This window comes from Pseudophryne corroboree, chromosome 2, assembly GCF_028390025.1.
Source record: "Pseudophryne corroboree isolate aPseCor3 chromosome 2, aPseCor3.hap2, whole genome shotgun sequence".
Taxonomy (NCBI): domain Eukaryota; kingdom Metazoa; phylum Chordata; class Amphibia; order Anura; family Myobatrachidae; genus Pseudophryne; species Pseudophryne corroboree.
The window spans coordinates 449,148,144-449,292,322 of NC_086445.1; the positions used below are offsets into that span (position 1 = coordinate 449,148,144).

A 144,179-nucleotide genomic window follows, 5' to 3' on the forward strand; every position below is an offset into this window, starting at 1 on the left:
CAAGGAAGGAGGACCCACGTCCTTTTTTTGAATTTGTTGGACCGAAAGGACTGCATCTGATAGTGAGGCGATTTCTTCTGTTGTGCAGGAGCATAAGGTAAAAAAAGACGACTTACCCGCTGTAGCCGTAGAGACCAGGTCAGTGAGGCCGTCACCAAACAAGACCTTACCGTTAAACGGTAAAGACTCCATCGCCTTCTTAGAATCAGCATCAACATTCCATTGATGAATCCACAATGCTCTCCTAACAGAGACTGCCATGGCATTGGCCCTTGATCCCAAAAGGCCAATATCCCTTACTGCTTCTTTTAAATACGCTGCAGCGTCCTTGATATGACCCAAGGTCAAAAGCACACTATCCCTGTCTAGGGAATCTACCTCCGATGACAAGTTATCCACCCACTTTTCAATAGCATTACTCACCCATGCCGCAGCAACAGCGGGTCTGAGTAGCGACCCTGTAGTGACATAAATGGACCTCAGGGTATTTTCCTGCTTACGATCCGTAGGATCCTTCAGGGCTGCCGTGTCAGGGGACGGAAGCGCTACCTTTTTCGATAAACGCGACAAAGCTTTGTCTACCGTGGGGATTGACTTCCAGCTGTCCCTGTCCCCAGAGGGAAACGGATATGCCATTGGAATTCTTTTGGGAACATGTACCTTTTTGTCTGGATTTTCCCAAGCTTTTTCAAAAAGCGCATTCAGTTCATGAGAGGAAGGAAACGTCACCGTAGGTTTCTTGCCTTTAAACATACAGACCCTCATATCAGGAACAGCAGGGTCCTCAGTGATATGTAAAACGTCTTTTATCGCCACAATCATGTTCTGAATACTCTTAGCCAGTTTTGGATGTAATCTGGCATCACTATAGTCGACACTGGAATCAGAGTCCGTGTTGGTATCCGTATCTGCTATTTGGTCAAATGCACGTTTCCGCGACCCCAAAGGGGTCTGGACCTGTGACAAAACATCCTCCATGGATTTCCTCCATGACTGGTTCTTAGACTCAGATTTATCAAACCTCTTAGCCAACTTAGTCACATTCGTATTTAAAACACTCAGCATATTGACCCAATCATCCGTCGGCGGTGCCGACACTGCCACTCTCACAGAACTATCAGTCCCCACGCCAGCCTCCTCCTGGGAAGAGCATTCAGCCTCAGACATGTCGACACTCACAAGTACCGACAGCCACAAACACACTGGGCTATAGGGGACAGACCCACAGCAGAGCCTGTTAGAGAGACAGAGAAAGTTCAGCCAGCCCACACCCAGCGTCTATCCCGGTTCTGAAGTCAGCAATAATACTGCCCAGACCTGCTAGCGCTTTTATCAATAATATAATTCACCAATTCACCAGTCTCGCTGGGCACAGAATCTAACTGGAGTCTGGAGGAGGGGCATAGAGGGAGGAGCCAGTTCACATCCATTCAAAGTCTTAGTGTGCCCATGTCTCCTGCGGATCCCGTCTATACCCCATGGTTCTTGAAGTATCCCCAGCATCCTCTAGGACGTATGAGAAATTCTGTTCTACAGTGGGTTAAAACCCCTGTAGTGTAGTGCCAGCGTGGGTATCATTAGTGGTTTCAGCTCGCCCCTCACAGCGGTCACACAGTGTCTCTGAAGCCTTGTGCCGCCATTACAGCCGGCGACACACTAACCGGGACGCCAGCCACCTACTCACCACTCTTCTAACTTCTGGCTGTTACGGGAGGCGGCGTGCTGCAGGTCTGTACGCTCGCCGTGGTTGGGCTTGCGAATAGGACCCTAAGGAGCTCAGTGTCCTGTCAGCGGGGAATGTGACTATTAACCCTAGGGAGGTTGGGTCGTTTTCCCCCTTAAGTCCCACGAAGCAGGCAGTCTGGTGCCAACCAGACCTGCCTGAAAAAAAGAAAAAAGAAAAAGGAAGAAAACTCTTCAGGAGCTTCCCAAGCGTGACTGGCTCCTCCGGGCACATTTTTTAAACTATCAAATTCTTAAAGTGCCCATGGCTCCTAGTGGACCCATCTATAACCCATGGTACTAATATGGACCCCAGTATCCTCTAGGACATAAGAGAAAGGTAGATAAAAACCTCTGAGGAATTTAACATTTTTTTATCAGGGTTTAACCAAGCCAGGGAGTCTAACTCCTTAGACACCGGAAAGGTAGCTGAAGTCTTGGGTATTACATTGAAGTATAACTCCTCATCTGGTTCCGCCTCCGGTATGTGAAGGACCTCTCTTAAGGCAAAAACGACGTCCTCCACCCCAGGGGACAGAGAGCTGTCCTCACCCATATCGTCATCATCCACATCTGGCTGATCAAAATCAGACTGTAAAACCTGTGGCAGCTAGCGTTTATGTGAAGCCACTAGAGGGGGCTGCGAAAACTTCCTGGAATCTGCTGCCTTAGCTACACAATCATATGAGTCTTAACACCTGCCTCTCCCTTTTAGCTGCAGCTAGTCCAGAATTGACATTTTTAATCATGCTCATAAAGCTATCCAACTAGTCAGGTGCCTGTGAGCTGGGCCCTTGAGGAGACAAGGAACATTGCTCACACATGAGACCACGCTGAAGACTAGGTAGAATTACAAGCAGCACACAACCAAATCTACATACAGTAAAAGACTGCGCAGCCAAATGTCTCACACCCCACACAGACCCTAGAGAGCCCTTTGGAGTGACACAGAGGAGTGGACACAGCACACAGAACACAATGTGTGTAAATGAGTGTATGCAATAACAGTGCAGCGGCACTGGCGCGCTCCCCCCTGGCTATGACCCCCTGGTACCAGTTCAGTCTGTAACAGCGTGGGTCCTGGAGGAGCAGTGTGCATGCAGCCTTGATGATCCGCAGCAGCAAGGAAATGGCGCCTTCCCGCCGCTGGTCCCACTCCAGGAAGCCCCACCCCTTATAATGGCACACAGTCCCTCACAGTTTATACTGGCCACAAGTGTGAAAAAATAAGAATTTACTCACCGGTAATTCTATTTCTCGTAGTCCGTAGTGGATGCTGGGAACTCCGTAAGGACCATGGGGAATAGATGGGCTCCGCAGGAGACTGGGCACTCTAAAGAAAAGATTAGGTACTATCTGGTGTGCACTGGCTCCTCCCTCTATGCCCCTCCTCCAGACCTCAGTTAGGGAAACTGTGCCCGGAAGAGCTGACATTACAAGGAAAGGATTTTTGGAATCCAGGGTAAGACTCATACCAGCCACACCAATCACACCGTACAACTTGTGATAACCTTACCCAGTTAACAGTATGAACAACAACTGAGCCTCACTCAACGGATGGCTCATAACAATAACCCTTATTTAAGCAATAACTATATACACGTATTGCAGAAAGTCCGCACTTGGGACGGGCGCCCAGCATCCACTACGGACTACGAGAAATAGAATTACCGGTGAGTAAATTCTTATTTTCTCTGACGTCCTAGTGGATGCTGGGAACTCCGTAAGGACCATGGGGATTATACCAAAGCTCCCAAACGGACGGGAGAGTGCGGATGACTCAGCAGCACCGAATGAGCAAACACAAGGTCCTCCTCAGCCAGGGTATCAAACTTGAAGAACTTTGCAAAGGTGTTTGAACCCGACCAAGTAGCCGCTCGGCAAAGCTGTAAAGCCGAGACCCCTCGGGCAGCCGCCCAAGAATAGCCCATCTTCCTTGTGGAATGGGCTTTTACTGATTTTGGATGCGGCAATCCAGCCGCAGAATGAGCCAGCTGAATCGTGCTACAGATCCAGCGAGCAATAGTTTGCTTTGAAGCAGGAGCACCCAGCTTGTTGGGTGCATACAGGATAAACAGCGAGTCAGTCTTCCTGACTCCAGCCGTTCTGGAAACATATATTTTCAAAGCCCTGACTACGTCCAGCAACTTGGAGTCCTCCAAGTCCCGAGTAGCCGCAGACACCACAATAGGTTGGTTCAAATGAAACGATGATACCACCTTTGGGAGAAATTGGGGACGAGTCCTCAATTCTGCCCTGTCCATATGGAAGATCAGATATGGGCTTTTACATGACAAAGCCGCCAATTCCGACACACGCTTAGCCGATGCTAAGGCCAATAGCATGACCACTTTCCACGTGAAATACTTTAGTTCCACGGTCTTAAGTGGCTCAAACCAGTGGGATTTCAGGAAATCCAACTCAACGTTAAGATCCCAGGGTGCCACTGGTGGCAAAAAAGGGGGCTGAATATGCAGCACTCCCTTAACAAACGTCTGAACCTCAGGCAGTGAAGCCAGTTCTTTTTGAAAGAAAATGGATAGGGACGAAATCTGGACCTTTATGGACCCCAATTTTAGGCCCATAGTCACCCCTGACTGTAGGAAGTGCAGGAATCGACCCAGCTGGAATTCCTCTGTAGGGGCCGTCCTGGCCTCACACCAAGCAACATATTTTTGCCATATACGGTGATAATGCTTTGCTGTCACGTCCTTCCTAGCCTTTATCAGCGTAGGAATAACTTCATCCGGAATGCCTTTTTCCGCTAGGATCCGGCGTTCAACCGCCATGCCGTCAAACGCAGCCGCGGTAAGTCTTGGAACAGACACCATGTTGCAGCAGGTCCTGTCTGAGAGGCAGAGGCCATGGGTCCTCTGTGCGCATTTCTTGCAGTTCCGGGTACCAAGTCCTTCTTGGCCAATCCGGAACAATGAATATTGTTCTTATTCCTCTCTTTCTTACTATTCTCAGTACCTTGGGTATGAGAGGAAGAGGAGGAAACACATACCGACTGGTACACCCACGGTGGCACTAGGGCGTCCACAGCTATCGCCTGAGGGTCCCGTGACCTGGCGCAATATCTTTTTAGCTTTTTGTTGAGGCGGGACGCCATCATGTCCACCTGTGGCAGTTCCCATCGCTTTGCAATCTGTGTGAAGACTTCTTGATGAAGTCCCCACTCTCCCGGGTGGAGGTCGTGTCTGCTGAGGAAGTCTGCTTCCCAGTTGTCCACTCCCGGAATGAACACTGCTGACAGTGCTTGCACGTGATTCTCCGCCCACCGAAAAATCTTTGTGGCTTCCGCCATAGCCATCCTGCTTCTTGTGCTGCCCTGGCGGTTTACATGGGCGACCGCTGTGATGTTGTCTGACTGAATCAGCACTGGCCGGTTTCGAAGCAGGGGCTCTGCTTGACTCAGGGCGTTGTAAATGGCCCTTAGTTCCAATATATTTATGTGTAGAGAAGTCTCCAGACTTGACCACAGCCCTTGGAAGTTTCTTCTCTGAGTGACTGCCCCCCATCCTCGGAGGCTTTCATCCGTGGTCACCAGAACCCAGTCCTGTATGCCGAACCTGCGGCCCTCGAGAAGGTGAGCACTCTGCAGCCACCACAGAAGAGACACCCTGGCCCTTGGGGACAGGGTGATCAGCCGATGCATCTGGAGATGCGATCCGGACCACTTGTCCAACAGATCCCACTGAAAGATCCTTGCATGGAACCTGCCGAAGGGAATGGCTTCGTATGAAGCCACCATCTTTCCCAGGACTCGCGTGCAGTGATGCACCGATACCTGTTTTGGTTTCAGAAGGTCCCTGACCAGAGATGCTAATTCCTGGGCCTTCTCCACCGGGAGAAACACCTTCTTCTGTTCTGTATCCAGAATCATGCCCAGGAAAAGCAGACGCGTCGTAGGAATCAGCTGCGACTTTGGAACATTCAGAATCCAGCCGTGCTGTTGCAACACTTCCTGAGAGAGTGCTACGCTGATCAACAACTGCTCTCTGGACCTCGCCTTTATGAGGAGATCATCCAAGTACGGGATAACTATAACTCCCTTCTTCCGAAGGAGTATCATCATTTCGGCCATTACCTTGGTAAATATCCTCGGTGCCGTGGACAGGCCAAACGGCAACATCTGGAACTGGTAATGACAGTCCTGTACCACAAACCTGAGGTACTCCTGGTGAAGTGGGTAAATGGGGACATGCAAGTAAGCATCCTTGATGTCCAGCGACACCATAAAATCCCCCTCTTCCAGGCTTGCAATAACCGCTCTGAGCGATTCCATTTTGAACTTGAATTTCTTTATATAAGTGTTCAAGGATTTTAAATTCAGAATGGGTCTCACCGAACCGTCCGGTTTCGGTACCACAAACATTGTGGAATAGTAACCCCTTCCCTGTTGAAGGAGGGGACCCTGATAATCACTTGCTGGAGGTACAGCTTGTGAATTGCCGCCAGTACTACCTCCCTTTCCATGGGGGAAGCTGGCAAGGCTGATTTGAGGTAACGGCGGGGGGGAGTCGCTTAGAATTCCAGCTTGTATCCGTGAAATACAATTTGTACAGCCCAGAGATCCACCTGTGAGCGAACCCACTGGTTGCTGAAGTTTCGGAGACGCGCCCCCACCGCACCTGGCTCCGCCTGTGGAGCCCCAACGTCATGCGGTGGACTTAGTGGAAGCAGGGGAGGACTTTTGTTCCTGGGAACTAGCTGCATGGTGCAGCTTCTTACCTCTACCCCTGCCTCTGGCAAGAAAGGATGCGCCCCTGACCCTCTTGCCTTTCTGAGAACGAAAGGACTGCATTTGATAATACGGTGCTTTCTTAGGCTGTGAGGAAACCTGAGGCAAGAAAGTCGACTTTCCAGCTGTCGCTGTGGACACGAGGTCCGATAGACCGTCCCCAAACAATTCCTCACCCTTATAAGGCAAAACATCCATGTGTTTTTTAGAATCAGCATCTCCTGTCCATTGCCGAGTCCATAAGACCCTCCTGGCAGAAATGGACATAGCATTAATTCTAGAGCCCAGCAGGCAAATGTCCCTCTGAGCATCCCGCATATATAAGACGTCTTTTATATGGCCCAGGGTTAGCAAAACAGTATCCCTGTCGAGGGAATCTATGTCGTCTGACAAAGTATCTGTCCATGCTGCTACAGCACTACACATCCAGGCTGAAGCAATAGCAGGTCTCAGTAGAGTACCAGGGTGTGTATACACTGACTTCAGGATAGCTTCCTGCTTTCTATCCGCAGGCTCCTTTAGGGCGGCCGTATCCTGAGACGGCAGGGCCACCTTTTTAGATAAGCGTGTCAGCGCCTTGTCCACCCTAGGGGATGTTTCCCAACGTAACCTGTCCGTTGGCGGGAAAGGGTACGCCATCAGTAACCTCTTAGAAATCACTAGTTTCTTATCAGGGGAACTCCACGCTTCTTCATATAATTCATCAGATGGGGGAAAAGTCACTGGCTGCTTTTTCTCCCCAAACATATAAACCCTCTTGGTATTAACAGGGTTAATCTCAGAAAATAAGATTTTACTCACCGGTAAATCTATTTATCGTAGTCCGTAGTGGATGCTGGGAACTCCGTAAGGACCATGGGGAATAGACGGGCTCCGCAGGAGACTGGGCACTCTAAAAGAAAGATTAGGTACTATCTGGTGTGCACTGGCTCCTCCCTCTATGCCCCTCCTCCAGACCTCAGTTAGGATACTGTGCCCGGAAGAGCTGACACAATAAGGAAGGATTTTGAATCCCGGGTAAGACTCATACCAGCCACACCAATCACACCGTATAACTCGTGATACTATACCCAGTTAACAGTATGAAATATAACTGAGCCTCTCAACAGATGGCTCAACAATAACCCTTTAGTTAGGCAATAACTATAAACAAGTATTGCAGACAATCCGCACTTGGGATGGGCGCCCAGCATCCACTACGGACTACGAGAAATAGATTTACCGGTGAGTAAAATCTTATTTTCTCTGACGTCCTAGTGGATGCTGGGAACTCCGTAAGGACCATGGGGATTATACCAAAGCTCCCAAACGGGCGGGAGAGTGCGGATGACTCTGCAGCACCGAATGAGAGAACTCAAGGTCCTCCTCAGCCAGGGTATCAAATTTGTAGAATTTTGCAAACGTGTTTGCCCCTGACCAAGTTGCAGCTCGGCAAAGTTGTAAAGCCGAGACCCCTCGGGCAGCCGCCCAAGATGAGCCCACCTCCCTTGTGGAATGGGCTTTTACTGATTTAGGATGCGGCAATCTAGCCGCAGAATGCGCCAGCTGAATTGTGCTACAAATCCAGCGAGCAATAGTCTGCTTAGAAGCAGGAGCACCTATTTTGTTGGGTGCATACAGGATAAAAAGCGAGTCGGTTTTCCTGACTCCAGCCGTCCTGGAAATATACATTTTTAAGGCCCTGACTACGTCCAGTAACTTGGAATCTTCCAAGTCCCTAGTAGCCGCAGGCACTACAATAGGTTGGTTCAAGTGAAAAGCTGATACCACCTTAGGGAGAAACTGGGGACGAGTCCTCAATTCTGCCCTATCCATATGGAAAATCAGATAAGGGCTTTTACATGACAAAGCCGCCAATTCTGACACACGCCTGACCGAAGCCAAGGCCAATAACATGACCACTTTCCACGTGAGATATTTGAGATCCACAGTTTTAAGTGGCTCAACCAATGTGATTTCAGGAAAACTCAACCACGTTGAGATCCCACGGTGCCACAGGAGGCACAAAAGGGGGGCTGAATATGTAGCACTCCCTTTACAAAAGTCTGAACTTCAGGCAGTGAAGCCAGTTCTTTCTGGAAGAAAATCGACAGAGCCGAAATCTGGACCTTAATGGAACCCAATTTTAGGCCCATAGTCACTCCCGACTGTAGGAAGTGCAGAAAACGACCCAGCTGAAATTCCTCTGTTGGGGCCTTCCTGGCCTCACACCACGCAACATATTTTCGCCAAATACGGTGATAATGGTTTGCGGTTACTTCTTTCCTGGCTTTTATCAGCGTAGGAATGACTTCCTCCGGAATGCCCTTTTGCTTTAGGATCCGGAATGCAACCGCCATGCTGTCCAACGCAGCCGCGGTAAGTCTTGGAACAGACAGGGCCCCTGCTGTAGCAGATCCTGTCTGAGCGGTAGAGGCCATGGGTCCTCTGATATTATTTCTGTAAGTTCTGGGTACCAAGCTCTTCTTGGCCCATCCGGAACCACGAGTATCGTTCTTACTCCTCGTTTTCTTATTATTCTCAGTACCTTCGGTATGAGAGGCAGAGGAAGGAATACATAAACCGACTGGTACACCCACGGTGTCACTAGAGCGTCCACAGCTATTGCCTGAGGGTCCCTTGACCTGACGCAATATCTAGTTTTTTGTTTAGGCGGGACGCCATCATGTCCACCTGTGGCCTTTCCCAACGGTTTACCAACAGTTGGAAGACTTCTGGATGAAGTCCCCACTCTCCCGGGTGTCGGTCGTGTCTGCTGAGGTAGTCTGCTTCCCAGTTGTCCACTCCCGGAATGAACACTGCTGACAGTGCTTAGACGTGATTTTCCGCCCATCGGAGAATCCTTGTGGCTTCTGCCATCGCCATCCTGCTTCTTGTGCCGCCCTGTCGGTTTACATGGGCGACTGCCGTGATGTTGTCTGATTGGATCAGTACCGGCTGGTTTTGAAGCAGAGGCCTTGCCAGACTTAGGGCATTGTAAATGGCCCTCAGTTCCAGAATATTTATGTGTTGGGACGACTCCTGACTTGACCAAAGTCCTTGGAAATTTCTTCCCTGTGTGACTGCCCCCCAGCCTCGAAGGCTGGCATCCGTGGTTACCAGGACCCAGTCCTGTATGCCGAATCTGCGGCCCTCTTGAAGATGAGCACTCTGCAGCCACCACAGTAGAGATACCCTGCTCCTTGGAGACAGGGTTATCAGCCGATGCATCTGAAGATGCGATCCCGACCACTTGTCCAAGAGGTCCCACTAAAAAGTTCTTGTATGGAACCTGCCGAATGGAATTTTGCTTCGTAAGAAGCTACCATTTTTCCCAGGACTCGTGTGCAGTGATGCACCGATACCTGTTTTTATTTTCAGGAGGTCTCTGACTAGAGATGACAGCTCCTTGGCTTTCTCCTGCAGGAGAAACACTTTTTTCTGTTCTGTGTCCAGAACCATCCCCAGGAACAGTAGGCGTGTGGTAGGAACCAGCTGTGACTTTGGAATGTATAGAATCCATCCGTGCTGTTGTAGCACTTCCCGAGATAGTGCTACTCCGACCAACAACTGCTCCTTGGACCTCGCCTTTATAAGGAGATCGTCCAAGTACGGGATAATTAAAACTCCCTTTTTTCAAAGGAGTATCATCATTTCTGCCATTACCTTGGTAAAGACCCTCGGTGCCGTGGACAGTCCAAACGGCAGTGTTTGGAATTGGTAATGGCAATCCTGTACCACAAATCTGAGGTACACCTGGTGAGGATGGTAAATGGGGACATGTAGGTAAGCATCCTTGATGTCCAGGGATACCATGTAATCCCCCTCCTCCAGGCTTGCAATAACCGCCCTGAGCGATTCCATCTTGAACTTGAATTTTTTTATGTATGTGTTCAAGGATTTCAAATTTAAAATGGGTCTCACCGAACCGTCCGGTTTCGGTACCACAAACAGTGTGGAATAGTAACCCCGTCCTTGTTGAAGTAGGGGCACCTTGACTATCACCTGCTGGGAATACAGCTTGTGAATTGCCGCTAGCACAGCCTCCCTGCCTGAGGGAGTTGTCGGCAAGGCAGATTTGAGGAAACGGCGGGGGGGAGACGCCTCGAATTCCAGCTTGTACCCCTGAGATACTTCTTGAAGGATCCAGGGATCCACCTGTGAGCGAGCCCACTGATCGCTGAAATTTTTGAGGCGGCCCCCCACCGTACCTGCCTACGCCTGTGGAGCCCCCGCGTCATGCGGTGGACTCAGAGGAAGCGGGGGAAGAATTTTGATTCTGGGAACTGGCTGACTGGTGCAGCTTTTTCCCTCTTCCCTCGTCTCTGTGTAGAAAGGAAGCGCCTTTGACCCGCTTGCTTTTCTGAAGCCGAAAGGACTGTACCTGATAATACAGTGCTTTTCTTAGGCTGTGAGGAAACCTGAGGTAAAAAAATTTCTTCCCAGCTGTTGCTGTGGATACGCGGTCCCAGAGACCATCCCCAAACAATTCCTCACCCTTATAAGGCTCTATGTGCCTTTTAAAGTCAGCATCACCTGTCCAGTGTCGGGTCTCTCATACCCTCCTGACAGAATGGACATAGCATTAATTCTGGATGCCAGCCGGCAAAATATCCCTCTGTGCATCCCTCATATATAAGACGACGTCTTATGTTCGCAAAATAGTATCCCTGTTTGACAGGGTTACAGACCACGCTGCAGCAGCACTATCTGCAGGTCTCAGTCTAGTACCTGAGTGTGTAAATACAGACTTCAGGATAGCCTCCTGCTATTTATCAGCAGGTACCTTCAAAGTGGCCGTATCCTAAGACGGCAGTGCCACCTTTTTTGACAAACGTGTGAGCGCCTTATCCACCCTAGGGGATATCTCCCAGCGTAACTTATCCTCTGGCGGGAAAAGGTACGCCATCAGTAACTTTTTAGAAATTACCAGTTTCTTATCGAGGGAACCCACGCTTTTTCACACTTCATTCACTCATTTGATGGGGGAACAAAACACTGCCTGCTTTTTCTCCCCACACATAAAACCCTTTTTTAGTGGTACTTGGGTTAATGTCAGAAATGTGTAACACATTTTTTATTGCCGGGATCATGTAACGGATGTTCCTAGTGGATTGTGTATATGTCTCAACCTCGTCGACACTGGAGTCAGACTCCGTGTCGACATCTGTGTCTGCCATCTGAGGGAGCGGGCGTTTTTGAGCCCCTGATGGCCTTTGAGACGCCTGGGCAGGCGCGGGCTGAGAAGCCGGCTGTCCCATAGCTGTTACGTCATCCAGCCTTTTATGTAAGGAGTTGACACTGTCTGTTAATACCTTCCACTTATCCATCCACTCTGGTGTCGGCCCACAGGGGGCGACATCCCATTTATCGGCATCTGCTCCGCCTCCACATAAGCCTCCTCATCAAACATGTCGACACAGCCGTACCGACACACCGCACACACACAGGGAATGCTCTGACTGAGGACAGGACCGCACACAGCCCTTTGGGGAGACAGAGAGAGAGTATGCCAGCACACACCAGAGCGCTATATAATGTAGGGATAAACACTATCACTGAATGAATTTTCCCCAATAGCTGCTTGTATAAACAATATTGCGCCTAAATTTAGTGCCCCCCCTCTCTTTTTAACCCTTTGAGCCTGAAAACTACAGGGGAGAGCCTGGGGAGCTGTCTTCCAGCTACACTGTGAAGAGAAAATGGCGCCAGTGTGCCGAGGGAGATAGCTCCGCCCCTTTTTCGCAGACTTTTCTCCCGCTTTTTTATGGATTCTGGCAGGGGTAATTATCACATATATAGCCCCTGGGGCTATATATTGTGATTATTTTGCCAGCCAAGGTGTTTTTATTGCTGCTCAGGGTGCCCCCCCCCAGCGCCCTGCACCCTCAGTGACCGGAGTCTGAAGTGTGTATGAGGAGCAATGGCGCACAGCTGCAGTGCTGTGCGCTACCTTGGTGAAGACTGAAGTCTTCTGCCGCCGATTTTCCGGACCATCTTCATGCTTCTGGCTCTGTAAGGGGGACGGCGGCGCGGCTCCGAGAACGAACACCAAGGACGGGTCCTGCGGTCGATCCCTCTGGAGCTAATGGTGTCCAGTAGCCTAAGAAGCCCAAGCTAGCTGCAAGCAGGTAGGTTCGCTTCTTCTCCCCTTAGTCCCTCGTTGCAGTGAGCCTGTTGCCAGCAGGTCTCACTGTAAAATAAAAAACCTAAAATAAACTTTCTTTCTAGGAGCTCAGGAGAGCCCCTAGTGTGCATCCAGCTCGGCCGGGCACAGAAATCTAACTGAGGTCTGGAGGAGGGGCATAGAGGGAGGAGCCAGTGCACACCAGATAGTACCTAATCTTTCTTTTAGAGAGCCCAGTCTCCTGCGGAGCCCGTCTATTCCCCATGGTCCTTACGGAGTTCCCAGCATCCACTAGGACGTCAGAGAAATGTGTAATACATCTTTCATTGCAATAATCATGTATCGGATGGCCTTGGTCATTTTAGACTGTAAATGTGCCTCATCATCGTCGACACTGGAGTCGGACTCCGTGTCGACATCTGTGTCAACCATCTGAGAAAGAGGGCGTTTATGAGCCCCTGACGGTTTCTGAGTCACCTGGGCAGGCGCGGGCTGAGACCCCGGCTGTCCCAAGGCTGCAGCGTCAAACCTTTTATGTAAGGAACTTACATTGTCGTTTAAGACCTTCCACATATCCATCCAATAAGGTGTCGGCCCCGACGGGGGCGACACCACACTTATCTGCCCTTGCTCCGTCTCCACGTAACCCTCATCAAACATGTCGATACAGCCGTACCGACACACCGCACACACACAGGGAATGCTCAGACTGAGGACAGGACTCCACAAAGTCCTTTGGGGAGACAGAGAGAGAGTATGCCAGCACACACCACAGCGCTATATAACACAGGGATTTTCACTTATAATAAGTGATTACCCAATAGCTGCCTTATATGTTTTATTTGCACCTAAATTTATGTGCCCCCCCTCTCTTTTTTACCCTTCTTGTACCTGGATACTGCAGGGGAGAGCCTGGGGCGCTGCTTCCAGCGGAGCTGTGAAGAGAAAATGGCGCTGGTGTGCTGAGGAAGAAGGCCCCGCCCCCTCAGTGGCGGGCTTCTGTCCCGCTTTCTGTGTAAAAAAAAAATGGCGGGGTCCCCCCCCCCCCCCCCCCCCTACAGTGACCGGAGTGTGTAAGTGTGCTGGGAGCAATAGCGCACAGCTGCGGTGCTGTGCGCTACCTTAAATGAAGACAGGAGTCTTCTGCCGCCAATTTCGTCGTCTTCCAGCTTCTGTTCTTCTGGCTCTGCGAGGGGGACGGCGACGCGGCTCCGGGAACGGACGATCGAGGACAGGTGCCTGTGTTCGAACTCTCTGGAGCTAATGGCGTCCAGTAGCCTAAGAAGCACAAGCTAGCTGCAAGCAGGTAGGTTTGCTTCTCTCCCCTTAGTCCCACATAGCAGTGAGTCTGTTGCCAGCAGAAGCTCACTGAAAATAAAAAAACCTAATAAATACTTTCTTTACTAGTAAGCTCAGGAGAGCCCACTAGGAGCACCCAGCTCTGGCCGGGCACAGTTCTAACTGAGGTCTGGAGGAGGGGCATAGAGGGAGGAGCCAGTGCACACCAGATAGTACCTAATCTTTTCTTTAGAGTGCCCAGTCTCCTGCGGAGCCCGTCTATTCCCCATGGTCCTTACAGAGTTCCCAGCATCCACTAGGACGTCAGAGAAAAACACCTTAAACATGTCTGTAGCAGTTCACATAAGCATTCAGAGACGGTGAGCACTGCGGGGCTTGTAGCCCAGAGCCAGTTTGTCCGCGGCGGGCACCGCAGCTCCGGGCCCATGACTTGCCGCCAACACTGCACTGGGGACCCGCTATCCGGAACCCCGCTGTAATACTCACCACACCTGGTCTTCGGCATCTGTTAGAGGGTGGCGGCTAGCTGCTGGCGTAGGCACACATACTAACAATGTGTGATCAATACCTCAGGAGCTCTGTGTCCTGTCAGCTGGGATTACGAACCATTAACCTTCAGGAGGTTGGTTCAGTCCCCCCTCTAAATCCAATGAAGTAAATCAAAAGTAAAGAAAAAAATCTTTGGAGATCCAGAGAAGTGCACCCGGCTCCTTGGGCACATTTTTCTAAACCGAGTCTGGTAGGAGGGGTATAGAGGGGAGGAGCCAGCACAGGGGCTAGATGTATAAGGACACATCTGAATGCTGAAGTATGATGCCAGTAGTGCTTTAATTGAGGTTTCGGCTGCTCTGCTGTGTACTGAAGTGTGTGGCTGAGCCAAGGGGTTAAGTACCACTCTAAAAGAGATGTCCCTGTAAGCAGCCAGCATTCTGCCATCTCCAGCCACTTCCTCTGTTCCACCCTCCGGGCGCAACTGGTTTAAGGGTAGTTTCCTGCAGCACTAGCATTTCCCAATGTCTTTCCCTCAGACATTACCTTAAGAGTTTCTATCCAGTCACCGTGCAGCACAGTAGCAGCTGCCTGCTGTGATTAATCAAGGTCTGCCCTCATCCTCAAGAAATAACTCCCCTCCCCTCCCCAGTGGTAGGATCACTGCCACTGCCTGCTGCAGCTCACTCAGTCCCTGGTTCTCCTCCCTTCCAGCCACTCGCCCTATGCTCATTCTCTCTCACCTCTGGTAGCCAACTCCTCAGCAGGAGGCTAATAGCTACAACGGTCTCCTTCTTATGTCCTCGTGTCCAGTTCATGAGGTTATAAAAGGAGTTCCCTGACCGTGTGGGCTCTCCTTTCCTCTCTCATCCGCTGGGCTACACTTCACTAGAACAATCTTGGCTTGTGACCACTGAAGTCCTAACATTACATTGTATAATCACTTTTAATCTAAGGCTCTATTTCTAAATAACATTAGTAAGTCCCTATATCTAACTAAACTACTACTTATTACTATACGGCATGTTCAGTAAGAAGTACAAATAATAGTGACCGTAGGATCACGACAGCTGACAAATTGACCGCCTCCCCTTACAAGATCTGTAAAGACGACTTCTGGGGGATTTAATTGTGCATCTTGACCTTTGCTTTATTCCTTAAGCATCAGTTTTGCAAAAGTAACAGGGTTTGGTAGTTCTCAAGGTGGTTTTGAAAACTCCACTTACTATAAGCAAAAATAGGATTTTGGTACTTACCAGGTAAATCCTTTTCTTTGAATCCATAGGGGGCACTGGAGTACTCTTGGGATATGGACGGCTTAGCAGAAACAAAGGCACTGAATATTTAAATTTAGAACTCTCCACCCCTCCATATCCCAGAGTACCTCAGTGTACTACCTCAGTGTTTTTTACTGAGCCGAACATGAACTATAGAGAGGTTGACAATGGAGAATTCCTATAACATAACGGACAACAACAAAGTTGACACATAACGTTACTGACAACTAAACAGTTGACACCATAACCGATAGAACTTTATAATTTGAACCAATCGGTGAAAATGTGTTACCATAAGCTCGTCTGAGCTTAAAACAACCCAGGTAAAACGGCTCTGGGTGGGCGTCCAGTGCCCCCTATGGATTCAAAGAAAAGGATTTACCTGGTAAGTACCAAAATCCTATTTTCTTTATCATCCACTAGGGGTCACTTGAGTACTCTTGGGACGTACCAAAGCTTCCCCCGTGGGCGGGAGAGCTGTTTGACACCTGTAACACTAAGCGGCCAAAGCTAGATGCTGATGCCGCAAACGTTTCAAACTTGTAAACGCGCACAAACGTGTGCACTGAAGACCATGTAGCCGCACGGTCAAGCTGCGTCGTAGAAGCTCCACGACCAGCTGGCCATGACGTTCCCACAGAACCTGTGGGATGAGCTATTACTGATGTAGGCGACTGTAACTTAGCCTTAAGGTAAGCCTGACGTGTAGTCAGTTTTATCCATGTGGATAAGATCTGCCGAGAAGCTGGCTAACCCCACTTGGCAGCATCATAGTGAACAAACAACGTATCCGTATTACGAACTGTAGACGTTCGGGACATATAAACGCGTAATGCGCGTACCACAATCAGAATTCTAGAATGTGCTGTCAACACAGGAACCACTATTAGTTGATTGATGTGAAAAAATTACACTAGCTTTGGTAAGAAATTGGAATTCGTCCGAAGTTCCGCTCTGTCATCAGGAAACCCAAATACGGTGGCTTGAAGACAAGGCACCCAAATTTGAAAAACGCCTTGCCGAAGCTAAGGCTAGAAGAAAAAACGTTTTCCAAGTGAGAAACGTAATATCCACTTGTTGTAAGGGTTCAAAATATGAAGACTGTTAGAAATCTGAACCCAGCTTCAAGTCGCATGGCGCTGTAGGTGGGATAAATGGAGGCTGCACCCTGAGGACACCCTGCAGAAAGGTGTGTACCGACGGCAATAGAGCCAATCGTCTTTGAAAATAAATTGACAACACAGATACCTGCACCTTCAGTGTAGATAAACGCAGTTCTCCATCCAACCCAGTCTGTAAAAATAACAGAATACGGGTAACTTGAAAGATGATGTCGGAAACTTCCGAGCTTCACACCAACCTATATAGTCACGCCAAATTCTGTAATAATGAGCTGCCGTAACCGGCTGCCTAGCTCGTAACATGGTTGGTATAACCGATACTGTAATGCCCTCTCTGTTTCTTAAGAGGGCGGTCTCAACAACCACCCCGTCAACCGCAGCCGCGGTAAATAGGGGTAAAAGAACGGCCCCTGTTGTAACGGGTTGGACGTAGTATGAGCGGCCAAGGATCGTCTGCGAGTATTCCTCGGAGATTCGAGAAGCAAGCTCTCAGAGACCCATGAGATATCACTAGTATGACTGTGACGAACTGTCTTATGATCCGTTTTAGCAACGGAGAGAGCAGCGGAAAACGGTGGAACCAGATACACGAGGCTGTACGGCCACGCGAATGTGAGAGCATCCACCGCCACTGCCCTTGGGATCTGTCGTTCTGTACACATACTGGGCGTTTGTAATTGTGGCGAGATGCCATCATGTCCACCTGAGGGAAACCCCACCTGTGGACCCACATGTGAAACACCTCTCGATTTAATGCCCAGTCTCCTGGATGAAAATCCCGACGGTTGAGATCATCTGTCTCGCTGATGTCCACTCCAGGAATGAACCCAGTCGACAATATCACCTTGTGGTATTCTGAGCAATTGAGGATTCGAGCTACTTCCCGCATTGCCATGCGGCTTCTCGGTCCTCCCTGGTTGTTGTGTATGCAACTACCGTTGCGTTGTCTGACTGCACTTGGACAGTCTGAGAGCGAAGCATGTAGTGCATTGTAAATTGCACAGAGTTCCAGGATATTTATAGACAGCAATCTGTCGTGATCCGTTTAGAAACCCTGTCGCTGACCATTTTAAACTACAACTCCCCAACCTCTGAGACTCTCGCCCAGAGTAGAGACACCCTCGCCCCCCTGTGGGAAACGCGAGTGAAACCCGCCGAACTGAAGCGCTTCGAAAGCACATCATTGTTCCTAATAGGCGAATACACCAATGTACCGATAGTGTGCGTGGCTTGAGCATTAATTGTACCAGATCGTATAATCTGTTCTTTTTGGTGTAGTAGGGAAATCTTTGATTTACCGTATCTGTAATCATACCTAGGAATCGAAGTCGTTGAGACGGAATTAGATGCGATTGTTTTTGAACTTGACACTGCAACCGTGGTGTACGTTAGCAGCGCAAGTAAGAGGAGCCTCTGTTGAGACGGAGCTCTTAGACGATCTGCTCATAAGTATGGAACGATTGTCACTGCCAGGGCTCTGAGATGAGCTATCATCACAAACATCACTTTGGTGAATACCCGAGGCTCCGACAAGAGGCCAAACGGTAGAACCTGAAACGGTTAATGGTTGCGGCGTATTGCAAAACGCAAGAACCTGTGATGAAGTGACCAAACCGTAATGGGTAAATACGCATCCTGAAGATCAAGCACAATCATGCCATCTTGTGGCTCCAAATATGCAAATACTAACCGCAGAAAATCCATTTTCAATCTGTAGTAAGTGACTTGCTGATTGAGACTGCGACGGAGCCCTCCGGCTTCGGTACCCCAAACAGAGGGGAATAATAACCCTGACTTTGTTGGTGTACCAGGCCTGGAAATAAAAACTGCTGAAACCAGCAGACACTGAATGGCAACCTGCCAAAACGCCTAATTTCGTCCGACAGAGGCAGTCTTGTCTTTTAACCTTTAAATAGCGGATACATCCATGATTGGATGGCTGGAAACCCGGCAAATGTAACGTGTAAAGGCGCGCTTCCACAATTGGAAATTCGAGATGGCCTGAGAGGCCGTCAAGCCACTGGCTTGTTGTGACTTTAGCGCCCTGGCGTTACAAGGCGTGACTGTTTTTGTACCACAGCCTTGAAAAGACTGAAGTCTAAAGGCTTTAAACGCCGGACCAGAGTATTTCCGTCTTGATACCGGAGGAGGCAATGGCCAGACTTTACCCCCCCACCTTGGCCTGAAATATCAAATTTAGGACCAAGCAACTTCTGGCCTTGTCGTGCTGAAACTAGCGACGATGAAAAGCGAGAATCGAGGTAACAGGCGTCAGCAGAAGCTTTACAGAGATACTCTGCAGCTTCTCATTAACGATAAGTCTAACGTCATCGTCATTGTTTCCATACATAGAGCGCCTAGTGACCCAAATGTATCTTGGGTCTTTATAAGGTTTGACACAGACGAATTCACCAATGGCGGATTCTCCCATTTAGATGTGGAAACGGGTAAATAGACTTAAATCTTAGTCAGATATTCTAAATAAGAAACTCATTGAAGATCTGTCGTTTATTAAATACGACGGATTAGATGTTAGAGTCTCCTTATTCTCTGTAAAATTGAGACATTGACTCACTGGTCATTAGCAATGTATGGTTGCCCAAACCCCGCACTATCTGACTGCTGGTCTAATGTGCCCTTCTCACTCGTAGTTATCGCTGTGAGGTTTGACATAGAATTGTCAGACTGCATTAAATTAGAAGACCAGTTAAATTAACACCCTGGTATCCAAAGGGAAGTTGGACCTTTGGAAAGGCTGAGACTCCTCCGTTAGAGCTGGCGGAGTAACTTCCGAGACTCCGATCTTACCGCTCCTGTCGAGCAGAGTCAATTTGAATTGCCAATGCTTAACATAGGATCTGGGAATGAACCGACTTCCGGAGTGGAAACCTACAAAGCAACTGAATCTGTGGTAGATTTATGTACAGACATTGTAGTAAACCTTATTTTTAGTCTGTGTTGGAGCCTTACCCCTTATACACACAGACAACAAAATAGCCAAAGGCCAGACACTTGCACGACCCAGTAAAATCTTTACTTAAGGTGTGTAATATATATATATATATATATATATATATATATATTTATGTCGAAATACAGTTCACATGGGCAGCCTATGTGAAACCTGAACCAAAATTCCCACTAACACCCCTGCGCCTCCGTGTGGAGTAGAGATGTAGGGCAGGAATGTTCTGGAATTACAAACTGGAAGAAACAGGAAACATGGTTAAAATGGCCCCCATGCCATGCTTACACTGATAATCACAGGACAGAGTACAATACCTGCTGCAGTGTTAATATAGACTCAATAGACTATTATACATTGATAATCACAGTCTAGTATACAGTGATAAACACATGCAGGTTACAATACATGCCTTCAGTGTTAATATAGGCTCAATAGCCTATTATACAGTGCATAATCACAGGCAGGTCACAATCCAGTTAATATAAGCTCTGCCTGCAGTTAATTTTGTATTAACATTTCTATAGATATGGCAGCCTGCTATTCTTTCCCCTTGCAGCCGCGCTGTAATCAGCCAGGTCCCCCACCCCGCCTTCCCTGTACTCCCTGTAGCGCTGTCTCAGCGGTGAGCCGGGAAGCTCATTGCAGGGAGGCGAGGGACACATTTCAGAGCAGCGGAGGTCGGCTGGCCGGAGCGCGTAGATGCTTCCGGCGTCGCTAGGCGAGCTGCGGCGGGTCTCCCCCTCTGGGCGCTGCACTTTCAATACAGCGCTGACGGAGCGCCTGGCGGGAGGACGGAGCGCCTGGGGCGGGCGGCCGGAGCGGGCAGACGGAGCGCTGGACGGAGCGGCTGGGGCGGCTATTATGAGCGGCAGTGAACGGGCGCATTACCAACGGACCCCACACAGCGGGGCGGCAGCCTGTGCTGACCGCCCCGTTTCCCCAGCATACCTTTTGTAGGGAGGTCTGCGACGGGCTTCTAAGCTCCGTGTTCTCCGGTCATGGCTGCGACGGGGCTTCTATCTGTAAGCTCCGTCCAGCTCTTCAGGTCATGGCTGCGACGGGGCTTCTATGTGTAAGCCCCGTCCAGCTGTTGCAGGAGACAGTGGGCTGCCTGTGGCTGTGAGGGTGCTCTTTGTGAGGACCGACACGCCATGCGCTGTCCGTGCAGCGGCACTATCCCGGACCCATGTTTTTCCAGAAACTGGGAAGGGATGTGCTAAGTGAAAAAAAATGGTAAAATGTAAAAGTAAAAATGAAAAATTTAATAAAATCTTCCACCAAGTGTGGGAACTTCCCACAAGCCTTGTTAGTGCTGTGAGCACAGAAAAAACACTGAGGTAGTACACTGAGGTACTCTGGGATATGGAGGGGTGGAGAGTTCTAAATTTAAATATTCAGTGCCTTTGTTTCTGCTAAGCCGTCCATATCCCAAGAGTACTCCAGTGACCCCTAGTGGATGATAAAGAAACACCAGTGTCTTATCTTTACATGAGGGAGTCTTACTTTTTTTGAAGGGGTAGGTTATTCAGTAGGGCAAGATTAAATAGCTAGCATCACATAAGTAAAGCAGTGTAGGGTTCCATGCTGATTTTAGTGAACATGCATGAGGAATCATTTGCAGAAAAAAGTAAGTTTTAACTCATCCATAAGCTAAAACCCTTCATCTGCAAACAGACCAGCATGGCTAACTTAGAACTACTAAGTGAAGTTAGGTAGTTGAGGATCTTGGTTATATACAGTAATAGAGAGCACTAAACTAAGTATTTAAGTGTACTGCAGATGTCAAATTAAACAGTATAAAGCAGTGGTTCCCAAACTGTGGTGCCTCGTGGCACTTGCAGGGGAGGCCCTGGGTTGGTGGTCCAGGAAAAATTCAAATTATTTGTGGTCAATGTAATAGACAAAACCAGTGCTGATGGCTTCCATTCTTAATATACTGTATGTGGACAAACAGAAGCGAATCCTACCCCTCACCACATAATTCAACCTAAAGATGACAGTTAAACACAATTCACTTCACTTAAGATTTTTTTTTCTGAATCAGAAAGTTTTGAATTAGGGGTGCCATGAAAAAAATTATTTTCAAAACATATTTTCAACAACCGAACTGATGAGGGTGAATGAAATGTGTTGACGGCAAAACAGTGACATCCTCATCAGCTAGAACCTCTGTGTAGAACTTTTCTTTCATCCTTGCTGGAAAGAAAACATGAACGGTTAGTGCTCCTTGGGGACAGAGTTTGGGAATCACCGCTCTAGCGGTCTGTGCCAGTATGCATCCACTTGAAAGCAGTATACTTTGTGCAACTTAACATCACAGTAGAAATTATTACAGATCACCACATTGGGCATAAGTTAATTGGGACTAAACTTATAATTGTGTGGGAGCAACGGTTTGTTACAGTACAGCATCAACATCTGTTATTACTAATAATCATTTTCTTACTTTACAAACCTTCTATTGAGCCAGTTACACTATATGGACAGCCGACATAACAATGACTAACCATTCATTGCTGATACCTATTACTATATATTTGAGTCCAAGATACTAATCTATTGCTGGGATCATTTTTTGAAAATATTTTCATTTATCGTGTTTGTGTGTTAATGCTTATTGATGAGAACATTGTATTTTATTGAATCAATTTCCCAGCTTTATTTCTGAAATAGCAGATGGATAGAATGTTATTCACAAAGTGCAGTGTATAATATTTCCTTATTTTTTTCTGCAATCTCATAGCAAAATTCAATGCTCTGAATACCTTGACTGTAGCATTTTTTTGTGACAAGAACATGTTCACCATCAATTAGAAGTCATGGGACCTTTGTTCCTAATACCTTCCCCCTTACAGACAACTAATATGAATTTTCTCTAGTTCGTGACAATGTCCAGCTCAAGCTTTTGGCATGGCATAACAACAATTGTGGGCAAATGCTCTCCTCAGGTGAAGAATGAGTCCGCATTGGTCTTTGTAGTGCCCAATATTAACCGCATATGCAAACCCTGATGTACCTTGTGTTGTGTCTGATCCCTAAAATATAAAAACCGCATACGAGACACAAACTGCAGACCTTCACTAAAGAGCCCCATACACTAGAACTATAATGCCCGGTTTCATCCAATTTCGGGTATTCGGGCCTATATATCAGGTGAAGTCGGGCATTTTGGATGCGTTTCCAATCTGCTCCGATCCGCTGCGCATTCCCGTAAAGGTAGGATCGTCTCCCCTAGATAGTTAGTGCTGCACTCGTGATATGTCGGTTCCAGCAGCCATGGCTGGGATCGCATAAGATATATCGCATGCAAAATGTACCGAATAGTATGGAACCACTCCTGGGAAGCTCCCGGGAGAGTTCAAGGTAAATAGTCTCCGACTTCAGCCTCAGACATATCGTTGTAGTGTATGGGGCCCTTAAGAGTACTGAGGAACATGTGGCTAAATTGTACAAAACCTGCTTAATAATTTCAATCTTAGTCATCGCAGTTTTGTTGCGGCATTGATCATGCCTGCTGCCCAATATTGCAGTATGATTCCAGCATAATAGCGGTGGATAGTTTCCAGTTGCGTAGTCATACATAGTGCACGGCAAGGTCTTTAACAGGAGAGCTATTTGGGTAATATTAGACAGCAGAATCTAGCAATACCAGAACCATTTCTATGGAGTCAATTGCAATGTTCTACAACTTTTATAGTTGCAGAGAAATGTAATTCCATTACGGATGTGATTTAAATGTACTAGAAGTATGGGAGTACATGACTTCCTAGGGTAGAATCAGTGGATAGAGAGGTCTTCCTTATATATTAAGGTGAAAACATAAATTGTAATATAGAATGTACTGTACTAAACGTTTCGACAATTCCCTAAGTATGACCTATGAAAACTTTTCATAACCGTTCAAGTTGACATTTGTTACATGTTGTCGTATTACTGCTCTGCAAATACTAATGAGGAGAAGAAGATTTAACATCATTATTTTAGTATCAGCTGAATGTATTAAAGGGATTTTGGAACAGTTTTCTTTGTGAAAAACTGCTCCAAACCCTTTAATTCTCATTTTCTTTCGGAACCAGATCGCATTTCCCATTTATGGGGTATATTCAATTAGGGTCGAAAGCTGGCGTCTGTCGAAAAGACGGCAGTTTTCGACTTTTTAAGGTCAAATTGTGATTCGACCTATTCGATCCCAGCTGCTTTTATTCGACGATTTGAGGAATTCGACTTGTCGAATAGTACATGAATCTGCGGTATAGCTGCCAATTCACGTACTTTTGAGGGAAACTGGGCCAAATTCGAAAGGATTTGGCCCCGTTTCCGACCATCTCAGTCCGGCATAAAAAAATGTTGGACTGAGATGAGGGACCTTAGAGGAAGAGAGGGGGGGGGGGGGGGTTTGAGAGCCGCAAGGCATACAGAGGAGAGCAGCGCTACAGCACTGCAGGAGGATGTGTCACAGCTGCGCCACTCACGGCAGCGTCCACCCAGCTCCAGCAAGTGAGGTCACGCTTGCTGGAGCCGGGTGGACACTGCCGTGAGGTCTGGCGGCTATGAGACATCCTTCTGCAGCACTGCTCTCCTCCATCTGCCCGCGGCTGTCCCCGCTGGTCTCCCCCCTCACAGGTCTCATCTCAGTTCGACTGTTTTTAAAGTCGAATTGAGATGGGATTGAATAGGGGTTGTCGGATCCATTCCAACAAATGCATGTCGGAATAGATCCGACCCTAATTGAATATACCACATGATGGGAAATGTGATCAGGCCGAAATTACTAAAATAAGAGAAACAAAAAATGTAAACAAAATCACCGTAGTGAGCTCTGTGAGAAGGCTATATTCAGATAGCGTTATCAGAGGTCTCACTGTGAATCCTGCTTACTGCTAAACTTTCTTTGCCAGCGGTCATGGACCCGGCCAGTGTGATCAGCAGTGTGCGTCCGATGGACACAAAAGCTGACCACTGAAAAAAAAAAAAAAAAAAGGATTATAGAAAATAAATCATACTTACTTACACCCAGAGATCAGTGCTCCGGTGAGGGCTGCTGGTCATCAGGTCCGCCTGCACTGCTGTGTGACCCCCGATGCAGTAAAGTTGTGCTGTGAAATGGCAGCTTACTTTACAGCACCAGGGGACACAGCAGGGAATGGATCAGAAGACCAGCAGCCCTCCCAGAGAAATGATTCCTGGTCTGGCGAGTATGAGCAGCGGCGGACGGGGGAGGAGACCTGCTGACTGTAGACTTTCACAAAAAAATACCCCAATATGTCTGCAGATTGGCATTGCAGGGTCAAAGCTTTCTCGCAAGCTTTGTCCTTGTATGCGATTATTATTCATACTATCTCTGTATTTGTCCATTATCCCTGTATCCGATTATTATTATCCATGCGATGTATTCAATAATTGCTTGTGAATCACATCCTCAGATGCGGATTGTGATAAATTGACCTCTAAGTATTGTTTTTTGTTAATGGAGAAAGGTAAAACAAGTATCCTCTTTCACTACAGTGTATACCAAATCTCCATATAAAACCCTAAGTTGTCACCGAGAGTTGGAAGGTACATTCATACAAAAATATATCTATATAGACATATTGGAAAAAAAAAATTATATTTTGGAAGAACGCACTACAGGTGACAGAATTCCAAAATCAAATTACATGAAAATATACATCGCAATTTATTTTCTTTGTACACTGGTTGAGGAAAAACTACTGAAGAAAGTTAAAAATAAAATAAAAATTAGGAAACAGAAGACTGAAAGTTGACTGTAATATAGAGAAGAGACAAACATTTAGGATGAGAAAAAGGAAATGGAAAAGAAAAAAATAAACCTGACAGAAAATACAACATTGTGACAAGCCCTGAAGATACTTTGATAAACCTACACCTATGCATGCTTTCCTTCTTGAAAGTTCAATACCAGACAACTAAGGAAAAGGATTGCACAGGAAATGCAGTCACTGGTTGAATCATTAGAAGCAGCAGGGTTTTAGAGGCTCTCAGATGTAACTGGCTCTTGTTACAGAGCAGATGAGCAGCACATGTTTAGATCAATTCTGTAGGAATAGGGTTTTGCACAGGACCCAAAGAGAAAAAATGTCGCCCATTTTTGGAAGCTATTTTTGTGATGTGATAAGGCACTTCAGGAGTTTAATTACCGGAGTTTACGCCCCTTAGGGGTTATATGTGGGTGATCACTTTTAAAAAGGTAACCAAATTCCTGCAGTGACCCATGAACGTACAAGACTGCTAGGGTTAGAATCCTGGATTTCTAGGGAATAGGTTTATAGATTTATTAGATGAATATCCCACACACAAGATAGAAATATTTAAAGGGCAAAATAAGAAAGAATAAAGGAAAAGAAAAAAAAAAACACACACAAACACTGCTAAAATCCTGCTGCAGGGCAGAGTTAAAATCAATCCTGAAAGTATTGTCCATAAACGTCACAAAATGGCTTTTTCTGCATAGAGAAAACAGTTTCGATTGTAAGAGCAGACGGAAGATCCATGTTTGAGAGACTTCACTGAGCACTTGCCAGGTCGGGGAACCTACATTACTTGAAAGCTGACACAGTATAGTTCTTGCTGCCTTTTACAAATTAAGAGGGGGACTGGGGTGGGTTAAGAAAAAAAAAAACCCCACTCATACACAACATCCCCCTCTGGAGAGATCACGGTGAATAGAGGCCTGGCAAACCCGAGTACAAATCCTCTTTTCCTTCATATTTCTGCTCTATTCATATTCTCAGAACTACATAATTCATATCCTTACAACGGGAAAGCATTATTTGGTACAATGTGTATTTATGGATGTACATGAACAGTAAATATATTATCCAGATCATGTTGTGCTATGTACAAGTCTGTACAATTCTTCCTGAAGTTTAAAGCAGTTCTTTAGATTTTGAAATGCGTAAATCACCTTTGAGTTGGCACTTGTTAGGCTCTTAGCATTAATAACTGGCATGTCTTATTGCAACCCCAGTGTCAGCCAGTGTTCACCAACTTATTACAACAAAAAGTCCAGCAAAAGGTGGGTAGAGTGCAGGAAAAACAGTGCCTTGTTTCTCATGTGGAGACCTACAGGTGGGGAAATACAAAATAAATTAGACAAGAGAATATGGGGCAATAGTAAATAGCAATTCACAATATTAATGTTGAAGATGCTGCATAAAACTTTCATAGTCTTCATTATTTCCAGCTAAGGTGAACGTATATATTAGATCGTTTTAGGTTATGGCTCAGTCCAGAATTATTGCTTGGGCATACTTTATTATTGCTTGGGCATACTTTATTATTGGTTGGGCATACTTACGTCTACACTGGACCTTGCCATACCAACAACTATACGCTACCCCCTAATGAGGTCACAGATAACGTGCCAGTAGGCCACACTCCCAATCTTATAAGGACCATGCTTAATAAGGCTGAGAGGAAATAAAAAAGCAGATATAAAAATCACAGTGCCAGGGATTCTAAGTTTGAAATCCTGAAGTTATAAAAAAAAAAAGACGGCTAAGCTAAAGACCTGGAGAATACATAGACTATAAAGACTGAAGTCATTCACTGCAGGCAATGTGATTAAGATGCTAGACTTTTCAATATTAGTGATTAAGTCTCAGGATCCCAACATATAACAAATATGCTATTTGAAGTGGTAAGAACTTTCATGAGTAACTTATGCATTTTAAACCAGACGGACAACCAACTGGATGCTAACAGACGTTGCAACAGACCAATCAAGTCAGGACTTCTAAAAACCCCAAAAAGGTACAACAATTGGAATCTAAAAAATGTGCATTCACCAATCTAATTGTGCCTTACGGTCTTAAGCGCCCTAACACAGTGGGTGATGATGACGGGCGATATGACCGATATCACTCAGAAATGAGCGATATATCGTTCATATCGTTTAGTGTGTAGGCACCAACGATGGCCGATGCGTGTCTCCATGGTCGTTCATCATTGGTTTCCCGTCGTTTTGCAATGCAAAACAATTTTAGCGATAACGATCATCATTCAGATCGTTCATAGGGGGTAATTCAGAGTTGATCGCAGCAGCAAATTTGTTAGCAGTTGGCCAAAACCATGTGCACTGTAGGTGTGGCAGATATAACATTTGCAGAGAGAGTTTTAGATTAGGGTGGGGTGTGTTCAAACTGAAACTGAAATTGAAGTGTAAAAATAAATCAGACAGTATTTACCCTGCACAGAAATAAAATAACCCACCCAAATCTAACTCTCTGCGCAAATGTTATATCTGCCACACCTGAAGTGCACATGGTTTTGCCCAACTGCTAACAAATTTGCTGCTGCGATCAACTCTGAATTAGACCTATAGTCAAAATTGCTGCTGTCACCCAGTGTATAGGGCACTATAGATCAGGCCTACAAGTCCCAGCAAAGCCTTCCACAGTTTTGCTATTAGGAATGCTAACACTGTGGCAGGGCATGCTGGGATATGTAGTTTCACAACAGCTGGAAAGCCACAGGTTGGCCAGGCCTGGCTGAGATATTTCCAAATTGGTCTCACAAGTGTGTAGTAAATTAATTAACCAACTTTATAGCACAAATTCATTTGATATATAAATCGGTGTATGGACAGTTATTGTATTACAGTAGCTATTAAATATATGGTATTTGCTAGTGTAACGTTTGGAAGTACTTTTTACATTGTAATAAGCATAAACAAAATATAAAGCAAGACAGGGTAGAAGAAAAACAATTACCCTGAAATTGTGAAGCTACTAGCTGCTGCTTAAATGTCACTCAAACGCAGTTTCTTGGCTTTTCCTTACACAGCGGGCAACTTTCCTTTTAAATTCACCATTCCGGTCTTCTCTCCACTCTTTCTATAAAACCAAGGGAGTGAAAATAATCAAGTCCATTGCATTTCAGTTATTCCAAAGCAAACACTGTCAAACATTGTGAATTTAGTTCTATGAAAGTGCAGAAAATGATTCTCAGGTGCAAGGAACATTAATTGATAATGCTAAACACAACATTGCTTTAATCACATTGGTTGCATGCCCAGACACTTTTGGTGACATCAATTGCTAGTGGCCAACCTCTAATTTCTACAGATGCATCAAGACCCATCCACTTCTATTGCAGTGGGGAATGAGGTATGTATCTGTAGCATATTTCATGACATCACCTATCCATCACTGGTATTACATGCTTTAGGAAGCACAAATAATGTAAACTACATTTTGAAGTTAAAGTCCAAAACTTGTAGCTGGAGCTTTCAAAAAAGTTTTTCAAGTCACATGCAGGTCACATATGCATAACATGTATCCTGAAGGTGAAGTATAACCAAGCTAGAAACCGGACACTAACAGCTGAACCTATCGTAGTGTAAGAGTGAGGCATTGTAGAGTCTTTAATGTTAGATTTTTCAACATTCAAGTTTTACAAGTTTAATTCCACCAAAACACCTTTTCTGTAATTTATAGTTGTCCTTTGCTAGCTGCATTACAGGCACTAATGGGATTCAATTAACTGCAAGTTTCCAACCAGCCACACAAAAATACTATGAATTGTCCATCCCATAGAGGTAGCTGCAAGTTTCCAACCAGCCACACCAATACTATGAATTGTCCATCCCATAGAGGTAAAAGCAAAAACAAAAAAAAAAAAACCCAAAAGCAACCATATATATGCCCTCTACCTAAATGTGTTCTTCTCAGTAAGGGCCACAAAAATTTGACTGCTGGATGGCAGTAAAAATTGTTTGAGTGGAATTATTCTTGAAGAACCACTTAGAAGAAAAAAAATAAAACACCTGATGTATCCACTTTTATTAGTGTTTGTGTAATGTAGGACCCCTCACACATCCAATGGGGCTACCACCACCGGATATACATTGGGTGGTACATTTGACCAATTCCACACATACTGCATGGGAAATACACAACCACTTACGTCAAAGTTTTAAATAACAAACGCATCATTACATAATATGCAATGCACACGTAAAAAGAAAGGGGACTTTTTTTTTTTTATCTGTTATCAATCGCTAGACATGATCTCAGAAAAGGTTTTAGCAATCATAAAGAAGCACAAGAGGTGAACGTACTGCTGCATCCACATTGGCTGGCGAGTCTCCATTGGGGTCTGCTAGCATAGAAATTACACTGATCATAATGGTTTCCACCGTATGGATAGGAAGCCAGCGCTCTTCTGGTTTCTCATAGCCATATTTATCCTCACCAGGCTCGTGGAGAATGGATATACACACATCACCATTCTTATCAACTGAAAAGATTAAAGTGAAATTTGGTTTGGAAAAAATAAACAAAGACATGAAATTTAACAATTTGTTTTAAGATAAATACATAAATTGTAGTTGTTATACGCACATCAAGCTGTATATGACTGGATAAATCCCTTGGTGTCTGTAAAGCATTTGGTGCAAGACAATTCATGGTAAAGTGTAATGAGAGATGCATAGCTTGGCAGGGAACAACGCAAGCTAGCAGCATGCCCCTTCAATTCATATTCAGATAAGCATCATTGGAACATAAAGAGCACAGCTTTTATCTGTAAAGGGGGGTACTCACGGAGAGATCCATGCTTAAAATCTAAGCAATCTGACTAGATTGCTTAGATTTTAAGCACAGATCACTCGTGTGTAGCCCCCACAGCGATAGCGTTGCGCGGCCCCGCACATCGCTATCGCCGCTGCTAGATTGAGCCTGCATGCAGGCCAGTCTAGCAAGTCGCTCATTCCACCCGCTGGGTGAAATGAGCGGCCCCCGTCCTCCCCCCGCATCGCTCAGCACACATCGCGCTGTGTTGAGCGGCGGGAGAGATGTGTGCTGAGCGGTTCGCTCAGCACACATCTCTCCCGTCTATACCCCCCTTAAGTGGAGCCAGGCTCTTACTAATGAGTCTGCAAACCCACAGATCTTCAGGGCAGGCCATTTACAACAATGGTAACAGCATTTACTTGTGCAGTCTCTCCTCCTACACTGCACTACTCATCAGGGACAGATCAAGAGAGGGGAGTGTGCAGCCTCTATTTACCCTATTCCCCCTCCGCTCTCTATCACCATTTTTTTTTTGGAGTAGACCCTGGCAATTGCCGGTTTCCAGCAATATCTGCAGCGGGAATCTCTGGAAACATGGCGCTTGAACTATGTCCAATGTGATACCTGTGGTGGCAACAGAGAGGTAAGTATTTTGACTGGGTGTACCCTGCACCCATTATAGATACGCCCATGATTCTCATGGATCGTTCCTATGTGAATGCATTAAATCAAAAGTACAACTGTTTCTCAGTGATTAAATCTTAGTCTAGATCTCAAAAAAACTATAACAAATATGAATGAGAACATAACGGCTGTGCGGATATTTGAATTATGCAAGAAACAAAATAATCTAGATACATTTAGCAACAACTATAGGATATATAGCTCCCGTTACTACACATTAAAGAGTATAAATATATAGCATAAATATATCTGTACATTGCTGTGCTGGAGGGGTTTGGGGCACAGGCACCTTAAGATAACAGAAACAAGACCTGTAGCATACAGGAAATATAAAACCCAATTAGGTGAAATAATCAATATCCAGTGAGTCTTTCCTAAACTTCCCTGCTCTGTTTCTTGGGGCTGGTGTCCTCATATTGTGTCAACTGGATGGATCAGTGAAGATAATGAAAAAGATGAAATTAGGACACGCTCTTAATGCGGTAGATGTAATGAAGGATATATTTGAAATCAACAAAGGTGCAAAATAAATGCGGACCGATAAGACTCATAAATAAGCTAATCTGTAAACTCCTGGGATCTCTTACTGTAATTTAGGAGCCATACATTTTCTAATTTATTGGGGATGTATCCTTCAGCCCTAACGCCCGATATAGATAGGAATGTAGCGATGCACTGGACAGAAGAAAAATCACAATAGTGTATTGCAGTATTGAATGGTGTGGTCAGGGTAAAGTGAAACAACAAAGTGCCAGGTACTTAGTACATGCCAATCCCAGAACCAGATATATGGTCTGTAATGATTATCTGCTGTTTTTCTCTATAAATCCTTTTCATCCTCAAGTGTAGAAAGGTAGGTGCTTAGAAGGCTCATGTGAAAACAAGAGGGAATCACATGGTATAGCATTTTTCTTTTAATGGGATATTAATCAAAACCAATAAACGTAAAAATAAAGAAATCATAAAATAAAGACATAAAAAGGTGCTTATCTGTGGTGTATATCCCATTATCTAAAAAAAGTTTATAGAATGAAATTAATTTGAACACCACCTCAAATCTTTCAATGCTGGAAAGTAGTATCTGGACTATCCTAATCCCACCCTGTAGCAATAAAGACCATATATATTGTGCAGAGACTGGCAATATACTAAGTACCTGGCATATAAAATGTACTTTGTTATTGCACTACACCTCTCACCTTAGCCTATAACTTAATACTGTAATATACTATTGTGAGTTTCTCTGGCCCACTGCATCACTACAATCCTAACCATATTTATTTACCTCCAAAACTGCCAGCCCAAGGCAACAAACAGATTATGACCACTTGAAAGACAGCACTAACCTAATAAATTCCCAGACTCAATATAAATACTTTCCTAGATGTTAACATATATTATTCCATGTTAAACTAGAACATTAAAAAAAAAAAAACTGAAAATTTTCCTGATCATTGGGGTAAGAGACACTTGTATTGAAATAGAATATTTGTGAAGAGAAAAAGTGATTGACAACCCACCATTTGGGTGCCAGATTTCTGTTATAAACTTCATTTTCGGCGGCCTCAGGGGATAATCTCTTGGAAAAGTAAGATGAGCCTTGAAGACACCACCCTCACTAGAGAAACAAAAATAAAAAGCACAAAAAAATTGTTTCAAATAAACAATCGAAAATATACATTGAGGATAGAAGCCATAGTTTTCCCCCAATTCTCAATTAAGGAGTTTGGATTGGACTTGTACAGTTATATTTAAGCGTTTGCAGGGGGAGAAGGGGCATAAAAGCATTACACAGTAACAGGGTAAAGAAGCATAAAACACAACAAGTGGGGAAACAGAGAAATGGCACAAGCTTAACCTGTTTTACTTAGGACAGGCCAATATAGTAAAAATGGTTCTATTACCCAGATCATCCCTCCAGTCCTTCCCCATTCTATTGACTAAGAGTGAGACTTGAGTTTGAAAGGTTGATTCGCACCTTTATTTGGAATGGTAAGAGCTCGAATAGGACTCGTGAGACTCCAACAAATTAGAACAAATGGGGCTATCAATATGCTTAACATTACTGCGTATAGTCATGCTGCTCATCCCCGTTATTTGAGAGATTGGCTACATAACAATGATATGTAAGCAAATATACCTTTAGAATGTACATTTCTAGATGGAGCCAATTTGACTGCTGTCCTTCACTTACATTTATTGGTCCAATCTAACCCATTATTAATGTCTGCTCCTTCGTCACAAATGCTCGTGAAACTTATTTATATATTATTTTCTTCCAGACACAACCATGCTTTCCAACATGGAGAGGAAAGAACTCCCTTTACCATGTGGTTTGAAACAAGCCTTATCTCTATCCGACAACTTACTGACCCCTAGACTAGGAAACCATTGCTCTTTTCACAAACTGCCACCAAATACCTAGTTCCTAGACCTTTTCCCTAGCTTATCTCCAAGCTCAACACTTTGCTGCGACTCCTTCTAGAGTATGGTCACTGGATGACTGGGATAATCCTCTGGACAGCCTACTGCTCAAAGAGACCACCTTCTTATAAAGTCATATCTATTCATTACTCCTTTTAAATCACCCCACTAAACTATGACATGATAACAGGCGGGCTTGCACAATGGGGAGACCAACTCCTGTTCCTAACTATACAGACTTTGTTACGACCTTAGTTAATTCAATTAAAATGATTCCTGTTGAAATCTTCCTTAACATATTTCACAGAACATATCTTTACCCCCACCAGGACCGGCACTACCCGCTCAGCAAGGTCTGCAATGCAGGGAGACGCTTGTCTAGACAGGCGCTCCTCCTGCTCTGCTACCTTACTGATGGGCAGTGTTACTGGCAGGGACGTCTGCTGCAGCCTGCGCCTGTCACACTGTCAGGCAGCAGCAGCACCGGCAGCAGCATGTACTGAACGTTTTAACTTAAACGTGTGCTGGGGGGAGTGTCATTTTAATGTGTACTGGGGTGTGGGGTGAGGGGGGGTGTAGTTAATGTGTGCTGTGGAGGAGGGGTCATTAATGTGTGCAGGGAGTGTGTAATTAATGTATGCTGGGTGGGTCATTAATGTATGCTGAGGAGGGGGGTCATTAATGTGTGCAGGGTGTGTGTGTAGTTGATATGTGCTGGGGAGGGGTCAATGATGTGTGCAATTAATGTATGCCGAGGAGGGGGAGGGGGTCTTTTGACACGAAAGAGCTACACTGACACTTTATCCCACTACTTAGGGAACTGTGGAAACGTTTGCTAGGTACATTGTGGTATGAAACACAAATATATACTCCCAACACCCGGAGATTGCTATTGATACTGCTCCCGCTCCGGGTGGCTGAGATATGCATGTCTGAGTCTAGGTATCTTATAGGTTTACACATATGTGGATATTGCATCTTTTCTACTATTTGTCTATGTGCAACACTTACGTTTATTGTACTCTATATATTACTAATGTAATGTGTGTCAAACTTGCTTTTAATAAATTGTGTATTCATGCTTCAATGAAGAAAAAAACCCTGTAATTTACCTTAATTTGCGTAAAATAAAATTTTAACTAGACAGATAAAAGAAAACCCTGTCGAAAAATTCTCACACTGGGGGTCATTCCGAGTTGTTCGCTCGTTATTTTTTTCTCGCAACAGAGCGATTAGTCGCTAATGCGCATGCGCAATGTCCGCAGTGCGACTGCGCCAAGTAAATTTGCTATGCAGTTAGGTATTTTACTCACGGCATTACAAGGTTTTTTCTTCGTTCTGGTGATCGTAATGTGATTGACAGGAAGTGGGTGTTTCTGGGCGGAAACTGGCCGTTTTATGGGTGTGTGCGAAAAAACGCTACCGTTTCTGGGAAAAACGCGGGAGTGGCTGGAGAAACGGAGGAGTGTCTGGGCGAACGCTGGGTGTGTTTGTGACGTCAAACCAGGAACGAAACTGACTGAACTGATCGCAGATGCCGAGTAAGTGTGGAGCTACTCAGAAACTGCTAAGAAGTGTCTATTCGCAATTTTGCTAATCTTTCGTTCGCAATTTTGATAAGCTAAGATTCACTCCCAGTAGGCGGCGGCTTAGCGTGTGCAAAGCTGCTAAAAGCAGCTTGCGAGCGAACTCGGAATGAGGGCCACAGAACAAAGTTTAATAGGCTGCACAAAGTAGTAAGAAATCTAAATGTCAGTGAAACACCTAGAAAAAGTGTATAAATTTCCAGTTATGATTACTCAATCCTGCCCCATCCAAGGTTCCAACGTTACAAGATTTGAAACAAAGACCATTGTAGTCTGTAGTTATGATCACTGATATGACACAATGAAATGAATTGCATTGATATATATGTAGGTCACTAACTACATATTATGAAACAATCTTTACTACCTGGAACATTGCAAGATAGTGGCAGCTGTGTGGCAAGTGTTTCAAGGTAGCCAGGGGGTACATGTAAAATACTGTATAGCTAGGTACCATGCTATACCTTTAAACTGGGACACTCATAAATTGCACAGGTTATGTGGCCGATTAAAACTGAAATGCAGGTTTGAAGTCAGCCAGCCACAGAACCTGTGTAATTCATGAGTGCCCAATTTAAAGGGATATTATTGTAAGACTATGTGTAGCCCACCTAAAAGTTTACATTAAAATACAAGTAGGAAATTCTGGGCAGTTCAATATGTAAGGGACACGACAATTTTAAACCAGTTTAAAAAGTGCATGGCTAGAAATTAATTGCTAACATTGCTATAGGAATTTTTAGGTCTGCATAATTAAATGAAATAAAACCCAAACTAATGTGATTTGATAAGATTAACACTACAATATTTTGTGCTGGAAGATTTTCTACAATTCTGTTGGTACAGAAAGTCTTTAGTTTGAAAGGACATTGGAGAAACACCTACAGAAACAAATACCAGCATGATAGTAGAACAGCAGTATGTACCACAGAATATAGGGCCGAATTCAAGTACCCGTGAAAATGCGGTCATTTAATGCAGTTGCCGCTTTCATAGCTCTTTGCCGATATGCGCGCCCCCACATTTAATGCAGTTGCCGCTTTCATAGCTCTTTGCTGACATGCGCGCTCCCACAATTTGCTTATTCAACTGCAAATCCACAAAAACGGGATTACCGCGAAAATTGTTGGCAGCTGTGAAAAGTGTAAAATGGTTAAATCTGCCTGTACCCCCCAAAACAAGCTAATCTAAATCAGATAACATTACATAAGTTTATTATTGGTTATAACAAAAAGTATTTTGGGTACTTAAATTGGGTCAAACGGCTGTTATAACAGTAAAATTAATTCAGTTTACCGAAAAAGGTTAAAAATAAATAAAAATGATTTATTCAAGCTTTAAGATATTACCTCAAAATTTTGATTTGTATTAAAGTAAACCCATGTTCATTAACCACTTGGTAATTTCATCACTTTATTAAACAATGTGCCCAGGTTACGCTCATTGCACTTTTACCAAATGTATGTAGCAGTATCCCTTGGACGATCCCATCTTGCAATAACATTGTGAAAAACTACTTACTTCTAGAAGCTAAATTTATGAATTTTGTGTACACACACACACACACACACACACACACACGTCTCATAAATGGTGGTCCATTACGGACTTTGAAAGTAGCCCGATTCATCAAGAAATACTTACACAAGATCACACTTAAATTAATTTGGTAGTATTTCATATTATGTTTATTGTGGGCTGTTGGGATACAATGATTTGTTCACATTGATGGTGGCAGTTGTATGATGAGCAGAGTTTATCACTGTAAAAAAGGCGATTCCATTACCGGTCGAACTGCCCGTAACAAGTACTTGCCCAGTCTAATGTGTGCAGTCTGTAAGGAGCACTGGAGAAGGTGGTTGCAAAACTCAGAAATTCAAATAAAAATTAGATTACCCATCCCAATATACTTGGTGACATATTTAAGATTATACTCACTATAATGTATCTGGTGGGCCAATAATAAGAACTTCCCATCGGTATAGGTCATTGTCATCTATTAAACCTGCTGAGAAACCCTCTACTGGATTTTTATTCAGTTCTGTAAAAAAATTAAAAAACTTTAGCAACTTTATGAAAAATGTGCAGTACAATAAATTAGATTCTGTAGAGGTATGACTAACACAAATAATACCAGGTTTTTAGCAAAATATACATACATTGCTAATTATTTATACAATGCCTCCAATTAGGGACACAGTCCTAGCTAATTTAGCTGTAAATCACTTTAAGGAGTAAAGCTGGATACACACTATGGGGCCGATTCAATAGTTTTTTGGGCCCCTGCTGCGCATCTTTAGCAATGGGAGTCTATCAAAGCTATTAATTTGTTCCTTCGATCAGACGCCCATTGCTAGTTAAGCCGCCTTTCAGCCCAGATTTTGCCGTGCAAAGCGGCTAACACAGTCTAGTAAGCCTGAACGGGTGGTCTTCAGTATGCCAGCTGTCGGGATCCCGGCGCACAGTATACCGGCGCCGGAATCCCGACAGCCGGCATACAGACACTTATTCTCCCTCGTGGGGGTCCACGACCCCCCTGGAGGGAGAATAAAATAGCGTGGCGCGCGCAGCGAGCCCGCAAGGGGCTCATTTGCGCTCGCCACACTATCGGTATGCCGGCGGTCGGGCTCCCGGCGCCGGTATGCTGGTCGCCGGGAGCCCGACCGCTGGCATACCATACTACACCCGCCTAAACGGGTGTCCAAAGTCCGGGTTTCGGTAGTGAGGGACAGTATTTGCTTCCGTTGCACATATTTTATGATCGACAGCCACCAGCATTGGTTTTGCCTACTGCATTGATCATAATTTGAATTGGTCCTGGACCACCAATCCAAGGCACCGCTGCAAGTGTCTCGAGGCATCCCAGGGTGCATAGGCACACAATTTGAGAACCACTGCAATAAAGGTTCTCTGTCCAATTGGCCATTTGCTCCCAAACACTGGAAAACAGACAAAAATGCTCAGACAAATTGGTTAAATCAGTTTAAAAACCTATTTATCTGAACCACAGTTTGTCCAGTTTCTGGATTTTGGGAGCGAATGGTTGATTGTCATTTGCTACAAGACATTACCAGATTTTCGTTACAACCAGCCACAGTGGACAGATAAACTTATATAGTGTGTATCCAACTTAACAATACATGGACAAAATGGGCCGTATGTAATAGCGCCCGAGTTCGGCGGCCGTGCGGAATGCTGGCCGAACTCGGACTTCTTTTTAAAAGGGGCAATCATGAACAAGTCATAGTTTAGCCTTGTACATGATTGGCCCTTTTAAAAAAAGAAACCATCCACGTTCAGCCTCCATCCCGCATGGCCGCCGCACTTGGGCGCTCTTACATCCCAAAATCTTAACAAGAAATGTTGACTTTTCAGTTTACCATCAAGTGTGATTTATTTATTTTTTGAGACATGATATGGAACCATAATTTTCACTATATTTTCAACATTCAAGAAGCAACTTTCTCAAAGTTTTATACACTACCTGACTGCTAGCCACACCACAGCTGTTTTTTTTACACAATTAAGGCTTATACAAATAGTTGCATATACACTTATCAATCGGGATAATTAGTCAGAACTTTGCAGCCACCAAATTCGCATATGTTCCCCTTGCATCTCATAGAGGTGCACAGGAAAATGTGTGATATTGGAAACAATAATTCTCAGAGATGTGCACAGCCATGCATCAGGAACTCACACTGCCAAAAATGTACTTGCCGCAAAGTTTCAGGCAATACTACAAGCACGAGTGCCATTCTGGAGTAATTAGAGACTTCAATAGGTCTTCCCTATTATAGGGTAATAAATTCAAATAAATTGGAGAAAACAATTATTATTTTGTATGGTTTTCACAACATTTCATCAAAGGACCAATTTAGGTTTTCCATGCACTTAGAGCAATTTAATCCAGCATGGGAAACTGAGGTTCCCTACTGCACAACACTACGAATGTGGAGCTAGGACAAGTCTGTGGGATTCATGTTTCATCGTCCATGTCAGCGGTGCAGCAATGCTCTCAGCACTCATTACCAAAACATCTCATTTCTACTGCAGTCTATGGGTGAAAATCTGACGACTCCTTCAGTTGACTGCCCATAGCTCCTTGGAGAGATTCAACCGTCATGCCATATCATCAGTCACTCGAAACGGAGCAAATGCAATTGAGGTTTCATCACTGGACACCCCATTCCCTTTTTGAACGTTGAGCCGTGTAAGGTGGCTAAACCTGTCTAAACTATTGGTTGTGTGTGTGAAAAGCCCGCCTTTTCACACATTTCTGCTTGCTCCCTGAGAAGGGGTAAAGCAGAAATAAATGGGTGCCTCAGGATTCGTATTCACCCCTGAATGGAGAAACAATTGAATTGCTCTGCTGGGTTCAGGCTGCTTAAGAAACAACTGATAACAGATCATTTGTGTACACTGTGAATGAGTTCAAGGGGTACTTCAATTAAACTCACTTATCCTAACAGGGCTCAGAATATAGTGATAGCAAAGGTGTGATAAAAACACACAGCAGCTATATGGCACAACAATAATACTGCACTGGACAAGCAATTTACATATAAAAGTAGATATGCAGAGAGATAATGCACAGTAGAACTGGATGTATATCACAGAATAATCGTACCACCTATTCGGTCAGCAGCACACTTATTTCTTAACTAACAGAGTCAAAATGACAGGTAGAATACTCAAGTGTCCTGTATAAACACGGCGCTGGAAGAGGCGGCTATACAGAGGAGACATCACCCAGCAATCCCATAGAGAGCAGCCATTCAGTGAAAAATGGCGCAAGGTCTCAGCAGGGAGTGAGGGGAAAGTGAAAGCAGCTCCAGGGTGGGAGCATCTGCAGGAGATGGCGCCCGAAGCTGGGGGGAGGGGCTACAGGCAGCACTCTATCCCCACAATGCTGGACTTCACCACCGGTACTATATGGAGCCTGTGAAATATATGCCCACGCTCCGTGACTGCCCTGGTGGATATAGTGGGGTCCCTGAGCAGTACAGTGTCCACGCAAGCCGCGCGATCAGTCTCCCATGGACCGCGCAGAAATCGCGATTTCACCCGGCGGGTCCCACCTGGGGGACCCTCTTACCTACTCCTGCAGCCATGCAATCCTGGAGGTGAGCAGCGGCGGCGTGACAAAGTATAGGTGCGTCTCCGCTGTAATAACCCAGGAACTAGGCCGCGGGAGTATACAGCGCCGCATAGGGGAGGTGATAAAGCAGCAGCACAGCATGTCCCCTGGACATAAAAGTGCTGCGGCTCAGTCTTCTAATAAAAGCTTTCTTCAATTTCTACTATTTTCTCTTGGCAGCCCCCACCTGTTAGTGACCTGCTATGCAGGCACCAACTTTAAAACTGAGCTCCTGTGCACAGAGGAGGGGTTGTATAGAGGGGGCGGTGCAGTGCATCCTGGGATCAGTCAAAGCATTTAGCCTGTTGGTGCCTTGGATCAAGATCCAATTCTACACCCCGATGTTATTCCAGTAACAGGATAAATCATGTGGGGATAGGGGGAGAGAATTCACAGATGAGTATGTATACATTTTCAGTGAAAGGAGGTTGCTGCCACCTTGTGTAGCTCAGTGTCTTTTGAATTAAAATAAAAAGAGAAAAGGTCATGAGACACTATTTCAACACTTGCTATTCAATTCCATGAAAAGCTCTAGTTGAGGCAGCACACGACCCTTCGATAGACCAGTAACTAGATCTGCAATGCAATTATATACATCCTGCTTTAAGGGCGTGACAGGTGCATTAAATGCTACATGTCAAATAACCTTTGGTTTGAAAGGAGAACGATTTCCATTTATATTACAAACAATGCCTAGTTGAGTATCAGATAGCATAACATGCAGCTTCTAATTTCAGCATCGCATGCACATCTAGAAGTATTATGCATATTATATGTCAACAAAATGTACATGGACAGCTGACAGCTCAAAAGAGTTACTAGACATAAAAAGAAAACAAGGTAAAAAATAACAAATATATATATATGTTGGAGCAAATAGTAAAGGGAAATTTTATATGGACACTTTTGAATATCATTTAATTGAGACATTTGTCATTAAGGGGGAAAATAAAACCCAATACATTTTCTTGGTGGCACCAGTGTAAACTTACATATATATTTTTAACACTGAAAAATACATTCTACCATAACAGTTTACATTATTTCTCTTGCTAATTATTTCACACTATTTTTACCAAACAAACATACAATATTTCGTAAAGTATAAACCCCATATGGCCAAGCTTAACTTTTTGCAGCATACCTCTGCAACAGATCATAGTACGTCTTGTGAAGATACCTAAAACAACCAGTGTGGTGATCAGAAGAACTCTGGCTGACCATTAATGATCTTGAGCTGACAATCTGCATTAAACCTGGACCCTGGAATTTGCAGGGTCTAGCAAGCCGGCAAACAGCCCACACATACCAAAAATAGGATTTTAATACCTACCGGTGAATCCTTTTCTCGTAGTCCATAAGGGATATTGGGGAATACTAGTACGATGGGGTATAGATGGGGTCCAAAGGAGTCAGTGCACTTTAAATTTCTTCAACTGGGTGTGCTGGCTCCTTCCCTCTATGCCCCCTCCCACAGGCAGTTATAGGTAAAAACATGCCCAAAGGAAAAAAGAACATTATGAGAGAAGGAACACGATAACAAAAGGTGGTGAGATTTACAGACCAGCATAACACTAACATAGAACAACCAGCAATGGCTGGCAACAACAAAACAGCAACAGCTGAACAGGTAACTATAGAACAAGAACCTGCAGAAAAGTCAACGCACTGAGGCGGGCGCCCAGTATCCCTTATGGACTACGAGAAAAGGATTTACCAGTAGGCATTAAAATCCTATTTTCTCTATCACCCATAAGGGATATTGGGGAAAACTAGTACGATGGGGACGTCCCAAAGATTCCAGAACGGGCGGAAACGTACGGAGATTGCTGCAGCACCGCCTGCCCAAACTGGGTATCCTCTTTGGCCGGAGTATCAAACTTGTAGAACATCACAAAAGTGTTCTTCCCTGACCAGGTAGCTGCTTGGCATAGTTGCAAGGCCGAGACTCCATGGGCAGCCGCCCAGGAAGAGCCCACTGATCTTGTAGAGTTGGCCTTCAGAGTCTTAGGAACAGGTAAGGCTGCCGACACATAGGCCTGCTGGATAGTGAGCCTAATCCAACAAGCAATGGGCTGCTTTGAAGCAGGGCAACCCTTTTTCTGCACATCATAAAGCATGAACAAGGAATCAGTCTATGACCAGAGCTGTTCGCTTGCCTTTGATCCTCAAGGCATACACCGCATCCAATTCTTCCGGAGGAGCAGAAGTGTCAGAACTGGACGGAATTACAATAGGTTGATTCAGGTGAAACACGGAGACAACCTTCAGCAGGAACTGCTGTCTAGTACGGAGCACCGCTCTGTCCCCGTAAAAGACCAAGTAGGGACTTTTACACAATAAGATCCCTCATTTTAAAACACGTCGAGCAGAAGCCAGGGCCAGTAACATCAGTCTTCCACGTGAGGTACTTGTCTTCTCCCGTCTCAGAGGTTCAAACCAGGAGGACTGTAGAAATGTCAACACCACATCCAAATCCCAAAGTGCCGTAGGCGGCACCAAGGCAGGTTGTATGTGGAGTAACCCTTCCAAGAAGGTCTGAACTTCTGGCAACACTGACAATTTCTTCTGAAAGAAAATGGAGAGAGCTGAAATCTGGACCTTAATGGACGTAAGCCCTTATCCACACCAGCCTGCAGAAAACGTAGGAAACGTCCCAAGTGAACTCTGCAGGCGGATGCGTGCGTTCCTCGCACCAAGAGACATCTCCTCCAGATATAAGTGTTTTGACGTCACAGGTTTCCTAGCCTGAACCATGGTTGCAATTACCTTCTTGGAAAGGCCCTTGTGAGCTAGGATGTTCCGCTCAACCTCCATGTCGTCAAACAAAGTTGCCATAAGTCCGGGTAGATGAACAGTCCTTGTTGAAGAAGATCGCTCCTGAGTGGTAGAGGCCAAGGGATTTTTGACGGACATGTCCAGAAGATCCGTGTACCACGCCCTTCGAGGCCAATCCGGGGCAATTAGAATTGCCCGGACACCTTGATTCCTGATTCGCTTTAGCACTCTTGGGAGCAATGGGATCAAAGGAAACAGGTAGACCAGCCGGTACGGCCAAGGAGACGCCAGTGCGTTCACTGCCCTCGCCTAAGGGTCCCTGATCCGCGAGCAAAATCAGGGAAATTTCTTGTTGAGACAAGAAGCCATCATGTCTATTTGTGGGCAACCCCACTGGTCGATGATCTGCTGGAACACAAAATGGTGGCGTCCCCACTCCCCCGGGTGGAGGTCGTGACGACCCAGGAAGTCCGCCTCCCAGTTGTCCAAACTCGCAATGAAGATTGCTGACATGGTTCTTGTATTTCTTTCCACCCAGAGGAGTATCTTTACCACCTCTCGCATGCAGGCTCTGCTTTTTGTCCTCCTTGTCAACGGATATATGCCACCGCCGTATTGTCTAACTGTACCTGGATCGCGTGATCCTTGAGCAGAGGAGAGGCTTGAAGTAGAGCATTGTAGATCGCCCCTAGTTCCAGAATGTTGATTGGAAGGAGGCTTTCGTGGGCTGACCACCTCCCCTGGAACTGCGCCCCTTGGGTGACAGCTCCCCATCCTCTCAGACTCGCATCAGTCATGAGGAGGGTCCAATCCTGAATTCAGAAACTCCTGTCCTCCAGGAGATTGGAGGACTGTAGCCACCACATGAGGGAAATCCTTGCCTGAGGTGATAGCTGACTCATCCGGTGCATCTGTAGATGTGATCCGGACCACTTGCTCAGGAGATCCAACTGAAACGTTCTGGCATGGAACCTCCTATACTGGATTGCCTCGTAGGAGGCAACCATCTTTCCCAACAATCTTATGCAGAGATGTACGGACATTCAAGTAGGGCGGAGCACCATGCGGACCATCTCCTGAAGTGTTGTTGCCTTGTCCTCTGGTAAAAACACCTTCTGGGCCACAGTATCCAGCAACATCCACAGGAACAGGAGTCTCTGAGTTGGCTCCAGGTGGGACTTCTGTAAGCTGAGGATCCACCCATGGTCGGACAGAAGACGGATGGTGCAGTCGATATGTAGCAACAAAAGCTCCCTGGATCTCGCCTTTATCAGAAGATTGTCAAGAAAAGGGACCTCATTGATCCCTTGGATCCGGAGTTGAAGAATCATCTCCGCTATCACCTTTGTGAATACCCTCGGGGCTGTTGACAGGCCGAAGGGCAATGCCTGGAATTGGAAGTGATCGTCCAGCAGGGCAAACTACAGGTACTCCTCATGAGGCCAAATCGGAATATGGAGATAGGCATCCTTGATATCCAAGGAGACCATAAATTCCCGTTCCGTCACGCCCGCGATCACTGCTCGCAGGGATTCCATTTTGAACTTGAACACCTTAAAATAAAGATTCAAGGATTTCAGATTCAGAATGGTGTCTGACCGCACCATCCGGCATCGGCACCACAAACAGGTTTGAGTAAAACCCCTTGGCGCACTGCGGCAGTGGTACTGGAACAATGACGTGGGACTGGACCAACTTTCGGATAGCTTGTTGAAACGTAACTTGCATATCCTCCAAAGCTGAAGCTTGATTTGAACAATCGTTGTGGGGGAGAAGTACTGTCGAACTCCAGCTTGTAGCCTTGAGAAACGAGTTCTCTGACCCAAGCATCCTGGCAGGAGGTCTCCCAGATGCAGCTGAAGTGACGCAGTCAAGCTCCCACCTCGAGATCCCCTCGGGGTGGATGGGCACAGTCATGCAGAGGCTTTAGTGGAAGCAGAACTGGTGGACTGTTCCTGAGAACCGGTAATTGCAAGTTTTCTGAACTTACCACTGGTGCCTCTAGTTGCATTGGAGGCACCTCTGGCTTTCGATCGAAATGTGCGAGACCAAAAGGACTGGACAGACGGTCCCGGTAGGAACGTCTCGCCGGCGGGGCCCCAGAGGGGAGAAACGGATTTCCCAGCAGTAACCTTGGAAATCCATGCATCCAGCTCAACCACAAAAAGCAATTCCCCAGAAAAGGAAAGGGGCTCCACATTACGTTTGGATTCTGCGTCCGCAATCCACTGACGCAACCACAAGGCACTACGCGCAGACACCGCCATGGCCGACGTTCCCCATCTCTTTGAGGGAATCACAGAGGACACGGGTAGTGTCCTGAATGTGCTTCAGGAGGGTTACCATGGTAACTAAGGGCATATCCCCCATGAATGAATGGCATGGGTCATCCAGAAACCACAATGACCAGTCTTTGTGAAAGGCCGTCTGCAGTGTATATAGATTTTAGGATAGTCTCTATCCCCAGGATCCTTCATAGTAAAGGAGCCCGGAGCAGGCAGCACCGCCTTCTTAAGGGAACCATACACTACAACGATATGTCTGAGGCTGAAGTCGGATGCAGTTTCCCTTGAACTCCCCCGGGACCTTCCCGGGAGTGTTTCCATACGATTTTGTACTTTTGTGCTATTTTTGCATAGGATATATCGCATGCGATTGATGAAGCCGCTATAAAATCACATGTGATATATCGTATGGCATACAACTGTACCATAAGATATATCTGATGGGCTGGATAGAGGGCTACGGGGGCTGGGAGTGTCCTTAGAATGCCAGTCAAACTTCCCTGTGATACATCGCATGCGATATATCACATGCATAAAAAACACTTTTTCCATGCAATTCCGATATAACATTAGTGCAGCACCAACGACCTAGGGGCTCCGATCCGATGCTCATGTAGCCAGGCATCGGACTAGATGTAAAACACATGCAATTTGACACTTTTCATAAGATATATCGTCCCGAAAGGTTGAAATCGATGGAATCGTGCAAAATCGTTGTAGTGCATGGGGCCCTCTAGACAGGCAAGAGACTGAGACATCCACCCCAGGGGGTTCCACCCAAAATGTTCTACCTTGAGGAGCAAATGGGAAAAAGTGTGCAAAAACTTTTTGGACACTAGGAATTTTTTGTCTGGATATTTCCAGGCCTGTTTGAATAAGTCATCTACAGTAACTATGGAGATTCAGGGAAAGTGACATTGGGCTTATTTTGTACTAAGAAAAATGACTGCTGTGAAGCAGCATCCTCTAGAGGGAGCTGTAACACATCCCTTATAGCCAAAATGAGGGGTCCAGGTCATCCCCATCACCTTGTATATCATCATCTGTATCAGAGAGCAGAGCAGGTAAACCATGCTTCTGGGTTCTGGGGACCTGCATGAGAGAGGGGGGGAAGGGGGGGGGGGCTGTGCATCAGTCCTAGCAGCTAAATCTGCAACAGCTTGTTGCAGTAGCTGAGTTTTTTGCACATTAGCAGTGAGCTGGGATGACATATCTGACATCATAGTTTTAAGAGACCCTAACCAGTGGGGCTCTGGACATTCTCCCCCAACCTCTCCACTAATTTGTGAAGATTGACTGCATTGCTCACAGGAAACAGTGTCATTAAATAATGGAGAGAATCTGGTGTAACAGATACTGCACAGAAAGCTTACCCATATTTCACAGTAAGTACAAAAACACACACACACACACACACACACACACAGTTATAATGCAAGCCTGCCCTACTGTATGTGAGAGGAAACACAGAGAGGGAGAATACCAGCACTCCCTGGGTTGAACAGCCCCAGTGAGACTGTCAGCTTTGTAAATCACAGTAACACTAACAAAATGCAGTCCTTAGTAAGCTCAGAATAGTGTACACAAGCGGCTCTTCCCCTTAGCTACACCCTGTACCAGTTTCCAGTGTGTCTGTGAGGCAGGAAGCACTAAGTGTGTGCTGTTGATGGCTGCTGTAAGCAGAGGAAGGCGGCAAAACCCAGTTGGTCCCGCTCTGTGGAAGCTCCGCCCCTTCCAATGGCGCCAGAGCTGTACATATTTATACTGGCAAAGTCTCCAAATAAGCTTAAAACCTCACACAAGTGCTTAGTTAAGTTTTTGTGCCAGTGTACACACTGGGGATCCTAGCGGAACCCCCCAGGTACGGTCCCGCACGCCGCGCCCGCGGTACGCTGCACCTTGAACCGGGGACCCCCTAGCGGGGTCCCCAGTTTGTACTCACCACAGAAGTCACCTTCAGGCAGCGTTAGGAGTGTGCGCCGTGCTGTGGCAGCCAAGGCACAGTGTCCCACTGAACAAACAGCCCCTCAGGACGGTGGTCCTGCAGCGGGGAAGCGGCTTTGCAACTCGCAAGGCCGGTGACCTTTCCCCCCACTAACTCCCACGGCACAGGTATGCTGTTGCTCAGACAGCATACCGAAAAAAGAAAAACGTTTTAAATGAAATTGAAGAAAACTCTTTGGAGCTGCAGAGATGTGCATCCTCTCTTGAGGGCACTTTTTTCTAAACTGCCTGTGGGAGGGGGCATAGAGGGGAGGAGCCAGCACACCCAGTTGGAGAAATTTAAAGTGCACTGGCTCCTTTGGACCCAGTCTATACCCCATGATACTAGTTTCCCCCAATATCTCTTATGGATGCTAGAGAAGTCCTGAGTTGACGTGCGTTCATGTGCAAAAAAATGGCATTTTTACAGTATATAAGTGTGAAAAGGGTATTAGTAAATCCAGGACTAACAGCCCTACCAAGTACAGGTATGTCCTCCTACATAATTTCTACAGTCATGCCGGGTGTCTGTGCATGTTTTCATTGTAAATGTGTATTATTCGCATTGCTATGCGAATAAGACACACAAGCAGACTTTGCTGATAATGATATGCGCGGCATGCCCATAATTCTGTGTGCAACTGCGACTGTATCTGCATATGAAAAACTACGCTACAGTGTTTTCCTGGAAAACACTGTAACATAGCATTTTGTATGCAAATACAGTCGCACACAGAATATAGGCATGCTGCATCTCATTATAATCAGCAGAGTCTGCTTGTGCGTCTTACTCGCATAGGATGCATATTTGGACCAAAAAAAAAAGAAGACTCCCAAAGTTAGTAGAGACGCTGACTCACTCATGGCGGGCATATCACAGTGCATGGTGTATTAAGGCAAGGTGTATGAGGACACATCTGCAGTAAGAAATGGTGAAGCGAAAACATGACTGCTCTCAAACTACTTATCCAATACAGAGACTAAAAAAAGGTTAGACAATAGTATAAAAAGTTAAAGAAACTTACAAAAAAGCTTTAAAAAGTGGTAAGTGAATTTACTGGCCAAACCAGTGGTTCTCAACTGCAGTCCTCAAGTACTACCAACCAAATGAAAAAACTAAAAACAGAGGCGAATATAAATAGAACACAGCCAGGATCATTCTAAACCAAAGTGATTTAGCAGAGGTAAGGTATAAACCAGGATTTCTATGTACAATCACAAAAAAAACCCAACAAACATTACCATTAATTATGCAACAGATTTCAACATAACATTTAATAAAAAATCAAATCAAGAGGAAAAAAAAAAAAAACCCCTACACATTTAATGTAGTATCTGTTTACGTTTTAAGAAACAAGCCTAGACATTGAGGATGACAGCAAAGCCGTTGCATTAGAGACTCACTCTCTGCTGGTTTAGCATGAAAAGCACCCCCATTGTGAGCTACTGAAAAACCACATTCACCCCTACACAGAACGGTCGCCTGGAATGATCTGGAGAGATTAGCAAAAAAAGTGACAGCCTACATTAATCTGGAATCATATGAACAAAGTGGGTTTTTAATAAAGTTGCAGCCACATAGTAGTAAATAAAAGTTCATGTTTTGTGTAATTTTTTTCTATGTAGTTGCCATGATCCTCTCCTCAGGCATCTTATTGGACAGAACAACTCAACTATTAACAACATGACTTAGCAGAAAGAACCCTCTAGCTAAATTCAGAAGCTGAGCGGTATCCAAACGTTCCACGATTGTGTACAGTCACCAGCCAACCATTTGACTTCACAGAAACACAACACTGATCTCATGCAAGCCTGAAAATCAGGATCAGGGTTGTGGCTGCACGTCTTAGCATGACAGCACCACTATCCTTATGTATCTATAAGGACTCTTACCTATGGGCGTTGAAAAATGTTTGTTTAAAGCAAAGACAAAGCCTTGTGCACTGCCCTCACTTTAACAGAGTGATAGAAGAGCTATCATCGTGTTCCTGCAACTATTCAGAGGCGCACGCTTATCATGTGTGGCCGTGCGAAAATATGCAAATGGAGGTTTCAGCATATTCCTTGTGCACCACAGTGCAATGGAATCCACAAGCCTGCGACGCCCAGTTTGCATATCTGATCAATGCTCACGTCTCCAGCATCAGTCGCAACATCGTTTTCCCAAGCGGCCCCCGCCTGGTATAGAGCCTCCTTTCTAACTTTCTTTAGATATGGCCACTGTTACTGCGGTAGTGTTAGCAGTCACATGATGAGATACATCCATGATACTCCTATTATACCTCCTCTTATTGGGGGGGTTTCACTTGTTTTAATAGCAGCAGTAATTCATGGGTGCCTGATGGAGCAATTCAATTGTTCCAGGCACCCTTCAATTATCGAGCAAGTCATGCCCTATTAGACCTGCTTTATCTACATGTAATGGCTAGACAGGTCTAAAGTCCTGGTTAGAGTACCAAAACCACAGACTTCTTGCACATTTCTGCTTGTCACCTCAGGAGGCTACGAGTAGAAATGTGTCCCCATGCGGCACTCGCCCCCACACAGAACAGTTGAATTGCTCTGTTGGGGGGCCCATCTAGTGGCAGCCATGGCAGAAAACAATTGAATTCCCCCCAGGTCACTTCCCAGTCTCAACACTGAACCACGTGTGAGCAATAATAAGATTTTAAACCTACCGGTAAATCTTTTTCTCGTAGTCCGTAGAGGATGCTGGGACTCCGTAAGGACCATGGGGATAGACGGGCTCCGCAGGAGACATGGGCACTTTAAGAAAGACTTTGGATCTGGGTGTGCACTGGCTCCTCCCTCTATGCCCCTCCTCCAGACCTCAGTTAGAGAAACTGTGCCCAGAGGAGACGGACAGTACGAGGAAAGGATTTTTGTTAATCCAAGGGCAAGATTCATGCCAGCCACACCAATCACACCGTATAACTTGTGATATACTAACCAGTTAACAGTATGAAAACATCGCATCAGTCCAAGACCGATGAAAACTATAACATAACCCTTATGTAAGCAAAACTATATACAAGTCTTGCAGAAGAAGTCCGCACTTGGGACGGGCGCCCAGCATCCTCTACGGACTACGAGAAAAAATTTACTGGTAGGTTTAAAATCTTATTTTCTCTAACGTCCTAGAGGATGCTGGGGACTCCGTAAGGACCATGGGGATTATACCAAAGCTCCCAAACGGGCGGGAGAGTGCGGATGACTCTGCAGCACCGATTGAGCAAACAGGAGGTCCTCCTTAGCCAGGGTATCAAACTTGTAGAACTTTGCAAAGGTGTTTGACCCCGACCAAGTAGCAGCTCGGCACAGCTGTAGTGCCGAGACCCCTCGGGCAGCCGCCCAAGACGAGCCCACCTTCCTAGTGGAGTGGGCCTTAACCGATTTTGGCAACGGCAATCCTGCCGTAGAATGCGCCTGCTGAATCGTGTTACAGATCCAGCGAGCAATAGTCTGCTTTGAAGCAGGGCCGCCGACCTTGTTGGCTGCATACAGGACAAACAGTGCTTCTGTTTTTCTGTTCCTAGCCGTTCTGGCCACGTAAATTTTCAAAGCCCTGACCACATCAAGGGACTCTGAATCCTCCAAGTCACGTGTAGCCACAGGCACGACAATAGGTTGGTTCATATGAAAGGATGAGACCACCTTAGGTAGGAATTGAGGACGGGTCAGCAATTCCGCTCTAACCATATGGAAAACCAGATAGGGGCTTTTATGTGATAAAGCCGCTAATTCCGAAACTCGCCTAGCCGAAGCCAAGGCTAACAACATGACCACCTTCCAAGTGAGATATTTCAACTCCGCTGTTTTAAGTGGTTCAAACCAATGTGACTTAAGGAAACTTAACACCACGTTAAGGTCCCAAGGCGCCACCGGAGGTAAAAAAGGAGGCTGAATATGCAGTACTTCCTTCACAAAAGTCTGTACTTCAGGTAGAGAGGCCAATTCCTTTTGAAAGAAAATGGATAAGGACAAAATCTGAACTTTAATGGAGCCTAATTTTAGGCCCAAATTCACTCCAGTTCGTAGGAAGTGAAGAAAACGGCCTAGATGGAATTCTTCCGTAAGAGCATTCCTGGCCTCACACCAATAAACATATTTTCGCCATATTCGGTGATAATGTTTAGATGTCACGTCCTTCCTAGCCTTTATTAGCGTAGGAATGACCTCATCCGGAATACCCTTTTCCGCTAGGATCCGGCGTTCAACCTCCATGCCGTCAAACGCAGCCGTGGTAAAGGTGGGTACACACTAGTAGTCAATTGATCTGCAGATATATCTATGGACGGATCGGGCAGTGTGTTCAGCATACACACTGCCCGATCCGTCGGGGACTGACGTCATGAACTGGGCGGGCATGTACACACGCCCGCCCAGTTCAGCTGTCAATCACCGCCGGCCGCCGCAGCATGTGTACGGGCGGTCGGTCGACCGCCCCGTACACACACAGCGACGCGCCAATATATCGGTAGATATATTGGCCGTCGGCTGTGCTGCGCGGCAGACTCGATACGTCTGAACGACGGAGTTCACAGACGTATCGGCCGTACACACTCGCTCCCGCGATATATCGGCCATTCAAGAGAATGGCCGATATATCGACCAGTGTGTATGGGCCTTAAGTCTTGGAACAGACAGGGCCCCTGTTGCAACAGGTCCTGTCTTAGAGGAAGAGGCCACGGATCTTCTGTGAGCATTTCCTGCAGATCCGGATACCAGGTCCTTCGTGGCCAATCCGGAACAATGAGTATTGTTCTCACTCCTCTTTTTCTTATTATTTTCAACACCTTGGGTATGAGAGGAAGAGGAGGAAATACATAGACCGACTGGAACACCCACGGTGTCACTAGGGCGTCCACAGCTACCACCTGAGGATCTCTTGACCTGGCGCAATACCTTTGCAGCTTTTTGTTGAGACGGGACGCCATCATGTCTATTTGGGGCAGTCCCCATCGACTTGCAATCTGTGCGAAGACTTCCTGATGAAGTCCCCACTCTCCCGGATGCAGGTCGTGTCTGCTGAGGAAGTCTGCTTCCCAGTTGTCCACTCAAGGAATGAACACTGCTGACAGTGCGCTTACATGATTCTCCGCCCAGCGAAGAATTCTGGTGGCTTCCGCCATCGCCACTCTGCTCCTTGTGCCGCCCTGGCGGTTTACATGAGCTACTGCGGTGACGTTGTCTGACTGGATCAGAACTGGTCGGTCGCAAAGTAAGGTCTCCGCTTGACGTAGGGCGTTGTATATGGCCCTTAGTTCCAGGATGTTGATGTGAAGACAAGTCTCTTGATTTGACCAAAGGCCTTGGAAATTTCTTCCGTGTGACTGCTCCCCAACCTCGGAGGCTCGCGTCCATGGTCACCCGGATCCAATCCTGAATGCTGAACCTGCGGCCCTCTAGAAGGTGAGCACTCTGCAGCCACCACAGGAGAGATACCCTGGCCCTGGGGGACAGGGTGATCCGCTGAGGCATTTGCAGATGTGCCCCGGACCATTTGTCCAATAGGTCCCATTGGAAAATCCTTGCATGGAACCTGCCGAAGGGAATGGCTTCGTACGTCGCCACCATTTTTCCCAGGACTTGAGTGCAATGATGTACTGACACTTGTTTTGGCTTCAACAGGTTCTTGACTACAGTCATGAGTTCCTGCGCTTTTTCTATCGGAAGAAAACCCCTTTTCTGGTCTGGGTCCAGAATCATGCCCAAGAAGGGCAGACGAGTCGTAGGCTTCAGCTGCGACTTTGGAATATTGAGAATCCAGCCGTGTCGCTGTAACACCTTCAGTGAAAGTGATACGCTGTTCAGCAACTTCTCCCGTGATCTCGCTTTTATGAGGAGATCGTCCAAGTACGGGATAATTGTGACACCCTGCTTGCGCAGGAGCACCATCATTTCCGCCATTACCTTGGTGAAAATTCTTGGGGCCGTGGAAAGCCCAAACTGCAACGTCTAAAATTGGTAATGACAATCCTGTACCGCAAATCTCAGGTAGGCCTGATGAGGAGGATATATGGGAACATGCAGGTATGCATCCTTTATGTCCAGAGATACCATAAAATCCCCCCCTTCCAGGCTGGCGATGACCACTCTGAGTGATTCCATTTTGAATTTGAACCGTTTTAAGTTAAAGTTCAGGGATTTTAAATTCAAAATGGGTCTGACCGAACCGTCCGGTTTCAGGACCACAAACAGAGTTGAGTAGTACCCCTTCCCTCTTTGAAGCAGGGGAACCTCGACCACCACTTGTTGAAGACACAATTTGTGAATCGCATGTAACACTATCTCCCTTTCCAGGGGAGAAGTCGGTAGCGCCGATTTGAAAAACCGGCGAGGAGGCACCTCTTCGAATTCCAGCTTGTATCCCTGGGAAACAATTTCTATTGCCCAGGGATCCACCTGTGAGTGAACCCAGATGTGGCTGAAAAGTCGAAGACGTGCCCCCACTGGAGCGGACTCCCTTAGGGGAGCCCCAGCGTCATGCGGTGGATTTTGCAGAGGCCGGGGAGTACTTCTGTTCCTGGGAATTAGCTGTGTTGTGCAGCTTTTTCCCTCTGCCCTTACCTCTGGCAAGAAAGGACGATCCACGTACTCTTTTGCTTTTATTTGAACGAAAGGACTGCATTTGATAATGAGGCGCTTTCTTAGATTGTGAGGGAATATAAGGCAAAAAATTCGATTTACCTGCCGTAGCTGTGGAGACGAGGTCCGAGAGGCCCTCTCCAAACAATTCCTCACCCTTCTAAGGCAAAAACTCCATATGCCTCTTTGAGTCGGCATCACCTGACCACTGTCGGGTCCATAAGACTCGCCTAGTAGAAATAGACATAGCGTTTATTCTGGAACCCAGTAAACTAATGTCTCTTTGAGCATCCCTCATATATAAGACAGCATCTTTTATATGCCCTAGGGTCATTAAAATGGTATCCTTATCAAGGGTCTCAATATCCGCTGATAAGGAATCTGTCCATGCTGCTACAGCACTACAAACCCAGGCCGACGCAATTGCCGGTCTGAGTAACATACCAGAATGTGTGTAAATGGACTTCAAGGTAACCTCCTGCTTGCGGTCAGCAGGATCCTTGAGGGTAGCCGTATCTTGGGATGGGAGCGCTATCTTTTTTGATAAACGTGTCAAAGCCTTGTCTACCCTAGGGGAGGATTCCCACCATATTCTGTACTTTGGCGGGAAAGGATACTCTATAAGAATCCTTTTGGGAATCTGCAGTTTTTTGTCTGGAGTTTTCCACGCTTTTTCGCATAATTCGTTCAGCTCATGTGAGGAGGGAAAGGTGACCTCAGGTTTCTTTCCCTTATACATGTGTACCCTCGTGTCAGGGACAGGGGGTTCCTCTGTGATATGCAAAACATCTTTTATTGCAATAATCATATATTGAATACATTTAGCCACTGCAGTCTGAATCCGTGTCGGTATCTCTGTCTACTATTTGGGATAGTGGGCGCTTCTGAGACCCCGAAGGTGCCGGCGACATTGGGACAGACATGGGTCGACTCCCTGACTGCACCCTAGCTTCAGCTTTGTCTATTCTTTTGTGCAATAAAGTAACATTAGCACTTAAAACATTCCACATATCCATCCAGTCAGGTGTCGGCGCTGCCGACGGAGACCTTACATTCATACACTCCCCCTCCTCCTTAGGTGAGCCTTCAACCTCAGACATGTCGACACACGCGTACCGACACACCACACACACACAGGGAAGCTCTTTTCTGAAGACAGGTTACCCACCAGGCCCTTTGAAGAGACAGAGAGAGAGTATGCCAGCACACACCCCAGCGCTATATGACCCAGGAAAAAACACAGAATGTTTACCCAGTAGCGCTTTTCAAGTATGTATATGCGCCAATTATGTGCCCCCCCCTCTACTTTAAAACCCTATTTCCCCGTGGTATCAAGCAGGGGAGAGTCCGGGGAGCTTCCTCTGAGCGGTGCTGTGGAGAAAAATGGCGCTGGTGAGTGCTGAGGGAGAAGCCCCGCCCCCTCGGTGGCGGGCTTCTGTCCCGCTCAAAATTCTTAAAAACATGGTGGGGGCCCTTTATATACATGTACAGTGCCCAGCTGTACATGTATATATGTACATTTGCCACAGGAGAGGTTTATATTGCTGCCCAGGGCGCCCCCCCCTGCGTCCTGCACCCTTACAGTGAACGATGTGTGTTAGGCGAATGGGAGCAATGGCGCACAGCTTCACTGCTGTGCGTTACCTCTATGAAGATCAAGCTGTCTTCTGCCGCCTCTGAAGTCTTTTCCTCTCATACTCACCGGCTTCTATCTTCCGGCTCTGCAAGGAGGACGGCGGCGCGGCTCTGAAACGGACGGCGAGGGCGAGACCTGCGTACCAATCCCTCTGGAGCTAATGGTGTCCAGTAGCCTAAGAAACAGAACCCTGAAACTCAGAGAAGTGGGTCTGTTTCTCTCTCCTCAGTCCCTCGATGCAGGGAGTCTGTTGCCAGCAGGCTCCCTGAAAATAAAAAACCTAACTAAAATACTTTCTTTACAGGAAACTCAGGAGAGCTCCCTGAAATGCACCCATCTCCTCTGGGCACAGTATCAAACGGAGGTCTGGAGGAGAGGCATAGAGGGAGGAGCCAGTGCACACCCAGATCCAAAGTCTTTCTTAAAGTGCCCATGTCTCCTGCGGAGCCAGTCTATCCCTATGGTCCTTACGGAGTCCCAGCATCCTCTAGGACGTTAGAGAAAATAAGAATTTACTCACCGGTAATTCTATTTCTCGTAGTCCGTAGTGGATGCTGGGAACTCCGTAAGGACCATGGGGAATAGCGGGCTCCGAAGGAGGCTGGGCACTCTAGAAAGATTTATGACTACCTGGTGTGCACTGGCTCCTCCCACTATGACCCTCCTCCAAGCCTCAGTTAGGACACTGTGCCCGGACGAGCAGACATAATAAGGAAGGATTTAGAATCCCGGGTAAGACTCTTACCAGCCACACCAATCACACCGTACAACTCGTGATACTATATCCAGTTTGACAGTATGAAAACAACTGAGCCTCTCAACAGATGGCTCAACAATAACCCTTTAGTTAACAATAACTATTTACAAGTATTGCAGACAAACCGCACTTGGGATGGGCGCCCAGCATCCACTACGGACTACGAGAAATACAATTACCGGTGAGTAAATTCTTATTTTCTCTAACGTCCTAGTGGATGCTGGGAACTCCGTAAGGACCATGGGGATTATACCAAAGCTCCCAAACGGGCGGGAGAGTGCGGATGACTCTGTAGCACCGAATGAGAGAACTCCAGGTCCTCCTCAGCCAGGGTATCAAATTTGTAGAATTTTGCAAACGTGTTTGCCCCTGACCAAGTAGCTGCTCGGCAAAGTTGTAAAGCCGAGACCCCTCGGGCAGCCGCCCAAGATGAGCCCACCTTCCTTGTGGAATGGGCATTTACAGATTTTGGCTGTGGTATGCCTGCCACAGAATGTGCAAGCTGAATTGTACTACAAATCCAGCGAGCAATAGACTGCAGGAGCACCCAGCTTGTTGGGTGCATACAGGATAAACAGCGAGTCAGATTTTCTGACTCCAGCCGTCCTGGAAACATATATTTTCAGGGCCCTGACAACGTCTAGCAACTTGGAGTCCTCCAATTCACTAGTAGCCGCCGGCACCACAATAGGCTGGTTCAGGTGAAACGCTGACACCACCTTAGGGAGAAATTGGGGACGAGTCCTCAACTCTGCCCTATCCATATGGAAAATCAGATAAGGGCTTTTACACGATAAAGCCGCCTATTCGGACACCCGCCTGGCTGAAGCCAAGGCTAATAACATGACCACTTTCCACGTGAGATATTTCAGATCCACGGTTTTTAGTGGCTCAAACCAATGTGATTTCAAGAAACTCAACATCACGTTGAGATCCCAAGGTGCCACTGGAGGCACAAACGGGGGCTGAATATGCAGCACTCCTTTTACAAAAGTCTGAACTTCAGGTACTGAAGCTAGTTCTTTTTGAAAGAAAATCGACAGAGCCGAGATCTGTACTTTAATGGAGCCTAGTTTTAGGCCCATATCCACTCCTGCTTGCAGGAAATGCAGAAATCGACCTAGTTGAAATTCCTCTGTTGGGGCATTATTGGCCTCGCACCATGCAACATATTTTCGCCATATGCGGTGATAATGCTTTGCCGTAACATCTTTCCTGGCCTTAATAAGCGTAGGAATGACTTCTTCCGGAATACCCTTTTCCTTTAGGATCCGGTGTTCAACCGCCATGCCGTCAAACGCAGCCGCGGTAAGTCTTGGAACAGACAGGGCCCCTGCTGTAGCAGGTCCTGTCTGAGCGGTAGAGGCCACGGGTCCTCTGAGAGCATCTCTTGAAGTTCCGGGTACCACGCTCGTCTTGGCCAATCCGGAACCACGAGAATTGTGTTTACTCCTCGCTTTCTTATTATTCTCAATACATTTGGAATGAGAGGCAGAGGAGGGAACACATAAACCGACTGGTACACCCACGGTGTCACTAGAGCGTCCACAGCTATCGCCTGAGGGTCCCTTGACCTGGCGCAATATCTTTTTAACTTTTTGTTGAGACGGGACGCCATCATGTCCACCTGTGGTTTTTCCCAACGGTTTACCAGCATCTGGAAGACTTCTGCGTGAAGTCCCCACTCCCCCGGGTGGAGGTCGTGTCTGCTGAGAAAGTCTGCTTCCCAGTTGTCCACTCCCGGAATGAACACTGCTGACAGTGCTAGTACATGTTTCTCCGCCCATCGGAGAATTTTGGTGGCTTCTGCCATCGCCATCCTGCTTCTTGTGCCGCCCTGTCGATTTACATGGGCGACTGCCGTGATGTTGTCTGACTGGATCAGCACCGGCTGGTGTAGGAGCAGGGCTTTTGCTCGACTTAGGGCATTGTAGATGGCCCTTAGTTCCAGAATATTTATGTGAAGGGAAGTCTCCTGACTCGACCATAGTCCTTGGAAGTTTCTTCCCTGTATGACTGCCCCCCAGCCTCGAAGGCTGGCATCCGTGGTCACCAGGACCCAGTCCTGTATTCCGAACCTGCGGCCCTCTAGAAGATGGGCACTCTGCAGCCACCACAGTAGAGACACCCTGGTTCTTGGAGACAGGGTTATTAAGCGATGCATCTGAAGATGCGATCCGGACCACTGGTCCAACAGGTCCCACTGAAAGATCTGGCATGGAACCTGCCGAAGGGAATTGCTTCGTAAGAAGCTACCATCTTTCCCAGGACCCTTGTGCAGCGATGCACTGATACCTGTTTTGGTTTCAGGAGGTCTCTGACTAGAGATGACAACTCCCTGGCTTTCTCCTCCGGGAGAAACACTTTCTTCAGGACTGTATCCAGAATCATACCCAGGAACAGTAGCCGTGTTGTCGGAACCAGCTGTGACTTTGGGATATTCAGAATCCAGCCGTGCTGGTGCAGCACCTCCTGAGATAGTGCTACTCCCACCAACAACTGTTCCTTGGACCTCGCTTTTATTAGGAGATCGTCCAAGTACGGGATAATTAAAACTCCCTTTCTTCGAAGGAGTATCATCATTTCTGCCATAACCTTGGTAAATACCCTCGGTGCCGTGGACAGTCCAAACGGCAGCGTCTGGAATTGGTAATGGCAATCCTGTACCACAAATCTGAGGTACTCCTGGTGAGGATGGTAAATGGGGACATGCAAGTAAGCATCCTTGATGTCCAGGGATACCATGTAATCCCCCTCGTCCAGGCTTGCAATAACCGCCCTGAGCGATTCCATCTTGAACTTGAATTTCTTTATGTACGTGTTCAAGGATTTCAAATTTAGAATGGGTCTCACCGAACCGTCCGGTTTCGGTACCACAAATAGTGTGGAATAATAACCCCGGCCTTGTTGAAGTAGGGGTACCTTGAGTATCACCTGCTGGGAATACAGCTTGTGAATTGCCGCTAGCACCGCCTCCCTGTCTGAGGGAGCAATCGGCAAGGCAGATTTTAGGAACCGGTGGGGTGGGGACGCCTCGAATTCCAGCTTGTACCCCTGAGATACTATTTGCAGGATCCAGGGATCCACCTGTGAGCGAACCCACTGATCGCTGAAATTTTTGAGGCGACCCCCCACCGTACCTGGCTCCGCCTGTGGAGCCCCACCGTCATGCGGCGGACTTGGAAGAAGAAGCGGGGGAGGACTTTTGCTCCTGGGAACCTGCTGTTTGTTGCAGCCTTTTTCCCCTACCTCTGCCTCTGGACAGAAAGGACCCGCCTTTTCCACGCCTGTTTTTCTGGGTCCGAAAGGACTGAACCTGATAAAACGGCGCCTTCTTAGGCTGTGAGGGGACATGGGGTAAAAATGCTGACTTCCCAGACGTTGCTGTGGAAACTAGGTCCGAGAGACCATCCCCAAATAATTCCTCACCCTTATATGGTAACACTTCCATGTGCTTTTTTGAATCTGCATCTCCTGTCCACTGGCGAGTCCATAAGCCTCTCCTAGCAGAAATGGACAATGCACTTACTTTAGATGCCAGTCGGCAGATTTCCCTTTGTGCATCTCTCATATATAAGACTGAGTCTTTTATATGGTCTATGGTTAACAGGATCGTGTCTCTGTCTAATGTGTCAATATTTTCTGACAGTTTATCTGACCACGCAGCGGCAGCACTGCACATCAAGCTGACGCAATAGCTGGTCTAAGTATAATGCCTGTGTGTGTATATACAGACTTCAGGATCGCCTCCTGCTTTCTATCAGCAGGTTCCTTGAGGGCGGCCGTATCCGGAGACGGTAGTGCCACCTTTTTAGACAAACGTGTGAGCGCTTTATCCACTCTAGGGGGTGTTTCCCAACCTGACCTATCCTCTGGCGGGAAAGGGAACGCCATTAGTACCTTCTTAGGAATTACCAATTTTTTATCAGGGAAAGCCCACGCTTCTTCACACACTTCATTTAATTCATCTGATGGGGGAAAAACTACGGGTAGTTTTTTCTCTCCGAACATAATACCCTTTTTAGTGGTACCTGTATTTATATCAGAAATGTGTAACACCTCTTTCATTGCCTCAATCATGCAGTGAATGGCCTTAATGGGCATCAGGTTAGACTCATCGTCGTCGACACTGGTGTCAGTATCAGTGTCGACATCTGGGTCTGCTTGAGGTAGCGGGCGTTTTAGAGCCCCTGACGACCCATGCGACGCCTGGGCAGGCACAAGCTGAGAAGTCGGCTGTCCCACATTTGGCATGTCGTCGATTTTCTTATATAAGGAGTCTATACGTGCACTCATTACTTTCCATAAGCCCATCCACTCAGGTGTCTGCCCCGCAGGGGGTGACATCCCTTCTAAAGGCATCTGCTCCGCCTCCACATCATTATCCTCATCAAACATGTCGACACAGCCGTACCGACACACCGCACACACACAAGGAATGCTCCGAATGAGGACAGGACCCACAAAAGCCCTTTGGGGGGACAGAGTGAGAGTATGCCAGCACACACCAGAGCGCTATATAATGCAGGGACTAACTAAGTTATGTCCCCTATAGCTGCTTTTTATATTATATTATATATATATATATATATATATATATATATATATATATATATATATATATATATATATATATATATATATATATATATATATATAGCGCCTAAATTTAGTGCCCCCCCTCTCTGTTTTTACCCTGTTCTGTAGTGCAGACTGCAGGGGAGAGCCAGGGAGCTTCCTTCCAGCGGATCTGTGAAGGAGAAATGGCGCCAGTGTGTCTGAGGGAGATAGCTCCGCCCCTTTTCCGCGGCCTATTCTCCCGCTTTTTTCTGGATTCTGGCAGGGGTATTTACCACATATATAGCCTCTGGGGCTATATATTGTGGTATTTTTGCCAGCCAAGGTGTTTTTATTGCTGCTCAGGGCGCCCCCCCCAAGCGCCCTGCACCCTCAGTGACCGGAGTGTGAAGTGTGCATGAGGAGCAATGGCGCACAGCTGCAGTGCTGTGCGCTACCTTGGTGAAGACTGATGTCTTCTGCCGCCGATTTTCCGGACCTCTTCTTGCTTCTGGCTCTGTAAGGGGGACGGCGGCGCGGCTCCGGGACCGAACACAAAGGACTGGGCCTGCGGTCGGTCCCTCTGGAGCTAATGGTGTCCAGTAGCCTAAGAAGCCCAATCCGGCTGCAAGCAGGCGAGTTCGCTTCTTCTCCCCTTAGTCCCTCGCTGCAGTGAGCCTGTTGCCAGCAGGTCTCACTGAAAATAAAAAACCTAAACTATACTTTCTTTCTAAGGGCTCAGGAGAGCCCCTAGTGTGCATCCAACCTCGGCCGGGCACGAAATCTAACTGAGGCTTGGAGGAGGGTCATAGTGGGAGGAGCCAGTGCACACCAGGTAGTCATAAATCTTTCTAGAGTGCCCAGCCTCCTTCGGAGCCCGCTATTCCCCATGGTCCTTACGGAGTTCCCAGCATCCACTAGGACGTTAGAGAAAAGGATTTACTAGATGTTCTGCGCATGCGCAGTAGCAAAAGAAAGAACGGAGCAACGATCCGAGTCCACCTGTGAATCAGGCCCTTAGTGTACAATTATTTATGCTGCAGAAATCAAAAAGTATGTGACACATACATGATCAATGCAGTCCCTTAAGATGCTACTACTATGTGGTCCATACATATCCATAACAGGTCTAGCATTGAGCAGCAGCGGTAAGGTGTGTACACACGGTGACACTTGTGGTTTTGACTATATAGTCAAAATCGCAAGGAAAGTTAGTACATATTGCAAGGTGAAAACCACCTTGCAATCCCGATTCGCAGCCCTGCAGGGTCGGTATCGCAAGCCTAGATAGACTGTGTAAGGAAGTCAATTTTAACTATCTAGTATAATAATAATAAAAGTATAGTAAAAATCAAACATAGCCAATATCGCACAGTGAGAATCGAAAAGAAAAAAATGTCACCATGCGTACACACCTTAATTCTAGACAGCTAATACAACAGCTCAGAAGTGCCTGGAAACTAGGTTATAGCATTCAGCAAGCAAGATAAATGTAAAAGGGTTTCCTCATTTAGAAAATTTACAGGTCAGCCAGGGAAGGATGATACTTAGATTTGTGGCTATAAACTGGGTATATCAGTGCCGGCTAGCGGGTCTTAGGATATTATGGCGCATTATGGGACTTCGTACTGAAACGAGAAGAGTATTTTTCCTGAGGAATGTTGACAGGGACGGTCGAGCAGTAAGGTAACTGTTTGTTCCTTTGAATCACACCAAGCACCTTCTTATGGGAATAACATTAATGGACAGGTCCTGTATTACACAGGACATTTTGCCTGCACCTGAAACAGACATATTAGCAAACACTTAAAAAATAAGAATTTACTTACCGATAATTCTATTTCTCGGAGTCCGTAGTGGATGCTGGGGTTCCTGAAAGGACCATGGGGAATAGCGGCTCCGCAGGAGACAGGGCACAAAAAAGTAAAGCTTTACTAGGTCAGGTGGTGTGCACTGGCTCCTCCCCCTATGACCCTCCTCCAGACTCCAGTTAGGTACTGTGCCCGGACGAGCATACACAATAAGGGAGGCATTTTGAATCCCGGGTAAGACTCATACCAGCCACACCAATCACACCGTACAACTTGTGATCTAAACCCAGTTAACAGTATGACAACAGAAAGGGCCTCTTAAAGATGGCTCCTTAACAATAACCCGAATTAGTTAACAATAACTATGTACAAGTATTGCAGATAATCCGCACTTGGGATGGGCGCCCAGCATCCACTACGGACTCCGAGAAATAGAATTATCGGTAAGTAAATTCTTATTTTCTCTATCGTCCTAAGTGGATGCTGGGGTTCCTGAAAGGACCATGGGGATTATACCAAAGCTCCCAAACGGGCGGGAGAGTGCGGATGACTCTGCAGCACCGAATGAGAGAACTCCAGGTCCTCCTTTGCCAGGGTATCAAATTTGTAAAATTTTACAAACGTGTTCTCCCCCGACCACGTAGCTGCTCGGCAGAGTTGTAATGCCGAGACCCCTCGGGCAGCCGCCCAAGATGAGCCCACCTTCCTTGTGGAGTGGGCTTTTACAGTTTTAGGCTGTGGCAGGCCTGCCACAGAATGTGCAAGTTGAATTGTGTTACAAATCCAACGAGCAATCGACTGCTTAGAAGCAGGTGCGCCCAACTTGTTGGGTGCATACAATATAAACAGCGAGTCAGATTTTCTGACTCCAGCCGTCCTTGCAATGTATATTTTTAAGGCTCTGACAACGTCCAACAACTTGGAGTCCTCCAAGTCGCTAGTGGCCGCAGGCACCACAATAGGTTGGTTCAGATGAAATGCTGATACCACTTTAGGGAGAAAATGCGGACGAGTCCGCAGTTCTGCCCTATCCGAATGGAAGATTAGATAAGGACTTTTATAAGATAAAGCCGCCAATTCAGATACTCTCCTGGCAGAGGCCAGGGCTAGTAACATAGTCACTTTCAATGTGAGATATTTCAAATCCACCTTTTTCAATGGTTCAAACCAATGGGATTTGAGGAAATCTAAAACTACATTTAGATCCCACGGTGCCACCGGAGGCACCACAGGAGGCTGTATATGCAGTACTCCCTTGACAAAAGTCTGGACCTCAGGGACAGAGGCCAATTCTTTTTGGAAGAATATTGACAGGGCCGAAATTTGAACCTTAATGGATCCCAATTTGAGACCCATAGATAACCCTGATTGCAGGAAATGTAGGAAACGACCCAGTTGGAATTCCTCCGTCGGAACCCTCCGATCCTCGCACCACGCTACATATTTTCGCCAAATGCGGTGATAATGTTTCACGGTGACTTCCTTCCGTGCCTTAATCAAGGTAGGAATGACTTCTTCTGGAATGCCTTTCCCTTTTAGGATCTGGCGTTCAACCGCCATGCCGTCAAACGCAGCCGCGGTAAGTCTTGAAAAAGACAGGGACCCTGCTGTAGCAGGTCCCTTCTCAGAGGTAGAGGCCACGGTTCGTCCGTGAGCATCTCTTGAAGTTCCGGATACCAAGTCCTTCTCGGCCAATCCGGAACCACTAGTATTGTTCTTACTCTTCTTTGCCGTATGATCTTCAATACCTTTGGTATGAGCGGCAGAGGAGGAAACACATACACTGACTGGTACACCCAAGGAGTTACCAGTGCGTCCACAGCTATTGCCTGTGGATCTCTTGACCTGGCGCAATATTTGTCCAGTTTCTTGTTGAGGCGAGACGCCATCATGTCTACAATTGGTCTTTCCCAACGGTCTATTAACATGTTGAAGACTTCTGGATGTAGACCCCACTCTCCCGGATGAAGATCGTGTCTGCTGAGGAAGTCTGCTTCCCAGTTGTCCACGCCCGGGATGAACACTGCTGACAGTGCTATCACGTGATTCTCCGCCCAGCGAAGAATCTTGGCAGTTTCTGCCATTGCACTCCTGCTTCTTGTGCCGCCCTGCCTGTTTACATGGGCGACCGCCGTGATGTTGTCCGACTGAATCAACACCGGCTTTCCTTGCAGGAGAAGTTCCGCCTGGCTTAGAGCATTGTAGATTGCTCTTAGTTCCAGAATGTTTATGTGAAGAGACTTTTCCAGACTCGTCCATACTCCCTGGAAGTTTCTTCCTTGTGTGACTGCTCCCCAGCCTCTCAGGCTGGCGTCCGTGGTCACCAGGATCCAATCCTGAATGCCGAATCTGCGGCCTTCTAATAGGTGAGCCTTCTGCAACCACCACAGAAGTGACACCCTTGTCTTTGGTGACAGGGTTATTCGCAGGTGCATCTGCAGATGCGACCCTGACCATTTGTCCAACAGATCCCTTTGGAATATTCTTGCATGGAATCTGCCGAATGGAATTGCTTCGTAAGAAGCCACCATTTTTCCCAGGACTCTTGTGCATTGATGTACTGACACTTTTCCTGGTTTTAGGAGGTTCCTGACCAGATCGGATAACTCCTTGGCTTTTTCCTCTGGAAGGAAAACCTTTTTCTGAACCGTGTCCAGAATCATTCCTAGGAACAGCAGACGAGTTGTCGGGATTAAATGGGATTTTGGAATATTCAGAATCCACCCGTGTTGTCTTAGCACCTCTTGAGATAGTGCTAAAGCTGTCTCCAGCTGTTCTCTGGACCTTGCCCTTATTAGGAGATCGTCCAAGTATGGGATAACTAATACGCCTTTTCTTCGAAGAAGAATCATCATCTCGGCCATTACCTTGGTAAAGACCCGAGGCGCCGTGGACAATCCGAACGGCAGCGTCTGAAACTGATAGTGACAGTTTTGAACAATGAACCTGAGGTACCCCTGGTGTGCGGGGTAAATCGGAACGTGTAGATACGCATCCTTGATGTCCAAGGATACCATAAAGTCCCCTTCTTCCAGGTTCGCTATCACTGCTCTGAGTGACTCCATCTTGAACTTGAACTTTTTTATGTAGAGGTTCAAGGACTTCAGATTTAGAATAGGCCTTACCGAGCCATCCGGCTTCGGTACCACAAATAGAGTGGAATAATACCCCTTTCCTTGTTGTAATAGGGGTACTTTGACTATCACCTGCTGAGCGTACAGCTTGTGAATGGCTTCCAACACCCTCTCCCTTTCGGAAGAGACGGTTGGTAAGGCAGACTTCAGGAAACGATGAGGAGGATCCGTCTCTAATTCCAACCTGTACCCCTGAGATATTATCTGCAGGATCCAGGGGTCTACCTGCGAGTGAGCCCACTGCGCGCTGTAATTTTTGAGACGGCCCCCCACTGTCCCCGAGTCCGCTTGAGAGGCCCCAGCGTCATGCTGAGGTTTTTGCAGGAGCCGGGGAGGGCTTCTGTTCCTGGGAAGGAGCTGCCTGTTGGTGTCTCTTCCCTCTTCCTCTGCCTCGTGGCAGGTACGACAAGCCCTTTGCTCTCTTATTTTTGTAGGAGCGAAAAGGCTGCGGTTGAAAGGTCGGTGCCTTTCTCTGTTGGGGAGTGACTTGAGGTAAAAAAGTGGATTTCCCGGCAGTAGCCGTGGCCACCAAGTCTGATAGACCAACTCCAAATAACTCCTCCCCTTTATACGGCAAAACCTCCATGTGACGTTTTGAATCCGCATCGCCTGTCCACTGTCGTGTCCATAAGGCTCTTCTGGCTGAAATGGACATAGCACTCATCCGAGATGCCAGTGTGCAAATATCCCTCTGTGCATCACGCATATAGATAAATGCATCCTTTATTTGTTCTAACGACAGTAAAACATTGTCCCTATCTAGGGTATCAATATTTTCAATCAGGGATTCTGACCAAACTACTCCAGCACTGCACATCCAGGCAGTTGCTATAGCTGGTCGTAGTATAACACCTGCATGTGTGTATATATTCTTTTGAATAACTTCCATCTTTCTATCTGATGGATCCTTAAGTGCGACCGTCTCAGGAGAGGGTAACGCCACTTGTTTGGATAAGCGTGTGAGCGCCTTGTCCACCTTAGAGGGTGTTTCCCAGCGCGCCCTAACCTCTGGCGGGAAAGGGTATAATGCCAATAACTTTTTTGAAATTATCAACTTTTTATCAGGAGCAACCCACGCTTCATCACACACGTCATTTAATTCTTCTGATTCAGGAAAAACTGTTTGTAGTTTTTTCACACCATACATAATACCCTGTTTTACGGTATCTGTAGTATCAGCTAAATGTAACGTCTCCTTCATTGCCAAAATCATATAACGTGTGGCCCTACTGGAAAATACGTTTGAATTTCTACCGTCGTCACTGGAATCAGTGCCCGTGTCTGGGTCTGTGTCGACCGACTGAGGCAAAGGGCGTTTTACAGCCCCTGACGGTGTTTGAGGCGCCTGGACAGGCATTAATTGATTGTCCGGCCGCCTCATGTCCTCAACTGACTGTTTAAGGGAAGATAAACCATCACGTAATTCCACAAATAAAGGCATCCATTCTGGTGTCGACCCCCTGGGGGGTGACATCTGCATATTTGGCAATTGCTCCGCCTCCACACCAATATCGTCCTCATACATGTCGACACCACGTACCGACACACACCGCAAACTCACAGGGAATGCTCTAATGAAGACAGGACCCACTAGCCCTTTTGGGGAGACAGAGGGAGAGTCTGCCAGCACACACCACAAAGCGCTATATATACAAGGGATATCCTTATATTAAGTGCTCCCTTATAGCTGCTTTAATATATATATATATAGCCATTAATGTGCCCCCCCTCTCTGTTTTACCCTGTTTCTGTAGTGCAGTGCAGGGGAGAGACCTGGGAGCCGTTCTGACCAGCGGAGCTGTGACAGAAAATGGCGCCGTGTGCTGAGGAGATAGGCCCCGCCCCTTTTTCGGCGGGTTCTTCTCCCGCTATTTTTCCAGTCAGGCAGGGGTTAAATATCTCCATATAGCCCCTATGGGCTATATGTGAGGTATTTTTAGCCTTGTATAAGGTTTATATTTGCCTCTCAGAGCGCCCCCCCCCAGCGCTCTGCACCCTCAGTGACTGCCCAGTGAAGTGTGCTGAGAGGAAAATGGCGCACAGCTGCAGTGCTGTGCGCTACCTTATGAAGACTGAGGAGTCTTCAGCCGCCGGTTTCCGGACCTCTTCACGCTTCAGCATCTGCAAGGGGGTCGGCGGCGCGGCTCCGGGACCGGACTCCACGGCTGGGCCTGTGTTCGATCCCTCTGGAGCTAATGGTGTCCAGTAGCCAAGCAGCAAATCCACTCTGCATGCAGGTGAGTTTACTACTTTCCCCCTAAGTCCCACGTTGCAGTGATCCTGTTGCCAGCAGGACTCACTGTAAAGAAAAAAACCTAAACTAAACTTTCTCTAAGCAGCTCTTTAGGAGAGCCACCTAGATTGCACCCTTCTCGTTCGGGCACAAAATCTAACTGGAGTCTGGAGGAGGGTCATAGGGGGAGGAGCCAGTGCACACCACCTGACCTAGTAAAGCTTTACTTTTTTGTGCCCTGTCTCCTGCGGAGCCGCTATTCCCCATGGTCCTTTCAGGAACCCCAGCATCCACTTAGGACGATAGAGAAAATATATTACAAAATTGGTATAATCTGAGGGAAGTGATACAGAACTTTTTCTAGTTTCTGTCCATTTACATTAATTGCAAATTCTGTCCAGTACCAGACTAGCAAGGAGCTGCATTGTGGCACTCACATCTTTTTAGAAGTTCCCTTTTTTGTTTTAACCAGTAACATTAAGAACGTAATGTACATTTTGTACTTTGACATATAACCATGTTTACCAATTAGTAATAAGCAACCTCAGCATGCGAATGTAACCAAATACCATAAGCAAGAAGTGATCAGCTCAGCTTGCCTGCATTTGGAGTCGGAGTTGCAGGCAGACTACAGAAAGGTCAGCTCAAAAGTCACCAAACTTGTAAAGACCATTTCAAAAATTCCTGATAACCACTATGGTGTGTATGCAATTAGCTCTGTTTTTTCGCCTAGGTGAAAAAACGGAGCATTTTTTGCTATTTTTATGGCGAATGGAAATTCGCCCTATGCAATATTTTTGCCTAGGCGAAAAATGTGACAGGGGCGGAAAACACGTGGATCAGCGAATCCACTTGTTTTACGTCGAAAAATGCAGCCCATTTTCGCCGATTGAGGCATTTTTTTGCCAATTCCTTTTCACTTAATAAAACGTGAAAAGGTATTGGCGAAAATGCCTTCAAAACTGCCGTAAAAGGCCCTAAATGAATACGAGTGGGGTGAATTCATTAGCTCCAAAATGTAATCGGAACTAATTGCATACGCCCCTATGTCAGCTCTTGGCAAATACCAGTAGCCAAGTCACCATGGCGACAAAGATTTTATTCAAGGTGACCAAAATTTTGCAGGAGACAGGTACTGTGAAAAACGAAAACGGTTTAAAAAAAAAGTACTCCTATTAGTGGCTATAGGAGTGGGAAGGATGCTGCGTGCCCGTCTTGAGTAGAAATGCGTGTCCATAGGAGATTTATCAAAGCCTGGAGAAAATAAGAATTTACTTACCGATAATTCTATTTCTCATAGTCCGGAGTGGATGCTGGGGACTCCGTCAGGACCATGGGGAATAGCGGCTCCGCAGGAGACAGGGCACAAAAAGCTTTTAGGATCACATGGTGTGTACTGGCTCCTCCCCCTATGACCCTCCTCCAAGCCTCAGTTAGGTACTGTGCCCGGACGAGCGTACACAATAAGGAAGGATCTTGAAACCCGGGTAAGACTCATACCAGCCACACCAATCACACCGTACAACTTGTGATTTGAACCCAGTTAACAGTATGATAACGAAGAAGCCTCTGAAAAGATGGCTCACAACAATAATAACCCGATTTTTGTAACAATAACTATGTACAAGTATTGCAGACAATCCGCACTTGGGATGGGCGCCCAGCATCCACTACGGACTATGAGAAATAGAATTATCGGTAAGTAAATTCTTATTTTCTCTAACGTCCTAGTGGATGCTGGGGACTCCGTCAGGACCATGGGGATTATACCAAAGCTCCCAAACGGGCGGGAGAGTGCGGATGACTCTGCAGCACCGAATGAGAGAACTCCAGGTCCTCCTTAGCAAGAGTATCAAATTTGTAAAATTTTACAAACGTGTTCTCCCCTGACCACGTAGCTGCTCGGCAAAGTTGTAATGCCGAGACCCCTCGGGCAGCCGCCCAAGATGAGCCCACCTTCCTTGTGGAGTGGGCATTTACAGATTTAGGCTGTGGCAGGCCTGCCACAGAATGTGCAAGTTGGATTGTGCTACAGATCCAACGAGCAATCGTCTGCTTAGACGCAGGAGCACCCATCTTGTTGGGTGCATACAGGATAAACAGCGAGTCAGATTTTCTGACTCCAGCCGTCCTTGAAATATATATTTTCAATGCTCTGACAACGTCCAGCAACTTGGAGTCCTCCAAGTCGCTAGTAGCCGCAGGCACCACAATAGGCTGGTTCAAGTGAAAAGCCGAAACCACCTTAGGCAGAAACTGAGGACGCGTCCGCAGTTCTGCCCTGTCCGAATGGAAAATCAGATATGGGCTTTTGTACGATAAAGCCGCCAACTCTGATACTCTCCTGGCTGAAGCCAGGGCCAGTAGCATGGTTACTTTCCATGTAAGATACTTCAAATCTACCGATTTGAGCGGCTCAAACCAATGGGATTTGAGAAAATCCAAAACTACGTTGAGATCCCACGGTGCCACTGGAGGCACAATCGGGGGCTGTATATGTAGTACACCTTTGACAAAGGTTTGTACTTCAGGCACTGAAGCCAATTCTTTCTGGAAGAAAATCGATAAGGCCGAAATTTGAACCTTAATAGACCCCAATTTGAGGCCCATAGACAATCCTGCCTGCAGGAAATGTAGGAATCGACCCAATTGAAATTCCTCCGTTGGGGCCTTCTTGGCCTCACACCACACAACATATTTTCTCCAAATGCGGTGATAATGTTGTGCGGTCACTTCCTTCCTGGCTTTAATCAAGGTAGGAATAACTTCCTCTGGAATGCCCTTTTCTTTTAGAATCCGGCGTTCAACCGCCATGCCGTCAAACGCAGTCGCGGTAAGTCTTGGAACATACAAGGTCCCTGCTAAAGCAGATCCCTTCTTAACGGTAGAGGCCACGGCTCTTCCGTGAGCATCTCTTGAAGTTCCGGGTACCAAGTCCTTCTCGGCCAATCCGGAGCCACGAGTATTGTTCTTACTCCCCGTAGCCGTATAATTCTCAGTACCTTTGGTATGAGAGGCAGAGGAGGAAACACATACACGGACTGGTACACCCACGGTGTTACCAGAGCGTCCACAGCTATTGCCTGAGGGTCTCTTGACCTGGCGCAATATCTGTCCAGTTTCTTGTTGAGGCGGGACGCCATCATGTCCACCTTTGGTTTTTCCCAACGGTTCACAATCATGTGGAAGACTTCTGGATGAAGTCCCCACTCTCCCGGGTGGAGGTCGTGTCTGCTGAGGAAGTCTGCTTCCCAGTTGTCCACTCCCGGAATGAACACTGCTGACAGTGCTATGACATGATTTTCCGCCCAGCGAAGAATCCTTGCAGCTTCCGTCATTGCTCTTCTGCTTCTCGTGCCGCCCTGTCTGTTTACGTGGGCGACTGCCGTGATGTTGTTCGACTGGATCAACACCGGCTGACCCTGAAGCAGCGGTTTTGCCCGGCTTAGAGCATTGTAAATCGCTCTTAGCTCCAGTATATTTATGTGAAGAGACGTCTCCAGGTTCGACCACACGCCCTGGAAGTTTCTTCCCTGTGTGACTGCTCCCCAGCCTCGTAGGCTGGCATCCGTAGTCACCAGGACCCAGTCCTGTATGCCGAATCTGCGGCCCTCTAACAGATGGGCACTCTGCAACCACCACAGAAGAGACACCCTTGTTCTTGGTGACAGTGTTATCCGCTGATGCATGTGCAGATGCGATCCGGACCATTTGTCCAGCAGATCCCACTGAAATATTCGTGCGTGGAATCTGCCGAATGGAATTGCTTCGTAAGAAGCCACCATCTTTCCCAGGACTCTTGTGCATTGATGTACTGACACATTTCCTGGTTTTAGGAGGTTCCTGACAAGTTCGGATAACTCCCTTGCTTTCTCCTCCGGGAGAAACACCTTTTTCTGAACAGTGTCCAGAATCATTCCCAGGAACAGCAGACGTGTCGTCGGGGTCAATTGAGATTTTGGAAGATTCAGAATCCACCCGTGTTGTTGAAGCACTACTTGGGTTAGTGCTACTCCGACTTCCAGCTGTTCTCTGGACCTTGCCCTTATCAGGAGATCGTCCAAGTAAGGGATAATTAATACGCCTTTTCTTCGTAGAAGAACCATCATTTCGGCCATTACCTTGGTAAAGACCCGAGGTGCCGTGGACAAACCAAACGGCAGCGTTTGAAACTGATAATGACAGTTTTGTATCACGAACCTGAGATACCCTTGGTGTGAAGGGTAAATTGGGACATGCAGATAAGCATCTTTTATGTCCAGGGACACCATGAAGTCCCCTTCTTCCAGATTCGCTATCACTGCTCTGAGTGACTCCATCTTGAACTTGAATTTCTGTATGTACAGGTTCAAGGATTTCAGATTTAGAATAGGTCTCACCGAACCGTCCGGCTTCGGTACCACAAATAGTGTGGAATAATACCCCTTTCCCTGTTGTAGGAGGGGTACCTTGACTATCACCTGCTGAGAATACAGCTTGTGAATGGCTTCCAATACCGTCGCCCTTTCTGAGGGAGACGTTGGTAAAGCAGACTTTAGGAACGGGCGAGGGGGAGACTTTTCGAATTCCAACTTGTAACCCTGAGATACTAGCTGCAGGATCCAAGGGTCCACCTGTGAGCGCGCCCACTGTGTGCTGAAAATCTTTAGTCGACCCCCCACCGCCCCTGAGTCCGCTTGCACAGCCCCAGCGTCATGCTGAGGGCTTTGTAGAAGCCGGGGAGGGCTTCTGTTCGTGGGAAGTAGTTGCTTGCTGCACCCTCTTACCCCTTCCTTTGCCTCTGGGCAAATATGACTGTCCTTTTGCCCGCTTGTTCTTATAGGAATGAAAGGACTGCGGCTGAAAAGACGGTGTCTTTTTCTGTTGGGAGGTGACCTGAGGTAAAAAAGTGGATTTTCCGGCTGTTGCCGTGGCCACCAGATCCGATAGACCGACCCCAAATAATTCCTCTCCTTTATACGGCAATACTTCCATATGCCGTTTGGAATCCGCATCACCTGACCACTGTCGCGTCCATAAACTTCTTCTGGCAGATATGGACATCGCACTTACTCTCGATGCCAGAGTGCAAATATCCCTCTGAGCATCTCGCATATAAAGAAAAGCATCCTTTAATTGCTCTATAGTCAATAAAATACTGTCCCTATCCAGGGTATCAATATTTTCAGTCAGGGAATCCGACCACACCACCCCAGCACTGCACATCCAGGCTGAGGCTATTGCTGGTCGCAGTATAACACCAGTATGTGTGTATATACTCTTCAGGGTAGTTTCCAGCCTCCTATCAGCTGGATCCTTGAGGGCGGCCGTATCAGGAGACGGTAACGCCACTTGTTTTGATAAGCGTGTGAGCGCCTTATCCACCCTAGGGGGTGTTTCCCAGCGCGCCCTAACCTCTGGTGGGAAAGGGTATAATGCCAATAACTTCTTTGAAATTAGCAGTTTTCTATCGGGGTTAACCCACGCTTCATCACACACGTCATTCAATTCCTCTGATTCTGGAAAAGCTACAGGTAGTTTTTTCACACCCCACATAATACCCCCCTTTGAGGTACCTGCAGTATCAGAGATATGCAAAGCCTCCTTCATTGCCGTGATCATATAACGTGTGGCCCTATTGGAAAATACGTTTCTTTCTTCACCGTCGACACTAGATTCATCTGTGTCGGTACCTGTGTCGACTGACTGAGGTAAGGGACGTTTTACAGCCCCTGACGGTGCCTGAGACGCCTGGACAGGTACCAACTGGTTTTCCGGCCGTCTCATGTCGTCAACTGACTTTTGCAGCGTGCTAACATTATCACGTAATTCCATAATTAAAGCCATCCATTCCGGTGTCGACTCCCTAGGGGGTGACATCACCATTACCGGCAATTGCTCCGCCTCCACACCAACATCGTCCTCATACATGTCGACACACACGTACCGACACACAGCAGACACACAGGGAATGCTCTTATCGAAGACAGGACCCCACTAGCCCTTTGGGGAGACAGAGGGAGAGTTTGCCAGCACACACCAAAGCGCTATAAAAATGTATATAAACAACCCTAAAAGGTGTCGTTTCTGTTATATGCGCTTAATATATAAAAATATCGCCAAAATATGCCCCCCTTCTCTGTTTTACCCTGTTTCTGTAGTGCAGTGCAGGGGAGAGTCCTGGGAGCCTTCCTCACAGCGGAGCTGAGCAGGAAAATGGCGCTGTGTGCTGAGGAGAATAGGCCCCGCCCCCTAAAACGGCGGGCTCTTCTCCCGGAGTTTGCGATATATGGCAGGGGTTAAATACATCCATATAGCCTCAAGGGCTATATGTGATGTATTTTAGCCATAGAAAAAGGTATTATACATTGCTGCCCAGGGCGCCCCCCCCAGCGCCCTGCACCCTCAGTGACCGCTGGTGTGAAGTGTGCCGACAACAATGGCGCACAGCTGCAGTGCTGTGCGCTACCTTATGAAGACTGAAAGTCTTCTGCCGCCTGTTTCCGGACCTCTGGACCTCTTCAACTTCGGCATCTGCAAGGGGGGTCGGCGGCACGGCTCCGGGACCGGACTCCATGGCTGGGCCTGTGTTCGATCCCTCTGGAGCTAATGGTGTCCAGTAGCCTAAGAAGCAAATCCATCCTGCACGCAGGTGAGTTCACTTCTCTCCCCTAAGTCCCTCGTAGCAGTGAGCCTGTTGCCAGCAGGACTCACTGAAAATAAGAAACCTAAAAAACTTTTTCTAAGCAGCTCTTTATGAGAGCCACCTAGATTGCACCCTGCTCGGACGGGCACAAAAACCTAACTGAGGCTTGGAGGAGGGTCATAGGGGGAGGAGCCAGTACACACCATGTGATCCTAAAAGCTTACTTTTTGTGCCCTGTCTCCTGCGGAGCCACTATTCCCCATGGTCCTCGCGGAGTCCCCAGCATCCACTAGGACGTTAGAGAAATATAACAGAGAAAGAAAGTACCAACCAATCAGCTCTCGACACACTGTGTAAATAGACAGGATCTGATTGGTTGGATCTTTATCAATCTCTACATGATGCAGCTCCCCCTCGATCAAAGAAAGCAGAGTTATGTACAGTATGTGGGTATTAAAAGGAATACTCATTATTAGCCATTATCCCAGCTGAAGTTACTCACACCTTAGTTCACATCCTCAGTGGATAAGATTTCCTACAAGAAAATGAGCTTCCTAAGTAAAGAACCTTAAAAAAACACCCACTTGCAATTTTAATGTAACCTCACCATAACCAGGACATATGGTTGCATTCACCTATAGAAAGGAACAAAAAAAATCTCCAAAACATCCATCCTCAACCAATGATCCCTCATGGAACAAAACTGTCAGTTTAAGGGGGTCCAGTAGGACACACAATTAATGTGTAATCTTACCACCGGCTATTCACGTATGGGCTCAGCCTATTGGTTCTGGAGGCTTCTGTGGTATTGTTGGAGGGTTCAGTAATTTAGCCTTATGTACTGGGAAGCTTAAAATTGCTTAAATGAAAATGGCAAGGACAAAACTGATGGGAACCTTAACAAAATATTTTATTTCACAACTCAAGTGATTTCGGTAGACAATGGGGTGTATTCAATTGCACGTTTTTAGGTCGAATTTACATTCAAAGTATTCAATGCCCATGCCGTTTTTTCGACTGGTCGAAAAATCCGGCACTGGCGAAATTCACATGTATCAGCGAATTTGCAGCCGATACACGTGTTTTGCCAAATTCGCAGGCGTTTTTGCCCTTTTTTGGCACAATTTTCGCCCATGCGGATTCAACAAAAAAAAAAGTGAAACGGGCGATATTAGATTAAAGAAAAAACTGGTGAAAACGCCTGCAATTGAATGCCCGTGTCGAATTAGTGCTGTTATTTTGAACAGTCGAAAAAAACGTCACTTAATTGAATACCCCCCTCAATAGCTTTTAATTCCATAACTTGTCAGTAGGACTGAAGAATTGTTTCAAATTTGTTGTAATGGTACCAATAAATTTGTCCACACCTGTCTAGATTTTAGTTGTGGAGAGTAGCAGAGACAGGCAGCCATTCTACTCAAATTTGGAAATTGTTAAATAAATGTTGAAATTCACCGGACAGGTAGCCTCAGTACTCTCCTAGGTTATGTTTTTTTGATAACAGCTAGTGAGACGTACATAACAAGTCAAAAACTATATTCAAATAGATACTCAGATACAGACCTGTTCATTGAAAGAAACACTCTTTCGCACGAGAAGACTGAGCCGGAGCGGCCGCAGCAACGGGAGAGACGGGAGCTGCCACATCCGCGGCAGACACTCATGCTGTTAACATCGAGCCGCGAGAGGTATAAGTAGGGATAGCAGGGAGAGTGACACCCGTAAAAAAGTACTGTCCAGCCCAACCTCAATTGGGAAACTAATACTACTAACTATCTCCGTTACACCACCTTATCATAAAAAGAGCTGAAACATTGTTATTAACTAAACTTTTTTACAGGTATGTGCGTTCAACACATCATTTAAATAATCAAGCGCTCTCATTTATTGTTTCATCATTGGTATTTATTATATGGAGCTGCTGACATAAACATATATAAGCGCGGCAATTATTTTATTTATTATTCATGTTACGGTATAGAAAACTTGAGCTCTTTGTGCTTCAAGCAGCCTGGATCACTAAATACGATGGGCATACACGGTCAGAAAAATTGCCTGTCAGACCGACATTGGGGCTCAGTTATCAACGAGTGATCCTACTTGTCGCATATGATAAATGGTGCTCCAGCCAATCAGCTCCCAGCTGTAATTTTCCAAACACGTGACACTTAGGAGCTGATTGGTTGGAGCACCATTTATCATACACAACTAGTTTAATCACTCCTTGATAAATGACCCTCTTTATCTGACAAGCTGAAACCCATCAGATATCCTGGCCATACACCGAGATATTGCATAGTGTATCGCCAGGATATCTGCATTCCTCCCCTGAGGAAGACACATTACCCTGTTACTCCCCGAAAGAGAACAAGGGAAATGTGCAGCGGATGGCTGCGGCAGCGTACACACTCCTAGATGTGATCAACTAATTATCAGATCTAAGAGGTGTGGCTACTGAATAATGAGACTACTTGTAAAAAAAAATAAGCCATTCTGCATTAGTTGGGGAGGGGGGTAAACTGACCTTGGACTACCCCAAAAACGGTTTTCAAGTTTCACCCCTCTTGCAGATATTTTGCAGTCACATAGCATTCAAAATAGTAGCGTTTTCCCTGTGCGTTGTAAAAAATGCTTTGTTCCAAAAGTAGAGCAACGTGTTAATTAAAACTGAATAACCGAGGCTTAGGGGGCAGATTGTATGTCACGTGCAAGTGTGTTTGAGTAACACAAAAGATTTAGTGATGGTCGTGAGGATGCCAAAGACGAGGAACGATCCAGAAGGCCTTGCACATCAAAAACTAGCAAAAATGTGGTAAGTATTTAGAAAGTTAATGAACCGACAGTCGATTTCAGCGTCCAAATGATAGCAGAAATGGTAAACATTGACAAGAAACTGTTAGGGCTATTTCACACGCAGAGGTTTTTGCTGTGCCGGTTATAGAGGAGGTGGTGTAATACATCCTGGGAACAGTCAAAGCTTTAGGGGTATATGCAATTGCGGTCGAATTCCGGCTGGAATTGGACCGTTTTTGGATTCGACACCATTCAACAGTCGAATCCCGGCCGCCGGGACCCAATTTCGACATTCAATAAAAAACGGATTCGACAGTCCCGCTGTCGAAAAACGGACCAATTGACGATAGTGAGCGTCCTGGATTCGACTTCATGGACGGCACAAAAGTGTTAAAAAAAAAAAAATTGTGAAAAAAAATTGCGTGGGGTCCCCCCTCCTAAGCATAACCAGCCTCGGCCTCTTTGAGCAGGTCCTGATTGTAAAAATACGGGCAATAAAATGACATGAAATCCCCCGTATTTTAACAACCAGCACCGGGCTCTGCGTCCGGTCCTGGTACCAAAAATACGGGGGACAAAACACGTAGGGGTCCTCCGTATTTTTCACACCAGCACCGGGCTCCACTAGTCAGAGAGATAATGCCACAGCCGGGGGACACTTATATAGGGCCCTGGCATTAAATCACTAACTAGTCACCCCTGGCCAGGGTACCCTGGAGGAGTGGGGACCCCTTAAATCAAGGGGTCCCCCCCTCCAGCCACCCAAGGGCCAGGGGTGAAGCCCGAGGCTGTACCCCCCCCCCCCCCCCCATCCAAGGACGGCGGATAGGGGGCCGATAACCTTGTGTCAAAAAAAAAAAAAAAAAAAAGAATATTGTTTTTTGTAGCAGAACTACAAGTCCCAGCAAACCTCCCCCGCAAGCTGGTACTTGGAGAACCACAAGTACCAGCATGCGGGGGGGGGGGGGGGGGCACTGGTACCTGTAGTTCTACAAAATAAATACCCAAATTAAAACAGTGTACACACCGTGACAGTATAACTTTATTACACACATACTTACCTATGTTGACATGAAGTGTCGGTCCCCTTCGCCACGTAGAATCCACGGGGTACCTGTAAATAAAATTATACTCAACAATCCAGTGTAGATCGTCCTTCTTTAATTGTAATCCACGTACTTGGCAAAATAAAAAAAACGACAAACACGACCCACGCACTGAAAGGGGTCCCATGTTTACACATTGGACCCCTTTTCCTGACTGCCGGGACCCCCCGTGACTGCTGTCAAAGAGGGTCCCTTCCGCCAATCAGGGAGCGCCCCGTTGTGGCACTCTCCTGATTGGCTGTGCGCGTCTGAGCTGTCAGGCAGCGCACTCAAGATACACTGTAGCACATAGGCGCTCCATTGTATCCAATGGTGGGAACTTTGCGGTCAGCAGGTGACCCCACATAACCTCGCAGTCAACCGCTGACCGCAAAGTTCCCACCATTGGATACAATGGAGCGCCTATGCGCTACAGTGTCTCTAGAGTGCGCCGCCTGATTGAGGCTGCACACGGCAGAGATACAATGTTGCGCCTATGCGCTACATTGTATCTTCAGTGCGCAGCCTCAATCACACTACAGGAGCGCACAGCCAATCAGGAGAGTGCCACAACGTTGCGCTCCCCGATTGGCTGAAGGGACCCTCTTTGACAGCAGTCATGGGGGGGTCCCGGCAGTCGGGAAAAGGGATCCCATGTGTAAACATGGGACCCCTTTCAGTGCGTGGTCCGTGGTTTCCGTTTTTTTATTTTGCCAAGTACGTAGATTACAAACTAAGAAGAGGACCGATCTACCCCGGATTGTTGGGAGTATAATTTTATTTACAGGTACCCCGTGGATTCTACGTGGAGAAGGGGACCGACACTTCGTGTCAACATAGTTAAGTATGTGTGTAAGTCGGTGTGCATGTATGTAATAAAGTTATACTGTCACGGTGTGTGTACACTGTTTTTATTTGGGTATTTTTTTAGTAGAACTACAGGTACCAGCGGGCCCGTTCCCCCCCCTCCCCCCGCATGCTGGTACTTGTGGTTCTCCAAGTACCAGCTTGCGGGGGAGGCTTGCTTGGGACTTGTAGTTCTGCTACAAAAAAAACAATATTCTTTTTTCTGACACATGGCTATCAGCCCCCCATCCGCTGCGCTTGGGTGGCTGGAGGGGTGGGGACGCCTTGATTTAAGGGGTCCCCACTCCTCCAGGGTACCCCGGCCAGGGGTGACTAGTTAGTGATTTAATGCCAGGGCCGCAGAGACCTATATAAAAGTGTCCCCCGGCTGTGGCATTATCTCTCTGACTAGTGGAGCCCGGTGCTGGTGTGAAAAATACGGGGGACCCCTACGTGTTTTGTCACCCGTATTTTTGGCACCAGGACCGGACGCAGAGCCCGCTGCTGGTTGTAAAATATGGGGGATCCCATGTCATCTTTTTTACCAGTATTTTTACATCCAGGACTGGCTCAAAGAGCCCGAGGCTGGTTATGCTTAGGAGGGGGGACCCCACGCATTTTTTCCCCTGAAATTTTAACCCATTCCCACTGAAAAATATGCTCTGATCTCTCCATATTATTTTAGTCAGTAAAAAGAAAAAAAAATTATATATATATATATATATATATATATATATATATATATATATATATATATATATATAAAATAAGATTTTACTCACCGGTAAATCTATTTCTCGTAGTCCGTAGTGGATGCTGGGGACTCCGTAAGGACCATGGGGAATAGACGGGCTCCGCAGGAGACTGGGCACTCTAAAGAAAGATTTAGGACTATCTGGTGTGCACTGGCTCCTCCCCCTATGACCCTCCTCCAAGCCTCAGTTAGGAACTGTGCCCGGAAGAGCTGACACAGTAAGGAAGGATTTTGAATCCCGGGTAAGACTCATACCAGCCACACCAATCACACCATATAACACGTGATAGGAACCCCGGTTAACAGTATGATAACAATTGGAGCCTCTGAAGAGATGGCTCACAACAAAACCCGATTTTTGTAACAATAACTATGTACAAGTATTGCAGACAATCCGCACTTGGGATGGGCGCCCAGCATCCACTACGGACTACGAGAAATAGATTTACCGGTGAGTAAAATCTTATTTTCTCTGACGTCCTAGTGGATGCTGGGGACTCCGTAAGGACCATGGGGATTATACCAAAGCTCCCAAACGGACGGGAGAGTGCGGATGACTCTGCAGCACCGAATGAGAGAACTCCAGGTCCTCCTCAGCCAGGGAATCAAATTTGTAGAATTTAGCAAACGTGTTTGCCCCTTACCAAGTAGCTGCTCGGCAAAGTTGTAAAGCCGAGACCCCTCGGGCAGCCGCCCAAGATGAGCCCACCTTCCTTGTGGAATGGGCTTTTATTGATTTAGGCTGCGGTAATCCTACCGCAGAATGCGCCAGCTGAATAGTGCTACAAATCCAGCGCGCAATAGACTGCTTAGAAGCAGGAGCACCCAGCTTGTTGGGTGCATACAGGAAAAACAGCGAGTCAGTTTTTCTGACTCCAGCCGTCCTGGAAACATAAATTTTCAGGGCCCTGACTACGTCCAGCAACTTGGAATCCTCCAAGTCCCTAGTAGCCGCAGGCACCACAATAGGTTGGTTCAAGTGAAAAGCTGAGACCACCTTCGGGAGAAACTGAGGACGAGTCCTCAATTCTGCCCTATCCACCTGGAAAATCAGATAAGGGCTCTTTCAAGACAAAGCCGCCAATTCTGAACCCGCCTGGCCGAAGCCAGGGCCAACAGTACGACCACTTTCCACGCGAGATATTTTAATTCCACAGTCTTAAGTGGTTCGAACCAATGTGATTTCAGGAATGCCAAAACCACATTGAGATCCCAAGGTGCCACTGGGGGCACAAAAGGAGGCTGAATATGCAGAACTCCTTTGACAAAAGTCTGAACTTCAGGCAGTGAAGCCAGTTCTTTCTGGAAGAAAATCGACAGAGCTGAAATCTGGACCTTGATGGACCCCAATTTGAGGCCCAACGTCACCCCTGCTTGCAGGAAGTGTAGGAATCGACCCAGTTGAAATTCCTCCTTCGGGGCCTTCATGGCCTCACACCAAGCAACATATTTCCGCCAAATGCGGTAATAATGTCTTGCGGTGACATCCTTCCTGGCTTTGATCAGGGTAGGGATGACTTCCTCCGGAATACCCTTTTCCTTTAGGATCCGGTGTTCAACCGCCATGCCGTCAAACGCAGCCGCGGTAAGTCTTGGAACAGACAGGGTCCCTGCTGCAGCAGGTCTTGTCTGAGCGGCAGAGGCCAAGGGTCCTCTGCCAGCATCTCTTGAAGTTCCGGGTACCAAGCTCTTCTTGGCCAATCCGGAACCACGAGTATGGTTTTCACTCCTCGCATTCTTATTATTCTCAGTACTTTGGGTATGAGAGGTAGAGGAGGAAACACATAAACCGACTGGTACACCCACGGTGTCACTAGAGCGTCCACAGCGATCGCCTGAGGGTCCCTTGACCTGGCGCAATATCTTTTCAACTTTTTGTTGAGGCGGGACGCCATCATGTCCACCCGTGGTCATTCCCAACGATTAACCCGCATTTGGAAAACTTCTGGAAGAAGTCCCCATTCTCCCGGGTGTAGGTCGCCCATCGGAGAATCCTTGTGGCTTCTGCCATCGCCATCCTGCTTCTTGTGCCGCCCTGTCTGTTTACATGGGCGACCGCCGTGATATTGTCTGATTGGATCAGTACCGGCTGGTTCTGAAGCAGGGGCCTTGCTTGGCATAGGGCATTGTAAATGGCCCTTAGCTCCAGAATATTTATGTGAATCGAAATCTTCTTGGAAATTTCTTCCCTGTGTGACTGCACCCCAGCCCCGAAGGCTGGCCTCCGTGGTCACCAGGACCCAGTCCTGTATTCCGAATCTGCGGCCCTCTAGTAGATGAGCCCTCTGCAGCCACCACAGCAGCGACAACCTGTTTCTTGCCGACAGGGTTATCCGCTGTTGTATCTGTAGATGGGACCCGGACCATTTGTCCCACAGGTCCCACTTGAACGTCCTTACGTGGAACCTTCCGAATGGAATTATGCTTCGTACGAAGCTACCATTTTTTCCAGGACTCATGTGCTTCCACTGGAAGAAACACTCTTTTCTGGTCTGTGTCCAGAATCATTCCCAGGAACAGAAGACGTGTCGTCGGGACCAGCTGTGACTTTGGAATATTGAGAATCCAGTCGTGCTGTTGTAGCACTTCCCGAGAGAGTACTACCCCCACTACCAACTGTTCTTTGGACCTCGCCTTTATCAGGAGATCGTCCAAGTACGGGATAATAAAAACTTCCTTCTTGCGAAGGAGTATCATCATTTCGGCCATTACCTTGGTAAAGACCTTCGGTGCCGTGGACAACTCCAACGGCAGCGTCTGGAACTGATAGTGACAGTCCTGTACCACACATCTGAGGTACTCCTGGTGAGGAGGGTAAATGGGGACATGCAGGTACGCATCCTTGATGTCCAGGGAGACCCTGTAATCCCCCTCGTCCAGGCTCGTAATAACCGCCCTGAGCGATTCCATCTTGAACTTGAATCTTCTGATATAAAAGTTCAAGTATTTTAATTTTAAGATGGGTCTCACCGAACCGTTCTGTTTCGGTACCACAACCATTGTGGAATAGTAACCCCTTCCTTGCTGAAGGAGGGGCACCTTGACAATCACTTGTTGTGATTATAGTGTTGAATAGCCACCAACACCGCCTCCCTGGCAGAGGGAGGTGCCGGTAAGGCAGATTTTAGGAAACGGCGGGGGGAAGAACGTCTCGAACTCCAGCCTGTACCCCTGAGATACTACTTGAAGGACCCAGGGATCCATGTGAGAGAGCACACTGGGCGCTGAAATTTCTGAGACGGGCCCCCACCGTACCCGGGTCCGCCTGAGCAGCCCCAGCGTCATGCTGTGGACTTACCGGACGCAGGGAGGACTTCTGCTCTTGGGAACTAGCTGTGTGCTGCAGCTTTTTCCTCTACCTTTGCCTCTCGGCAGAAAGGATGAGCCTCTAGCCCTCTTGCTTTTCTGGGGCCGAAAGGACTGTACTTGATGATACGGTGCTTTCTTTTGTTGTGGGTTAGCCTGTGGCAAAAAAGTCGATTTCCCAGCAGTAGCTGTGGAAACGAGGTCTGAAAGACCATCCCCAAACAGTTTTACCCCCTTATAGGGCAAAACTTCCATGTGCCGATTTGAGTCGGCATCGCCTGACCATTGCCGAGTCCATAACCCCCGTCTGGCGGCAATGGACCTAGCGCTTATTTTTGATGCCAGCCGGCAAATATCTCTCTGTGCATCAAGCATGTATAAGACCACGTCTTTTATATGCTCTATTGTCAGCAAAATATTGTCCCTATCTATAGTAATTTTCCGACAGGGAATCTGACCACGCAGCGGGAGCACTGCACATCCATGCCGAAGCAATGGCTGGTCGCAATATAATGCCCGAGTGTGTGACTATATCTTTTAGGGTAACCCCCTGCTTTTTATCAGCAGGTTCCTTCAGGGCGGCCGTATCCGGAGACGGTAGTGGCACCTTTTCTGATAAGCGTGTAAGCGCTGTATCTACCCTATGGGGTGTTTCCCAACGTGACCTATCCTCTGGCGGGAAAGGGTACGCTGCCAATTACCGTTTAGAAATTATCAATTTCTTACCGGGGGAAGACCACGCTTCCTCACACACCTCATTTAATTTCTCAGATGCAGGAAAAACTACTGGTAGTTTTCTCTCACCAAACATAATACCCTTTTATGTGGTACCTGGGGTATTATCATAAATGTGTAATACATTTTTCATTGCCTCAATCATGTAACGGGTGGACCTATTTGGAGGGTACACTAGTCTCATCGTCGTCGACACTGGAGTCGGTATCCGTGTCGACATCTGTTTCTGCCATCTGAGGTAGCGGGCGTTTTTAGAGCCCCCCATGACATTTGAGACGCTGGAACAGGCACAAGCTGAGTAGCCGGCTGTTCTGTGTCGTCGACCTTTTGTGTAAGGAGCTGACACTTTCACGTAGTCCTTCCATAAGTCCAACCACACCGGTGTCGATCCCGCAGGGGGTGACATCACATTTACAGGCATTCGCTCCGCCTCCACATCATTATCCTCCTCATACATTTCGACACAGCCGTACCGACACACAGCACACACACAGGGAATGCTCTGACAGAGGACAGGACCCCACAAAGCCCTTTGGGGAGACAGAGGGAGAGTATGCCAGCACACACCAGGGCGCTATATATCACAGGGATATCACATATAAGAGTGTTTTCCCTTATAGCTGCCTATATATATTGTATACTGCGCCTAAATTGTGCCCCCCCTCTCTTTTTAACCCTTTCTGTAGTATTGACTGCAGGGGAGAGCCAGGGAGCTTCCCTCCAACGGAGCTGTGAGGGAAAAATGGCGCCAGTGTGCTTAAGGAGATAGTCCGCGAAAAAGGGGCGGAGCTTTCTCCCGCATTTTTATGGATTCTGGCAGGGGTTAAAAAGCACCTATATAGCCTCTGGGGCTATATATGGTGCCAGTTTGCCAGCCAAGGTGTCAGTATTGCTGCTCAGGACGCCCCCCCCAGCGCCCTGCACCCATCAGTGACCGAAGTGTGTGGTGTGCATGAGGAGCAATGGCGCACAGCTGCAGTGCTGTGCGCTACCTTGGAGAAGACAGAAGTCTTCAGCCGCCGATTTTCCGGACCACCTTCTTGCTTCTGGCTCTGTAAGGGGGACGGCGGCGCGGCTCCGGGAACGGACGACGAGGTCGGGTCCTGTGTTCGATCCCTCTGGAGCTAATGGTGTCCAGTAGCCTAAGAAGCCCAAGCTACCACCACTTAGGTAGGTTCGCTTCTTCTCCCCTTAGTCCCTCGATGCAGTGAGCCTGTTGCCAGCAGGTCTCACTGCAAATAAAAAACCTATCAAACACTTTCTTCCTAGGAGCTCAGGAGAGCCCCTAGTGTGCATCCAGCTCAGCCGGGCACAGAAATCTAACTGAGGCTTGGAGGAGGGTCATAGGGGGAGGAGCCAGTGCACACCAGATAGTCCTAAATCTTTCTTTAGAGTGCCCAGTCTCCTGCGGAGCCCGTCTATTCCCCATGGTCCTTACGGAGTCCCCAGCATCCACTAGGACGTCAGAGAAATATATATATAATTATAATACTTGTGGCTCCTAAATACCCTTCTAATATAAATAGATATGCTATTAGCAATCAAAAAAACACAAAAACAAACATGTTTTTAAAAATTTTTATTAGATCACGACAGCAAATGAGGCGGAATGAAATTGACGATATGACTGTCGAAAAGCACTGTTGTCGAATCGACATTCTTCAATTGAATATACTTTTGTCGAAAAGCCGCATTTTTACCATTGCAGACATGTCGAATTGCAAAAAGTTGAATCTGAAACGGCAGGTTTTGTCGAAAAGTACTGTATTGCATTGTCGAATCCAATTCGACAGGTTTTTTTTTTTGTCGAAAATGCCCCGTTATTCGACATTTGCGGCAATTCGACCGCAATTGCATATACCCCTTAACCGGTTTGTTCCTCGGATCAAGATCCAACTCTACACCCCGCTGTATTCCCTGTGGAACACCGTGTACCCCGCTGAAGAAACTCAAAATACCCAAAACATGCCAAGAGAGTAACTATCAGTTACAATCTATACAGCCAGTACAACAGTGACCAAACACTTGTCACAAGTAAGAAATAATAGGATTTTAATACTTACCGGTAAATCCTTTTCTCCTAGTCCGTAGAGGATGCTGGGGACTCCAAAAAGGACCATGGGGTATAGACGGGATCCGCAGGAGACATGGGCACACTATAAGACTTTGAATGGGTGTGAACTGGCTCCTCCCTCTATGCCCTCCTCCAGACCTGAGTTATAGGAATTGTGCCCAGGGAGACGGACATTTCGAGGAAAAGGATTTTTGTTAACCAAGGGTCACACCACAACACACCGTACAACATGGCTTTTAAGCAATACCAGTTAACAGCATGAACTAAGAACAGCAACAAGCTAAACATAACCGATATACTACCACCGTGTAACAGAAGCAATAACTATCAATACTACTGCAAAAAAACAGTCCACACAGGGACGGGCGCCCAGCATCCTCTACGGACTAGGAGAAAAGGATTTACCGGTGGGTAATAAAATCCTATTTTCTCTTACGTCCTAGAGGATGCTGGGGACTCCAAAAGGACCATGGGGTCTATACCAAAGCTCCAGACCGGGCGGGAGAGTGCGGACGACTCTGCAGCACCGATTGAGCAAACATGAGGTCCTCATCAGCCAGGGTTTCAAACTTGTAGAACTTAGCAAAAATGTTTGAACCCGACCACGTAGCTGCTCAGCAAAGTTGTAGCACCGAGACTCCTCAGGCAGCCGCCCAAGATGAGCCCACCTTCCTGGTAGAACAGGCTTTCACAGACTTCGGCAACGGCAATCCAGCCGTAGAATGAGCATGCCGAATCGGATTACAGATCCATCGGGCAATAGTCTGCTTGGAAGCAGGAGCCCCAATTTTGTTGGGAGCATATAGGACAAACAGAGACTCTGATTTCCTAATTTGAGCCACAGGTACCACAATAGGTTGGTTTATGTGAAACGAAGAAACCACCTTCGGCAGAAATTGTTGACGAGTTCTCAATTCCGCTCTATCCATATGGAAAATCAAATAGGGGCTCGTGAGACAAAGCCGCCAATTCCGACACCCGTCTTGCGAAAGCCAAGGCCAAAAGCATGACCAACTTCCAAGTGAGAAATTTCAACTCAACCTTTCGCAAAGGTTCAAACCAGTGAGACATAAGAAATTGCAACACCACGTCAAGATCCCACGGTGCCACGGGTGGCACAAACGGAGGATGGATGTGAAGAACTCCCTTCACGAAAGTCTGAACCTCTGGAAGGGCGGCCAATTCCTTTTGAAAGAAAATAGATAAAGCCGAAATCTGCACTTTAATGGAACCTAATTTCAGGCCTGCATCCACACCTGCCTGCAAAAAACGGAGGAAACGACCCAGCTGAAACTCCTCCGTAGGAGCCTTCTTGGCTTCAAACCAAAACACATACTTTCTCCAAATACGGTGATAATGCTTCGCCATGACCTCCTTTCTAGCCTTAAGTAGAGTGGGGATGACTTGCCCGGGAATACCCTTTCAAGCCAGGATTTGGCGTTCAACCTCCACGCTGTCAAACGCAAACCGCGGTAAGTCCTGGAAGACGCATGGCCCCTGCAGTAACAGATCCTCTCTGAGAGGAAGAGGCCAGGGATCTTCTATGAGCAAGTCCGAAGATCCGGATACCAGGCCCTCCGTGGCCAATCTAGAACAATGAGTATCGCCTGAACCCTTGTTCTTCTTATGATCCTTATCACTTTAGGAATGAGTGGAAGTGGAGGGAACACATATACCGACTGAAACACCCACGGAGTCACCAGGGCGTCCACTGCACTGGCTTGAGGGTCCCTCGACCTGGAACAATATCTCTGAAGCTTCTTGTTGAGGCGAGACGCCATCATGTCTATTTGAGGAATTCCCCAACGACTTGTCACTTCTGCAAAAACCTCTTGATGAAGACCCCACTCTCCTGAATGGAGATCGTGTCTGCTGAGGAAATCTGCTTCCCAGTTGTCCACGCCCGGAAGGAAGACTGCTGAGAGCGCTTACATGTTTTTCCGCCCAGCGGAGAACTTTTGTGGCCTCCGCCATCGCCGCTCTGCTCCTTGTTCCGCCCTGGCGGTTTATGTACGCTACAGCTGTTACGTTGTCCGACTGAATCAGGACAGGTAGATCTCGAAGAAAGTGTCCCGCTTGTAGAAGGCCGTTGTAGATGGCTCTTAATTCCAGAACGTTTATGTGCAGACAAGCTTCTTGGCTTCACCATTTTCCCTGTGTGACTGCTCCCCAGCCTCGGAGACTTGCATCCGTGGTCACCAGGACCCAATCCTGGATCCTGAACCTTCGTCCCTCTAGGAGGTGAGAACTTTGAAGCCACCACAGGAGAGATATTCTGGTCCTGGAAGATACTTATTTTCCGGTGCATGTGCAGGCGAGACCCGGACCACTTGTCCAACAGGTCCCACTGAAATACCCGGGCATGAAACCTGCCAAACAGAATGGCTTCGTAAGCTGCAACCATCTTCCCCAGCACCTGAGTGCATTGATGGATCGACACTCTTGCCGGTTTCAGAATCTCCTTGACCATGGTCTGGATTTCCAGAGCTTTTTCCGCTGGGAGAAACACTCTGCAGTTCTGTGTCCAGGATCATGCCCAAGAAAGACAGCCGAGTTGTCGGAATCAACTGTGACTTTGGCAAATTTAGAATCCAACCACGTTGTTGCAGAACAGTCAGGGAGAGTGCCACGTTTCTTAGCAACTGCTCCCTTGACTTCGCCTTTATCAGGAGATCGTCCAAGTACGGGATAATTGTGACACCCAGCTTGCGTAGGAGTACCATCATTTCCGCCATTACTTTGGTGAAGACCCTCAGGGCCGTGGAAAGACCAAACGGCAACGTCTGAAATTGGTAATGACAATCCTGAACAGCAAACCTCAGGAAAGCTTGATGTGGAGGATATATTGGGACATGTAAGTAGGCATCTTTGATGTCGACTGACGCCATAAAATCCCCCCCTTCCAGACTGGAAATCACTGCTCGAAGAGATTCCATCTTGAACTTGAAAGTTTTCAAATACAGATTGAGGGATTTTAGGTTCAGGATCGGTCTGACCAAGCCATCCGGCTTTGGTACGACAAATAGGGTTGAATAAAACCCTTCTCCCCGTTGAGACGGGGGTACCGTCAAAATAACACGCTGTTGACAAAGCTTTTGTATTGCAGCACGTACTACTTCCCTTTCTGGGATAGAAACTGGCAAGGCTGATTTGAAAAATCGGTGGGGGGGGGCACTTCTTGAAACTCCAGTTTGTACCCTTGGGACACTATGTCTACCACCCAAGGATCCAGGGCCGAGTGAAACCAGACCTGACTGAAGAGTCGGAGACGCGCCCCCACCGGTACGGACTCCCGTAGAGGAGCCCCAGCGTCATGCGGTGGACTTGGCAGAAGCCGGGGAGGACTTCTGCTCCTGGGAGCCTGGCACAGCAGGTGACCTTTTTCCTCTTCCTCTACCCTTAGAGGCAAGGAAGGACAACCCTCTTCCTTTTTTGTATTTATTAGGCCGAAAGGACTGCATCTGATAATGCGGTGTCTTTTTCTGTTGTGCAGGAACATAAGGAAGAAAGGATGACTTACCCGCTGTAGCTGTAGACACCAGATCAGCTAGGCCATCCCCAAACAAGACCCTACCTTTATAAGGGAGAGCTTCCATAGCTTTTTTAGAGTCGGCATCAGCATTCCATTGATGAATCCACAGCGCTCTCCTGGCCGAGACTGCCATGGCATTAGCCCTTGATCCCAAGAGACCAATATCCCTTGCCGCATCCTTTAGGTAAGCTGCAGCGTCCCTGATATAACCGAGAGTCAAAAGAATGCTAGCCCTATCCAGGGTATCCATGTCAGATGCCAAATTATCTGCCCACTTGCCAATAGCACTACTCACCCATGCCGACGCCACGGCAGGTCTGAGCAGCGCACCCGTAATGACATAAAGGGATTTTAAGGTCGTTTCCTGCTTACGATCCGCAGGGTCCTTTAGGGCAGCAGTGTCAGGAGACGGAAGCGCCACCTTCTTGGACAATCTTGACAGAGCCTTGTCCAATTTGGGAGATGACTCCCACTTTTCCCTGTCGTCAGAGGGGAAAGGATATGCCATTAGAATTCTCTTGGGAATCTGCCACCTTTTGTCAGGAGATTCCCAAGCTTTTTCACAAAGAGTGTTCAGCTCATGAGAGGGGGAAACGTCACCACAGGCTTTTTTCCCTTATACAAACAAACCCTTGTATCAGGAACAGTAGGTACTTCTGAAATATGTAAAACGTCTTTAATTGCCACAATCACGTACTGAATACTCTTAACCAGTTTCGGATTTAAACTGGCCTCACTATAGTCGACACTGGAATCAGAGTCCGTGTCGGTATCAGTATACGCCATCTGGGTAAATGAACGCTTTTGTGACCCTGAGGGGGCCTGTACCTGAGATAAGGCGTCCTCCATGGATTTTTTTCCACGTTTGTGTCTGAGAATCAGATTTATCCAGCCTTTTAGTCAATAACACCACATTTGCATTCAATGTACTCAACATATCCACCCAATCAGCAGTCGGCGGTGTCGACAGTCACTCCCAGCGCCTTATCTGCCCCCACTGCAACTTCCTCCGGGGAGGAGCATTCAGCCTCAGATATGTCGACACACACGTACCGACACGCACAAACACACTGGCTATAGGGGACAGACCCACAGGAAAGCCTGTTAGAGAAACACAGAGGGAGTTTACCAGCTCACACCCCAGCGCCTATCCCGGTACTGAGAGCAAATACACAGTGCCCCAGACCTGTTTGTGCTGTTATTAAAGGGTTAATCGCACCAGATTACTGTGCCCCCCCCCCCCATTTTGCTCCCTGTTACTTGTGCAGGAGAGTGGAGGTCCGGGCCAGCGTCTCTGTTCCTGTGAAGAGAAAATGGCGCTGGTAAGCTGTGAGGGCTAAGCCACGCCCCCTCACCGGCACGCTGTAGTCCAGCTCAAATTTTAAATATTTATACTGGCGGGGGCTATATTTAGTGCCTAGGCACTTCATATATATATATATATATATATATATATATATATATATATATATATATATATATTTCTCTATCGTCCTAAGTGGATGCTGGGGTTCCTGAAAGGACCATGGGGAATAGCGGCTCCGCAGGAGACAGGGCACAAAAAAGTAAAGCTTTACTAGGTCAGGTGGTGTGCACTGGCTCCTCCCCCTATGACCCTCCTCCAGACTCCAGTTAGATTTTGTGCCCGAACGAGAAGGGTGCAATCTAGGTGGCTCTCCTAAAGAGCTGCTTAGAGAAAGTTTAGTTTAGGTTTTTTTTTTCTTTACAGTGAGTCCTGCTGGCAACAGGATCACTGCAACGTGGGACTTAGGGGGAAAGTAGTAAACTCACCTGCATGCAGAGTGGATTTGCTGCTTGGCTACTGGACACCATTAGCTCCAGAGGGATCGAACACAGGCCCAGCCGTGGAGTCCGGTCCCGGAGCCGCGCCGCCGACCCCCTTGCAGATGCTGAAGCGTGAAGAGGTCCGGAAACCGGCGGCTGAAGACTCCTCAGTCTTCATAAGGTAGCGCACAGCACTGCAGCTGTGCGCCATTTTCCTCTCAGCACACTTCACTGGGCAGTCACTGAGGGTGCAGAGCGCTGGGGGGGGGCGCTCTGAGAGGCAAATATAAACCTTATACAAGGCTAAAAATACCTCACATATAGCCCATAGGGGCTATATGGAGATATTTAACCCCTGCCTGACTGGAAAAATAGCGGGAGAAGAACCCGCCGAAAAAGGGGCGGGGCCTATCTCCTCAGCACACGGCGCCATTTTCTGTCACAGCTCCGCTGGTCAGAACGGCTCCCAGGTCTCTCCCCTGCACTGCACTACAGAAACAGGGTAAAACAGAGAGGGGGGGCACATTAATGGCTATATATATATATATTAAAGCAGCTATAAGGGAGCACTTAATATAAGGATATCCCTTGTATATATAGCGCTTTGTGGTGTGTGCTGGCAGACTCTCCCTCTGTCTCCCCAAAAGGGCTAGTGGGTCCTGTCTTCATTAGAGCATTCCCTGTGAGTTTGCGGTGTGTGTCGGTACGTGGTGTCGACATGTATGAGGACGATATTGGTGTGGAGGCGGAGCAATTGCCAAATATGCAGATGTCACCCCCCAGGGGGTCGACACCAGAATGGATGCCTTTATTTGTGGAATTACGTGATGGTTTATCTTCCCTTAAACAGTCAGTTGAGGACATGAGGCGGCCGGACAATCAATTAATGCCTGTCCAGGCGCCTCAAACACCGTCAGGGGCTGTAAAACGCCCTTTGCCTCAGTCGGTCGACACAGACCCAGACACGGGCACTGATTCCAGTGACGACGGTAGAAATTCAAACGTATTTTCCAGTAGGGCCACACGTTATATGATTTTGGCAATGAAGGAGACGTTACATTTAGCTGATACTACAGATACCGTAAAACAGGGTATTATGTATGGTGTGAAAAAACTACAAACAGTTTTTCCTGAATCAGAAGAATTAAATGACGTGTGTGATGAAGCGTGGGTTGCTCCTGATAAAAAGTTGATAATTTCAAAAAAGTTATTGGCATTATACCCTTTCCCGCCAGAGGTTAGGGCGCGCTGGGAAACACCCCCTAAGGTGGACAAGGCGCTCACACGCTTATCCAAACAAGTGGCGTTACCCTCTCCTGAGACGGCCGCACTTAAGGATCCATCAGATAGAAAGATGGAAGTTATTCAAAAGAATATATACACACATGCAGGTGTTATACTACGACCAGCTATAGCAACTGCCTGGATGTGCAGTGCTGGAGTAGTTTGGTCAGAATCCCTGATTGAAAATATTGATACCCTAGATAGGGACAATGTTTTACTGTCGTTAGAACAAATAAAGGATGCATTTATCTATATGCGTGATGCACAGAGGGATATTTGCACACTGGCATCTCGGGTGAGTGCTATGTCCATTTCAGCCAGAAGAGCCTTATGGACACGACAGTGGACAGGCGATGCGGATTCAAAACGTCACATGGAGGTTTTGCCGTATAAAGGGGAGGAGTTATTTGGAGTTGGTCTATCAGACTTGGTGGCCACGGCTACTGCCGGGAAATCCACTTTTTTACCTCAAGTCACTCCCCAACAGAGAAAGGCACCGACCTTTCAACCGCAGCCTTTTCGCTCCTACAAAAATAAGAGAGCAAAGGGCTTGTCGTACCTGCCACGAGGCAGAGGAAGAGGGAAGAGACACCAACAGGCAGCTCCTTCCCAGGAACAGAAGCCCTCCCCGGCTCCTGCAAAAACCTCAGCATGACGCTGGGGCCTCTCAAGCGGACTCGGGGACAGTGGGGGGCCGTCTCAAAAATTACAGCGCGCAGTGGGCTCACTCGCAGGTAGACCCCTGGATCCTGCAGATAATATCTCAGGGGTACAGGTTGGAATTAGAGACGGATCCTCCTCATCGTTTCCTGAAGTCTGCCTTACCAACCGTCTCTTCCGAAAGGGAGAGGGTGTTGGAAGCCATTCACAAGCTGTACGCTCAGCAGGTGATAGTCAAAGTACCCCTATTACAACAAGGAAAGGGGTATTATTCCACTCTATTTGTGGTACCGAAGCCGGATGGCTCGGTAAGGCCTATTCTAAATCTGAAGTCCTTGAACCTCTACATAAAAAAGTTCAAGTTCAAGATGGAGTCACTCAGAGCAGTGATAGCGAACCTGGAAGAAGGGGACTTTATGGTATCCTTGGACATCAAGGATGCGTATCTACACGTTCCGATTTACCCCGCACACCAGGGGTACCTCAGGTTCATTGTTCAAAACTGTCACTATCAGTTTCAGACGCTGCCGTTCGGATTGTCCACGGCGCCTCGGGTCTTTACCAAGGTAATGGCCGAGATGATGATTCTTCTTCGAAGAAAAGGCGTATTAGTTATCCCATACTTGGACGATCTCCTAATAAGGGCAAGGTCCAGAGAACAGCTGGAGACAGCTTTAGCACTATCTCAAGAGGTGCTAAGACAACACGGGTGGATTCTGAATATTCCAAAATCCCATTTAATCCCGACAACTCGTCTGCTGTTCCTAGGAATGATTCTGGACACGGTTCAGAAAAAGGTTTTCCTTCCAGAGGAAAAAGCCAAGGAGTTATCCGATCTGGTCAGGAACCTCCTAAAACCAGGAAAAGTGTCAGTACATCAATGCACAAGAGTCCTGGGAAAAATGGTGGCTTCTTACGAAGCAATTCCATTCGGCAGATTCCATGCAAGAATATTCCAAAGGGATCTGTTGGACAAATGGTCAGGGTCGCATCTGCAGATGCACCTGCGAATAACCCTGTCACCAAAGACAAGGGTGTCACTTCTGTGGTGGTTGCAGAAGGCTCACCTATTAGAAGGCCGCAGATTCGGCATTCAGGATTGGATCCTGGTGACCACGGACGCCAGCCTGAGAGGCTGGGGAGCAGTCACACAAGGAAGAAACTTCCAGGGAGTATGGACGAGTCTGGAAAAGTCTCTTCACATAAACATTCTGGAACTAAGAGCAATCTACAATGCTCTAAGCCAGGCGGAACTTCTCCTGCAAGGAAAGCCGGTGTTGATTCAGTCGGACAACATCACGGCGGTCGCCCATGTAAACAGGCAGGGCGGCACAAGAAGCAGGAGTGCAATGGCAGAAGCTGCCAAGATTCTTCGCTGGGCGGAGAATCACGTGATAGCACTGTCAGCAGTGTTCATCCCGGGCGTGGACAACTGGGAAGCAGACTTCCTCAGCAGACACGATCTTCATCCGGGAGAGTGGGGTCTACATCCAGAAGTCTTCAACATGTTAATAGACCGTTGGGAAAGACCAATTGTAGACATGATGGCGTCTCGCCTCAACAAGAAACTGGACAAATATTGCGCCAGGTCAAGAGATCCACAGGCAATAGCTGTGGACGCACTGGTAACTCCTTGGGTGTACCAGTCAGTGTATGTGTTTCCTCCTCTGCCGCTCATACCAAAGGTATTGAAGATCATACGGCAAAGAAGAGTAAGAACAATACTAGTGGTTCCGGATTGGCCGAGAAGGACTTGGTATCCGGAACTTCAAGAGATGCTCACGGACGAACCGTGGCCTCTACCTCTGAGAAGGGACCTGCTACAGCAGGGTCCCTGTCTTTTTCAAGACTTACCGCGGCTGCGTTTGACGGCATGGCGGTTGAACGCCAGATCCTAAAAGGGAAAGGCATTCCAGAAGAAGTCATTCCTACCTTGATTAAGGCACGGAAGGAAGTCACCGTGAAACATTATCACCGCATTTGGCGAAAATATGTAGCGTGGTGCGAGGATCGGAGGGTTCCGACGGAGGAATTCCAACTGGGTCGTTTCCTACATTTCCTGCAATCAGGATTATCTATGGGTCTCAAATTGGGATCCATTAAGGTTCAAATTTCGGCCCTGTCAATATTCTTCCAAAAAGAATTGGCCTCTGTCCCTGAGGTCCAGACTTTTGTCAAGGGAGTACTGCATATACAGCCTCCTGTGGTGCCTCCGGTGGCACCGTGGGATCTAAATGTAGTTTTAGATTTCCTCAAATCCCATTGGTTTGAACCATTGAAAAAGGTGGATTTGAAATATCTCACATTGAAAGTGACTATGTTACTAGCCCTGGCCTCTGCCAGGAGAGTATCTGAATTGGCGGCTTTATCTTATAAAAGTCCTTATCTAATCTTCCATTCGGATAGGGCAGAACTGCGGACTCGTCCGCATTTTCTCCCTAAAGTGGTATCAGCATTTCATCTGAACCAACCTATTGTGGTGCCTGCGGCCACTAGCGACTTGGAGGACTCCAAGTTGTTGGACGTTGTCAGAGCCTTAAAAATATACATTGCAAGGACGGCTGGAGTCAGAAAATCTGACTCGCTGTTTATATTGTATGCACCCAACAAGTTGGGCGCACCTGCTTCTAAGCAGTCGATTGCTCGTTGGATTTGTAACACAATTCAACTTGCACATTCTGTGGCAGGCCTGCCACAGCCTAAAACTGTAAAAGCCCACTCCACAAGGAAGGTGGGCTCATCTTGGGCGGCTGCCCGAGGGGTCTCGGCATTACAACTCTGCCGAGCAGCTACGTGGTCGGGGGAGAACACGTTTGTAAAATTTTACAAATTTGATACCCTGGCAAAGGAGGACCTGGAGTTCTCTCATTCGGTGCTGCAGAGTCATCCGCACTCTCCCGCCCGTTTGGGAGCTTTGGTATAATCCCCATGGTCCTTTCAGGAACCCCAGCATCCACTTAGGACGATAGAGAAAATAAGAATTTACTTACCGATAATTCTATTTCTCGGAGTCCGTAGTGGATGCTGGGCGCCCATCCCAAGTGCGGATTATCTGCAATACTTGTACATAGTTATTGTTAACTAATTCGGGTTATTGTTAAGGAGCCATCTTTAAGAGGCCCTTTCTGTTGTCATACTGTTAACTGGGTTTAGATCACAAGTTGTACGGTGTGATTGGTGTGGCTGGTATGAGTCTTACCCGGGATTCAAAATGCCTCCCTTATTGTGTATGCTCGTCCGGGCACAGTACCTAACTGGAGTCTGGAGGAGGGTCATAGGGGGAGGAGCCAGTGCACACCACCTGACCTAGTAAAGCTTTACTTTTTTGTGCCCTGTCTCCTGCGGAGCCGCTATTCCCCATGGTCCTTTCAGGAACCCCAGCATCCACTACGGACTCCGAGAAATAGAATTATCGGTAAGTAAATTCTTATTATATATATATTCTGGCCAGTGCTGAACTCCAGTAATCATCCTGCACCCTGTAAGTGCCGCCCGAAGTGTGTGTGGGTGCATGGCGTGCAGCACGACCGCTGCACGGTACCTCATTACGGAAGTCTTCTGATCTTCTTTATACTCACCCGGCTTCTTTCTTCTGGCTCTGTGAGGGGGTTGACAGCGCGGCTCCGGGAACAAGCAGCTAGGCGCACCAAGTGATCGAACCCTCTGGAACTAATGGTGTCCAGTAGCCTAAGAAGCAGAGCCTTTGAACTCAGAAGAAGTAGGTCTGCTTCTCTCCCCTCACTCCCACGAAGCCTGTAGCCAGCAGATCTCCCTGAAAATAAAAACCTAACAGAAAGTCTTTTTAGAGAAACTCAGGAGAGCTCCCCTAGTGTGTGTCCAGTCTCTCTGGGTACAGAATCTAACTGGAGGAGGAGGGGCATAGAGGGAGGAGCCAGTTCACACCCATTCAAAGTCTTATAGTGTGCCCATGTCTCCTGCGGATCCAGTCTATACCCCATGGTCCTTGTGGAGTCCCCAGCATCCTCTAGGACGTAAGAGAAATGTACAGAGTTTTAGAGCCAGCAAACTACCATTTCTAATACAAATACATCATCCTGTTTTGGTGTATACATCGTATGCATGTACATACATACTGTACTGCCCTGCCATCTGTTTCTTCACACTAGAGAGCTCAAGGTCTGAAATTTCCTTCTAAGGTGTAAATAACATGCACATGCCTCATCAGTGTAACAGCATCGTCCACTGTGTAACTATAGGTATGCAATACTCTTTAGCCAAACTAGCTGTGAAATCTAGAGACCTAAAGACATGAAATACATGTGAAATAGCTCTACTTTGAATTATAAAAAAAGAAAAATTACAGACACAGAGAAAGCAGTATACTATACATATAAAAGACTAAGAGCAAAGGTAAATAGCATATGCGTTATTCCCACTTTGGATATAACGGAATTTTCATAAGAACCAATCAATTAATGCAGCCCATTCCTTCAATGTGTCCATAATACTGTATTTCTAAATACTGAAGATTTTTAACATTTTATAAAAAGCCTGCAATGTAAATGTAAATTGCATACCACCTATTCAGAAAGCCACAAATGTCAAGAGGGAGGGGTCAGGGGTGGGATGCAGTCAAAATGCTGGCGGTCGGGTTCCCAGCGTTCAGGAGACCACCAACGCCGGAATCCCAACGGAGAGCATTTTACTGACAGCCACCATACCAACACCCATCCCTAATTCCCACTCGGTTGGTGGGTCCACGCCACCAACTGAGTTGGAATAGACCCTATGGCAAACTAAGCTCACCACCAGGACCGAGGCGTGGCGAGCACAGCAAACACGCAAGGCGACTCGCTGACTATTCTGGCAGACGGGACGCCGCTGTTGGTATACGGACAGCCTGCATTCCATCTGCCAGTATATCATACCGGATACGCAGGGGCAATTACTAGACACATTTCCAGAGATTTTAAAATGCCTTAATATTTTGTTTTGCTAGTAAGGTTATAACACAGCTTTATGATTTACAACTACAGCTATCTACAGGACTTGCATACCAGGAACTGTTTGGGCTCAATTCAAAAAGGGCGAATTACAGTTGACCCAGCAAAGAAACACCGGAATTGTCAATTTTTGTTCAATGGTCATTATTGGGCTATCCAATTAAAACCCATTTTTTGGTGTGAAACACATAGGGGGGAATTCATATCGCACCCCGATCTCCTGTCTAAAGTGACGGGAGATGGCAGGGTAATATTCAAATGCCCCCACTTATTGCGCCCATTACACTCTGGTTCATGCGCGCAAAGCACCTAAACCAGACTAAAGTAATGGGCGCGGGCGTGAAAAGACCAGTCTCTCTAAGCGCATTTCTGTCCGCTACCCTCTGGGGTAGCGAGTGGAAATAAACTTGTTGTGCCCGTTGGCAGCAACATTAGAATAGCTACGGGCATCCGCGATTGCTGAAGGGAGGTTACATTTTAATACGGCTCATAGGATCCGCAAAAAGCTATGCGTTTTCGCGGCAGTGATTGCAGAAGAAATGGTTACTTATCAGGCAAAACTAAATCAACAAAATATGCCGGCATCAAGGCTAAAAGGATAATCCCATGCGAGTAAATTAGCCACTGTATTGAATACCGTCCTAAATCACTGATGAAATACACTACTCTACACTACTGGTGAACCTGCACTTCCAGCTATCAAACCAACTGTGCTTTGTCACTTGCCTCCATTCCCTTCCTTATATCAAGATACTGCCTTTGTCCTAAAAACACTCATGAAAGTGGACATGTCACTGTCTCCCACAAGATCAACACAGTCCTTGCCTGCTGTGACCAAGGCGCCCACTGATTCGATCAACTATGTTAGGAACATCCCTAAGACCCAATTGGCTAAACGCAGGGAGCAGTTATGCTGGACAGAAGATTAAATGGTGAAAAAAGCAAATTGGTCGTTAGCATAAACTCTGTGTGGCTCGTTGGTGGTAAACCAATGTTTCCCAAAGTCATTCCTGAAACCACCCTAACAGGCCATGTTTCAAGAGTCTCCATGCTTAGGAACGGGTGACTTAATAAGCACCTTGTCATTTTAATTAAACTCAACAATGGATACCCTTAAATCCTGCAATGTGTTAGGGTGCCTTGAGGACCAAGCTTGGGAAATGGTATAAATGTCAACCAGAGTGTGGGGAGTGGATTACTTCCCACACACACCAAAGATAGAGCATCGGATCATCTGCTGAAAACATTGCCCATCTGACTAATCCCCAGATTACGTAGGATAGCCAGTGATTTCACTCTGCCAGGGCCGGGAATTCTGTGTCAGTCACAGACCCTGGCACACTCAGCGGTGCAAGTCACAAAGTGCCCCGGGAGCGAACTTGCTGTACAAGACCTAAACAGATCTCTCACCACCACTGTATGTAAACCATTGGGTTTTCATAAAACACTGGCTTAGGTCACTGGCCTTTATTACAACAGATATAGACAAACATAACGATCATTTATACACAAGTGCCCTCCCATGGTGCATCACTGCCAAGTAATTCCCAGTGTGTTAATTAGATGACATTGCTTGATGTTGGTGGAAGCATTGAGCAACAACCTTTTTTCTGTAATAGTAGAAATAAACAAAGCACACACACAAATAAAATATCTCAAACACACAAAGCAGTAGAGTGTCACCATCTAGTCAATATTTGTCCAGTATAAAATAAGTACATTACTTTTGTTAGGGTTATGCCTGTACATTTAACTGACTGTTCAACAATTGAATATCGTTTTTTAAATTTAAAATCATATTTAATTTAGTTACTGTATGTATAAAACATGACCAAGAGAAATAATGAGAATATGCCACTTTTCAGGGTATACATTCAGCATGCCGGGGGTCAGAATGCTAGCAGTCGAAATCCTGAAAATACAGATGCCGGAACTCTGGTGAGTGTTAAAGTAACCATACACTAGTGCGAATTGGGCCCTTTTCATCCAATTTCGACGCATCAGGCCGAGCAATCGCATGTGTGTGCATCGGATCGGAGCCGGAGATCACAAGGGCTGCACTATAGATTTACAGCCATGGCTGGGATCGCATACGATACATCGTATACAGTCTTTTGCATACAGTGTATCGTATCCAATCCTGCCACGCGGGAAGCTGCCGGGTAGTTCATGGGAGAACGTATGCGACTTCTGCCATTGGCAAAGCGGCAGTAGTGTATGGAGACCTGCAGTGAAGTGAGAGTTAGGGTGGTTGGTTGGGAAGGTAAATATATTTAAGTCACCACTGTTGGGATCTCCTCCATCAGGATACCCCTCTTGGTGGTCTATTCATGTAGCAGTGAAAAGCCCTGTTTTGCGTTAAACAGGGCTTTTCTCTGCCTAGTGCAATTCACAGAGCGGGTTACCGTGGAGAAGTCTCTGACTTCTCCAGCGGTACCCCCGCTCTGTGCCTGAATCGCATCACCATACCTTTGTATGGTGAGTGCGATTCATGAAGGTGCGGAAAGCTCTGCTTTCCGCTTCTCCATGGGGTTCAGGTTCGCCATCTCAGGATGGCGTAACCTGAACTGCGGTGCGGAGACAGCAGGGAGGCTCAATGCTTCCCTGCTCTGCACCCGGCGCTGGCTCCGCACTCCCGACCTCCCAGCAGCCACTGCGGCCTGCCGGGAGGTCAATAAGCTGCGCATGCGCAAAGGGACCTGCTGCCAGACTCCGCGCATGGTAGATGCTAGATTCAAGTGGCCTAAAGGTGGGTACACACTAATAGATATATCTGCAGATCAATTGGTCTGCAGATATATCTATGGACGGATCGGGCAGTGTGCTGTGCATACACACTGCCCGATCCGTCGGGCACTGACGTCATGAACTGGGCGGGCGTGTACACACGCCCGCCCAGTTCAGCTGTCAATCACCGCCGGCCGCCGCAGCATGTGTACGGGCGGTCGGCCGCCCCGTACACACACAGCAACGCACCAATATATCGGTAGATATATTGGCCGTCGGCTGTGCTGCGCGGCCGACGCAATACGTCTGTGAACGACGGAGTTCACAGACGTATTGGCCGTACACACTGGCCGACGGTCCCGCGATATATCGGCCGTTCAAGAGAACGGCCGATATATCGACCAGTGTGTACGGGCCTTAAGGGACCTTTTACGTCAGGGGGAGGAGCCACGACATGAGGGGAAGGAGCAAGGCCAGCGGGATAGTTCCTCTACTATCCACGCCACCAACTATTACCTTTAGTAACACGGTGGCGAGCGAAGCGAGCCACTGAGCCCGAAGCGTGGCAAGCCAGCGAGGGTACATTTCTGGTACCCTGTTCGGCCATGGCTCCTCCCCCTGATGACGTGGCTCCACCCCTTGTGACATCAGAGATCCCTTACCCCGCCCAGATTTAGAACCAACCCTCCACGCATCGCAGTGAGGGACCGCTGGAGCAGTGGCGTCACAACGGGGGTGCGGGCCGCTCCCAGGTGTCACCCACCGAGGGGTGACACCAAAATGCCGGCTCCTGCAGAGTGACAGAAGCCGAGTGCTGCACTGTTATATTATGTGCAGCACTCGGCTCCTGTCACTGTGTAGGAGCCAGCACTGCAATAATCAAAAAACGGGTTCCGCCCGTGAAGCCCCGCCCCTCTGTTTAAGCTCCGCCCATTCCCGTGAAGCCCCACCCCTTTATACTCGTTGCCGCACCGGGTGTCACAGAGGTGAGTGACGCCTCTGCGCTGGAGATAACCTCACCGCAGGAGCCCCAGACACTGCATCATCAGAAGGGTGAGTATACATGAATTGCTACTTATTACAGCTATACATCGCATCGAAGCGATGCGATGTATAGTGGTAAGTAGCAATTCTGTTTTCGTTTTCTTAGTGATTAGACCCCTAGGTCACAAGACCACCGGTAAATGGTACCACACCACTTTTAGGGGTCTATTCATGTACAAAACGAAATCAGAATTGCTACTTATCACTATACATCGCATCGCTTCGATGCGATGTATAGCCGTGATAAGTAGCAATTCATGTATACTTACCCTTCCGTCGATGCGCTGCGGTGTCTGGGGCTCCCGCGGTGACGTCTTCTCCGGCGGTCCCTCCCTGCGATGCGCGGGGTCCAGCGACGGTCCCTTTGCGCATGCGCACGGTGTTGACCTCCCGGCCGGCCGCAGTGGTTGCTGGGAGGTCGGGGGGCGGAGCCAGCATGAGGTGTCGAGCAGCGATCAGGGAAGCATTGAGCTTCCCTGACGTCTCCGCACCGCAGTTCAGGTTACGCCGTCCTCAGATGGCGAACCTGAACTCCATGAACCTTCATGAATCGCACTCACCATACAAAGGTATGGTGATGCGATTCAGCCACAGAGCGGGGGTACCGCTGGAGAAGTCAGAGACTTCTCCACGGTAACCAGCTCTGTGAATTGCGGTAAGCAGAGAAAAGCCCTGTTTACCGCAAAACAGGGCTTTTCTCTGCTTCATGAATAGACCCCTTAGTAGTTTTTAGAACTGTGGACATTCCTGCTATTCTCATAAATGCCAGCCCTCCCATTATTTGCAGGTTCAGACTGACAGTCGGCTAGTCTGGCCTTGACCAGTACTGTCTATGAATGTGAGCACTGGTGGGTCAGTCCGGGCTCCCAGCGTTCTATTGAGGACAGATGTGGGAGGCTGAGGCTGCCCTGCTCCTGTCAGACTCCCAGGCCAGCCTATGTATAGAGAGGACACTGACAGCTGAATCGTAGACCAAGTAGATATATACAGACAGTAGTACAAGAGACAAAAATACTGTATGGTCACTGTTCAGGCTCCACGCACCGGGGTGACCACACTTCTGTTACATGGCTGCACTTTACGACATGTGTGTGTGACAGACAGAAGCTGCTTCGCAACAACAATGGCCGCGCCGCCTCCCACCCCCCATATACCATGACACTGCTGGCCAGGAATAACCCCGGCGGCAGCAGCTGTGGCGGCAGCACTGCGACTCCCCGGTGTGACGGGTCGGAGCACAGCGGCGGCGGCCGGGGTGTCACTTGCTGCCAGGACCCCGTGCAGCAGCAGCCGGACACAAAGGGCAGCGGAGCTGGGAAGCCCGGCATTGCACAACACGGAACTTTCTCTACTACAGGGGCCACCTGGGGCGCTGTTCCCGTCACACCCGGAGCTCACCCACACAGACACCCGCAGCCGGGTCACCCCCTGTGTGTATGCTACCTACAGCCCACAGTACAGCGCCGGCAACACGTTGGGGGTACAGGGAATATATATAGCGCCGACCCCTCTGCGCCCCGCACCGGCCAGGACATGGGGCACGAGCAGCCGCACGCAGGGGGTACCTCTATGTACTACACACAATGCTGCCGCCGCCTGCGCACAGCAACCCCCTCCCCCTCTCTATGGCAACAGTACTGCCCTCTCCCCACCGCACAGCCCGGCCGCGGGGCTCTCCCCCTACCCCGCACCCCTACCTATGCCGGGGGAGATAGGGGGCTGGGCAGCGGGCATGTAGCGGGTGACACTGGCGTACTACCGCCGCACTCTCCCTCCTTCCTTGCTGCCCCGGGGAGGGGGAAAATTACCTGCAAGCTGTCTCCGCAGCAGGAGCGCAGACTGCGGCTCCGTCATGCTGTACCGATGCGGGTCAGTGACACGGGAGAGGGGGAAGCACAGCTGGTCCGAGCCGTCACCTCTGTCTCCCTCCCCGGCTCCTCTCACTATCTGTCCCTCTCACTCTGCACTCTGGCCTCAGCGCGCCTGCGCAGTAACAACCCTTCCTCCGGAGACTGACCTACACACTGCGCACTCGTGGGGGGAGGAGGCGGCGGCGGCAGCGTGCGGCCATCTTGGGAAGGTCGGGTTACAGCAGACATCTTGGGAAGGTCATACGTAATATGTGGCGTTCCCTGGAAGTTTCCCCCTTTTACACAGTGCAGTACGCAGGTTTTGACAAAACACAGATTGGCATATTATTGTGTATGGACAGATTGGTCTGTATTCATTATTATCATCATCCTATACAAATAAACAATGCGCATTATATACACATGACCCTTACATACATACACAGCCTCTATTTTAATAGCTCAGGACAAGAGTGACTGGATCCCATAAGGAGGTGGATTCATTGCAATCACAGTAATCAAACAATTGACAGTAATCTTAACAGATACAGGTGAAACTCAGGAAATTAGAATATTGTGTAAAAGTTCATTTATTTCAGTAATTCAACTTAAAAAGTTAAACTAATATATTATTTAGACTCATTACATACAAAGAGAAAGATGAGACACGAGACGGAACAATGCAGAAGAGCTGAAGGCCGCTATTGAAGCATCCTGGTCTTCCATAACACCTCAGCAGTGCCACAGGCTGATGGAATCCATGCCACGCTGCATTGAGGCAGTAATTCATGTAAAAGAGGCGCAAACCAAGTACTGAGTACATAGGCATGCTTATACTTTTCAGAGGGCCGACATTTCTGTATTTAAAAACCTTTTTTATTGATTTATGTAATATTCTAATTTTCTGAGATTTTGGATATTCTTAAGCTGTACGCCACAATCATCAAAATTATAACAAATATTCGCTTGAAATATCTCACCTGTATGGGTCTATATAATATAATAAATTCACCTTTGAAGTTGAATTACTGAAATAAATGAACTTTTGCACTTTATGAACTATATTATGTCAGCATTACTATAAAAGCACCTCAGCGCTTGCTATGTCAGGAAAGCAAGGCAAGGCCACTAGTCTAATAGGCCCTACACACTGGGCAATTTGACCTCAAGATATGAACGATCTCGTTCATTAATGAACTAGATAACGTTCATATCGTGCAGTGTGGAGGCACCAGCGATGAACGATGCGTGGCCCCGCGCTCGTTCATCGCTGGTGCCCCGTCGGCTGTGCATGCAGGCCAATATGGACGATCTCGTCCGTATTTGCCTGCACTTCTATGGAACCGTGTGACGGGGGGAGTGAAGATCGCAGCAGGAAATTTGATCGCAGCAGGAAAGTTTTTAGCAGTTGGGCAAAACCATGTGCACTGCAGGTGTGGCAGATATAACATTTGCAGAGAGAGTTAGATTTGGGTGGGTTATTTTATTTCTGTGCAGGGTAAATACTGGCTGTTTTATTTTTACACTGCAAATTAGATTGCAGATTGAACACACCCAACCCAAATCTAGCTCTCTCTGCACATGTGATATCTGCCTCCCCTGCAGTGCACATGGTTTTGCCCAATTGCTAACAGAATTCCTGCTGCGATCAACTTGGAATTACCCCCAATGTGCACTGCAGGGGGGGGCAGATATAACATGTGCAGAGAGAGTTAGATTTGGGTGGGGTGTTTTCAAACTGAAACCTAAATTGCAGTGTAAAAATAAAGCAGCCAGTATTTACCCTGCACAGAAACAAAATAACCCACCCAAATCTAATTCTCTCTGCACATGTTATATCTGCCCCCCCTGCAGTGCACATGGTTTTGCCCAACTGCTAACAAACTTGCTGCTGCGATCAACTCAGAATTACCCCCTATGTGTAAGGCCCTTAACGCTGTACCATCTTCATTGTACAACCATGCGAATGAGGCAAAACCTCTGGTACTAGGATGGATAAAACTTAATAAACTTCTGTTAAGTTCAGTACCCAAGAAGATATCAATCTACAATTGAGCAGGGACTGGTGTGAATGATTACTTATTCATGCAGAACAGTTCTAAGTGCTAAGCTGAATCTTTGGATGGATATGTGTTACGTGAAAAGTGATTGCAATTATAATAAGGTAAAATAAACAACAGGTATAGCCAGCTATAATTTTTAAATATTATTTATCATTCAAATGCCTTTCACTAACTACTAAATCCCTTATGCAAAGGGTGCGAATTGCTGTTGCCACAGTGTTTCAACGCTGGCGACGGCACCAGAACTTGCACCCCTCGTGGCCTTGTGCAAGTTCGAGCACCCCTTGTGTGAGATCGGGCCACCATAAAGTACAGCTGCTAACGCAATGACTCTTGGGTGCAAGAAACTCACACACAATTGGATTGACCCCATAGACTGATCAATTTGTAATGTACAGTCCATTGCAATATGATTTTAGCATCCTAGGATGTGACTGAGCACTGATTGGCATATTAACAACTGAGTCCTGCATAGCCATTCATAGGGTACCTGCCTTACGAGCCAATGCCTGGATCTCCTGTGCCCCATGGAATCGCATGCACCCTAAGCACAGTTACATTTGTGATTGACATCCACTCGCCCTGCATCTGGGTAGATGCAGATGGATGCTACAAGATTATATGCTTCTGAGGAAGTTGTAGCTATATTCCACAATGAAACGCGTTATGCCTATACTCATCGTTTTAGGATTTACCCCCACCAACCACAATTCTTTCTCTAGCATCCATAAGGGATATTGGGGACAGATTAGTACGATGGGGTATAGACAGGTCCAAAGGAGCCAGTGCACTTTAAATTTCTTCCACTGGGTGTGCTGGCTCCTCCCCTCTATGCCCCGTCCCACAGACAGTTTAGAAAAAAGTGCCCTCAGGAGAGGATGAACACTGTGCAAGCTCCAGAGTTTTTCTTCAATTTCTTTTAAACTTTTATTTCTGCTGCGGGGTACACTGGGCTCCACAAGTCTGGACAATGGGGTGTAGAGTAGGATCTTGATCCGAGGCACCAACAGGCTCAAATCTTTGACTGTTCCCAGAATGCACAGCGCCGCCTCCTCTATAACCCCGCCTCCCAGCACAGGGGCTCAGTTTTGTAAGTTCGTGCTGCAGTAAGCAGGCACTTAACAGAGGGGCTGCTCCAAGCAGCCCTATGAAAAGCTTTTTATGAGGTAAAAAGTGAAGACTTCAAGGGCAGCAGCGGTGGTAAATGTCTTCTGACATTCTCTGCTGCAGCTCCAGCTCTCCCCAGCGGCGCTGTACACTCCCGAGCCCTGGTTGCCGGGTACCTACAGCGGAGGCTCCGGTTTTCTTCACGTTAGGCACACACGGCTGGGGCTCTCCAGGATCGCGTGGCCGCACTCGGGAGGTGGTAAGTGGGTCCCGCTCGCGGGACCCTGTCTTTATCGCGATCCGGCGCGGTCAGTGGGAGGCGGGCCGCGCGCGCTGGCGGTGGACACTGTGGCAGTACAGGCGATCCCACTAGATCACCAGGGCATGGGCGCAGGTCAGGTTTTCTCTTAAAACGATTTTAATATCGCCCACAGTACCCGGTGGTTTTGCCAGCAAGGGGGGTAAGGCTTAGACCTGAAGCCCCTCCCCCAGCCCCAGGGAGCCATTTCCCGCAAATGTTCCCGCCTTGGAGCTGCATATCTGTCTTTTCCTCACTCCCAGTCAGTGTCTGCGGCGCCATTATCCCTCAGCTCACTGTTCCTGGGACTGCTTGGGCAAATCCTCCTATGTAAAGCCGCCTGGTTGTCAGCGCTGTGACTTTACATGACACTTAAGTATTCTACCTGCCTTTTTAGTCAGTGTTAGTAAGAAAGAGTGCATTTAGTCAGGGGTTTATAGTACAATTACCCTGTGATATACATCCAGTTTCTTACTGTGTAGTGTTATATCTATTGACTATATAGCTGTGTAGGCTAGTCCAGTGCAGTATTATTGTCTGTAATAAACTCTGCATTGTACAAACTGTGTCTATTTGTGTGTGCATTGATAGCTGAGTGGTGTCCATCTCGTGTCTTTCACTCAACTTGCTATCCCTATATTCTATAACCTGAGGGGGCTTGGTGCGTCAGGTGTTATTTAATATAGGATTTTCACAAAGATATACTGTATTACGTATTTTTCTCTGTGATTTAGTCATCATGGGGTATATTTACTAAGCTCCCGATTTTGACCGAGATGGTGTTTTTTCTTCAAAGTGTCATCTTGGGAATTTACTAAACTCAAATCACGGCAGTGATGAGGGCATTCGTATTTTTGTTGAAGTCAAAGTAAAAAATTACGAATAAATACACATTATCGGTCAAATACGCCTGTTATTTGGTAGAACTCGGTAATTTACTAAAATTTGTATTTCACAAACACTGCCGGCAATAGCCAAACACTGCCGTGAATAAATACAAATCGTAAAAAAAAGCAGTTTTCAAATAGACCTGATTTTTTTTTACCGTGTTCTGATAGGCATGCACGGATCCGTGCATCGTTTTAGGATTTACCCCCACCAACCACAATTCTTTCTCTAGCATCCATAAGGGATATTGCAGCCCTATGAAAAGCTTTTTATGAGGTAAAAAGTGAAGACTTCAAGGGCAGCAGCGGTGGTAAATGTCTTCTGACATTCTCTGCTGCAGCTCCAGCTCTCCCCAGCGGCGCTGTACACTCCCGAGCCCTGGTTGCCGGGTACCTACAGCGGAGGCTCCGGTTTTCTTCACGTTAGGCACACACGGCTGGGGCTCTCCAGGATCGCGTGGCCGCACTCGGGAGGTGGTAAGTGGGTCCCGCTCGCGGGACCCGGTCTTTATCACGATCCGGCGCGGTCAGTGGGAGGCGGGCATTGATAGCTGAGTGGTGTCCATCTCGTGTCTTTCACTCAACTTGCTATCCCTATATTCTATAACCTGAGGGGGCTTGGTGCGTCAGGTGTTATTTAATATAGGATTTTCACAAAGATATACTGTATTACGTATTTTTCTCTGTGATTTAGTCACCATGGGGTATATTTACTAAGCTCCCGATTTTGACCGAGATGGTGTTTTTTCTTCAAAGTGTCATCTCGGGAATTTACTAAACTCAAATCACGGCAGTGATGAGGGCATTCGTATTTTTGTTGAAGTCAAAGTAAAAAATTACGAATAAATACACATTATCGGTCAAATACGCCTGTTATTTGGTAGAACTCGGTAATTTACTAAAATTTGTATTTCACAAACACTGCCGGCAATAGCCAAACACTGCCGTGAATAAATACAAATCGTAAAAAAAAGCAGTTTTCAAATAGACCTGCTTTTTTTTACCGTGTTCTGATAGGCATGCACGGATCCGTGAGATCCGTGCATGTTTATCAGTGGGAAGGGGTGGGAAAGTGTTAAATGTTAGAAAAAAAAATGCGTGGGGTCCCCCCTCCTAAGCAAAACCAGCCTCGGGCTCTTTGAGCCGGTCCTGGTTGTCAAAATATGGGGGGGGGAAATGACAGGGGTTCCCCCATATTTCATCAACCAGCACCGGGCTCTGCGCCTGGTCCTGGTGCAAAAAATACGGGGGACAAAAAGCGTAGGGGTCCCCCGTATTTTTTGAACCAGCACCGGGCTCCACTAGCCAGGTACATGATGCCAGAGCCGGGGGACACTTTTATTGTGGTCCTGGCGGCCCTGGCATTACATCCCCAACTAGTCACCCCTGGCCGGGGTACCCTGGAGGAGTGGGAACCCCTTAAATCAAGGGGTCCCCCCCTCCAGCCACCCAAGGGCCAGGGGTGAAGCCCGAGGCTGTCCCCCCCATCCAAGGGCGGCGGATGGGGGGCTGATAGCCAAGTGTAAAAAATCAGAATATTGTTTTTAGTAGCAGTACTACAAGTCCCAGCAAGCCTCCCCAGCAAGCGGGTACTTGGAGAACCACAAGTACCAGCATGCGGTGGAAAACCGGGCCCGCTGGTACCTGTAGTACTACTACTAAAAAAATACCCAACAAAAAACAGGACACACACACCGTGACAGTAAAAGTTTATTACATACATGCACACCTACATACATTCATACTTACCTATGTTCACACGAGGCTCGGTCCTCTTCTCCATGTAGAATCCTCGGGGTACCTGTTGAAAAAATTATACTCACATAATCCAGTGTATCTTCTGTTCTTTGTATAATCCACGTACTTGGCAAAAAAACAAACCGGAAACCCGACCACGCACTGAAAGGGGTCCCATGTTTACACATGGGATCCCTTTCCCCGACTGCCAGGACCCCCGCTGACTCCTGTCAAAGAGGGTCCTTTCAGCCAATCAGGGAGTGCCACATCGTGGCACTCTCCTGATTGGCTGTGCGCTCCTGTAGTGTGATTGAGGCTGCACACGGCAGAGATACAATGTTGCGCCTATGCGCTACATTGTATCTTCAGTGCGCAGCCTCAAACACACTACAGGAGCGCACAGCCAATCAGGAGAGTGCCACAACGTGGCGATCCCTGATTGACTGAAGGGACCCTCTTTGACAGGAGTCAGGGGGGGTCCTGGCAGTCGGGGAAAGGGGTCCCATGTGTAAACATGGGACCCCTTTCAGTGCGTGGTCGGATTTCCGGTTTGTTTTTTTGCCAAGTACATGGATTACAAAGAGGACAGAAGCTACCCTGGATTGTGTGAGTATAATTTTTTTCTCAGGTACCCCGAGGATTCTACATGGAGAAGAGGACCGAGCCTCGTGTGAACATAGGTAAGTATGTATGTATGTAGGTGTGCATGTATGTAATAAACTTTTACTGTCACGGTGTGTGTGTCCTGTTTTTTGTTGGGTATTTTTGTTGTTGTAGTACTACAGGTACCAGCGGGCCCGGTTTTCCACCGCATGCTGGTACTTGTGGTTCTCCAAGAACCCGCTTGCGGGGGAGGCTTGCTGGGACTTGTAGCACTGCTACTAAAAACAATATTCTGATTTTTTACACTTGGCTATCAGCCCCCCATTCGCCGCCCTTGGATGGGGGGGGACAGCCTCGGGCTTCACCCCTGGCCCTTGGGTGGCTGGAGGGGGGGGACCCCTTGATTTAAGGGGTTCCCACTCCTGCAGGGTACCCCGGCCAGGGGTGACTAGTTGGGGATGTAATGCCAGGGCCGCCAGGACCACAATAAAAGTGTCCCCCGGCTCTGGCATTATGTACCTGGCTAGTGGATCCCGGTGCTGGTTCAAAAAATACGGGGGACCCCTACGCTTTTTGTCCCCCGTATTTCTCTGACGTCCTAGTGGATAGCAGCAAAAAGAAGGGGTATGAGTGCGCTGTCAGCGGCAGCCAGTAAAAGGGGGGGTCAGCCCCTGAATAAAGTAAAACAACAATGGAGAAATGTGTACTGGCGCTGGCTGTTTGACCAAGTAAGGGACGATACTTGATTAAGATAAAAAAAATTACAGGCTTTTAATAAACATCATAAAAACAATTATGGGTAAATCAGATGTGGTCAGAATAACGTTATCTGTTCCTGGGTCAGGAACAAAAGGATGTTAAACGGTGTTGATTAGGACCAATTGGATCCCACCCATGATATATATTATATATGCACAGTCTCCGGTTAGAACTCCCTCCTCATTACTTTTGGTTCACTTGAGAAGATAATAGTTACCCAGTCCTTATGGATGTTGTCCCCAGGATCTCAATTTAGCAGGTGAGATTCCAAATAGCAGCAGGGGAATAATTTCCAGGTTGCAATGGGCTTGTAGTGTCCAATAGGGGCAAAGAGTCCAATTGTTACCGGAGATGTCAGGTGGGTCCAAAACTGTTGGTCAGTGGCCTTAACTCAACGCGTTTCGCTGGTCTAATGGCTGCCAGCTTCCTCAGGAGAAATTATTCCCCTGCTGCTATTTGGAATCTCACCTGCTAAATTGAGATCCTGGGGACAACATCCATAAGGACTGGGTAACTATCATCTTCTCAAGTGAACCAAAAGTAATGAGGAGGGAGTTCTAACCGGAGACTGTGCATATATAATATATATCATGAGTGGGATCCAATTGGTCCTAATCAACACCGTTTAACATCCTTTTGTTCCTGACCCAGGAACAGATAACGTTATTCTGACCACATCTGATTTACCCATAATTGTTTTTATGATGTTTATTAAAAGCCTGTAATTTTTTATCTTAATCAAGTATCTTCCCTTACTTGGTCAAACAGCCGGCGCCAGTACACATTTCTCCATTGTCCTAGTGGATGCTGGGAACTCCGTAAGGACCATGGGGGAATAGACGGGCTCCGCAGGAGACTGGGCACTCTAAAAGAAAGATTAGGTACTATCTGGTGTGCACTGGCTCCTCCCACTATGACCCTCCTCCAGACCTCAGTTAGATTTCTGTGCCCGGCCGAGCTGGATGCACACTAGGGGCTCTCCTGAGCTCCTAGAAAGAAAGTTTATTTTAGGTTTTTTATTTTACAGTGAGACCTGCTGGCAACAGGCTCACTGCATCGAGGGACTAAGGGGAGAAGAAGCGAACCTACCTGCTTGCAGCTGGCTTGGGCTTCTTAGGCTACTGGACACCATTAGCTCCAGAGGGATCGACCGCATGGAACTGGCCTTGGTGTTCGTTCCCGGAGCCGCGCCGCCGTCCCCCTTACAGAGCCAGAAGCAAGAAGAGGTCTGGAAATTCGGCGGCAGAAGACATCAGTCTTCACCAAGGTAGCGCACAGCACTGCAGCTGTGCGCCATTGCTCCTCATGCACACTTCACACTCCGGTCACTGAGGGTGCAGGGCGCTGGGGGGGGGGGCGCCCTGAGCAGCAATAAAAACACCTTGGCTGGCAAATATATCACAATATATAGCCCCAGAGGCTATATATGTGATAAATACCCCTGCCAGAATCCATAAAAAAGCGGGAGAAAAGTCCGCGAAAAAGGGGCGGAGCTATCTCCCTCAGCACACTGGCGCTATTTTCTCTTCACAGTGCAGCTGGAAGACAGCTCCCCAGGCTCTCCCCTGTAGTTTGCAGGCTCAAAGGGTTAAAAAGAGAGGGGGGGGGCACTAAATTTAGGCGCAATATTGTATATACAAGCAGCTATTGGGAAAAATTCACTCAATATAGTGTTAATCCCTAAATTATATAACGCTCTGGTGTGTGCTGGCATACTCTCTCTCTGTCTCCCCAAAGGGCTGTGTGGGGTCCTGTCCTCAGTCAGAGCATTCCCTGTGTGTGTGCGGTGTGTCGGTACGGCTGTGTCGACACGTTTGATGAGGAGGCTTATGTGATGGCAGAGCAGATGCCGATAAATGTGATGTAGCCCCCTGTGGGGCCGACACCAGAGTGGATGGATAGGTGGAAGGTATAACCGACAGTGTCAACTCCTTACATAAAAGGCTGGATGACGTATCAGCTATGGGACAGCCGGCTTCTCAGCCCGCGCCTGCCCAGGCGTCTCAAAGGCCATCAGGGGCTCAAAAACGCCCGCTCCCTCAGATGGCAGACACAGATGTCGACACGGAGTCTGACTCCAGTGTCGACGAGGTTGAGACATATACACAATCCACTAGGAACATCCGTTACATGATCCCGGCAATAAAAAATGTGTTACACATTTCTGACATTAACCCAAGTACCACTAAAAAAGGGTTTTATGTTTGGGGAGAAAAAGCAGGCAGTGTTTTGTTCCCCCATCAAATGAGCGAATGAAGTGTGAAAAAGCGTGGGTTCCCCCGATAAGAAACTGGTAATTTCTAAAAAGTTACTGATGGCGTACCCTTTCCCGCCAGAGGATAAGTTACGCTGGGAGATATCCCCTAGGGTGGATAAGGCGCTCACACGTTTGTCAAAAAAGGTGGCACTGCCGTCTTAGGATATGGCCACTTTGAAGGTACCTGCTGATAAAAAGCAGGAGGCTATCCTGAAGTCTGTATTTACACACTCAGGTACTAGACTGAGACCTGCAGATAGTGCTGCTGCAGCGTGGTCTGTAACCCTGTCAAACAGGGATACTATTTTGCGAACATAAGACGTCGTCTTATATATGAGGGATGCACAGAGGGATATTTTGCCGGCTGGCATCCAGAATTAATGCAATGTCCATTCTGTCAGGAGGGTATTAGAGACCCAACACTGGACAGGTGATGCTGACTTTAAAAGGCACATAGAGCCTTATAAGGGTGAGGAATTGTTTGGGGATGGTCTCTGGGACCTCGTATCCACAGCAACAGCTGGGAAGAAATTTTTTTACCTCAGGTTTCCTCACAGCCTAAGAAAGCACTGTATTATCAGGTACAGTCCTTTCGGCTTCAGAAAAGCAAGCGGGTCAAAGGCGCTTCCTTTCTGCACAGAGACGAGGGAAGAGGGAAAAAGCTGCACCAGTCAGCCAGTTCCCAGAATCAAAATTCTTCCCCCGCTTCCTCTGAGTCCACTGCATGACGCGGGGGCTCCACAGGTGTAGCCAGGTACGGTGGGGGGCCGCCTCAAAAATTTCAGCGATCAGTGGGCTCGCTCACAGGTGGATCCCTGGATCCTTCAAGTAGTATCTCAGGGGTACAAGCTGGAATTCGAGGCGTCTCCCCCCCGCCGTTTCCTCAAATCTGCCTTGCCGACAACTCCCTCAGGCAGGGAGGCTGTGCTAGAGGCAATTCACAAGCTGTATTCCCAGCAGGTGATAGTCAAGGTGCCCCTACTTCAACAAGGACGGGGTTACTATTCCACACTGTTTGTGGTACCGAAACCGGACGGTTCGGTGAGACCCATTTTAAATTTGAAATCCTTGAACACATACATAAAAAAATTCAAGTTCAAGATGGGATCGCTCAGGGCGGTTATTGCAAGCCTGGAGGAGGGGGATTACATGGTATCCCTGGACATCAAGGATGCTTACCTACATGTCCCCATTTACCATCCTCACCAGGAGTACCTCAGATTTGTGGTACAGGATTGCCATTACCAATTCCAAACACTGCCGTTTGGACTGTCCACGGCACCGAGGGTCTTTACCAAGGTAATGGCAGAAATGATGATACTCCTTTGAAAAAAGGGAGTTTTAATTATCCCGTACTTGGACGATCTCCTTATAAAGGCGAGGTCCAAGGAGCAGTTGTTGGTCGGAGTAGCACTATCTCGGGAAGTGCTACAACAGCACGGATGGATTCTATAGATTCCAAAGTCACAGCTGGTTCCTACCACACGCCTACTGTTCCTGGGGATGGTTCTGGACACAGAACAGAAAAAAGTGTTTCTCCCGCAGGAGAAAGCCAAGGAGCTGTCATCTCTAGTCAGAGACCTCCTGAAACCAAAACGGGTATCGGTGCATCACTGCACACGAGTCCTGGGAAAAATGGTAGCTTCTTACGAAGCAAAATTCCATTCGGCAGGTTCCATGCAAGAACCTTTCAGTGGGACCTCTTGGACAAGTGGTCGGGATCGCATCTTCAGATACATCGGCTGATAACCCTGTCTCCAAGGACCAGGGTATCTCTACTGTGGTGGCTGCAGAGTGCTCATCTTCAAGAGGGCCGCAGATTCGGCATACAGGACTGGGTCCTGGTAACCACGGATGCCAGCCTCCGAGGCTGGGGGGCAGTCACACAGGGAAGAAATTTCCAAGGACTTTGGTCAAGTCAGGAGTCGTCCCTACACATAAATATTCTGGAACTGAGGGCCATTTACAATGCCCTAAGTCTGGCAAGGCCTCTGCTTCAAAACCAGCCGGTACTGATCCAATCAGACAACATCACGGTAGTCGCCCATGTAAACCGACAGGGCGGCACAAGAAGCAGGATGGCGATGGCAGAAGCCACAAGGATTCTTCGATGGGCGGAAAATCACGTCTTAGCACTGTCAGCAGTGTTCATTCCGGGAGTGGACAACTGGGAAGCAGACTTCCTCAGCAGACACGACCTACACCCGGGAGAGTGGGGACTTCATCCAGAAGTCTTCCAACTGTTGGTAAACCGTTGGGAAAGGCCACAGGTGGACATGATGGCGTCCCGCCTAAACAAAAAACTAGATATTGCGCCAGGTCAAGGGACCCTCAGGCAATAGCTGTGGACGCTCTAGTGACACCGTGGGTGTACCAGTCGGTTTATGTAATCCCTCCTCTGCCTCTCATACCAAAGGTACTGAGAATAATAAGAAAACGAGGAGTAAGAACGATACTCGTGGTTCCGGATGGGCCAAGAAGAGCTTGGTACCCAGAACTTCAAGAAATGATATCAGAGGACCCATGGCCTCTACCGCTCAGACAGGATCTGCTACAGCAGGGGCCCTGTCTGTTCCAAGACTTACCGCGGCTGCGTTTGACGGCATGGCGGTTGAATTCCGGATCCTAAAGGAAAAGGGCATTCCGGAGGAAGTCATTCCTACGCTGATAAAAGTCAGGAAAGAAGTAACCGCAAACCATTATCACCGTATTTGGCGAAAATATGTTGCGTGGTGTGAGGCCAGGAAGGCCCCAACAGAGGAATTTCAGCTGGGTCGTTTTCTGCACTTCCTACAGTCAGGAGTGACTATGGGCCTAAACTTGGGTTCCATTAAGGTCCAGATTTCGGCTCTGTCGATTTTCTTCCAGAAAGAACTGGCTTCACTGCCTGGAGTTCAGACATTTGTAAAGGGAGTGCTACATATTCAGCCCCCTTTTGTGCCTCCTGTGGCACCTTGGGATCTCAACGTGGTGTTGAGTTTCTTAAAATCACATTGGTTTGAGCCACTTAAAACCGTGGATTTGAAATATCTCACGTGGAAAGTGGTCATGTTATTGGCCTTGGCTTCGTCCAGGCGTGTGTCAGAATTGGCGGCTTTGTCATGTAAAAGCCCTTATCTGATTTTCCATATGGATAGGGCAGAATTGAGGACTCGTCCCCAGTTTCTCCCTAAGGTGGTATCAGCTTTTCACTTGAACCAACCTATTGTAGTGCCTGCGGCTACTAGGGACTTGGAAGATTCCAAGTTACTGGACGTAGTCAGGGCCTTAAAAATTTATATTTCCAGGACGGCTGGAGTCAGGAAAACTGACTCGCTTTTTATCCTGTAGGCACCCAACAAAATAGGTGCTCCTGCTTCTAAGCAGACTATTGCTCGCTGAATTTGTAGCACAATTCAGCTGGAGCATTCTGCGGCTGGATTGCCGCATCCTAAATCAGTAAAAGCCCATTCCACGAGGAAAGTGGGCTCATCTTGGGCGGCTGCCCGAGGGGTCTCGGCTTTACAACTTTGCCGAGCTGCAACTTGGTCAGGGGCAAACACGTTTGCTAAATTCTACAAATTTGATACCCTGGCTGAGGAGGACCTTGAGTTCTCTCATTCGGTGCTGCAGAGTCATCCGCACTCTCCCGCCCGTTTGGGAGCTTTGGTATAATCCCCATGGTCCTTACGGAGTTCCCAGCATCCACTAGGACGTCAGAGAAAATAAGATTTTACTCACCGGTAAATCTATTTCTCGTAGTCCGTAGTGGATGCTGGGCGCCCATCCCAAGTGCGGATTGTCTGCAATACTTGTATGTAGTTATTGCCTAACTAAGGGTTATTGTTGAGCCATCTGTTGAGAGGCTCAGTTATATTTCATACTGTTAACTGGGTATAGTATCACGAGTTATACGGTGTGATTGGTGTGGCTGGTATGAGTCTTACCCGGGATTCAAAATCCTTCCTTATTGTGACAGCTCTTCCGGGCACAGTATCCTAACTGAGGTCTGGAGGAGGGTCATAGTGGGAGGAGCCAGTGCACACCAGATAGTACGTAATCTTTCTTTTAGAGTGCCCAGTCTCCTGCGGAGCCCGTCTATTCCCCCATGGTCCTTACGGAGTTCCCAGCATCCACTACGGACTACGAGAAATAGATTTACTGGTGAGTAAAATCTTATTTTTTTGCACCAGGACCAGACGCAGAGCCCGGTGCTGGTTGATGAAATATGGGGGAACCCCTGTCTTTTTTTTCCCCATATTTTGACAACCAGGACCGGCTCAAAGAGCCTGAGGATGGTTTTGCTTAGGAGGGGGGACCCCACACATTTTATTTTTTTATTTTTAACACTTTTTTTTTTACGAAAAGGTGCACAATGAAGCCCTGCACGGATCTCACAGATCCGGCCGAGATTCATTGTGTTAATGTCGGCAGTGTTTTACTATTCACTCCCGTAAAACACTGCCAAAAAATACGATTGACATCGACATCGGAAAACACAAAAATGCAGAATACGACAGCATAGTAAATTAGTCGTAATAAGTTCAAAAAGTTGCAATTTCACACATTCGATGTCATTCGTGTTTGAACTTTAACCTCATTCTGAAAATTACGAATTTTAGTAAATATACACCCATGTCTCTCCTTTATCTCTGCTGGTGCTGACTACACTGCGCAGGGGTTTTGGTTTAGGGATATAGTGCTGCTAATAATTGTACTGTGTTACCTCATACTGCAAGTTATATCATGTCTGCTTCTGAGGGTAATGGTTCTGGGGCTGAACACACTGCTGGTGTTGCTGAAGCCACAGGCACATATGGGGAGAATATAGCAGCTGTGGGCTCTGGTTCTGGGGGCTCCTTGCCCCCCAGTGGGACTGTGGCAACGGAGACACATACTGACCCTCCGTGGGCCGCTTTTTCCACGCTTCTGCATACGCTAGTTCATAAACTAACACCCCCTATGGGACCCCCAATGCCGGTACAACCGTATGTGGTCCCTGCAGCTAACCCGCCGTGGGCGGACGATTTATCTGCTCAATTAAAGAAGTTGAACCAGTTCCTGACTACTAAAAAGTCTGACCAACGCTCGCCTAAGTCCAAGAGGTCCTCTAAGCGAGCGCTCGTCTCCTCACAATCCACTGCTGTCACTGACACCTCGTCTGGTGAAGACAGCACATGCACTGACCCCACAGGTTCTGACTCAGATACGGCTGATGGGGAGGGTAGTTCACATGTGGATGTTCCTGATCTTTTGGAGGCTATTAAGTTAATTCTGCAGATTACGGGTGATCCCGAGCCATCCGTTCCTCCTACGAAACCAGATAGGTTCAAGAGTCAGAAGGTGATTAAACAAGTTTTACCTCACTCTGACCACCTAGTGGATATACGTCAGGAACCCTGGCAAAGCCCGGGTACGAAGTTTGTGTCTCAAAAGAAGATGCTGGCTCGCTATCCCCTCGCGCCAGAGCTGTCTAAGAATTGGGAAACGCCTCCTCCAGTAGACTCGCATGTGGCTAGGATGGTGGTTTCCTCAGCTCTAACTGTCACTACCGTCACGTCTCTAAAAGAGCCTACAGATAAACTTGTCGAGGGTTGTCTAAAAGCGATTTACACTCTCACGGGTGCTGTACAAAGGCCCACTCTTGCAGCTACATGGGCAGCAGAGGTTATTGAAGCATGGGCCTTGGAGTTAGAGGCTGAAATCTCTTCTGACCATGCTAGACAATGCTTGTCATATATTGTCACAGCTTCTCGCTATATTAAAGAGGCAGGCTTCTGAGGCCGGTATCCTAGCAGCCAAGGCCTCTACTACGTCAGTCCTGGCCCGCAGGATATTGTGGCTGAGATCCTGGTCTGTGAATCTGGACTCTAGAAAAACCCTGGAGGTACTCCCTTTCAAGGGGGATATTCTGTTTGGGGAGGACTTAAATAAGATAGTGGCTGACTTGGCTACTGCCAAAACTGCCTGCCTAATACAGCTCCATCTGTGTCGAAGGCCAAAGGCACGTCCTTTCGTCCTTCAGGTAAAGCAAAAGATTAGGCGTACCATAAGCAGGCCCGCACTTCCAAACCTGGTAAGCCGAAGCCCAAAAGAGCCTGGGCTGCCCGTCAGCCAGCAGCCAAGACCGATAAGCCTGCCGCATGACGGGGCGGGCCTCCCCCTGGGGGATCCCAGGGTGGGGGGCCGGCTTCTAGGGTATACCCAGGAATGGTTGAAGACCACTTCAGATGCCTGGGTACGGGAAGTCGTCACTCGAGGTTACGCCATAGCCTTCAAAAACCGACCCCCTCATCGATTTTGCCAGACAGACGTCCCGTCGGACCAGACAAAGGCAAACACTCTGCATTCGGTGGTACAGACCCTCCTGGATACAGGAATCGTAGTACAGGTGCCTCTTGCTCAGAGGGGTCGGGGGTACTATTCTCCGCTGTTTCTAGTCCCGAAACCGAATGGGTCCTCCGGCCCATTCTCAACCTCAAGGCACTGAACAAGTTTGTGAAGGTTTCCAAGTTCCGTATGGAAACCCTTCGCTCTGTAGTTCTGGCCTTGGAACCTGGGGACTACATGGTCTCCCTGGACATACAGGATGCTTACCTGCATATTCCTATAGCAGTGTCACATCAACAATACCTGAGGTTCGCTATTGGCAACCTCCATTACCAGTTTTGGGCGTTACCTTTTGGTTTAACAACGGCTCCGCGAGTCTTCACCAAAGGTATGGCGGTGATGACGGTGGTACTCCGCCGTCAAGGGGTCAGGATACTGCCGTATCTGGATGACTTGTTAATCCTGGCAAATTCCCCAGATCTTCTCCTGCGTCATCTGGATATGACGGTCCGGTTTCTACAAGCCCACGGGAGGCTCATCAACTGGAAGAAATCCTCCCTGGTCCCTGCTCAGAGCATGGTGCATCTGGGAGCGCTGTTGGACACTCACAACCAGAGGTTGTTCTTGTCTCAGGAGAATGTCCTGAAACTTCAGGACAGGATTCGTTGCTTCCTTTCTCATCCGCAAGTGTTGATACATTCGGCAATGCAGGTGCTGGGCCTCATGGTGTCAGCATTCGACATGGTGGAGTATGCTCAATTCCATTCTCGCCCCCTCCAGAAGCTGACCCTAGCCAAGTGGGACGGCCTGCCTCACCGGATCAGGTCTCACATGATCTCTTTGACTCTGGAGGTCCATCTGTCACTGCTCTGGTGGCTCCTGGACCGACAATTGTGCAGAGGCCGTCCCTTCTGGATATCCAACTGGGTCCTGTTGACGACAGATGCCAGTCTAAGAGGTCGGGGCACGGTGCTGGAGCAGCACTGCTTGCAGGGTCGGTGGACCAAGGAGGAAGCTCTCCTCTCGATCAACATTCTGGAATTGCGGGCGGTCTTCAATGCGTTAAACCTAGCCCAGCATTTGATTCAGAACCGTCCTGTTCAAGTACAGTCGGACAATGCCACCACAGTGGCTTACATAAATCATCAAGGCGGCACTCGAAGCCGTTTGGCAATGAAGGAAGCCTCACGGATTCTACGTTGGGCAGAACGCCATCTACCGGCAATATCACCAATATTCATTCCGGGAGTCCTGATTGGGAAGCGGACTTTCTCAGTCGTCAGGATGTGCATGCCGGCGAGTGGGGCCTCCATCCAGAAGTGTTTCAACTCCTCGTGGAAAGGTGGGGTCTTCCAGATGTGGATCTGATGGCGTCTCGACACAATCACAAGGTTCCGGTCTTCGGAGCAAGGACAAGGGATCCTCAAGCAGCATTCGTAGATGCGCTGGCAGTGCCGTGGAGGTTTCGGCTGCCGTACGTGTTCCCTCTGGTGTCACTCCTGCCCAGGGTAATTCGGAAGTTCAAGCAAGAAAAAGGAAATCTGCTTCTCATAGCTCCGGCGTGGCCCAGACGGCACTGGTTCTCAGACCTGCAAGGCCTATCGTCAGAGCGTCCACTTCTACTTCTACAACGCCCAGACCTCCTCGTTCAAAGCCCCTGTGTCTACCAGGACCTAGCCCGGCTGTCTTTGACGGCGTGGCTCTTGAATCTTCCGTCTTAAGAGCTAAGGGTTTTTCTGAAGAGGTCATTAAAACTATGTTGCGGGCCCGGAAACCGACCTCTGCTTGGATTTACCATCGGGTCTGGCATTCCTACTTTGTTTGGTGCGCATCTAACCATTATGACGCTTCCAAGTTTAGTACAGCCAAACTTTTGGCTTTTCTACAGCAGGGCCTAGATTTAGGCCTGCGTCTGGCCTCCCTCAAGGTTCATATTTCTGCCTTGTCGGTGTGGTTTCAGAGAAAAATTGCGACTTTACCTGATGTTCATACTTTCACTCAGGGTGTGTTGCGTATCCAACCTCCCTATGTCCCGCCTGTGGCTCCTTGGGACTTGTCGGTGGTTTTGGAAGCGTTGCAGGAGCCTCCATTTGAACCTCTTGGTTCAAGCTGACCTTAAGTGGCTTTCCCTTAAGGTGGTGTTCTTGCTGGCTATTGCCTCTGCTAGAAGAGTGTCGGATTTGGGTGCCTTGTCTTGTAGTTCCCCATATCTGATTTTTTACCGTGACCGGGCGGTTCTTAGGACTTGTCCCAGATATTTACCTAAGGTGGTTTCTTCGTTCCACCTTAATCAGGAGATTGTGGTTCCAGCTTTTGTCTCTCCTGATTTGTCTCCCAAAGAGCGGTCTTTGGATGTGGTACAGGCTCTCCGTATCTATGTAAAGAGAACTGCTTCTATTCGAAAGTCTGATTCTCTCTTTGTTTTGTTTGGATTTTACAAGCAGACCCTGGCCAGGTGGATTAGAATGGTGATTGCGCATGCTTATATGAAGGCTGGTCTGTCAGCTCCTGTTCACATTACGGCCCATTCTACTCGGTCTGTTGGACCTTCTTGGGCGGCCCAACGTGGTGCGACCCTTGACCAATTGTGCAAGGCGGCTACGTGGTCCTTTGGGAACACGTTCATAAGGTTCTATGCCTTCGATACTGCCGCTTCCCAGGATGCTTCCGTTGGACGCCGGGTTCTTGTGCCCGCTACAGTGCGTCCCTTCCCATAAGGAACTGCTTTAGGACATCCCCATTGTCCAGACTTGTGGAGCCCAGTGTACCCCGCAGCAGAAAACGAGTTTTATGGTAAGAACTTACCCTTATTAAAACTCTTTCTGCGAGGTACACTGGGCTCCACAAGGCGCCCACCCTGACGCACTTAGCTTCTTTGGGTTTATATGGCATTAGGCGCTGACACTTCTCTTGTCGTGAGAGTGTGGTGTATGTGGCTACTAACCGTTGTCGTCTCTTTTCCTGCTACTGCATTGGGCTGGTTAACTAAACTGAGCTCCTGTGCTGGGAGGCGGGGTTATAGAGGAGGCGGCGCTGTGCATTCTGGGAACAGTCAAAGCTTTGAGCCTGTTGGTGCCTCGGATCAAGATCCTACTCTACACCCCATTGTCCAGACTTGTGGAGCCCAGTGTACCTCGCAGAAAGAGTTTTAACAAGGGTAAGTTCTTACCATAAAACTCATTTTCTTTCGGTATGCTGTTTGGGCAACAGCATACCTGCACCATGGGAGTTAGGGGGGCAGTCACTGACCTCATGAGGTGCAGAGCCGCTTCCCCACTGCAGGACCACCGTCCTGAGGGGCTGTTTGTTCAGCGGGGCACTGCGCATTAGCTGCCGCAACATGCCACAAACCCCTAACAAAGCCTGAAGGTGATCGCCGGTGGTGAGTACAAACCGGGGGCCCCGCTAGTGGGGTCCCCCAGTTCATTGTGCGGCAGAGGCAATACAGTTTGTAAGGTTCCATGCCAGACCTTTCCAATTGGACTTCCTGAACAAGTGGTCCGGTTCCCATCTTCTGATGCATCGGATGATTCGGCTGTCACCCCAGGCCAGGATTTCACTCCTGTGGTGGCCACTGTCTTCCAACCTACTGGAGGGTCGATGCTTCGGGATTCAGTATTGGATACTCCTCACGACAGATGCGAGGAGGTGGGCGCAGTTCCACGACAGATGCAAGGGGGGGGGGGCGCAGTTCCAGGGCAGGTGGTCTGCCCAAGAGGCCCTACATCCGATCAACATACTGGAACTTCAGGCTATCTACAATGCTCTGATTCAGGCCTACCCTCTACTCTGGGATCAGACGATCCAGGTACAATTGGACAACGCCATGGCAGTATGGATTCCGGCCCCATGTCACAATGTCTGGTGCGACCGCAACTCCCACACTACCCCTTGCAGCCCTGCAGATGGCAACATATTTTGCTGAATTACAAATTACACTTGCACAGATTATTTCAGGCAGTATTTTTGTTGCAAACCAGCTCTTAAAGTGAATTTTTAATCTCTTAATATGTTATTTACAGATACAGCTTGTATTCAGTCTCTATGCTGCGGAAGCTCCAAGTTTACACATTGCTCTAACAATTGGCTTTCAATTAGTTAATACATGCAGATCATTAAACGAGTAATACATGCAGCACAGAATATGCCCACACAGATTCCAATGTACAGTATTAAGATCATTCTTCCTTCATATTTTAATATTTTTTACACTTAGTGTATACAGGGAAATGTACCTAGGAATAAAATACACTGTGTCAAAAGTCATGGGATAGCAGTATGTAAAGGTGATGGTAGGTTGCACCACTGTACTGTGATATCCAGATCTGCATCACTTGTAATCTGACATCTCGTGAGTCAGTTTGAAAAGGGGTATGACAGTGGGTGCCTGACAGATGGGACATTCCATCAATGAAGTTGTGCATACATCTAATATTCCTGTATCTATGGTATTACGTGTGTACCGGGAATATCTCATGAAAGGCATTACCACCCACCTTGAACAGTGCAGCGGCCGACCACAGGTGCTTAATGATCGTGACCAGCGACGTCTGGCCAGAATTGTCTGTGGTAACAGACAAGCGACACTGGCTCAAATCACATCCACTTTCAATGCAGGAGGTACCAGAAGGTTAGTGCAGGGTTCTTTAGCTTCCATGGGATATGGGAGCAAAACGCCCACCAGAGTGCCCCTGTTAATACGACAACACAGGACCTCACCTGGGCTTGTGATATCAATAATTAGACCCTAGAGGACTAGCAACATGTAACTTGGTGCAGTGAATTGCAGTTCCAGTTGTTTTGGGTTGATGGCAGGGTTTGAGTGTAGCCCCTACCCACAGGCGGAACTACCAGAGGCAATGGAATCATTCGACGCCAGGCGTCAGCCCTGAAGGGGGCACTTCCTCCATTATCCACCGTTCCGCACGTAGCCTGCTGTTCACCTGGGTACTCCTTCCTGATCTGTCCTCATTATGCACTCATGTAGAGGCGGCGGGTCCCAGGGGACGGATGCAGCAGCTTCCGGTGGAGGGCAGAGGCGGCGGGTCCCAGGGGACAGATGCAACGGCTTTCCGGCAGAGGGCAGAGGCAGCAGGTCCCAGGGGACATATGCAGCAGCTTCCGGCGGAGGGCAGAGGTGGCGGATTCCAGGGGACAGATGTAGCGGCTTACGGCAGAGGGGGAACATCCCAGGGGACTGAAGGCAGTGGTTCCCGACGGAGTGCAGAGGCGGCGGGTCCCAGAGGACTGAAGGTAGCGGCTCCCGGCGGAGGGCAGAGACGGCAACTGTGGCTCCCAAGGATAAGAGCCTGCACGGTACCTGTAGGACTGACTCACTGGAGAAGAAAAGTGCCCTCACTGCATGGTGTAGCCTGCCCCTGACAGGTGTGTCTACATCTGGCAATGGTACACTGCGGCACTTACTAGGCTGTCCCTCTGCACTGTTATGTCCTGGACATATTTGACAGTTATACAGTGGGGTGTGTGTGTGTGTGTGTGTGTGTGTGTGTGTGTGTGTGTGTGTGTGTGTGTGTGTGTGTGTGTGTGTGTGTGTGTGTGTATATGTAGTATGTAAATATATATATATATATATATATATATGCAAAATCCGGCACTCACAGAGGACAGCGTGGCCTCACAACAACTTACTGGTGTGCCTTCCTAGGGATGATGAGTCCCACATGTGGAAAAACTTTAGTCAACGTTTCGGGGGGTCTCACCCCATCATCAGGATAACATGTGTACAGACAAACTAAACAAATTTATACTCACCGTCCATTTGTTCCCCCGCCCGTCACCGGCCGCTGCCCTGGGACCCGTCCGTGCACTTCCGGCTTCCGGTTACTGAAGTCAGCGGAAGCAGGGAACCCACGGGACCTGCGCCGGGAGGGTCTAGGAGAGACAGACAGATCGCGTATGAGTCACCATGACAACAATTCAAGCAACAAACATACAGTGCAGAAAACCAGTAAGATGTAAGGAAACACCTCGCAATTTAAACAAAGTGACAAAACCTTAGTGTACATCGTGACTACATATATTAAAGAGCAGCCTAATAAACATATAAACAATAAATAATGAAATTACCAACAGCGCAGACTTATATACTCCATGGCAAAAATTACTTTACAGTTAGCATGACTTAAATGTAACATACCCATAAATGCTGCTGCATCTATTCCTATGTAGAATAAGCTAAAACACTGTACTTTGAACCGCTAACTGATGCATAAGCTGGACAATGCAAATATGACAGAACTTTACAGGCTCAGGTGCCCAAAGGACATGGGGGGTAATTCCAAGTTAGTCGCAGCACATGTTATATCTGCCTCCCCTGCAGTGCACATGGTTTTGCCCAACTGCTAAAAAATTTCCTGCTGCGATCAACTTGGAATTACCCCCATGGTGGCTTAAATAAAGGAAGATAAACTTAACAACTCATTCAACCCCTTCAGGTTGACTGTGTCGAGGGTGAATATCCACCAGGCCTCAAGTTGAAGAAGTTTTCTCATACGTCCTAGAGGATGCTGGGGTCCACTTCAGTACCATGGGGTATAGACGGTTCCGCAGGAGCCATGGGCACTTTAAGAATTTTTCAGAGTGTGAACTGGCTCCTCCCTCTATGCCCCTCCTCCAGACCTCAGTTTAGAAAATGTGCCCAGGCAGACTGTCGCACTCTAGTGGAGCTCTACTGAGTTTCACTAAAAAGACTTTATGTTAGGTTTTTTATTTTCAGGCAGACTGCTGGCAACAGTCTCCCTGCTTCATGGGACTTAGGGGGAAGAAGTAGGAACCAACTTCCTAAATAGTTTCATGGCTCTGCTTTTTGCTGACAGGACACCATTAGCTCCTGAAGGGTACTGAACACTAGCTGCGGCTATGTGCTCACTCCCACGGCACGCCGCCACACCCCCTAACAGAGCCAGAAGTCGGAAGACAGGTGAGTGTGTTACCGAAGAGCACACCCGGTCATCGTGATGGCAAAAAGGTACAGCGCAGTGGGCGGGAACGCTGTGCGAGCATGCTACCCATAACACAGGCACAGCAGGGTGCAGGGCGCGGGGGTGGCGCCCTGGGCAGCATGAAAACCTACTCTAACTGGCAAAAAGGTAGCATATTGGGCCATGGCACAATCCTACACCCCCGCCGATATAAATATTACCTCATGTTTGCTGAGGAAAAACGCGCCATTGCAGAGGGCGGGGCTTCTTCCTCAGGCAGCCAGCACACTGGTGGTCATTCCGAGTTGTTCGCTCGTTATTTTTTTTTCGCAACGGAGTGATTAGTCGCTAATGCGCATGCGCAATGTCCGCAGTGCGACTGCGCCAAGTAAATTTGCTATGCAGTTAGGTATTTTACTCACGGCATTACGAGGTTTTTTCTTCGTTCTGGTGATCGTAATGTGATTGACAGGAAGTGGGTGTTTCTGGGCGGAAACTGGCCGTTTTATGGGAGTGTGTGAAAAAACGCTACCGTTTCTGGGAAAAACGCGGGAGTGGCCGGAGAAACGGGGGAGTGTCTGGGCGAACCCTGGGTGTGTTTGTGACGTCAAACCAGGAACGACAAGCACTGAACTGATCGCACTGGAAGAGTAAGTCTCGAGCTACTCAGAAACTGCACAGAGAAGTCTTTTCGCAATATTGCGAATCTTTCGTTCGCAATTTTGATAAGCTAAGATTCACTCCCAGTAGGCGGCGGCTTAGCGTGTGCAAAGCTGCTAAAAGCAGCTTGCGAGCGAACAACTCGGAATGAGGGCCACTGTTCAGCGCCATTTTCTCCCAGCAAAAGGTAAGGGAAAAAACGCTGATCCTCCTCTCAACTTATGATTTTAGTATCAGAGTGCAAAAAGGGGGGGAAAGTGTATATTGTGGTATTATAACCTATTATTGACAATATATATAGAGCGGAAAGTCTCTGTGTACAAAGTACACGACACAGGGATTTTTTATTTAAGCACTCTAACTCTCTCTGCACATGTTATATCTGTCCCCCCCTGCAGTGCACATGGTTTTGCCCAACTGCTAACAAAATTCCTGCTGCGATCAACTTGGAATTACCCCCATTGACACAATAGATAGAGACGACATACTCCTAACGTTAGGTCATATCAAAGACGCTGCTGCGTACATGCTAGAAACCATGAAAGATATTGGTCTCTTGGGATCAAGAGCCGTTACCACGGCAATCTCAGCATGGAAGGCGTTGTGGATTCGCCAATGGAATGCTGACGCAGATTCCAAAAGGAATATGGAGGCTCTCCCGTATTAAGGTGAGTCCTTATTTGGAGATGAGCTGGGTGCTATAGATTCTGCAGCTACTGCAGGTAAGTCGACTTTCTTGCCTATTGCTCCTGCGCCGGCAAAAAAGACACATCACTCTCAGATGCAGTCATTTCGGCCCAAAAATTGCAAAAAAGGGCAAAGGTTCCCTTTCTTTGTGGGTAAAGGAAGAGGAAAAGGAAATAAAGTCCACAGCATCTCTAGGATCACAGGAGCAGAAATCAACCTCTGCTTCTGCCAAATCTTCAGCATGACGCTGGGGCTCCCTTGCGGGAGTTCGCTCAGGTGGGGGCACGTCTGAAACTCTTCAGTAAGTTCTGGATTCAAACTGGCCTAGACCCGTGGGTCTTACAAATAGAGTCTCACGGGTACAAACCGGAGTTTCAAGACATTTCCCCAGGCCGTATTTTCAAATCGACCTTACCAGTTTCTTTCCCAGACAGGGAAGTGGTGGCAGCAGCAATACAAAAATTGTGTCAGGATCAAGTTTTTGTCCTGGTTCCCTTGTTACGACAAGGAGAAGGGTTTTATTGCAACCCTATTCGTGGTTTCGAAGCCGGACGGCTCGTCATACCAATTCTTTTTTTTGTGTAAACTGTTTTTTTTTATTGATTTAATCAGCAGACAAAACATTACAGCAATACTTTTCCAAAAGGGGGGGGACAAAAACATCACATATCATGTATGTCAGTACACTATACATAGGGCGTCCACCGTAGAAAAATAATTTGTCTGCTTCGCTTACAACATCAGAACTTATAAAGGAGGAACATTTTAACAAAACAGCATAGAAAAATGGAAAAGAGGAGAAAGAGAGAGAAGAAAAGAAGGAAAAAGGAGAAGAGAGGGAGAATTAAGACGGGTAGAATCAGATGTGAGAGTCTGCGCAGTAGGGAAAGGTCGTTTGGGGGACGGAGGGGGGGGTCTCCACCCATTAAGGGACTGAGACACCTTAGAGAGACATCGTAGTCGGAATATGAATGTGGCTACGAATATGAATGCGGATATGAATATGAAGGGGGTTATGTCGCCATGTAGGACCGATACAAAGGTGTGTCCTTGTCATACCAATTCTAAACCTGTATACTCTGAATCTTTGCAAGGTGAAAATTTAGTATTAATTACTTAATACAGGTTCTGGCGCTAAGACTTGTGCTGGTTCTCTAAGCTGCTACCAGGGTGAGAGATAGTCAGTCTCTCATATACTGAAAATACCAAAAAGAAAAGAAATATGATAGCGCTAACAGTTTTAACTGAACACAGGTGTTTTCTTAAAAATATATCACATTTATTTGTTAATATTCAATATATAGTCATAAATGACTTAGCACATATAAAACCATATGTTTAAAAAGCCTCTTATAGCCAGTCTCTAGCCCACGACAATTGATGTTAATCAAGCACACCTTTTTGTGTTATTAGAGTCCCTGTGACCGGTCACAATATCAACAGGATCCTTTACACTGGTTTGCAGACGTGTCCAATTTTATGGTATAGTTACCAATATTTTTGTGGATTAGCCGGGTATCCCACCTAGCGAAGGTCCAGAGGCTTATCTCCGTTCCGACACAGATGTATGATGGTTCTCCCTGTATTAATTTTCCACATCCATAGATGAAATGGGTCCAAAGGGACAACGTCTGACAAGGTGTCCTGATGGTGGCTTCGAATTGTCAAGGTGTAGACTGGTCTCCTAACGCGTTTCGCTGGCGTCTTGGCAGCTTTCTCCTGAGAAAGCTGCCAAGACGCCAGCGAAAATTCGAAGCCACCATCAGGACACCTTGTCAGACGTTGTCCCTTTGGACCCATTTCATCTATGGATGTGGAAAATTAATACAGGGAGAACCATCATACATCTGTGTCGGAACGGAGATAAGCCTCTGGACCTTCGCTAGGTGGGATACCCGGCTAATCCACAAAAATATTGGTAACTATACCATAAAATTGGACACGTCTGCAAACCAGTGTAAAGGATCCTGTTGATATTGTGACCGGTCACAGGGACTCTAATAACACAAAAAGGTGTGCTTGATTAACATCAATTGTCGTGGGCTAGAGACTGGCTATAAGAGGCTTTTTAAACATATGGTTTTATATGTGCTAAGTCATTTATGACTATATATTGAATATTAACAAATAAATGTGATATATTTTTAAGAAAACACCTGTGTTCAGTTAAAATTGTTAGCGCTATCATATTTCTTTTCTTTTTGATACTCTGAATCTTTACCTGCAAAGGTTCTAGTTCAAAATGGAATCTCTGAGGGCAGTGGTTTCCAGTCTGGAGGAGGGGGACTTCATGGTGTCAGTAGACATAAAAAATGCCTGCTTACACGTTCCCATTTATCCTCCACATCAAGCTTATCTGAGAGTCGCAATACAGAATTGTCATTACCAATTTCAGATGTTGCCATTAGGACCTTCCACGGCACCGAGGGTTTTCACCAAGGTGATGGCAGGAGATGATGGTCCTCCTTCGACAACAAGGAGTCAATATAATTCCTGACCTGGAAGATCTACTGATAAAAGCGAGATCCAGGGAAAAGTTGGTGCGAACATGGCACTCTCCCTGACAGTACTTCAACATCACGGTTGGATCATAAGTTTTCCAAAGTTACAGTTGGAACCGACGACAAGATTATCCTTTCTGGGGATGATACTGGACAGAAGTACATAGGGTATTTCTTCTAGTAGAAAAGGCTCTGGAAATCCAGAGAATGGTCAAACAAATTCTGAAACCAACAAGAGTGTCGATTCATCAATGCATTCGGGTGTTGGGGAAGATGGTAGCTGCCTACGAGGCCAAACAGTTTGGCTGATTCCATGCCAGAGTATTCCAGTGGGACCTATCGGACAAGTGGTCCGGATCCCATCTACACATGCATCAGTGGATAATCCTATCATCCAAAGCCAGAATTTCGCTCCTGTGGTGGCTACCAGTGGGTGTTTCGGTCGGTATATGTCTTCCCTCCACTTCCACTCATTCCGAAAGTTCTCAAGCTCATAAGAAGAACAGGCGTTCGAGCGATCCTCATTGTCCCAGACTGGCCAAGGAGGGCTTGGCATCCAGATCTATAGGAGTTGCTCATAGAAGATCCTCAGCCTCTTCCTCTTCGCGAGGACCTGCTGCAGCAGGGGCCGTGCGTGTATCAAGTCTTACTGCGGCTACGTTTGATGGCATGGCTGTTGAGCACCGGATCCTAGCCCGAAAGGGTATTCCCAAAGAAGTAATTCCCACTCTTATTCAGGCCAGGAAAGGAGTAACGTCTAAACATTACCACTGTATTTGGAGAAAATATGTGTCTTGGTGTGAATCCAAGAAGGATCCAACGGAAGAGTTTAAGTTAGGACATTTTCTCCATTTTCTTCAGGTGGGTGTGGATGCGGGCCTACGATTGGGTTCAATCAAGGTCCAGATTTCGGCCTTGTCCGTTTTCTTTCAGAAACAATTGACTCCCTTCCATAAATTCAGACATCGTGAAAGGGGTTTTGCACATCCAACCTCCTTTTGTGCCTCCTACGGCACCGTGGGTTCTTAATGTGATGTTGCAGTTCCTTAAATAGGACTGGTTTGAACCTCTCCAAGAGGTCAAGTTAAGGTTTCTTACTTGGAAAGTGGTCATGCTGTTGGCCTTGGCATCCGCAAGGCGGGTGTCTGAGTTAGGGTCCTTGTCTCACAAGAGCTCTTATTTGATCTTCTATGAAGATAGGGCTGAACTAAGAACTCGTCAGCAATTTCTTCCAAAGGTGGTTTCTTCTTTCCATGTGAACCAAACTATTGTGGTGCCAGTAGCTACTGACACTTCCGCTGTTTCAAAGTCTCTGGATGTGGTCAGAGCTTTGAGAATTTATGTCAAGAGTACAGCTCGGATAAGAAAAACAGAGGCTCTGTTTGTCCTGTATGTTCCCAACAAGGTTGGGTGCCCTGCTTCTAAGCAGACGATTGCGCGCTGGATCAGATGTACGATTCAGCATGCTCATTCCACGGCAGGATTGGCGGTACCGAATTCGGTGAATGCCCATTCTACTAGAAGGGTGGGCGCCTCCTGGGCTGCTGCCCGGGGCATCTCGGCTTTGTAGCTCTGTCGAGCTGCTACTTGGTCAGGGACAAACACATTTGCAAAGTTTTACAAGTTTGACACCTTGGCCGCTGACCTAAAGTTTGGTCAATTGGTTCTGCAGGAACATCCGCACTCTCCCGCCCGTACTGGAGCTTTGGTATAACCCCATGGTACTGAAGTGGACCCCAGCATCCTCTAGGACGTATGAGAAAAGAGGATTTTAATACCTACCAGTAAATCCTTTTCTCCTAGTCCGTAGAGGATGCTTGGCACCCAGCCCAGTGCGTACTTTACCTGCAGTTGTTAATTTGTTGAAAATGTTTTCAGCACGTTTGCTGTAATGTTGATGCCGTTGGCATGTGTTTCTGTTGAATGCCATGTTGTATAGCATGGTTGAAGTGTGAGCTGGTAGGAATCTCACCATTAACTTAAAAATAAATCCTTTCCTCAAAATGTCCGTCTCCCTGGGCACAGTTCCTATACTGAGGTCTGGAGGAGGGGCATACAGGGAGGAGCCAGTTCACACTCTGAAAAAGTCTTAAAGTGCCCATGGCTCCTGCGGAACCGTCTATACTCCATGGTTCTGAAGTGGACCCCAGCATCCTCTACGGACTAGGAGAAAAGGATTTACCGGTAGGTATTAAAATCCTGTTTTTTTCGTAGGGCATTAGGAACCTGTGCAATCATTCTGCGTACAGGCAGCAGTGACCAACTGGTGGCCCACCATTTTGCCCAGAAGAAACACAGCTTGGCCTCTCTACGCTACAAGATTGTAGATCAAATACGACACAAAAAAGGTAGACACCATGTTTTTTGCATTTTTGTGATTTGTGTGGATAGTTTTGTCATCTGGTACCCCCAATTGTAGAAAGGTTTCCATTCATGAGGCTCGCTTCGCTCGCCATGCACGGGCCAGTCAGTGAAAGAAATGGGATGACTACTGGTTGTGGAAACCATCGATAGTCATCCATGACATAGTTAGCATCCATTGATGGGCACTTACCATATTGTCATTGATGGTTACCACACCGATGGCCAACCCTAGATCTCAGTCCTTCAAATTGTTGGGCAATATAACTTATTTTGACATTTATGTGCAGTGTATGATGCACTGAAAATATATATTAATACAACTATTTTAATACTTTTTCTACTTAAGTTATACTAGGAGCTTACACGCAACTAAACTTAGACGCATAAGGACATCTGAAGGCCAACTACATTAGCCTTAGGCCTACATCACTTTTAAAGTCAAAACAGATGTAGACTGTATATGTGGCAAGCAAAAAAATGAAAAGGAATCCAGCCAAACCCCCCTAAACACCAGGCAGAATTGGTTTTGTGTAAAAAATAAATTAGTTTTCTTTGAAAAAGCCCCCTTGTAAACGGGGAAAATGCATCAGCTGTCTCACGTTGTTGGGTGCCCCTTTTGGATCCTGTCTGTCCGGTGCCCTTAAAGGAAATACTCCTGTACACCTTGTTTGGCTCCTGCGCAGCACACCACAGCCACAGTGGTAACAGAGGAGAGACCCCACAAGTGGGGTGGCTAAGGAGAGACTAATTAAGGAGCGTCTCTGTTAATAGCAGTGGAGGAAAAATACTCACCTGGTCCAGAGAAGAGGACGTGGCCGCAGTGCTGGCAGCAGGTATCATATACCGTGGGGATGATTGGCCTATCCGGACTGCATATCGGAGTGTGTTGGATTTCAATTATCTGCAGTGTGCTCATGCAGTGGTATACCTGTGTATGGGACTTGTAGTTCTACAGACATTTATGAACTTAAGGAACATACAGCACTTGTGCGAAATGGGATTTTGGACTGTATTTGGCACTTCACCACTATTGCAATACGTGAGACTTCATCTTAAAAGGGCTAACGTTATAAAGTACTCTATATGATTTTATATATACTTGTACTAGAAATAGGATATTTTATATTATATGTTATACTTTGGATATTAAATCTATATGCACACTATTAAATTTTTTTGCAGATTCTTGACTATTTCTGCCCTATTGAAGCGTTCTGTTTTACTATTACCGCTGGTCCACATTTTGTTGTATTGTCTTATGCACTTAGCTATCTCAACAAATGGCTGTACCTTTCTTAGCTCCTCAAGCTCTATATACCTATATATAAGCTCCTCCCAGTGGAGAGTTTAGAATAGTAGCAATGCAGAAACTTTAATCCCCACAGTTCAAAAGCAAATGGTTCAGGGATAGCGTATACTGACCTAACCTTGTTGAAGGAGATCCAGTTGAAGCCTAGTCTCAACACACCAAAAACATATAAGGATCTCAATTTTGTTAGATGTCAAATACTCACAATGAAAGTTCTATCTGGGGGTGTATTATTAATTCTGAATGATGTGATTAGATAACAGTTTAAAATGGGCTTTCAGGGTTGTTCCTATTATTCCAATTCCATCCATTATAACCCTTGTGGTGTAAGTTATAGTAAGTCTGGAGAGATAGCTCCAAGAACCATATCCACTTCACCATGCTACCGAAGGTGTTGGCAACTCTGATTAAAAGAGACTCATCCATAGTCAACCCCTTATGTTACTTTTTCATGCTAATTAAACCACAGTAGTTTCTAGCTTTCTGTGGGATATAATAAGATAATAAGGGGTGCAGTGGGGATGCAGTTAAATTGCCAGCTGACGGGATCCCGGAGGTCAGGATACCGATGCCAGAATCCCAACTGCTGAAAATGCCGCCACCCGGACTCTCGGCTCACAGGGGCTATTCCCACTAGTGGGTGTACACGACACCCATAGAGTGGGAATAGAACCTGTGGCGAGCGCAGCGAGATGCTGAGCCCACAGTGTGGTGAGTGCAGCGAACCCACAAGGGGACTCTATGCGCACGCCCCACTGCCGGCATACTGACTGCCGGGATGCCGCTGTCTGTATACTGATGCTCGGCATCCCAACCTTCGGTAATTCATACTGATCCCGTTCAGCGAGGGAAAGGGGAGGGAGGACAAAGGGGAATTGAGCAGGAAGAGATGAGGAACATATGAAGTTGGAGGTGAGAAAGGCACAGGGATGATGCCAGAGGAGGGGCCAGCCCACAGTAACAAGCCACACACTGTAGGGGCTGGACCTGGGTGCAGGGGGTAGTAGGGCCCCGGAGGCAGAGAAGGGCTGTGGGGAAGGAGAAGTAGCCAGAAAGGGTATTATACTGGGTGTACCGAGTGCCGGGATCCCAACAGGCGGCATACGGAATGCCACCCGTTGAGAGTACCTTAAATAAAAATGGTCAAAACACTGTGTCAAAGGCTCAAGAGCATATTTGGAGTTGTGGGATTATTATTGGCTGCAACAATTGATGCTATAGCTGTGTGAATACCCTTGACAGACTGTATTCCATGAATGAATCCCAATTGGTGTGATAAAAATAGGGAAGATGAGAAAGATTGTAATCTGGTAGAAACATTTTTTAGAAAGGATTTTAAAGTCTACATTTAGAAAGGTGATAGGGGGATAAGATCCAAACAAAGTCGGGTCTCTATCCGGTTTCGAGATTAGGGTAGTGAAAGCATTATTAAAGGAAGGATAAACTGGACATTTTTTATGTATGGAACGATAAAGTTCTAACAAAGTAGGAGTGATGTCTAGTTTTAAAAGTTTGAAATATTCTCCAGAAAAACCATCCGGCCCAGGTGTTTTATATGTATGCAGGGAAGATATCACCAAACTTTCCTCTTCCGTAATATCTGAGTTCATAAAATCTATTTGGTCAGAAGTTAAAGTAGGTAAGTTGGCCTCCCTGATAACGGCATCTAGGGACTCTGAGGCCAACGATCTAGCAGAAAATAAAGTATTATAATAGTCATGAAAGGCCTTCGAGATATCACAGGTTCTTATTAAAGGGGGGGAGGTATTATATTTTTTTATAGAAACTATATAGTTTTCCCGTTTATATGTTTTAGTCAAAGAAGCCAATAAGCGTCCCGGCCGCGCACCCCATGTATAATATCTATTTTTTGTGTAGTCAATCCACAACTGTGCTTGAGTGAGCAAAAAATTGTCCAGCAAAGATTTTGCTTGAGTGTATGCAGTAAACTTCTCCTCCGAGGGGTCAGCAATATACAAGGAGAAAGTGTTTTGTAATGTCATATAAAGAGCGTCATATTGGTTTCTTTGCGTTTTGTTATGTTGGGACACGTATAAAATAATGTGACCCCGCATTATATATTTGGATGCTTCCCAAAATAAGACAGGATCATCCCAGTGGGGTATGTTGTTATCTACATAATCTAGCCAATGTTGTTGTTCCGATTGAAATAGTTATGCAAGAAACTTCCAAGTGCGATGCGAGGGGCCCATGACCGGTATTGATCAGAAATTACTATTTCTGCTATATTAGCAGAACATACCTCCGTGACCAAACTATTTGTGACCAGAAAGTGTCCTCCTAATACCAGTGTCATTGTTTAATGTATGTATACCGGTATTAGGAGGACACTATATACATTTTTAGTATAGATTCCTACACTCCTTATTTTATATATAAATTTGTACTATATACTGTACAAACCTTCAACCAATATTTTTATGCAGATCTGTATATAACAGTTACACATTTACGTATATCATTTTTTGTATTAAGAACAATACATTTTATATACATTTGAAATCTATTACATGTATATTCTTTTATTGTTTAAGAGTGAGTGCTGGGAGCAACTAGCATATACATTTGTTAAGAGCTGTCCAGGAGGGAGAGTGTAAGACAGGGGATTTACCTAACGCTGGATCGTTAACCACATTAAAATCCCCACCAATTATCAGAGAAAATGTTTCCCGTTGCTACAACAAAAGGGCAATTTGAGTCAAAAAGTCAGACACCTGGGTATTAGGGGCATATACAGTATGTTCAGAATTGTATAGGGAGTGTCACTAATCTTAACATCTATTAAAATGTATCTCTCATTAGGATCTCATACTATATGCAAAACCATATATGAGAGGTGGAGTACAAAAAGAACAGCAACACCCCTAGTTTTAGTGGTATAGGAAGCTTAAAAACATTCGCTAAGCCAGTTAGCTCTAAGGTATGAGCCATCCCTAGCCCTCCAATGGGTCGCCTGTAATAATATAATGTCAGGTTTAAGTCAGTGAAGATGAGTTATTACATTTTTACATTTAACGGGAGAATTAAGGCCTCCAGTATTCCATGAGATACATTTGAGTGAGTCACAGGTAGAGGAATAGGGTAAAGATTGTGTGTTATGCATCATAATCCAATCCCAGTTTTGACCCAAGAGCTAATAATGGGTTTCAAACGATGAGAAGAGGACCCCTCATCCCAGCGAGTGGGGAGCAAACCTCTGGATTTCGCCATGGCTCCACGATCCCAATTCACATATGTATCAATACACAAAAACATTAAGAATGGGAGAAAATCTGTGATTCTGACTGTACAATATAAAAATGTGCTAATAAGAAAGTGCTTCTATAACTTTTTCAAACATTTTTCTGAACCATAATTCAACTTTGTGGACTTCAGTGGGACCACTAAAGCCAACCAGGCACTGCTTCATAAAACATAGAGTATGCATAGAAAACAAACATATTTATAAAAACATGAACAATGTTACAATGTTACAACTTACATCTTAGGGAGAGATACACTACAGAGTAAAGTCTAGTTCCAAAATACAAGAAAAGTTTTCCCAAAAGAGAAACATTATGAGACTATCATAATTACTCTCAGACATTGTGGGATTTTGTAGATGGAGAAGCTGGTGAGCTTGAGAGGGTAGAGCATCATCCGGGTCATGAAACAACTAGGTACGGGCATTATCAGTGACCCGTAGTTTGGCGGGATACAGAAGTTCAAAGCGTTTCTGTGATTCCACCAAAAATTTGCAAACCGGTGAGAAAGACCTGCATTTTTGAGTTACCGCCATTGAATTTGAAAATCTTGGAAAATTAAAATATGGTTATCGTCAATGATCAATTGACCAAACTTTTTATATCCTCTTAATATTATCTCCTTGGTCCTATAATCAAAATAACGGGCTATCACTGGTCTGGGGCAGGAGTTAGGGCCTTCCTTTTCTATCCCTACTCTATGTGCACATTTTATTTGAGGAAATTCCACCATGTCAGAGATCTGTAATGCGTGGGCCAGTTTAGATGTCAAGAAATCCCCTAAGGCTGATGGTTTCACTTGTTCTAGGATACCAATATAATGTAAGTTATTTCTGTAGTTCCTATTCTCAAGATCATCTATTTTTTCTTGAAGTTCCTGGATCATTGTGATGGAAGAATCAGCCGAGGAGTGTAAGGACAGATTTGAATCCTCAACATCGCTCATCCTTTGTTCCAACTCTGAGATTTTTGATGTATTAGAAGTTACTTCACTCAGAGTGGATTGGAACTAATCTTTAAATTCATCCAGTTTTTTATCAATGTGGGGCATAAGCACTGATAGGATTTCCCTAGCAGTTTGGGACATAGGGGTTAAAGATTCTAATTGTGTGGTTAGATCAGAATCTGCGGCCATAGGGGTTGCAGATAGTGAATCCTGAGAAGACTGGCCACCCTGCTTTTGTGATTTTGTCCAAACCATCGTTACTGGCATGTTCTTGTGTATAAATCTAGAGTGTTCAAGAACTTCTCAATCAAGTAGCAAATTCAAACAAATATGAGCCAAGGAGATACAAGTAGGGCCCACCAGGAAAACAGGTTTAGTATATAATGCACATTCTCAAAAAGAGAGTACGATCCCCCTAAAGCAGGCATGTCCAAACTGCGGCCTTCCAGCAGTTGTGAAACTACATGTCCCAGCATGCCCTGACACAGTTTTGCTGTCAGAGAATGCTAAAGCTGTGTCAGGGCATGCTGGAATGTGTAGTTTCTCAACAGCTGGAAGGCCGCAGTTTGGACATGCCTGCCCTAAAGGATGTAAGAAACTAGAAGGGTTTACATTAAAATCCCCAAGGTAAAGCTATTAACAATAAATGTTGTCAAAAATATTATATTGGAAGGTGGCTTGTGCAAGTTACAGGTTCCCCTAGAGAGAGAAAAATTGAGTAGGTAATTATTGCGCATTGTCAAGTATCAGCCACTCTGCAAAGCCGAATTGGACGATTCGTAGAGTTAACAAATAGTCAAATAGTCTCAATTTGAAAGGTAAATGAAGTATACAATATACATATATCAAAGTAGAGCAAGCAATCTGAATCCTTTGAGTAGTATAAAGCACAACATATCAACAGTGTGAATGGTAAATCATGGAATTAAGCTAATAGGGCAAGTTTGCAAGATGGCCACAAGGTGTCAGTGATGGTATTAATTTTGCAAAATGACACTGAAACATTTAAATAAATAATAATAAAAAACAACAACAACAACAACAACGGTAAAATGAAGAAAAATAAGCCAAAAAGAGGACTTTGCAGTAAGAATCTCAATCTGTAGCAACACTTTTCTTTAACCACTGCATGTATGGTATATATGAGACAGTAGTTGAGGTCACTGGCAAAAAAAAAATCAGGGATGCAATATGGTTGACAGCCATGCTGAAAGTGGAGTTAGAGTATGACAAGGATATCCAGTCTGATCATATGGAGCCCAAATGCAGTATGGACAATTCAAGTATGTAAGGAGAGGTCTAATACCGGAACTAAGCTAGTGGAGGGATAAGGGAATAAGGGGGATGCTAGGTAGGAAATAGGGGTTGGGAAGAAGGCAATGGGGGGAGGGGGACAGGGGAAACACAGATGGAGGGTAAGGAATCAAATAAGGAATAAAATAGAAAATGTGTTACTATAGAGAGGGGATAACAGACAGTATCGAGTGACCTCTCGCCGGAGGTCAGGAAAGGCACAAGGAATGTCTGCTGCTCTGTATCCCTGGGCAGTGTTCACAGGTCTTCACTGGTGACATGAGGCCCTTTTTGTGGGGAGACAGGAGCTGCAATCATCTTGGATGCAAGCCAGGGGGTCAGGAAGGAGTCGCCCGGGATCTTTTACTGTTCAGACTCGTCAAGAATCTTAAAGGCTGACGGGCGCTTAGCGCCAGCCAACCCCCACTTCCACTGTAATGGAGAGTGCCAAGAGACAAAGTTCACGAGGAAGGCGTCTGCAGAGTAGACAGCGAGTGATGCAGATCCACCAGGGGTTAATAGCCGCTTATCTCCCACAGGGTCATGCGCACTGAGCAGTCACCTCTTCTCCGCTTCCCGGGGACAGGATTCCATCCGTGCAGATTCACTCAGCCACAGCGTGTGGAGCCAAGGCACAGGAAGGAGGGGAACAGTGCTCCCGATATCTGCTCCAACAGTCCGTTCGAGGTGCAGCAGGCCCGGGCTTACAGTCCAGCAGCCACTGCTTTCAACAGGAGCCAATTCAGCCATGGCAGGAAAGCCCAGGTAAGCACCCAATAGTCGCTGTGGGGTCAAGGGAACTTTTGGATAAGAGGGGGCTACGAAAATTGGCATAGAGGTAGGGGAAACCAAAAGGCAATTTCAGTCCTGCGCACATGGCAAGGAGGTAAAATGGCACCAGGCAGTTTCACTCCAAGGGGGTCAAGCATTTGGCCAGACTCTGGGGTAAAGAAATCTAGCTCCAGTCTGTGGACAGGTCCAGGCAATCCCTACAGTTTTCTCTGTCCAGAAATGTCCTTTCAATGACCAGGTGATAAGTTTAGGATGGTCTGAAAGGCTTAATTAGGGACGGCAGACACGGAGCTGGTTAAAAAGCGGCCATATCAGATGCCCTGCCCACCGGAAGTCAATTTACATAGCTTAAACACTGTAAAATAAAGTAATGTACGTAAGACCAGGGCAGCATTTTTCTTCTGATATGAGAAGCTTGGTGGTCATAGAGACACTTGCTGAATGCAGGATACTGCAGCATATGTGCTTGCCTAGTCTCCTGTGGAATGTTGGAGTTCCCTAGAGGAGAGTTGCCCATTCAATCACATTTATTACCCAGTCATTAAGCCCTGCCCCACTGTATGATGCTGTGAACTATGGTATTTTCAGCAAGGGATGGGTCAGGGAAGAATCAAATCACATTGCCACATCCCCTACACTGGCATCCTAGACCTCAGCCTCTGGGATCTCCCAAAGGGGAGCAGCATACAGTAGGTAGGAGCAGCAGTAATGCCCTGATTTAGCCTCTAAATGCAAAACCAAGATATTGTGTTATGGGCAATATATTATAATTAAAATATTTATTGATAAATGTGTTAGCAATAGATAATGCAATTTTGGGAAGAGGGTGTGGGGTATTCAATTTTCCTTTTTAATTAATTTTGCAGAGACCTTTTAATTCCACAAACACTATTTGCTTTTTCCATTAATGTACCGAAGAATAGGCATAGCCCATTACTTGCAGTGGTATACCTTCCACAGGGATCCGATAAGGATCCCGACAGTCGGGATCCCGGCAGTCAAAATACTGACACCGGAATCCCAGCACTGCTCGGAATACTGGAGCCGGCATCCCAACTAGGGACACAATCCTGACCGCTGGGATCCAGATTGAGTGTTTGCTGGGTCGCCGGACACATCATTGAGTTGTACTCAATATATTATAATATTATCCATATAATATATATTATAAAGTGTATTTTTTTGTGTGTGTAAGAAATTTTAAAACTACAAATTTGACACATTGAATACACTTAAGACTCAGGTGCGTTTCAACAAAGGAGGGGGCCCATGTGCACCTCCGGGTGTGCACCCTCCAGAGCTGGCCCTAACCAATAGGTAGGCCCTAACCCTAGGCAAGATTTTGGCTAGTGCCCCCTAGCACCGCCGCTAGTTCCGCCTCTGACCCTGCACCCCTTTCCCAGCACCATCACCCCTCACTCATAGCAGTCCTCATTTTGGTGCTCCTTCCCCCAATATTTTAAATAGGAACAGTGCGCACATTTGGCGCACAGCTCAAAAAGGGGGGTGTTCTTAATGGGATGGGGCATGGCCACACAATGGTGCTCCCAATTCAAATTTTACCACACAGTAGTGCAACTTTATTCACATTTTATCATGCGACAGTGTCCCTTATTCACGTTACATCACACAGTAGTACCACTTTAACGTATATACTGTATGTTACTCCTCACAGTAGTGCCCCTTATTCACATTACATCACACTGAATTACTCCTTATTCACATTACACCGCACCATATTGCAGGAGAAATTGCTCTCAAAAAGAGGTCTTTCTTGAACAAGCAGACCAACTATGTTCATCATTTGAGGCCAGTTGTTATGAAAGAATAAAACTTGAAAGAGTAAAAGAAGAAGTAGGAAATATTTAAAGAAAAGATTTATTAAAGGTAAAACCAAAAGAGTGGAGAAGGGAAAAATCAGGAGATTACGAATGGGCCTTCATCACGACCTATAATAAACACCATAAATTGGTAGAACTATCTATTGGTCGGACTTGGAGTATTTTAAAACAAGATCCGGTTTTAGGAAATTTTCTACCAGAAAGACCGAAATATATTTATAGGAGAGCACCAAATATTAGTACAAATCTGGTAAGAAGTGCTCTCCCTTCTAGGAAACCCTTGGTAGGGATTAAAACAAAGGTTTTTTTTTAGGTGCGACTCTTGTGTGGGATGCAAAACGATTAAAGTAAATAGCACTGGTAAAATTTCCCATGTAACTGTCAATAATAACATGTGAAAAAACAATGAATTTATCACATGCCACACAAAGCATGTGATCTATAACATTGAATGTACCTGTGGATTATCATATATAGGTAAGACCTCGAGACCCCTCAAAGTCCGCGTAGGGGAGCATATCAGAAATATCAGAAATGGCATGGAAAATCATGCATTATCTGATCATTTCCGCAGGTGTCATGATTGCTCCCCCGCAGCCATAAAACATTTCATTGGGATACAGTGGATAAAGGGGCATTGGAGGAAGCAAAATATAAATGCACAATTAGCAAGGGCAGAGATGAAGAGAATTTATGATTTGGGAACTCTAAAACCGGGCAGTTTAAATACCGACTTTGAGGTTAAGTGGTTCCTCTGATTCCCTTCTTTTCCCCCTTTCTTAACAATTTTTTCCCATATTGTCTCTGCTATTCCATGCACGTTCTTCTTATTTGCTATGGTGTGGTGATGGGATGTAGATATTTGATATCTCTTTAAATATAGGAGAGTGTAGACATTCCCCCCTCTATTTTGTTTTTTAAGATGGGAAGACATTTTTAGTAATGTTTTTCTGTTTTTTGTTGAGACAGACAGTTTATTCCACAACACACACATCACTATGATAACAGGACGCTCAATAAGAGAGGAAGCGGAAATGATGGTCCCCGCGCAAAGAGTCCCTGGACTTGTAGTTTCTTTGTGTGCATAGAGACGAACGCGCTGGGACCAATCAGAGTACGGCGGGAGGTTTTTAAACACCTCGAAGAGGATATGGAACCATTCATCTACTAAGGCTTACCTTGAGAAAGACCCCGGCGAGGGTTGGAACGCGTGGGTGCCACAAGCAGGGGAATTGGACCATTGAGGTGGACGCATATGGGACACTTGCAACTGCAGCCCAGGACTTTTCCCAGTTTTATGCCTATAAGAACTGTCTGTTGCCAGTTCTTTTCTACCAACTGGAAATTATTTACCCCATCAATAGATCCAGGACACCCCTTGAATTGTATTATCGTGTATGCTGTTTCCATTTAGGATCATTCCCTACATATGCGTATTTGAGAACTTTTGAAATAGTTCTCATATTTAATTGGTAATTGCATTTATTAGCTAGTCTTTATGGAAGCCCTTCTTGGACTCATCATCATATGTTTTTATATGTACAATTTATACATGTTGTTTTTAATTTTATCATCTTATACTTGTTGATTAAAAAAACGACAACATAAAAAAAATGGTATTTATACTATGATATTTTTTCT

At 47.0% G+C, this 144,179-nt stretch overlaps 1 protein-coding gene across 2 annotated transcripts; it reads right to left on the bottom strand.

Moving 5' to 3' along the window:
* Nucleotides 1-25,315: 25,315 nt before the first annotated feature.
* On the bottom strand, nt 25,316-104,185 carry UBE2G1 (ubiquitin conjugating enzyme E2 G1). 2 transcript variants are annotated; one of them, XM_063953706.1, is made up of 6 exons: nt 104,089-104,185; nt 36,894-36,996; nt 32,466-32,563; nt 29,808-29,986; nt 28,459-28,581; nt 25,316-26,809 (listed from the first exon to the last, which is right to left on the bottom strand). In XM_063953706.1, exons 1-5 carry the CDS (start codon nt 104,168-104,170, stop codon nt 28,495-28,497), a joined length of 549 nt encoding a protein of 182 aa, XP_063809776.1. In that variant the 5' UTR covers nt 104,171-104,185; the 3' UTR covers nt 25,316-26,809; nt 28,459-28,494. The 2 variants fall into 2 exon arrangements, with proteins under 2 accessions (XP_063809776.1, XP_063809777.1); XM_063953707.1 differs by lacking the exon at nt 104,089-104,185 and adding an exon at nt 103,880-104,081.
* Nucleotides 104,186-144,179: the final 39,994 nt, after the last annotated feature.

Bases quoted from the DNA above. Each gene is read 5' to 3' on its own strand.
- UBE2G1 (XM_063953706.1), bottom strand. From the start codon at position 104,170: ATGTCTGCTGTAACCCGACCTTCCCAAGATGGCCGCACGCTGCCGCCG. The intron at 32,564-36,893 runs GTGAGTATAATC...TTGTTTCTCTAG, and splicing joins GGCCCACCAGATACATTATA to TGAGGGTGGTGTCTTCAAGG. The intron at 28,582-29,807 runs GTACGTTCACCT...TTGGTTTTATAG, and splicing joins CAGCCAATGTGGATGCAGCA to AAAGAGTGGAGAGAAGACCG.